The sequence below is a fragment of the Gouania willdenowi genome, chromosome 1 (assembly GCF_900634775.1).
Source record: "Gouania willdenowi chromosome 1, fGouWil2.1, whole genome shotgun sequence".
Classification (NCBI taxonomy): domain Eukaryota; kingdom Metazoa; phylum Chordata; class Actinopteri; order Blenniiformes; family Gobiesocidae; genus Gouania; species Gouania willdenowi.
In genome coordinates this window covers 16150082-16251476 of record NC_041044.1, presented here as the reverse complement: position 1 = coordinate 16251476, position 101395 = coordinate 16150082, and the positions used below count along the sequence as shown (strand labels likewise).

Here is a 101395-nt window from a genome sequence, read left to right as displayed (position 1 = left end):
GGCGAACCGTAACTAAAGGGGACAGGCGTTTTCCGTTGTGGCCCTAAGCTGTGGAACGCTCTGCCCCTCCGCATCTGTACGGCCCCCACCGTGGAGTGTTTTAAATCTCGTCTCAAACTCACTTTTATTCTCTGGCTTTTAGCACCGCGTAAGTTGTGTGGTCCTCTGTGTCTTTTATTTTATGTTTTTGAGTTTTATTGTTATTTATAGTTTTTAATGTGTTTTTATTTATATTTATTCTTTTAAACTGTTTTATTTTTATTTATTGTTTTATACTCATTTAGTGGCAGAGCTCATTTGTATTGTTTTGGTTTTATTGTTGTGGTCGCATGTTCAGCACTTTGGAAACGTTTTGTCGTTTAAATGTGCTATATAAATAAAGTGGATTGGATTGGATTGGATATTTAATAATCAACATTTGGTAAACATTTCTGACTTTTTTAGACCGAAGTGCGTGGGATGTCCTGAAAATTTGTTGAAATGACATGGAATGACTCAAAGGCAAAATTATTATTTTAATTTTTTCAATATTCTACCAAATGCATGTGACCTGAACAACAACAACAAAAATGCCTTTGGCCTGTGAGTGTATCTCTCAGGGATGGGAAAATGTGCGCTACCATATGCTAGCTACTAGCTGCATGCTCATCACACAAGCTGAAGGAAAGACTGACTGACGCCATGATGGCAAAGATCATCACCCAATCAAACGTACATGACTGCTTTAACATCAGGATAGTCTGGAACTATGCTTGTAGAATGTGATGTGAGCTAGTGTATAAAAAATCCATACACGTGAAATAAATTTCATGTCACAAATGATGGGAAAAAAATGTGAACCTGTAGAGTTAAAATGTAAACCCAAAGAAAATATTCACTTCTGAATGAGAAGTGAGAGAAAAATATTCACAAATGTGTATATTGATATTTACACAAATAAAATCTAACATTTACTCACGTTTTAGAATCAATTATTGTGCAACCACAACTCTCTGGTTAACACATTCTCACTCCCAGCTCGTCACATGTCGACGTTCGGGGGGGTACCTTTGGTCGGCCTGTGGCAAATTGCCTTATTTCAAGATAGATTGTGGCTTTACAGTTGTTTTTATTACATTTCTAGTGAGAAATTTGCCCATAACTTTTGGTTAGGGTTAAAAGTATTATTTTGAAAAGTTGCGGTGAAAAGCAGCTTACGAACCCTCAGCATCGAAAACTAAGGGGTTCGTACAAACTACTTTTCCCCCACGCTGCTTGTGTTTTGCAACATGTTTTGTGAGACATCTGTTGCACATTTGTACCTGTAGAAATGCCAACCCGCCGCCCCCTTTGGGGCTCTCTTGAATGGGTGACATTTGAAATACCTTGTTTTGGCTTGGTTTGCATTCACAATACACTTTTGGAATCACTCCAAACTGACAGGAAAATTAGGGAGCTGCTTCTTTTTGATGCTCTAACTGAAAAGTACAGTGACTTTCAGCAGCTAAAAGCATGAGAACAGGTAAGGTGAGGAGTGCCAGTGATCCCTTGTAGCCGCTAGTTCAATGCCAGTTGTGCCAAAAGTCATGTTATATGTTAAAATGAACATTTGAAAGTGTCCCTCACACTGATTAATTTATGTTGTGGTTTTTTTTCCCCCATTTGAGTTTATTTTTGGTTTAATTTGAAGTTGCATTGAAAAGATGTTAAAAAGTCTTGTATTTAATTGGCTTTGGACTGTAGAAAGGGACACAGTTATATTTAGAACTCATCCTATACTAAATTTTGTTTTTCGCTGCAGCAATTGAAATTTCTGTCTTGCTCCATAAACAACCAAATGACCTTCAGTAATAAGGACGGTAGCCATTGCTCTTTGCAGAGACCTCCTACGACACCACAGTTGATTGATTGTTTATCTCTGCTCCACCCTCCCTCTCCTTTAGTTGTTTTTCTTCATCTGCATGTTTCTCCCTTGGTTTCCTCTTTTCCTGTTTTTTAATCACCCTCGTGTATCAGCCCCACCTGTCTTTCTTTCAGGACACTAACCTTCATGCTTATGTCCACGATCTGTCACCTGATGTCAGTTCATTTTAGTTCCTATAGCTTATGCTTTTATGAGCTCCTACAGATATGGAATCCTGTTGTCATTTTCACACAGTGGCACATAAATCATTATAGAGTAGTGAAATTACATTGCTTGATAGTATAATTTACGTGTAGACTTGATATGCATTGTGGCAATGCATATTAACTATTTCAAAACCACCTGTCGTTTGAATTTATTTTTCAATGTTTAGCTCAATAGAAATATTTCTATGACTATAGGGCAGGGCAGTATACTGAATACCAGTATATATTTTTGTTATAATATGAATTTTACACCGTACTGATGTATTAGATTACACAACTTTCGGAAAGCTACTCTGCGCTGCGTTTCAGACCCTAACCCTAACGTTGCACTTCTAAATAAGAAAGTAAACTGGCGTTAGTTGCGGTGTAAATCATACGTGTAAATTGATGAAAATGCATGTGAGCATGTGTTTGCGTGTGCATGCCTCTGCTACAGGAGAACAACACTCACGGACACGGAGGCACGGTTAGCTTAGCATGTCGGCAGTTCCACAGTAATACACAAAGAAAGAGAGCAAAAGATCCAATTAGTAATTCCTATAACGTGGAAAAAGTCCTGGTGGAGCTGCAAGAAAACGCTACCTTATTCACCATAGAAACCACCACATCACTGGGTATGCAGCATTAAAGCTAGAAATCAAGCTAATGCTAAAGCTAAGCTAGCGCGGCAAAGAGCCATTGGGCTGCTGTTGCAAACTTCGATTACTACTAGTATGGAATTATTCTACACTCATCATGACAGTAAAATAGACCATCCTAAGTCAATCTACTGCAGTAATTCCTCTCTCAACCAGTAGAAAATGCTATGAACACTTGATTATACATGAAAAAAATCGTGATATACATTATTGGTCATACCGCCCAGCCCTATATAACCATTAAATCAACTGGTCATTCTTGTTCTCTTAATTTCCAGGAAATATAACATGTCCTTCCTAAACGGCTACTATCGGCCAGACGGACAGACGACCACCCGTTTATCTGCTCGATGGAAAGAGAAAACGGGATGCTGAGGTGCTCTAATGTGCCTCGTCGACGCGTGGGCAGGACTTTGTGCCTATTGGGTGCAGAGGACGCCCATCCAGAGCTGGGACTAAGAGTAGATGAGACCATGTCTTGTGTGAACTGGTATCAGTATTACAATGAGTGCCGCACTGGGGAAATAACCCACACAAGGAGCAATTAATTTTGATAACATTGGATATGCATGGATCGCTATTTTTCAGGTAAAAGTTGTACTAACCTTGAAACTTCAGAGATGAATCGGTCAAAACTATGGAAGTAACGATTTGAATTTACGTTTTTTCTTCTTTTTTCAGGTAATCACTCTAGAAGGTTGGGTGGACATTATGTACTACGTCATGGATGCACATTCCTTCTATAACTTCATCTACTTCATATTCCTCATCATAGTGAGTTAAGGCCACATACACACACATTAAATCACATGTCAAACTCAAGGCCTGGGGACCAAATCTGGCCTTTAGAGCATCCATTGTGGCCCGCAGGAGAAAGTAAAAATAACATGAGGACATGGGTCATTGTATAAATTACTAAATAAGTTAGTCATAGATATCTCAGTTTCTTCAAATACACAATGTGTTGAACTCCACAAATATTTGCACAGCTCACAGTTTCCCAACGCTTATATCACATGATGACTGTCATTTTTTGTCTCAAATTGTTGAAAGAACTCTCAATTTTTCCAAAATCCTGAGATTTTTTTCCAAATGATTGCACAAAAATTCCTCAAATTAATTAGAAATTGGCGACAAAATGAAGGAAATTTAAGTGAAGATCCTGCAGGGACTGATATCACTTTTTGCTTGGATTAGTGCCTCACATATGAGTAGTATCCAGCTGCAGCCCTGGAGCGGAAGCCCCTGACGGGACACAAGCCTCTGGCTGGTCTGATGTGATGTGGAATACCAGTAACCCTACCCACTGTTCTGGCAACTTTCTAATACTTACCTTCCTTTTTTACTAACCCTAACCCTAACCGTAAACTCATAACCCTAACCCTAACCCTAAACTCAGAACCCTAACCCTAACCGTATACTCATAACCCTAACCCTAACCGTAAACTCATAACCCTAACCCTAACCCTAAACTCAGAACCCTAACCCTAACCCTAAACTCAGAACCCTAACCCTAACCGCTATCGCCTCTACTTCCTGGCTATACTTACCTTCCTTTTTTACTAACTGTAAAACCCGAAACCCAACCCCAGCTCCTAACCCTAACTGTTACTGCCTCCACTTCTTGGCTAAATTTGAGGTTTTTTTGCTGTCACGTCATCGGCACATCCGCCCAGCCAGAGGCTTGTGTCCCATCAGGGGCTTCTGCTCTGGGGCTGCAGCTATATACTATTGTCACATACTGTAGATCAGTTTTAGAAGGAAGTCCAAACTAGGGTATAACAATAACAATGTTGAAACCGCTCTTTTTCCCTACCTAAAATCCGTGGCCCACTTAAGATGAAACTGGTCTGTGTTTGGCCCCTGAACTAAAATGAGTTTGACTCGCCTGCATTAAAGCATAAAACAGTTCCCTTCCTCCAAAGCTGATGTTTGCTATGTCTACCTGTTCCCTACCAGGTGGGCTCTTTCTTCATGATTAACTTGTGCCTGGTCGTGATAGCAACGCAATTTTCTGAGACAAAACAGAGAGAGCATGCCTTAATGAAATCGGAGCAGCGCGCTCGCAACCTCCACCAATCGGCTTCCACGCTGGCCAGCGACAGCCAACCAGGGAGCTGTTACGAGGAGATCATCCGCTACCTGGCACACCTGCTTCGTAAGGGGAAGCGCTGGCTGTGCCGCCACTACGCCCAGCTGCTCACACGCTTCCAGTGCACGTGTGTGTGTCGCAGAGAGCAGGCTGTTGGATCAGTCAGAGGGAACAGTGCTGCCGGGGAGATGAATGGACTTGCTCACCGGCACTCAGGCCACGCCCCCAATGATGTGTCACACCTTCAGCATCTCTATCACCATCACCACCAGCATCACCAGCAGCCACACACTGAGCCAGTTGTCAGTAATGGGGGTCATGGTTTTAACTATCCCTTCATCGTCCCACTCCACAGTCATCTGGGTGGAAAGGACCAGCACGGGAAGAGGCAGGTTGCTACGGAAACCATAAACAGACTGCCACAGCTGGTACTGGAGCACGGTGAGATGGAGAAAGAGGAAATTGTGCATGTTGAGTGTTTGTAAACTTTGACTGTTGTGACAGCTCAGAGTTAGAGCTCCTGTAATGTTGCCGTTTGCAGCAATGATTGTTTTTCGTGACCAACACCAATATTTTGTTTCACAACGCGAGCAGACCTCAGGCGTTATTTCACCTCGTTTTTGTTTTTACACACCGACGTTAACTCAGGCAGGTATTGAAGGTCTGAGTCTGCACTAGAGAGTCAAGTCAGAGACAGACAGGATTTCTGATTTTGTGACATTAAATAAACAAAAGAAGAAGCAATATTAGCACGTTCTAGAGGTCTCATCACAGTGATGATTTAGTCAGAATCCAGTTTAGCATCACACTGTGCTGTCCCAGCAGCACGCTGACTCAGATAAAAAAGAGACTCTTTGAAAAATAGATCAATGTATCTCAGACACTTGGTTCACCACAAACATGTCCACAAATGCAAATTTAGACAATTTCTTTCTAAAATGCCCTTAAATGAAAGTCATTATGAACACTGGATGTTATGCTGGAATCTTGCATGTGCTCAACTGATTAAAACTTGCTTTTGTTTCTCAACAAAGGTCAGATATTTCATGATTTATCTTTATTGAATTAATTAGTAAAACTTGAATCAGCTGCTTGAAACTGTTTACCTACCCGTTTGAAGCTGTTGAGCTCAACTTAAATGCATCTTTTTAACAAATCCTTAGTAATGAAGAAGAGCTTGAGGTTCTTCAACCTGTGCTTTATATTTTCAAAGTGTGGATGAACACAGTTGTGTACAGACATTAATGTAATAAGCCATGGTTCAACAAACACAGTAGTTTTACATATCTTGCAACAATACAGTATATGGTCATATTAAAGCATCGCAACATCTATCATTAATGGTGCAAGTGGTATCGTATCGTATCGTCCGTCCCAATTGAGCGTGGCTTTCCAGCTGCTGGAGACATAGTCAATATCCAAAGCCCAAGTGTCTCATTTGCTGCCATAAAATGTAGACATGCTAGTATTGTTGAAAAAGAACATGTCCATATCTTAAATCTGTGCTGTGCAGACTGTTCTAGTTCATGCACAGGTCCTTTTTTTTCAAGAACGTCATGATAATAAGATTATTGGGTTTTCATTTTAGACTGGTCCTGAATTGTCAGTACCAGCTTTTGCATCCTTTTTGCAGAGTGGAACTTTTTACACTTTATATAGTAAAAGTTGTTCCTATTTATGTTATTATTTATTTATTTATTTTTAAATTCCTGTTGAGTTGAAAAGGTCATACCCAGAGCAAGTATAGCCACAGTGAAAGTCAAATAAAAGCAAGGTATCATATTGTGAGCCCATTATTAATTATCATAACATATTGTGAACTCTGCCCATCATCCCAACCCTAACAATTATTTATCCAGGCAAACACCTCCATATTTGATCATTTTATTTATTTACAAAGATGTCAACTATGACCAATAGGGTGTGTGGAGCATTGATCTGCTGCCTTGTAGTTGGAGTGGAGATTGAGGATTGATTTACTTTATTAGTCACCAGCAAAACTTTAGTATTATGTGCTGCAATATTGACGGGTGAGAATTTTTCCTTTCTGGCCATCTAATGAAAAGGCATAATTGTATGTCTTTGTCCTAATAACAGTTATTTCAGTGTGCATAAGCCTTGTTAGTACTCAGTGACACACATTATCGGCTATTCATTTCTGTTGTGCTTCTTCTCATTTGTCGGTGCAGGTGGTTGTGCTGGACATCATGGGTTACTGTTGCCCGGTGAAGTCCCTGGAGAGTCCTCAGTATGTCCGTACTGCATCTACTACAACCAACTCAGCAACAGCGACAATGTTAATGAGCAGCCTGAAAACCCCCAACAGCGGCAAAGCAACCTGTGCCAAGGCAACAGCCCATGTGACCCTAGCAGCCCGTTCCAGTGCAGCAGCCCCCACCGTGGGGACGCTCAGGTGTCGGAGCCAAAGAAAAGGCCGTGGGAACGCTGCTGGGCAGCGTTTCGAACTAAACTTGAACTGATCGTTGGCAGCAGATACTTCAGCAGAGGGATCATGATCGCCATCCTTATAAACACACTGTCGATGGGCATAGAATACCACGAGCAGGTATGTGTGGCTGTCTGCTTTCTCTCACAAACTACACCCCTCCCCCCTCCCCAGCTGATTGGATCTGACTACAATATGATTGAAAAGTGATGTGCTAATCACTGCTGCGCAGTCAATAAAGCTGTCCTCCAATCAACACTTACAGCAGCGAGCATATGGGATCAGGAAGTGTGTGTTTGTGTGTGTGTGTGAGGGTGTGTGCAGGCATGCATTAGGAGAGGAGGAAACTCATAAGACCTGAAGTGTTAATTAAAGCGTGACCCTGGGACAGCAGAGAAAGAGAGAGAGAGAGAGCAACAGTGAGAGGGAACTGAGAGCGAATGGAAGAGAGTGTGACTGATCTGACTTTGTGATTGGTTAAAAGGAAAGAGCAGAGAGTAGGGGATGAGGAATGATTACATTCATCCTCAAATCTGAAGTGTATGACAGATCTGGATGGCCCTAATTTGTTGAAAGAGTGATGTGAAAAGATGAAGTCTGGCTAAGGAGTTCAAAATGACCAATGGAGATATAAAAGTGTACAGCTACAGCCTGATGTATATTTCCCCTGGGCCAGTTGAACTAAAATGAACAAAAGGATGTAGTTGTTTTGGGTGATATTCTGCACGTCAGTCACCGTCACGATGCATCTCAGCCTAAAACACTGCAGGGACTTTGTTTCCTGTAGAGTGGCTCCGTCAGACAGAGGTCACCGAGCATGCTCACAGACGGTTGCTTGTTTACACTCCATTGGTTTGACAAGCTGGGAAAACAAACCAAAGGCTTGGTTTTTTTTCTGTAATGAAGAAGTGCCCCCCCCCCACTGTTTTTGTGTATTTCCTTCATCGTTTTAACCAAACTTGGATTTTATTGTGTAGCAGCTTCGGTGCAACAGAGGTATAAGCTGTATTAGGCTTTGGTCATGTAGGCGATAAAGAGCTGGTTATCAACTGTTATCTACTGCAAACACTACAATCCTCTCCTAGGATTCAGGGTTTGATTCCACGGTGATGCAGCTCTATCTGAGCGGATAGAGATACCAGTTTGTCACACACGCACGCACGCACGCACGCACACACACACACACACACACACACACACACACACACACACACAGAAAAGAAAAGCTTACACACAGTACATGACAAACTGTCTGGCACCTATTTCAGCGACTTAAACCGCTGCTTTGCGCTACTTTTTGATGACAGTGCCTGATTCCTCAGAGCAGCGTTTTGCGCTCTGCACATGCACACGCTAAATGGCAGGCTTAGCTTAGGGGTGGGGGAAAAAATCGATTCACGTAAGATTCGCAATTTTAATCATCCACAATTCTGAATCAATTCATAAACTTAATAAAAAAAAAATATATATATATATATATATATATATATATATATATATATATATATATATATATATATACACAGTATATATATACACAAACATATATATGGGAAGAGGGTGTGTGCACCAGAGCTGAGGAGGAGCTGAATAATTACCTGGACGCTGATCCACTGTCTCTCTCAGAAGACTCCCTTCATTGGTGGAGGAACCATGAGACAACTTTCCCTCTACTAGCCAAATTAGCTAAACACTACCTATGCATTCCTGGTACTAGTGTTGCAGTGGAAAGAGTATTCTCCACCGCTGGAGATATTGTGACAGCACAGCGAAGCAATCTCAGTCCGGAACACGTAGATCAGCTTCTTTTTCTGCGAAAGAACCTAGATGTACCTGATTGACAGTAATCCCACATGGACGATTATGGACTGTGTAATCCTACACACCAAGCTCAAGATTTGTTCACTCTTGTTATGTGATTTGTTGAGAAATCACACAAAATAGCAGTTAAAGTTTACAGTGTTATTTGTACAGTTTAATTTTTGAAATATCAAGAAAACACCAGTTTCTTTGTTGTGTAATTTGAAATGGGCACTTTATGAGAGAGAAAAAGGCAGCCAAACTAAGCTTTTATTTAGGCAATTTTATTGTATGCCTTAACTCATTTTTGTAGTCACTGAGTATTGAGACTTACTCAAAAAAGTTTAAATTTTTAAAATCACACAAAACACCTATTTGTGTTATTTGTGTACAGTTTGCTTTTGTAAATTCTGGAAGAAAAATGCAGGTACCTTAAACTTTTATTTAGGGAATTTCAAGTTTTTTTTTGTTTTTTTTTTTGTATACCTTGAATTTTTTCTTGTAGTCACTGAGAGTTGAGACTTACTTTTGGAAGACAGGGCCTAAGCTTTTATTTAGGCAATTTTATTTATGTAAGTTATTTCTTGTAGAGTACGTTTTTATTTGTTTAGCATGAATACATTTATCTTTTGTCTTAAGTTTGCCTTTGTGTGATTACATCATTGGAATCAGTTCATTTAAAATTATCTTATACAAACTATTCTTTTGATGCCATAATTATCCGTAACACACTATGCATTGTATCAATTTTTGAATCAAGAATCGTTTGAATCGAGAATCGTTTGAATTAGGGATGCACCGAAATAAAAAGCCGAATACCAAATAATACCGAATATCGAATCACTATTCACTATTTTTTTTTAATAGTGCATAAATATCCTAGAATACATTTTTAGACATGTTTTTTTTTAAAGAAAGTAAATGTTTATTGGATATTCTGACATTTATTAGATATTCCAGTAGTCTTTGCTTTTCAAAAAAAGCACAACAAAGTTTTTCATTTATATTAGCCCTTCAAATAAAACAAAACATACATTAAAAAAAAAACCTACAGTGCATTAAAGGGGAGGTATGATGAAAATAAAATCACTTTATAGTGGTTTTGCTACAGTGATATACTGTACATCCCTTTAGCCTCATTCAGAGGGTCAAAGTTGAAAAAGTTCTGTTTCCTCCCTCTCTTGTTATTGCACAGTTTGTAAAAAGTCAGCTCCAAATGGGACAGTTGGATTTGGCCCACGTTGGCAGGTGACCTAACACGCCTCCTAGAATGTGAGCTCCTCCATCTCCAACTATCTAACAACTAAAACAAACACTGCAGTTTAATATAGAATATATATTGTACTTTATTTCCATATATGTGAATGCAAACTGCACTACTGGACGCCTAAACTGCACTACTTTTTCTGCTGTCAATCGTGTTGGGAGTCACTGCTTGGAGCCACGGACCCATTGTTTACACACATCAGCTGTTTGCACTCCGTGCTAACGCTACACCAGCCTATGCAGCGAGATCCAACATGGCTTGTGAACTGAGGAGGAAATGATGGGAATGTTTACGGTAAGCGGAAAGGAGAGAGTCTGGCTGTGTTTGTGTGCGAAGCTGCTGCTCTGCTCCTCCAGTAAAGCGCACACACTTTTCCGACACAAAATCACTGCACGTTGTTTGATTGCGTCATTGCGTCACACGCTACTATTTGGCCTTGCTTTTAAAGGGGACATATCATGCTAAATCCACTTTTTTAGCCCTTAAATGCATTTTGTTGTATATTTAGAGTGCTTAGAAGTACAGAAAAAATCAAATTAGTCTCTTCAGGTGCTCCGTAGATATCTTTATATTCTGTTTTGCTCATATTTTTCAATCTGTTTCGATTTTTCTATTCTCTATTACGTTTTTTGAACTATTACATCACAGTATTTGCAGCGGAACTGCCAAATTAGTACATCAACTCCAGGTCCAACACTTCGAGCAATCCGCCATTTTTATTTCTCGCTTTTATTTTGTAGTCCAAGCTCAAGGATGCCGAAGTTACGAGAGGATAAGTCAAAATGTTTGGTTGTTGGATGTAGTAACCCACACGCTTCATTACACCGTCTCCCAGCATCAGAACCTTTTTGAAGTGCCTGGTGAGTTTTATTTTTTACGGAAATGTACCCACATCTGTGGGTAAGGTCATTTTTGTGTGCGCGAAGCACTTCAAGGATGACTGCTTCAGCAACCTCCACCAGTATAAAGAAGGATTTGCCGAAAGACTTTGTCTGATTGAGGGTTCAGTTCCTTCTATCTTTGGAGACGACGAACAGAGCACTTCGGTAAGCTGTAAATAATGCTAAAAAGTGTGATGATAAGACGTCCCTGTCATTGTTTTGTTAGCATTAGCAGTTGCACCGTCTTCATATGTTAGCGCTGTGTGCTCGTTTTAGATCCTTGATGATATGGCCTATGTGATTTAATTTAAGTCTAAAGTTTTCATTTGTCATTTCATTTTGCCGTTTTTGTCTTTGAAAAGACTGTATTAAAATGCATTTCGTGACATTAGCTTGGCGCTAGCAATTGCTCGGTGCTTGTGTTAGCTCACTTGTTAGGGTTCTGCAGTTTCATCATCTTCATTTTTATCTCGCTCCGCCGGGTCAGACTCTGGCTCGAACATGTAAGGCTGGATGGACAAGTCTTCTGTTGTTGACATTTTGTAAATAACCTCTGAATAAAAAGTTTATGCGCCGCTACATAGCCGTATCTCTTCTATCAAACTACAAAAATGGCTGACCAAGGTGTAGTTGAACCGAGTGTCACCTGAAGAGGGGGCGGGGTATGGAGTGTCTCATTTGCATTTAAAGAGACAGCACCAAAACGAGTTGCTCTCAGAAGCACATCAGAAAAGGGGCCTGTGGAGCTATAATAATGAGGAATTCAGAACCAAGCATTGCAGTTCTGCTTTATATAGACCACAACTGTATGATTTATATGTAAAAAGGAAGGATTTAAACCATGATATGTCCCCTTTTACTCACTAAACTGAAGGCCGAATGTGGCTTTTTTTGCAATATTCAGCCAATCATATTTGGCCAACGAATGTTCGGTGGATCCCTAGTTTGAATCGAGAATCAGTTAAAACGAGAATCAATTTTGAATCGAATCGTGACGCTGAGAATTGGAATCGAATCGAATCGTAAGACACCCAAAGATTCACATCCCTAGCTTATACTGCTGCTTATTCTTCTAAATGATCTCACAGAGTTTCTTACTGTTTTTTCTGTTAAAACACATTGTTATATCAGAAATAATGTTTATAAATAAGTTATACGTTTTGCTGTGGGCGTGTCTCTAAAAATCAGGCATGGTGTAGAGACTTTGCTGCACAGTCCAGTTGGAGGACAGCACGGCGCACCATGAGCTACGAAAAGCCATTTGTGTTTAATAGCGTGCGGTGCAGTGTGTGTTTGGTTCAGCTTGTAGTGTCCAAGAAAAGATTTCCCTCTTAGCTGATGTTCCCAAATTCAAAATGATGTTCCTTCAAGGATTTTGTTAAGTTTCAGCTTTATGCACAACAGATGCAACAGGTTGTGCTTAAGAATTCCCAGTGCTGCCTGGCTGCAGACGTGAATGAGAGAAGACGATTAAAAATAGAGAAGGTTTTTGTTTGAGAGTCAACATTTCAAACACCACCATGCCCTGGGCCGGTACCGGTCCCTGGGCTGCGTGGCCGAGCCATGTCAAGTCAAACAGAACCAAGGCACTCACACCGACACCCCATGCTGCACTCAGTGCAACACAAATAGCTGCCCTTCCTAATAGCTCCACAGCGCACACCCCTTGCTACACAGCAAAGAGAATGCAGAGTTGTGTACCGAGTGCGGCCAACTCAGGTGCACAGTACACGCAGCCGATGCACACATGGTACCTGCCACCGTATTTGTTTTTATGAGATGGCTGAATGAGCTTTAACTATGTGTGACAATCTATGTTTATCTTACTTACGGCCCTGACTAATGAGGAGGTTTAATCCAGCTGAATGAGGTGGGGGCAATCCTGAGCGCAAAGATACCCCGCCTCTCTCCTCTGAGAACATTCTGACCACACCTTAAATAATTTTCACAACTCCTCCTCTAGGTGCGCCGTGCAGGCTGCACGGTGCACTCAAAATAAGGGCGTCTGTGTTGGAGTTTGTATATTTTCATTTCAGGGTGTCCCGTTCAGGTATTGATATTAGTCCGATATCAGCAGAAAGATTATATCGGCCTACATTTAAAATCTACGATACAAGCCATCCATTCCGTAATTTTTTTATTAGATACATTGAATGTATTTTTCAGGGTCTTTTGAATTATTTTGAATTCATTTTACTTAATTGTTGAATATTTTTATGCTTAAAATTAAAATGTATTGGTTAATAATACCATTTTTACCTCATACATACTATTGCTGACTTTGTTAGAGTAATAACCAGTTTGATCAAGTGTTTTCTAATATTCCACACTACAACATACAAAACAAAAGTTAGTATCATTTATGTTGATATTGCATTGATTGGATCAACCAATACTCAAAGCTGCAATATTGGTATCATATAAGAAATGAAAAAAGTTGTGTCGGGGCACCACTTTTCTCAGTAGAAGACCCTTTTTCATACAGTTCAATAACATACATGTCATGATAACTTGACCTCTAACATGACCCCTTGGAAGCAACATATACATTAAAAATGCAACAAGCACAAAAACACAACATGTTTTATTCAGACAATAAAATTTGGAAACAAAACGTAAATACTCAAGTGTGAGATGTAGCCTATTTCTCCTGAGTAAAACTGAATGTCCCTGTTAGCGTGTGCACGTAGCATGACCACATGTCTGATACCTTAGCCACTCCTTTTTTTAATCCACAAAGTGAAGCATGAGATTAAAACATACTGTATTTGCTTGTTGAAGTAGTAGTGAAACCCCTCGCTATGAAAAAAAAAAAATTAAGTTTGTCCAAAGCAAAAATGCTACGGCTGCCACAAGCAAGTAGAGACCATTCGTCATGTGATCTTCATGCAGGATAATGCTCGTCCACACACAGCCAGGATCACTCAAAACTGTCTGATCACTAACATCATCACAGTGTAACCCCCAATTTCCACTGGATGTGGCTTCGCTGCGTTACGTCACCGCCGCTCCACCAGAGCTGATAGGTTTCTACTTTAATCTATGTGCTAATTTCCAACGGGTCAGCTGCGGTGCGTGTCTGCTCCTTCCCAGATGCGGCAGTCCGGTGCCCTCCGCCAGATATACGCAGGACTTCTATTTCTGGCGGACACCGGAGCACGACGCATCAATCAGCACAGAGCAAATGAAGCTAAACAGGAAATTAAGCACGTACTCCGCAATAAAATTACTTAAATAAAGTTACTTTTCAAAATAAAACACTTCAGATTATATTCCAAGTAACTACATCACCAAAACGTCATAATGTGTAAAAACAAAATCACATTCACTATATTGTTTTCTGTCATACTGTAACTGCACTGTAAACTGCAGCAACTTTGATTTAGTTCATGTTTTACTGGTGCAGGTTTATCTCTTCTCTGTTGGCTGTTGCTAAAAAATGTGTCTATGACAAATCCAGAGTCCAACCTTGTACTCCTTTGTTAGGAACACTGACCTGTTTATCTTTTTATTGTTGTGCTTATAACACATACCTTTAACTACGTTCTCGCGCGATTATATAAATATTGTGAGAACTGCTCTGTTTTGTGATGTATCCAGTGGAAACCCCCAGTTAGACTGGCCTCCTTACTCTCCCCATATGAACCCCATCAAACAGTATTGGATTGTTTTGGATTGACAAGAACGTCAGTGGAATCACCCTCTCAACACACCAGGAGCTTCGAAACAGACTGTTGGCCCAGTGGGATCAGGCACTTCTGGCGGCAAACAGCAAACAGAATTGCTCACCACTGTCATAATCTGAGATGTCCATTCTTGAATTGTATCTATTATTTTCTTGATATGGTTAAATATAATCATAAACCTATGGAAATATTTCAATGTTGCATTTTGAATGCTTCTTAGTAGTTGTATGCCTGTGTCTGTGATGTTAGTGCTGTGATGGACTGTGACCTGTTCAAGGTTTATCTGGAAAGGGTCTTTACTCCCACAATAAAGGCTTTGATAGGACCCTTTGCTCTGTTACAATAACAGACCAAGCCAAGAAACCAATACTGGATAGACTGGCATCCAAATAGATGGGAAATATCTCATAAATGTATTACAAAGGTCACATCGTATATCCTTATTTTAAATAAAAATTCCCTTTGATCCAAAATTAAACTATTATGTGGTCGTCAGGACCTGAAGGTGTATGGCAGTGTTTTTGTTCACCAGTTTGAGCTACTGTAGGTAATTGAGATCCTTAGTACTTTTTTGTTGTACAGTTTTGGTAGTTTTACAACAAATCCAATGAAGCGCCCACAGCCATAATGGTCAAATGCTTTCAGTGCATGGTTGTGAGTTTAAACCCTGACCAGGGCTTTCATCTTTCATCATTAACCTGAGCCTTGTGGCCTGTCCGGGTTTGTTGGGGTGCAGTGGAGTGTTGGACCCACTAAGATAGAAGGAACATGTTGCCATGCTTGAGTGGAGTGAACCAGGAAGCCAGATAATGAAAAACAAAACAAAGTAAAAACAAGACTGACTATACAGTCTTCAGTGTCTGGCATCAAATGTAAAATCTAATGTGCAAGTTGCATTAGCTATGGTGGCTGCCAGGAACAGATAAAAGATGCTTTTTAAAATACATTAAGTAGTCATTATTGTTTTTAAATTCATTGAATTCTTTTTTTAATTGTTCTTTTGTACTAGAGGATAGAATTGTCTTTAAACCAGACCACTCATGCAAAACTCCCTCAGCTGGAAAATCCCTGAAGGTTTTCCTTCATGTCCTGCCCTTTGTTAAATCCCCTTGCAGTATTTTTAATGGATTTCAATGCAGGGCTGTCCTTTTTTTCTTAACTTGGCCATCTCATAACCCTCCATTTACTTTTTGAGCAAATCCTTGGTGAATTGCAGTGTGCTTAGGATTATTATCCTGTTGAAAGGTCACCTTCCAGATGGCCTTACGCAGTCTCCATGCACTGAGATGCGGAATTTGTTTTTGAATCAATAATTGCAAGCTGCTCAGTCCCACAGGCAGCGAGCAAACTCAAACTGGAGCGATTTCACCACCAGGCTTCACAGCGGGTTTTCATCTGACCAGTTGTCTGGTCTACAGAGAATCTGTGTGCAGTTTTAAACCGCACTGTGAGTTCAATATTTTCCCAACAATAAACATCACTTTAGACCAGCTGTAAGTACAGCTCACAGATTCTGAAAGCCAAAGCAAGGCACATTTATTAGTATAGCACCTTTCATCCACAGGGCAATTTAATGTGCTTTACATGAAAACATTTAACAGTTTAAAAGTCAAAAAGAACATGAAGACATTTAATCGGGTTTAAAATCAGTTGTAAAAACAATAAATCAACAATAAAATGATTTAAAAAAATCTCCCTCAGTCATATGTAGTAGAGAAAAAGAGTGCCTCAAACTTGGATTTAAAAATGTTTACATTAGATGCTGACTTCAGCTCTGCTGGCAAGTTGTTCCACTTATTTGCAGCATAACAACTAAAAGCAGCGTCACCATGTTTACAGTGATCTCTGGGCTCCACTATCTGACCTGTGTCCATAGATCTGAGAGACCTGCTGGGTTCATACCTGACTAACATCTCACTGATGTATTCTGGACCAAACCCATTCACACATTTATACACCAGCAGCAGAACTTTAAAGTCTATTCTGAGACTGACTGGGAGCCAGTGTAAAGACTTTAAAACTGGAGTAATGTGTTCTGACCTCTTTGTTCTGGTTAAGACCCGAGCTGCAGCGTTCTGAACCAGCTGTAGGTGTTTGATGCTCTTTTTGAAACACTAAGGGTGCTTTTGCACATATAGTCCCATGTGACCATGTGAACAGTATGAGGAAGAGAGACAAGTAAAATAAATGAATGATGTGGGAGTAACACGGAAGGGAGTGTGGAAATGTATGGTGTTTGTTTGTGTGCTGAAAAAGCGGCTCTAAAAATGGGTGGATGAATATTTGTGTGTGTGCTGCCTGATGGAACGTTCCTTTAAAAAAGTAATTAGTTATAGTTACTCACTACTTGTTCCAAAAAGCAACTGAGTTAGTAACTGAATTACTCTATAATAAAAGTAACTCATTACCAAGTAAAATAACTATTTGCATTACTGTTAAAAAAAAAAAAGTTGCTATATGTCAAAGAATTCTGATTTTTTTAGATGCGGGTGTCATTGTGAGGTGCTTCATTAAATTCGAGTTGCTTACATCGGATGTGGACAAAGTCTTCACTCCTGGATATAATGTACACTTCACGTGCACGTTCTTGCCTTTGACCACAATTAATTTAAAGTAGTGTTTGTATCGCCACCTTAAAAATGCCAACTCTTCATCGGAATGCTCAACACTCATCATCACTGCTGCTTCATCAAATATGTAGTGTGTGTGTGTGTGTGTGTGTGTGTGTGGTGCGTGTGCTGGCACATGAGTAAAAACACTGGCGCTGATTGGCTACCATGAAACATGACGCCGCCTTAGCCAATCATAATCACTCACCTTGTTTTTAACCCACCTCCTCACTACAGCTGAGTAAGAAGCCGGGGATTCTTTTCGGATCACAGTTTATTCAATGCATGTAACGCACCGCATTTAACCTTCAGTAACGATAACGGCGTAACGGCATAAAAAGTAATCAGTTAGATTACCTCGTTACTGAAAAACAAACGCCGTTACTTTAAACGCCGTTATTCCAAACACTGTTTGTGAGTGTGTGCGTGCCTGTTGCTGCAACGACAGTGTGTGTGATTGCTGTGTGCCACTGCTGAGCTGTCACTGCATGGAGTTTCTCCGTTCCTCGGACAAAGGTCTTCTCTGCCTTTTTTTTTGCTGGCTCCGCCATTATCTGATTTTGAGAAGAGTGAATTTGTAGACAACCGTGTGCAGCCACGGGGCTGGTCATAATCTAACATTAGTTTCTATTGAGCTGCCGTAAAGCAGTACATCTTACCACCGGGTCTGAGGCAGGGAAAGTTGCAAGTGCGGTTTTCTGGCCAGAGACAGGGGAGATGAAAAACCCAATCACCCCATAAACACTTGTATTACCCTCACAGGGACTATGAGAAGGATTTATTTAGGTGAAAAAGTTACTTAGTTCTGCTTTAAAGAAAGCATATAAAGTGCTGAACAGAAGGGGTCCAAGAACAGAGCCCTGAGATACCTCATAGGACACTGTTAATCTGTCACATTCAAAGTTTTCAATGGCCACAGTTACATGATGTTTTTTAATTCCGAATTATTTATTCCGAATTAAATCATTCGAAATTAAAATGTTCTGCTTCATGTTTACATGGAGATGATAATTCCCGAACGAGGTTTACATGGAAAACTGGTTTGTTTGGCTTTAGAAAATTCCGCTTTCGGTTGGTAAGGCTCTGATTGGACAGGGAGAGAACGTGATGTATCACGTCTATCAGGAGAAACACACAACAAACTATTTATTGTCGGCTATAACACAGAACACCACACATGAGAACTGTTTTCACTTTTATTTTGATTGTAGTTTTGAAGCAGCAGCTCGACAATAACACACGGTTTCAGTTTCAAATAGGAACTAATCACCGGTAAAAATCCCAGTAAAACTCTGGAAAACACTCACCAGGAATAAGTATTATCTCCCTGGTAAAGACAGTAGCTCTAACAACAGGTAAAATGATAAACTGGTGATATTACAGCCTATAAATGCAGTGCGGGGATGCATTTACTCCGCCTCCGGGTCCTAGTGCCAGCTGGCCGGTGAAGCCTGTTTTGTTTAGCGAGGTCTGTATGTGTTTAATAAGTCTGTGTGTGTCCGTGTGAAAGTCTGTGTGTGTCCGTGTGAAAGTCTGCATGTTTATGCCTCTGTCCATCCACTCTTTTCATTATATCCATGTGTTTTAAGGTTCTTATTAAATAGTCTAGGCTGGAGACCGGGCCGCCGCCATCTTGGATTATGTCGTCACCAGCGCATCATCCCCGCAAGTCGCGCATGCGCAAAACGATACAAATTAACTTAGAGCAGCTTTAACCAAGTTGAGTGTTTACAAGAAAGAGGAATTATCTAATTTGGAATTCAAAAATGGAATAAACCAGCCACTTCATTCGGAATTAACTTTAATTTGGAATTAAATTAGCATTAGGAATTATGTGTTTACAAGGTCAGGTTAAAGAGGAATCAACTTTGATTCCTCTTTAAAGAGGAATTAAAGCTCTGTATATACTCTGTATATTATAATACTAGCTGATCATTTGCAGTGTTGTTACAGGTATAGAGTTTTTAGACTGCTTTAAGTTTGTAGTCTCCAACACATCCTCACTACAGACAGCTTTGTATGAATGTACTGAGACAGTTTTGATTAAGTTTTAGTCTTTAATCAAAACATTTCGACTAAAACCAAGTTGCATTTTAGTGAAAATGTAGTCTTCAGGACTGTTTCAGTCTACTGTAAGTCAACTAAGTGACATTGATATTTTAGTCGACTACATATGTTACAGGTAGAGTGGACTAAAATATAAAGAGTTGACGCATTTTTTTTTAATGATTCAATAACCATTTTTTAACCTGATATGGGATTGTATTAATAATCATTGATGTGATCAATGACCACATGGACCACATAAACACATGAGTTCTGATTGGATTTTGTCCCATGTGCAGAAATTGTAGTTTAGTTTTTATCAGTTGAAAAAAGTATCAATATATTTTTGTTTTAGTTTTTGTTCACATGTATGTTCACATGTATTTTTTTAACCTATTCACCATCTAGTTATTGTCACTTCAATTCAACTATGTTGAATTAACTATATTTTTTTCTTGTTATTCCCATAACCTACCCCCAATTGTCAAAAACAAATGATTTTAAAATCATTATAATGATTCAACTGTAAAACTGAATGCAGTTTTTTTTTTAAATTCCTACTCATTAGTACCTGATTGGAAGCTAAACCTCCGATAATATCCAGTAGCCTTCAGCCTCTGCCTTTCTGAATGGAGTTTTTATCTTTCTCCTGTCTGTCAGTGAGATTATCATTATATTGAACCTCCTGAGACACATAACTTAGTTTTGCCTGCTTTTTTATTTTATCCTTCCTATTTGGGATAATAAAGGCCTAATACTGTAAGTATGATAATGTACCTTTTGTCTCTGTGCAGTGTTAGAGCCCCCATTCTAGGATGTTTGTCACAGGTCTGACATAAACAGGAACCCACACAGGAAATAAATACTGTTTATTCAAACAAAGTACCTGAAAAGTACCAACAGAAACATAATTAAGTTAAAGAAACAAAAAGGAACTAGAGTTTGGAGGCCCTGTCCAAACTGAACAAAAGTAGAGAGGGCACGAGGCCAACCGTTTACAGGGCCGCCACACCCAGTGTCCATCCCATAAACTACAAAAACAACAAAACACTAAGACAGAATAAACATTGCCAAGAAAAACAACTACCAGTACTCTCGACTTAAATAACAAATTTACAAACTGTCAAGTGGGGAGCAGGAGAACATCTTGTGTCTGCTGTTGATCGAAGTTGTTCCTTTTTTATTTTTGTCCCCTCAGCCCTTTTTTTTTTTAACCTGGAGACACTAGCCGTAACAGCACTAAATAAAAATATAGTCAGCGAATCACTGATTATTTTTACTTTAGGCTTCAGATGGTCCTGATTACTCCTAAAATAAGTTTTCTAAAAATTCAGGGTTCTCAAATGAGGACAACATGTCAGTCTTAATGGTTTGAAATATAAGGCAATGTTTATGTTTTTGGCCCCTAAAGAGGAAATATTGATGATATTCTTCAGTACGTTATTTAAAGCTGGTGTGAATGTGAGCAACCTGTGGTAGTAGACTTTGAAAACATGCTAACCTGTATCGTTTAATACAGTGGTTCTCAAACATTTTAGACTAAAGTTCCCCCTTTCTCTTATTTCTGAATCCAAGTACCCCCTTTGTGCGACTACAAAGTATTGCTCAGAATGTTGTGGAGAAAGAAAAACAGCTGAAGAGCATAATGATGGAATGAATGACTGTTGACACACATTTTAAAGAATCTTATTTTGGGAATAAGTGGAAGGAAACAGTATTTAGTGCCTCCTGAATAGATTAATTTCTATAAAAAATATTTTTCTCTTCAGATGTGGGACCAAGACTGTTCAGTTCATGTTCTCATCAAGATAATTTTCATCATCATTGGTATGATTGTCAGTTTTACATAAAAATAAACAATATAAAACCTCATATTTTGATTGCTTTCATTTGTTATTTTTACACTATCTCTCTCTCAAGTACCCCTGTAGTGCCATTGCGTACCCCTATTTGAAGAAACCCTGGTTTCATGTGTAGAGCCTGGTGTTCTTTAACAGAATTGATTTGAACAAACAAAAAAGCTAAAAACAGTAACAGTATATTTTAGAGGTGTCCCGATCCGATATCAGCCAGAAACCTAATATCGAATTTTATTGGACTACATCTAAAATCTCTGATATAAGCGCTCCGATAAGTTTTTGTTGTTTTTATCCCCGCCTTCAGTTGTTCCCACCATATACTGACAGTAAAAAATAACAGAAGTGAACATGAATTGCTGACTATTGTTCTCTGTTTGAGTAACATCATTTGATCAAGCCTTTTCTAACATTCCACACTACAAAGTAAGTAATAAAAGTATGTATGATTCGTGCTGATATCGTATTGGATCGATAGCGAAAAAGTTGTATCGGGACATCCCTAATGTATTTATTAATATCATAAACATTTTGAAATAAATGCAACTTAGTGTTAAAGTATGTTTGTTCACTTTGACTTCAATGTAAACCTAACTCAAATATAATATAAAACATATCAATTAGGGCTGGGCAAACAATTGATTTATCAAATTTGTAGATAAAAACAATTTTTATTTCGCAAATTCGAATTTAAAAAAATGTTTTTTTTTCCCACCACAGTTTTTTTGGACTTTTTCGCGTTCCGTCCTTTGTGGGTTACCGTATCGCGATGTGAGTCAGCCCTCTCTTTGTATACATGTCCGTTTACACTAACGCTGAGATACTATGGGAAGAGTTTATTATTTTTAATTGTAATTTTATATGTTATAAAATTTGTAGTTATCTGATTTCTTAATCAGAAAATTTAAGCTACTGTGAAGTTGCTGTTGCACTTTTGCTTAAACCTGGGTTAAAGCTTGATATTGTTGAATGACAGAGCCTCATTTACTTTTTATTTTGAGATTGTTTTATGCATTTTAACTCTTGAGGACAACATATCTGATGTTTGCGGTCATTTTTTAGTGCATTGGAAAAAAACAAAACAAATCAAAACTCAAATTTTTCTTTAAAAAATTAGATATTTTTTTGAGGCAAAATTGTCCAGCCCTAATACCAACATATGTCATTGAATATTGAAGTAATGTCGATAAATTTAGTTTTTATATTATAGTGACACTTGTCGGCCCATGAAATGATCCATGAAATCCTAATCTGTTGCGGCTGTTCTTCTCGGTGCTCCACGTCAGCTTCTATTTGTCCGTTTTGATGTTTCTTCCTGCCTGTCAATCTTCATTCATCATCTTCTGTGTTCTGTGCACTAACCTTCAGCCTCAGGAGCTGACGGACGTTCTGGAGATCAGCAACATGGTGTTCACCAGCCTCTTCAGTCTGGAGATGCTGCTGAAGCTGCTGGCTCTCGGTCTCTTCGGCTACATCAAGAACCCTTACAATGGCTTTGACAGCATCATCGTCATCATCAGGTAGAGCTCTGTGTTCTCGTTTAACCTTGTGTGTCCTTGAGAAATCAGTGATGCAGGATGTCCCTTTTCCTGTCCCCGTGAGGTTGGCTCTGGCAGCTGAGCCGAGCGCTTGCACTCTTGAGTTCAGAGCGAGAGTATTCACTACATTATGTAGTGCTGCAAGCTAAATAATGTATCTCACTTTGAGGGCCCTGCTTGTTTGCTGTGCCAGGTCACAGTGCTCCTGCCCTGTGTATTGGCTGCCGAATCCATAACAGTGGTTTGGCCACTTTGTCTTATTCAGTGGCCCAATGTCACATAAAAAGTAATTCAGCACCTCCTCTATGTGAACTCTTTGTAGGATTTACAGAGTTGTGTTGAAAAGCCCGAGAGAGCAAAGTTAAACATTCATTGATTCCTGAAGAAAGTTTTAGTGCAGCTGTTGTTTCCGTGTGTGTTTTAGTGTGTGGGAGATTGTGGGCGAGGCCGAGGGAGGCCTGTCGGTGCTGAGAACCTTTCGCCTGCTCAGGGTTCTGAAGCTGGTTCGGTTTCTTCCCGCATTGAGGAGGCAGCTGGTGGTGCTGATGAAGACTATGGACAACGTGGCTACCTTTAGCATGTTGTTGATGCTCTTCATATTCATATTCAGGTGAGTTCAATGGAATCAGAACAGTATCATAATAAATGAACTCTTGCATTGTTTTTCACGAATGCACATGCTTTGTTTCGTAGTTGTATTTCAGATTCACAAATGCACATGTTTCGCAACTATATATTTCATGCAAACCTGTAATATAAATTCTGAAATGCACATGCTCTACTTCACAAATATTATTTTAAGGCACACTTGTAATATAAATCCACAGATAATGCAAATTGCTGAATGTGCATTTACAAACAGCTTCTGTGCTGTGAAACCTTTGTGAGAGAAATGTGTGAGGTGAATTTTGAGACTGCCCTGATGTCGCGGGTCAACGAACGTCACCATTGGCTGATGAAACTGATTGACAGATTCATCAGGTGTGTTTGCTTTCAGCCAATCATATGGCTTCTTACATTTTCTCCACACTCTTGTTTGAACACTGCGTATCAGTAACTCTGCAATTGGTTTAAAAGTGTGAAGAAAATGGCTCAGTAATTGTAATTGGCTTTAGTAATTGAGAACATAATTATTATTGACCTACAGAAGAAAAATTATAATTTGAAGCCTGTCACCATAATCGTAATTGAGTTGTAATTGAACATTGTTAATTGGAGACGTAATTGAAATAAAAAAAAATGTAAATGACCCCAACCCTGTCTGTGATATTGAATGAGAATCTAATGAAAGTATGTTTCTTGTCATTTGTTTTGCAGCATCCTAGGAATGCATCTGTTTGGCTGTAAATTTGGTCTAAGACAAGACAGCGGAGACACTTTACCAGATCGGAAAAACTTTGATTCCTTGCTCTGGGCGACCGTCACTGTCTTCCAGGTTGTACAAACACTTTGTCCCACAGAAACACTGAAAAGTGCACTAATGCATCAACCTGATTGGATTCACAGAATTTCCCTAACTGATGAATTAGCAATAAATTTAATTTTCAGACTGATTTTCTGTCAGCACCTGGTACTCTCTCCAGTAGCAAGCACGACAATCGCGCCTCTGATGTTATTTGTCCCAGTTTAAAAGAGCTCACGATTAATTCTTCAGCAAAATTCAAAAAGTCTCCCAGCGGGCGTGTGAGGTAGGCTTCATTAGAAGACACGGAGGAAGCGTAATGAAATACACTCTCCACAGGAGCTTGTGTAACACGGTATGGGTTTCATATCAGTTCAGCTGACAATGGAACAGTTCACTGGTTATAACTCTGGATGACATGCCATCCACAAACAGCACGTCTGCTCAGAGCAACGGAGAAGTAATCATTTTAATGGTACACATAAACAAACTGGTTTTCAAACAAACAGAAATGGAAGAATAGAATACAATAAAATAAAGTTGATTGTCATATGCACACGCCAAAAAAGAACAGGTACCACAGAATTCTTGTGCATGTCCCAGAGTCAGAAAACTTTTTTTTTAACAAATACAAACAACAACAAATCAGCCAAGACAGTATAAGTAAAGTTTAATTTACATATTGCACATAGGAGAGCGTGAGGTAAAATTGTCCTGCATGGTGGATTCATTTCTCAATGGAACAGTGCTGTGGTATCTGCCGTCTTTAATGTCCTGTGCCACGAGCCTGACAGCAGCTGGGAAAAAGCTGTTGTGGAAGCGGGCTCTGTGAGCGCTGATGCTCACAGGCCTGCGGTGTCTCAGGTTGTTACCTGACTCCACCCACTGGAGCAGAGCATGGGCTGGACGATGCTTGTCCTTAAAAATGCTCTGTGCTTTTCTCCTGCTGCGCTGTGTGAAAATTGTGTCGATGGAGGGGAGATCAGAGCCAATGACCCACTCTGCAGTTTTGACTTGCAGCTTCTTCTTCTCAGCCAGCGTGGTGTTCTTCTACCACACTGTGATACCGCTGGTGAAGATACTCTCAACGAGACCTCTGTAGGCCTCGATCAGGGGTTGACGTTTAAGCCCCACCTTTTTCAGCAGCCTAATAAAGCACAGCCTCTGCTGGGCTCTTTTCACAGTAGCACCAGTGTTTTTTTTGCCCAGCACCGATACATGAAGGCCAAGGAACTTGTGGCTGTCAGTCTGCCCCACCTCAATCCTACCAATAGTTAGTGACTGCGGGGGGGGGCTCTCTTCCTGTATTCCACAATGAGTTCTTTTGTTTTTTGCACGTTAAGAACAAGGTCATTGTCCTCTCCGTAGACAGTTGTCCTGTGGACCAGGTCCCTGTATGCAGACTCATCCCCATCTCTGATGAAGCCAAGGATGGTTATGTCGTCTGTATACTTAATAATTCAATTCAATTCAACTTTATTTGTATAGTGCAAAATACAACAAAATAATCTCAAAGCTCTGAGCAAAATGTAAAGTCCATAGTAAGAAAGAAAGAACCCAACAAGATCCACATGAACAAGCATTTAGCGACAGTGGGAAGAAAAAACTCCCTCTTTTTTAGAGTAAGAAATCTCCAGCTGAACCAGGTTCAGAGGTGGCAGCCATCCGCTTCAACTGTTTTGGGTTAGTGGACAGAAGGGCAAACAGGAAAGGATACAAGGACAGTCCATCCGAGTGTCCCAGACTAGTTGAGTGGTGTTGGGTGTTGTTGTCGTGTGGACAGACACAGTCCAATGTGTAGAGGGAGAAGAGTTTTGGGCTGAGGCGTGCAAGGTTCCCGTTCTAACTGTGAGCTCTGCAGAGACCTTCTTTCCTATCTTTACCACCTGTGGTCTGTCCGTGAGGAAGTCCAGGATCCAGTTACGGGGTGGGTGTTGGAAGTCCCAGGTGAGCCAGTCTAGCAGTTAGCTTCAGCTGCCTGATCGTGTTGAAGGCAGAGCTGTAGTCCAGGAACAAAAGGCGATCGTAGGTGTTAGTGTTGTCCAGGTGTTGGAGGGTGGAGTGAAGTGCCAGCGCCACAGCATTGTCTACTGACCTGTTTGAAAGATAGCAAACTGATAGGGGTCCACAGTAGCAGGAGCCATGGAGTTGATGTGATTTAAAACCAGTTTTTCCAGACATTTCATGGCGGCTGATGTTAGTGCCACTGGTCTCAGGTCGTTCATTGTTGTCGTCTATGGTTTCTTGGGGACTGGCACTATCACAAAGGACTTAAAGGTGCGAGGGACAGTTTCCTGTGAGATGGATGTGTTGAAGATGTCTGTGTACACCTCCGCAAGCTGCTCTGCGCAGATCTTCAGGACTCTTGGTGCCATGCGGTCAGGTCCCACCAGCCTTGCGTGGGTTCTTCTGCCTCAAGAGCTCTGAGGACTTGTGTGGGTGTCACCTGCAGTGCAGTCTCTCCTGGGTCAGTAGGGGCTTTGAGGGGAATGTCTCTATTGTGCTTGTCAAATCTAGTATGAAATTGGTTGAGGTTATCTGGTAGAACTGTATCTTGGACCACAGCTTTAATAGCGTCAGACCTATAGCTGGTCAAAGACCTGAATCCCTTCCACATATCTCATGTTATTGTCCCTGTAACATCAATCTATTGATGTATATATCAAAAGCTCCTCCAAAACATATAGAAGTGAAAAGTCCCATTTAGACCTAAGATTTAAAAGAAGATAAATAATATTTTTGTCAATGCTTATTTCAAAACTCGCAAACCCATGCTGCCACTTTAGAAACATTATCAATACTTTTATGCAGCGTGGTGATTGAATGAGGGATTCCAACCATCAACCTCAACCTGCTCCCTTCCTTAGCTTTTGCTGCCCAAGAGAAAAGATAACATGTCATGATTTTCTGACATTAGCAGGAACTTTGGATGTGTCTCATCCTATTGTACAGTGTGATGGAAACAATGATCAAACATATGATTACAGTATTGTGGTTTTATCATAATGACCTCAATGGATTTGGGTGTAATTTGTCTTTGGGTCATTGCTCAATGTGTTGAAAGCATTACAATTTTTTCATAATTAAACGTGACGTACTACTTCAAATCTGGTTTTTAGAACATCTAATTTGACCAGCAAGAACAAAAAGTGAAAGTGAAAAAGAATCATTGTGTAAATTGCCAAGTAATTGTCTTGAAGATATCTTCGTCCCTCCAAAAACACAATTTCAATAAACGTTCACAATATTTAAAGGGGACTGTACAAATTGTGAAAAGAAAGAATCAAATTTTCTAAAATTCTGCAATTTCTAACAAAGAATCCCACACACTTCCTTTAAATTGCACAAAGAATTGTCTCAAAATTCAGGATTTTTACAGTGAAGATGCTGCAGAGACTGATATATGTCAGTGCATTACAGTATTATATACTGTATGTGGGTTTCTTTTAGCACACGTGTCAAACTCATGGCCTGGGGGCCAAATCCAGCCCTTTGGAGCATCAAATTTTGCCTGCAGGAAAAAGTACAAATGACAGAGAAAACATGAATCATTGTGTAAATGAAACACAACTATATCTGCAGGAGCTCACAGTTTTCCCGGTGCTTATATTGCATGATTGTAGTAATTTTTAAGTTAAACAGGTACACTGTTAAACAGTTGAAAAAACTCAAAATTCTTACAAAATCCTTAGAATTTCTTCAAATTATGACACAATATTTCCCTTAATTGAATAGAAATTCGTCACAAAATCTAGGAAATTGAAAATAAAGATCCTTTTGGGACTGATATCTGTCACTTATTGCTTAGATATTGTTTTGCCTTATAAAACCTATGGCCCACTTGAGCCCGTGAACTAAAGTGACTTTGACACCCCTGTCTTAGCATGTCAAACATGACGTTTGGTTGATGATGTGTATTGCAGTGTAGCCTGTGATAAACCCATTGTCTAAAATGTGTTTGTCGTTCTTATCTCCACTTGTCTATGATGCAGATCCTTACCCAGGAGGACTGGAATGCAGTACTCTACAATGGGATGGCTTCCACCACACCAATAGCTGCCCTCTACTTTGTTGCCCTCATGACCTTTGGCAACTACGTTCTCTTCAACCTGCTGGTCGCTATTTTGGTGGAGGGCTTTCAAGCTGAGGTGAGGACAAAACTAGAAGTTTGGAGGGTGAAAAAGAGCGAGGGTTAATCCAACACTGTAGCGCTGATGATGCTAAAGCTGCTTATTGGAGAGAAGTCGTCCCTATCCTGCCTGTGTGGTTTCCACTTCCTCTTCTTTTTCTTTCTGTTTCCTTCACTCGCTCCTCTGTTTTTTAGTCTTCCTCTGCTGTTCATTCGCGATCCCCTTTTCATCTGTTTCTTGCTGACACATACAAACACACATGCACAATGCTCTCCTGGGTAGGGATATGTTTGATATCGCCTGCCATTCACAGCTGGTAAGCTTTAGCTGTTTAGTTTTCATCTTTTATCTCTGCCATCAGAGAGCACTTGTCCTTTCTCTCTCTCTCTCTCTCTCTCTCTCTCTCTCTCTCTCTCTCTCTCTCTCACGCACACACGCACATTCACACACAAAGCCGTCTGCTTCCATCTTTCTGGAATGGATTTTAATTAAATTCAGTAAAGCTTTATTGGCATGACTACAGGAGATCGCTGCCAAAGCCATGCACATAACTCAACTACAGAACACTGGAGATTCCCTCCGCCCGTCTGCAACACTCCTTCTCTCTCGCTCCCCCATACCACCTCCTTTTACAGACAGTAAGACAAAGAATGGGACAAGGAATGTGATGATAACACTGATGCTACAGCTTGGTGTGTTTGCTTTCAGGGCGATGCCAACAGATCTGAGGCCGATGATGAAAAACAATCACTGTGTTTCGAGGATGAGGAGAAGTTGAGAGAGCTGTATGCTGCAGGTACAACATCACAGAATCAGCTGGGCAGGAAAAGGCAGTCAGGGTCATTTCACCCACGCACTCGCAACAAATGGTCTGTTTGCAGTTGGTCAAATATAGAAAATACTTTTATGCATTGCATTTAATACATTGAGATTTATTTTTTTTTTTTTTTGCATTTTACTCTCACAGAGATCACAAATATTTTTCTGTGTATCCCAAAAATTGTTTCATGTAAAAAACACCTCTAATTGTTTGCGCAGAGGCCCTAAAACATGTATTAATTCTCTAAAAGCTTGGAGGCTCACATGGGTGTTTGAGCCCATTTTTGCTTTCATGTCTGTTTTGCTTTGATTTGTCCTTTTCATGGTTGTACGTCGTCACAGGACTTTTGAGACAGTGGGACAGAATCAATTCCCAACCTTTGAGCTTCTTTGCAGATTTAGTTTTCAGTTTTAAAGAACAAGAAATGGTTTTGTTTCACAATCATGAATAAAAGCTAAGGTAAAAATGGAGACGTGGATATTTTGTTGTTTTAGTGTTCTCACCGCCGGAGGTGAAAGTAATGTATTACAAGTACTTACGATACTGTAAATTGAATTCTTTGGTGTTATTTTATTTTTTTTTTTTTTAAATAATTCTACATTTTGACAAACTGTATATTTCATGCAGATGCAAGATTTAGTCTTTTCCTTTTTAAGTTTATACATGAGATGTTTACTGTATGCAAGGGAACCGTGACAAGATTTATTACCAAAAATAAATGTGGGCGGTGAAAGTAACTAGTAACTTTTATCTGGAATACTGCTTATTTGAGCTACTTTTTACTTATACTTAAGTATTTTATTTATGACCTACTTGTACTTGTACTTGAGTATAATTTCAATCAAGTAAAAGTACTTTTACTTGAGTAGAATATATTTGTGTTTTTTACACCTCTGCTGACCACTGCTGGAATAATGAGTATTTTTGTAAACATGTTTGATCTCTGCTAAAGGGCATCTTGATGCAGACAGTCAAAAAAATATATTAAGGATGTGTCCTTAATTTGTCTGATCTCTATTTGAGTAGGGATTTGTATTCATGTAATTTTAACCAAATTTATTTTTCTGTATTACTTAAACAACAAACCAATACAATTTGTTTAAGTTTAAATGTAATCGCTTTTAGTAAACTTATAAGAAAAGTGTTTTTGTCTTTGGTCACGCAGAGGGATTAAAATGATCCTGGCTTGTGTTTTTGACGCAGTTGTAGCCTGTTCAGTCGTTGCTCAGGCAACCATGGGTTGCTTCCTGTGAGTGTCTCATTGTCACACAGTGACTCGTTTACTGTTAGAAGTAGATTACAATTGTTGACATAGAATCCCAGCTGAGTGCGGAGTGCTCGTGTTGTATTGTGCAAAACAAGGAACATGAATGAAGCATGGTCTGTATGGCATGTGGCCATAGATGATATCATCAGTAACATTAAGGTAATTGAAATGTTGCTTTAAATGATTGTTTTTGAGTGAGACGTGAGTAGCACAGCTTCAGATATTCAGATAAAATAAAAAAGTGAGAACATTATCATTTTGTAAAAGGTTTGTACTTTGATTATCTTCTCAGAGCTCAAGATCCAAGCCATGATGCTGAGTCCTAATGGTCTGCTGAACCCAAAGGCTTCCATGCCTCCTCCTTCACATTTGCCAGTCATCACGCACACCGCAGCCACGCCCACCATAAACTCCTATCAGTCTCGGCGTGCGAGTGCGGCCTCCTCTGACATTAACAGCCTGGAGCTGAGAGCACCGGTGAGCCTTTCACTCCTAACGACACACTCCTGCTACAAAACATGTCACTGATAAGGAGGGTTACGCCAAAGCGGTCGAAGACAAAAACAATGTGATGACAGGAAAATAAGATTAGGCGAGACTGTGCCTCAAGAATGGTTGAAAAAGACAATATCCAGATCAGAGGAAAGGTTAAATTAAGTCAAATCCTTCCAACGTCAGCATAGAGTTGTTTGATCAACCTGAGACATTTATGTGACTTCAAATCAAAGGGTCATAAAGTTTTATTATTTTACACACATTTTATGCATTCAATCCAATCTTGACCTGGTGAAGTACAAAAAAAGCTATTATCCATCTATAAAGTAAAAAAGGTCTGCGTGCGTGCGTGTGTGTGTGTGTGGAGCGAATATCTCCTCGACACGGAATGAGTTCGACCTGAAACTTTGTCAAGGGCTTCCAAATACCACAAGTGTGTGTATCCGTTATTTTGGAGTAATTTGGTGTTTCAAAACGTTCATTTTAATTTTAAGATTACGGTTCCCTCTTGGTAGTTAGAGATGAATTGAGCACGCTACTTCCGGTTCCGGGTCATATGACGTCACTGTGTCGCAGTTTGTTTGGGTTTAAAAAAGAAGGTCAATATGAAAAATGTTTTCATACTGCTAAAAGTTATTTAAGTTAATGATTCAAGGTTATTTAATTTTTCATGGTTATTTAAAATTATTCCCGTGATCCCAAACTTCCTTTAAATTGCGGGTCACGGACTCCACTTCCTCCGAGGCGGTGGCTGTGCTGAAACACACACACACACGCACACACACACGCACACACGCACGCACACACGCACACACACACACACGCACACACACACACACACACACAATAAATATATACTAAATGAGTAAAATACAACAAAAAACTAAACATTTATACAGGAAGTACACAAAACAACAATAGAAATGCACAAAAATATACATAAAGGCTCGAAAAACAAACAAAATGACTCAAAAAAACATATATTACAGAAAAATTCACCAAACAACAACAAAAATATGAAAATGACTCAAAATACACAAAACTGAATATATTTATACACAAAATGACAACAGAAATGCACAAAACTACACCAAAAAAGATACAAAAATACACTAAATAACTCCAGAATCACACTACAATGGCAACAAAAAACAATAGTTTGCACAAAAAGGCAACAGAAACATACAAAAATACACATATTGACTCAAAAAAACATACATTACAGAAAAATACACCAAACTAAAAAAATATAAAAATGAGTAAAAAAAAACAAGCACATTTACATTTATGATGTGAATATTCTATAGAATTAAACCCGGGAAATCGCACACGCTGTTTTACTCTGCACCAGCAAATATACCCCTTTATAACACTACAGAGTACAGAGTATGTACACCTCTTTGTACATCCAACCTTCAAACACATGCTCATTTGGCCATAATTGACAACTGTACTTAAGCCCTCACTATATGAATACATACTTTCGACGGGCATGGTACGAGTCCTTGAATAAAACCTAATAACGTCCTTGAACCTTGAGGTAAATGTGTTCGAAGTAGGGCTGGGCGATATAGACCAAAACTCATATTTCAATATTTTTTATTCAAATAAAGTCAGACGAGAAAAACAATTCTAGGTCAAATTGCCACACAGGGACATTTATTAACAACTATCTACACAATTGTGCCACTTTTGCTTTTTTCTCCTATAGGAGACAGCACGTGTGAGTGAGTACTGTAGTGTGGCTTGTTTGTGGGAAGGTCTTGCTCTTAGGGAACAGCGACTCCTAAAACAAGTATTTTGATTAGGGATGTAACGATTAATCGTAAGGCAGTTAAAAATCGATTCATAGGTATCACGGTTGATATGGATTTTCTGAAAATTGAATCGCAGTACTTTTTTTAACCAGCAGAGGGCACAACTGTAGGCGGCGGGCGGAGTCTGCTAATACTTTATTTTTGGCCGCCTTCTACTCTTAAATATGTTAATAAATTATTCATTACCCCTTTAGCACCGAAAGAATATCTGTAATATTACTTGAATATCTGTAAAAGTCACGTTTTTCTATTAGCTCTGTCTGCTAGCATAGCTTCTCTTCTTCACTGCAAGATATCTGCATGCCAACCGACCACTGTGTTACCAGCGCCCTCTGCTGGTTCAAACAAATATGACGTAAAACAGTGCAATCACGGTTTTTTTTTTGGTTTTTTTGAGTCCAATTGTTAAGGCACAAAATACATTTTCAATTGCACTTTTAAAAGAAAAAGAACTATTATGCAGTTTTGCATTGTTTATTATAGAACCAGAATTTAAATTAATAGGCTTCATTTTTATTTGTATTATTCCTTTATTTATTTCATTCAAGATTTATTTTTAGTTAAATTGCATTGTTTTGAATAGTTTATCAAGGAATTCTTTTGACAATGAAAAATAAAAGGAAAATAGTACCGTATTTTTCAAAAAAAAAAATTGTCTACAGTCCCATTTTGTAACATACATCGTGAGAGAATCGTATCGTGAACCCAGTATCGTGAATCGAATCGTATCGGGAGTTGAGTGAATCGTTACATCCCTAATTTTGATACAAAATAAGTTATAAGAAAATATATATATTGATATAGGCGATATTGTAACTTCGCCAAAATAGAAAACTCGATATATCTTGAATCTTGCCCAGCCCTAGTAAAAAGCAGCCAACATGAGCAAACGATAGACAGCATAATAATGGACAGGAGTGTGTCACTCACAGACTTATACAACCTGCTAACGGTAATGGTTCTCTGCTCACTAATGCATCTGTACCTTCAGCCACACAAACACACACACAAACAAATCCTCCCTGGAATACAAAATCCACCGACACACATCTGTGACACCCACACACTCACCCATCTAACCGAGCACACTGCAGAACACCAACTTTCATAGTCACATGGACAATTACCCCAGGCACACACAGATACTATACCCCAAAAACAAGAAGAGAGAATGAGAGACAGCACAACAGGTCCATAGGTATATATCAGCTAACGACAAGTGAAGGCAACAGCCATTTTAAACTTCTTCCAAACTTCCAAAATTGTACTGCTTTGTCAGGTGAATCATTGAATTCAATTCAATTCAACTGTATTTATGTTGCACTAAATACAACAAGGGGTTCGCACATCTGCCTCACAGCAAGAAGGTCATGGGTTTAAGGCCCGGAGTGGACACTTGGGTCCTTTCTGTGTGGAGCCTATTGAGATTTACCGGTAGTTTCTACCATCTTTGCAATCAGCTTACATTGAAGAATTGAAGAGTACATTTTGAGGCCTCAATCAGAAAATGTGCAAAAGCGTAGTTGGAAATAAGCAGATACTTAGGAACCTACATTGGTGACATGTAGACAGCAGGTCTTAATGCACAATTTGGAGATTTTGGAGAAATCCGATTTGTTTGTGCTCGTTCATATTAAGGAGTCTTCTATCAGTTTAGAGCACGTGTCAAACCGAAGGCCCAGTGGCTAATTCTGGTCCTTTAGAGCATCCAATTTGGCCCTCGGGAGAAAGTGAAAATAAATGACAGAAAAAGCATAAATCAATGTGTAAATTACCAACTAATGTGGCTCTAAATATCGCAGATTTTCAAAACTTTACAATATTTCCGGGTGCTCACAGTTTTCCCATGGTTCAAATTACATGATGGCAGTCATTTTTAAAAACTTAAATAACTTAAATTTTTTCCCAAATCCTTCAATTTTGTGCCAATTATTTAACAAAATTTCCCCAAATTAAATACAAATTAATCACAAAATCAAGTAAATATAGTTGAAGGTCCTGCAGAGACTGGTATCTGTCACTTATTGCTCGGATGTTGTCAGCGCCTTACATACTTTTATCATTTAAAGGATGGAATTACAAAGTAGGGCATAATATTGATGAAATTGCTCATTTTTCTGCCTATAATCTGTGGTCCACTTGAGATCAAGCTGGTTCGTATTTGGCTCCTGAACTAAAATCAGTTTGACACCCTTGGTTTAGAGTATGAACTGAATGCGACCCTGAAGTGACCCACATGCACAAAAGAGGAGCTGATTTACAGTAATCCATGACAGAAGTAAATATGGAGGCATCTCGTCTCAGCGTGTGTGTGGCACTGATAATATGTATAATGTAAAGTATTTATTAATTCTTAAGACCTCACTCTCCTTCCACTGTCCACTTATTTAAACTCCGTTCCTGATGTAAATCAATGATGTAAAGGTTGGATAAATGGACCTGACTGTTCAGACGGAAGTTGCATTGCAAAATATCAGATACGTATGAAAGAAAGAAAGAAGTTGGATTTGAAAAAAATATTCTTTATTAGATTCAGGACTTAGAAGTAACCATATACTCTGGGAGAATATGCTAACCCAGTATGTTGCTGGAACCTAAACATGCACAGGACCTTCTGTAGATAATGCTGCATGACAATTGTTTCTCATCTTTACGGTTGTTTATAGTTGTGCCAGCAGTCTGTGTGGGACAGCGGACCAGAGAGCCGGCGTTCGAGCTGGACCAGCATGAGCCGAGCTCCCAGCCTCCACAGGAGGAGCCAGTCCGGGGAGATAGAGTCCCTGCTGTCTGACACGCACACCAGCTCCAACTTCAGCAGCATGGAGCAGAGTCTGGATCAGTCCGACTACCTCCAGGTGCCCATGCTCTACTCGCCCGACTGCAACGGCACCACCTTTCACCTCCCGGACCCCTGCTACAACGATGCCCTGCAGACGTCACATTTCCACAACGATCAGGACGAAGAAGAAGCAGAAGAGGTGAATACTTCATTCTGAGATTATTTTGTTACGTAGGGGAAAAAGTGTTTTTTCTTGGTGGCTTGCATCTGTTGGTTGGAGATTAAACTTGTGAGGTATAGAGTCTGTTATGGTGTGCTGAAATGTTCAAATGCTGTTGCTATTTATCTTACAAAGGCAATAAACCCAACCAGGATGAAATGAATTTAAACCATGAAAACAGAAGGAATGTTGTTTGGAAAAAAAAAACCTGATCCTGTGCTTTCACCTGCATGTGCTGATACCATTTGAAAAAAGCTACCCCTTCATTAGAAATAAAGGAACTTCATAAATTTTGCAATTGGAAAGAATTTTCACCACATATAGTATTTCATAAAATGGGCATCATAAGACCATTTTTGCATGAATATTATGATGGAAATAAATATAGAAATTAATTTTTCTACAACACTACAAGACACTTAGAAAATCATGCTAAATAAGGCCGAAAATAAATGTAAATGGCACAACATATTTTATACATTTAAACATTTTTAACTGAGAGAAATGCAGATCTATTTCATCCTTACTGACCGCCAGAGGCGGTGCTTAAAGCACTGGATGTTCCATCTCGTGCATGCGCAGTTCGAGTAATTATATCAACAAAGTCACCTGTGACCCCTGGATGACCCGGAGAGTCTATCTACCAGTGTCATCAGGTGACCTGTTTCTTCTATCTTCTTGTGATTGCTTATAACGATAGCAGGTTGGTTGTTTGCTATTCACAGCTTGTCGCTTGTAGCTTCGGAACCTTAAGGTTGGCGCCTTGAGTGTTCTCGTCCGCTAGAAGCTGCAACTTGTTGTTTTCCCTTTAAGTGGGGCTGGGGCACCACAGTCTGCCGCAGGTGAGTGCACTGCTTCGACTGAGTGACCAGTTTACCAGGGGCTGCCTGAGGTGACTACCGTACGCTTTAATGTCATCAGCAGTGATTCGCCTGTGATTGTGTACTGGTTCAGACTCGGTAGCTCCGCGGTTACGCCGCTGTCTATCTACTGTGACTAAACAGCTACGGTTAATCTGCTCTGTTGCTACGCTGCTCTGTTAGCATTGTTGTGGTTACTCTGACCGGTGGATTCGCTGGTGTGAGGCCAACACGGGGCTCCCGGTACGTTGCTGCGTTCGCCTCGGCACTGCTCCCTCTCTCTCCAGCTAACGGCAGTGTGCATGCTGCTGTTTTGTTGTGTTACTTCAGTTGGATTCACTGGGAGCACAGTTTGATCACTCCAGGCGGTGCGCTCTCTGGCCTGAGTGAAGTTCCTTCATTGTAGCCGCTGCAGCTCGGCAGTTATCAATATTTAGACTATTATTAATATAATTATTATTGATATATAATCAATATAATTATTATCAATATAATAATTATTTATATGATAATTCATATAATTATTATTCATAAATAATATTATTAATAAAAAATAAATAATATTAATTAATAATAGTAAAGAAAAAGAATTGGAGAAAAAAGGACTTCCATTTGTGTTTCCTGCATGGCCACCCTTAAGGCAGAGGACGGTCACGATCAGTGTCCTGCTTGGTAATTCGTGCATGAACTTCAGTTTTATATCTCATGCACTGCGACTGTCCAGGTTGGCTGAAGCTGAGGGCACAATAGACCTGCCCTTTTCAGGTAAAGCCACTGGCATTGCTAAGCGTGCCGCAGGTCAATCCAACCTTAAGAAGGAGGATGTGCTGTCCAAGGCAGCATCATGTTCTCAGGAGGAGCTTGCCTCACAGGCTTCTCATGCCTTAACAGAGGGTTCTAGTAGGACCTCTTCTGTTGGCTCAGTGACCAGCACTGTGCAGCCAGCAATGCGCACGACCTTGGCACGCCTTGGGTTGGATGTAGCCCCTGTCCCTACCCGAACGGCAAATGCTTTTTTCAGGCAGGCCCCCAACACCTCGGCCTTTGTGGTGCCTTCCTCTGACCCATACATTGCGGAGCTCCACAGATGCTGGCCTGACTTGAGGGTTCTCTCCCATCATACAAGCGATAGCAGGGCTCTGGCAGCCATGCATGATGCTGGCAGCTGTGGCTTGGAACAGCTACCTCCAGTTGAGCCTGCCATTGCAGCCCTCATAGTTTCCCCAGATGAGGCCGTGAGACCAGACACACGCTGCCCCCGACCTCAGTACTGGTTGACTGACGATCTTCTGACTCGCAGTTATAACATTGCTGCCCGTATGGGACGTCTAGGTAATTGTCTGTCACACCTGGTACTGGCTTTGTCGAGTACCTTGCAGGATTCCGGGTCGGAGTCTCTCAGCGATGCCTCACTGCAGACATTCGTACTTATGACCGGGGAGCTGGGCAGGCTAATGTTGACGATAACACCAGGTCTTGCTGTCACAGTCCCCTCTATCTGAGCCATGTTGGAGAACACTGCATTCCGTTCCGGTTGTGCCAGGCCAGACCTTTGGCCCAGCGACATTGCAAGCCTTGGAGCGTAGTGTGCAGGTTGGCCAAGCTAGGCAGCAGTTTGGTGTCCAGCCTATGGCAATGGCCGCGCTTTCCACAGCTTCAGGCCTTGAGTAGGTGAGGATTCTTTGGTGACCTTTCTGTATAAGTCATCCAGTGCTTTAAGCACCGCCTCTGGCGGTCAATCAAGATGAAATAGAACAAGAGTTACGTATGTAACTACGGTTCTATGAATCCTGGATGACCGCCAGAGCATCCTGTCACTCAGGATCCTTGTGTCCTCGCGAGAAGATTTTGACAGGAACAGGTCACCTGATGACACCAGTAGATATAGACTCTCCGGGTCATCCAGGGGTCACAGGTGACTTTGTTGATATACAGTGAGGCATAAAAGTATTTAGTCAGCCACCAAGTGCAAGTACTCCCACTTAAAAAGATGAGAGAGGCCTGTAATTTTCATCATAGGTATACCTCAACTATGAGAGACAAAATGAGAAAAAAAATCCAGAAAATCACATTGTAGGATTTTTAATGAATTAATTGGTAAATCCCTTGGTAAAATAATATAATAATAATAATAATAATGCATCAATTTCATATAACGCTTTCTGATTGACACTCAAAGTCACTTTACAGAATAAAGGGATTATTCTTTCACTCCACACTTAGTGGTGGTAAACTACGATTGTAGCCTCAGCTGCCCTGGGGCAGACTGACAGAAGCAAGGCTGCCATAGTGCGCCATCGGCCCCTCCGACCAACACTCACTCACACACTTCATTCATACTAGGCAATATGGGTGAAGTGCCTTGTCCAAGGACACAATGACAGATACCACTGGGGTGACTGCCACCCCACTGTGACACCTGGAATTCTCAGTGGTCATCCATTCAACGACTAACCAGGCCAATACCTGCTTAGCTTCCGAGCTCTAACGGGATCGGGCAATGACAGGCTGGTATGGCCACAATATAAGTATTTGATAAAACCTACAAACAAGTAAGATTTCTGTCTCTCACAGACCTGTAACTTCTTCTTTAAGAGGCTCCTCTGTCCTCCACTCGTTACCTGTATTAATGGCACATGTTTGAACTCGTTATCAGTATAAAAGACACCTGTCCACAACCTCAAACAGTCTCACGCCAAACTCAACTATGGCCAAGATCAAAGAGCTGTCAAAGGACACCAGAATCAAAACTGTAGAACTGCACCAGGCTGGAAAGATTGAATCTGCAATAGGTAAGCAGCTTGGTGTGAAGAAATCAATTGTGGGAGCAATTATTAGAAAATGGAAGACATACAAGACCAATGATAATCTCCCAAGATCTGGGGCTCCACGCAAGATCTCACCCCATGGGGTCAAAATCATCACAAGAATGGTGAGCAAAAATCCCAGAACCACACGGGGAGACCTAGTGAATGCCCTACAGAGAGCTGGGACCAAAGTAACAAAGGCTATAATCAGTAACACACTACGCCGCCAGGGACTCAAATCCTGCAGTGCCAGACGTGTCCCCCTGCTTAAGCCAGTACATATCCGGGCCCGTCTGAAGTTTGCGAGAGAGCATTTGGATGAGAAGGAGGGTTGGGTGAATGTCATATGGTCAGATGAAACCAAAATAGAACTTTTTGGTAAAAACTCAACTCGTTGTGTTTGGAGGAGAAAGAACACCATACCTACTGTAAAGCATGGGGGTGGTTACATCTTGCTTTGGGGCTGTTTCTCTGCAAAGGGACCAGGACGACTGATCTATGTAAAGGAAAGAATGAATGGGGCTATGTATCATGAGATTTTTAGTGAAAACCTCCTTCCATCAGCAAGGGCATTGAAGATGAAACATGGCTGGGTCTTTCAGCACAACAATGATCCCAAACACACCGCCCGGGCAACAAAGAGTGGCTTCGTAAGACGCATTTCAAGGTCCTGGAGTGGCCTAGCCCATCTCCAGATCTCAGCCCCATAGAAAATCTTTGGAGGGAGTTGAAAGTCAGCTCTAGAGGAGATCTGCATGGAGGAATGGGCCAAAATACCAGCAACAGTGTGTGAAAACCTTGTGAAGACTTACAGAAAACGTTTGACTTCTGTCATTGCCAACAAAGTGTATGTTAGAAAGTATTGATATTAACTTTTGTTATTGACCAAATAATTATTTTCCACCATAATTTGCAAATAAATTCAATAAAAATCCTACAATGTGACTTACTGGATTTTTTTTCTCATTTTGTCCCATAGTTGAGGTACACCTGTGATGAAAATTACAGGCCTCTCTCATCTTTTTAAGTGGGAGAACTTGCACAATTGGTGGTTGACTAAATTGTTTTTTGCCCCACTGTAATAACTCGACCTTCGCATGCGCAAGATGGAACATCCAGTGCTTTAAGCACCGCCTCTGGCGGTCATCCAGTATTCATAGAACCGTAGTTACATACGTAACTCTCGTTTTAAAGAAAATGTAGACGTTGTATGTGCAAATGTACAAAGGATCCTGAAAAATAATAAGTGTTCCCGTGTGTGTATGTGCATCTGCGGATGTTTGTATGTGTTCTTTTCAGAGTTTATGTAAGAAGGTGAAGAAGATGCTGGAGCCTTATGAGCCTCAGTGGTGTCTGGAGCATGAAGACTGGTCTCTTTATTTGTTTGCGCCACAAAACCAGTAAGGAGACAGCAAACACACACAACCAACACTCACACATGCACACACACACACACACAGGCTCTTACAATTACACTCACAACAAGACCCACATTGTCAGGGTCACCTGGGAAACAGCATGTGTGAAGATTCACAGTTAAAAGTGTGAAAAGCGACAGAACTGTTAATAGATATTTTTACTTTGATCAATTAAAGAGGAAACGTGTTCACGCCAGGTTTGCGTGACCTGATGGAGGTGCTACAGGTGATATGGTTAATTTGTGTGACGCGCATGAACGAGCTGACACGCTCTCCTCACTGTGTGTGTGTGTGTTCAGTTTCAGGGTGTGGTGTCAGAAGGTCATCGATCACAAGCTGTTTGACCACATCGTCCTGCTGTTCATCTTCCTCAACTGCATCACCATTGCACTGGAGAGACCCGACATACAGCCCCACAGCATGGTACAACACACACACGCACCCACACACGTGCACACAAACACATGTTCACAGTGGATGAAATTTTAATTACAAATCCTTTTTTCTATAATTGGTAGAAGAGCAATTTCACTGATGTTGTGGCCCAGTTTATTATTTAAACGTTTAAAATACAATTTACAATCATTGAATCGTGCACTGAATTAATGCACAGCTACCTCCATGTGTTCCCTGTCATCTTCACTCTGATAACTTGTCTAAATCTGCCACACAAAAGTGTGTATGCATGCGTGTGTGTGTGTGTGCGTGTGCGTCGTCATGGTAATGGTCCAAACATACTTAAATTGGACCTTTCACAACTGCAACCCAATTTTGAGAGGATTTGCAGTATTAAGCAAGCCAGCATCACTCAGGATAATGAATTGTAACATTATAATTAAAATGGATAAAAAGCAGATGTTCGAGTTTGATTAAAAAGAAAATTGACGGGCCACATTTTTTAATAGATAAAACTTTCGTATCCACAAAAGAAAAAAAGAAAGAAAAAAACACTAGCTTGGCCTGTATTAACATGTATAAAAGTTTTTTTAAAGGCCTAAAAAAGCGTACATTTGTCCAAATATAGTATATACTGTACACTGTACGTTTCTTTTTCTTTCTCATCTGTAATGATGAAAAACCTCTGGGCCTCTTGGTGTATGTATTCATTCATAAAAAAAACTAAAAACATTTTGTAAGCTGTCCTCACTTAGTTCTGTTTATATATTTTGTTGCTGCATGACCTTTATCTGTCATATGTTTTAAAGGTAAAACTATCTTCACTTTTTATGAATATTCAGTGTGTGTGTGTGAGTATATTTACTACTGAAACAATACATTGTACATTAAAGCACAACAAAAACCCAAGACCACTAAAAAAAGGAAATATACTGTATCACGAGGAGTTAACCAGAACATGCATTATATTGTTATTTGGCTTTAAGAAAAATGCTCCTTTAGTATTCTATCCACTTACTCTGTCTTGCAGGTCAAAGTCGTCTCATCCAATTTATCTAATATCCCCATCTTACATAATGTAGCGGGGGAGACCTCTGTCCAACAGGAGAGTAAATCTTTTGTACATGGAAATGATCCAGCAGCTGTCTCAGGTTTTTGGAATTTATCCAATTAAAAGATATTGCAAGAAGCAAAGGAAGCAAAGTTGCATGAATAAATCTAACAATATTTTGCACAGAAACTCTTTCTCTGCCTGTGTGTTGTGCTTTGGGGCATCTGGCACCGTCTACCAAATGGCAGCAGCTCAAACAGGTAGAGTTCAGGGACTGAAGCCTGTTTTGGATTCGGTCAACGTTTATCACTCCTTTGAGTGATTTCAACTGCACTGCTGTGAACGCTGAGAGGACACAGGACCTAAAGCTGATATCCGGAGTTTATGAGAAACGTCTCGATTTCCCGCCCTAAACAGATCCACTTTCTCCCCCTGCCTCTCCCAATCTACCAGAAGCCACGCCTCTACTTTTCTGCATGCGCATTGCGGAACATAATAAGGTTGTATCTGGTCATATTGATATAGGTTTATGGGTCAGGTATGAGCCAATATCATATTTACCTGTTTGCTGTTGTGACACGTGGCCTTGTTTCCGTGCACAGTTCTGCATTCACTTTGATTGACAGTCTCAAAAACAGGAAGTCAAAGCCTATTGGCTGGACGATCATGGCGCTCGTTTCCATTTGTATAAGGGCTTATAGGACGAAGGCTGGACTTATATACATTGACGTATATGAATGACCACCGGCAGTAGACCATAGTAAAAGACTGGAGTTTGGATCGGGCCCAAAAAATCCAGCCCGACCCGAGCCCGACCCATTAACTAAAATTGTAGGCCCAAGCCCAAAACAAACCCGACGTAAATTATTATTTTATTTAACGTATGGCAGCCGGTAGATTAGTATCGCAGTGCCTCGGGGAGAGAGGGGGGGGCGTGCACACACATGCACTGCAGCCCAAAAGGTATTGTAATGGAGTGACTCGAGCCGTTATCACAGTTTTACAGGCTTTAATGGAGGTCGTAATAACGCCAAAAATAAAAAAAACCGTGGGAACTAAATTGTTCTCTCTTTTCCCCGCTTACGCCCGCCCTTTCCCCAGCCTCCCAGCCAATCAACATTCAGAACACATGTAAACAAAGACACACATTGGCAGAGAAAGCTGCACGTAACCATGACGCCTTCTCGACCATGGGAAATCTCAGCATCAGTTAACTACTGAATACACACAAGTGGAACATATCCAGAACATAGAACCCAGTCCGTTACAGCATAGCAGACCAGACCAGGCGGCCCATGCTTGGAGCGCAGACCTGACTGAAGCACACAATCATATTTGTTCCCTGCGCTCCAGCAGCAAGTAAGGAATGAGCAAAATCAGCAAATAATATTCAGTGAATGTGAACGCTGAACAACTAAATGCAACACAACGCCGTCAATATCCCGTCTTACTACTAGCAGAAATCACTTTAGAAATGATACCACAACAATGTAGAAGCGTTTTTGTGTTTATTAAAAAATTATATTAATGTAATGGAGATTTTTTTAAAAAAAAGTTAAAAATGCAGCCCAACAGCTGATCGGGAAAATGAGGCCCAGTCGGGCTCAGGCCAAGAATCTAAACTCTATAAAAGACTAGTTAGGTATTTTTTCACATTTCAAAAGAATCATACATAAACATAGATTTCTCCGAAACTCTGGATATCAGCTTTGAAATGTGTTTAGATGCTGTAAACCTGTTAGGACACCAGCAGCTTCTGAAGAATGCTCTTCCTGCAGTGAATTATTTAACAAAACTTCAAAACAACCAAAGTAAATCTGCTTTTTAAGGGCCTGTACCACAAAGCTGGATTTCCTCTTATCTTCATCTTCCGGGATTTATTCAGTGTGTGGTGTACTACGACGCTGGTTAACCTCTTACCGGGCTAAATCACTGTGTTAACGTAGGCTGAACACCTAACCTGGTCGGGACCAGGTTTTATTCTGGCTAGGATCTGAGAGAGTATGAAAGTCCCACCCCCTGACCAATCATTTCTCTTGGACCTGCGCACTAAAAGGAGGATAATTCTGTGGACATGTCGCTGTGTGGATGTGATGTGACGTTGACAGAAGAGAGAATATTTACATATCGATGCAGTCCTTTCATTTACCAGATGATATCCTATAGGAAACATCTAGATCTTTATATGATGGACTGATCGACATTTGTCAGCTGATAAAGCGTGTGTGCGTTAGGCGCTTTCAGACTGATAAATTCATTCATTCTTCATATTTTTAAAGGATTATTCCTTTCACTGGTCTCACGCTGCAATCTCCGCCCCTTCCACTGTAGAGCACACCTAGTCTTAGGTGAACGTATTTACGTATATCCCGCTTCGTAGTACAGCTGCACTGTGACAGAGCATGTCTGGTTAGGTGAAGCCTGCGAACGTAGATAGATATCTGTGGTTGTGGAAAAAATGTTCATCTGTTTCCGAAGGGTCAAATTATGTAACAAGCACAGAAAAATCTCAATAGATACTGAAACTGCTCAGATCTGATTAAAAGCTGTGAAGACATTATTAAAGACTAAAAGGGAAGTGGGCAAACAGTGTCCAGGGAACTGAAGGGATTCGGAGTAAAGAACTGTGTAGTGGAAGGAAAGCCACGTCTCAGTGAGGCTAATCAGGAAAAAGCAGCTTTAATTTGTTAGGGAGCACAAAGATTTGACTCTGGAGAAAAGGAAGAAGGTCAAGTGGTCTGTTGAGTCAAGATTTACTTAAAAACATGTGTCTGAAGTGATCCTGCCTAGTGTCTACTGTAAAAGCCTGTTGGGGCGGGGCTATGATCTAAGGTTGCTGCAGTTGGTAAAGTCTAGGTTAATTAATGTTATGTGGCCGAAGCTTGAGGTCAGCTGAATACCTGAATATATTCAATGACCAGGTTATTCCACCAATTGATTTTTTACTTGAGGTTTTATACATAAAGATGACATTACGCTGTCAATATTATGGCATGACACCTGTCATTAGTGTCATGAAGGCTGTCATTAAGTGTTTTTCATTACCCTAACCCTTCGTTACCCTAATCCCACTAGATCCCTCCAATTTACCCAAAAAATGTCAACATAGCTCGAAAGGAGGAATAATTTAGTTAAGGACACTTAAAGCTGGAATATGTAAGTTTTTTTTTTTGTGGCATCATTTGGTCAAAAATCTATAATCATCTTTTAGCATGTTGTATTCTTAAGAGTGGACAGTGAATCTCTTCTCCTTCTCCTGGCCCTGTAAATGAAGTTCATAAATCCAGGAGCGTGACGCTGGATGTCAGCCAATCAGAGATCTTTCTACAAACACGTGTACTTCATGAGCTGTTTTCATCGTTACTATTGGCTGCTCCAATGAAGTCAGGTGTGTTCACGTACCCTCGGTAGTAATGGTGCATGGGTGGATGTTCCAGCAGAAGTCCCCATCACAGCGTTAGGAACTGTTACACAACAAATCAAGCGGAAATAGACTGACCTATGTAGAGAAGCAACAGTTTAAAGGCTCAAACATACTCAGAAGGAACGGACCGCTTTGAGTCCTCGTTGATGCCCCGTGACTGTGCAGGGTCTGCCCTACACAGTCACACACTGGTGTTAGAGGGAGAGCGAGAACAGATGGGATAAATCGCGCGTAAACCTAAGAGAAGCTTATTCAAGGTGAATTCATTTCACAGTCTGGATGCAGAGTGATGGTTGTGAGTCCGCTCAGAGCTACTGGGATCACAGCTGCCTGTGTGCGCTGTGTGGGGGGGGACGAGCTGACAGCAGTAGCCGCTGCTCAGGACAGTAACTACAGTGATACGTGCATTCATGTTAGAGTCTCTAAAACACCAGAATTTTTTTTTTTTGGGTATGCAGTCTATGCAGTCTATTAGGAATGATGGATGGCGACTTATCATATGCAAATAAAGCTACACACACATATATATATATATATATATATATATAATGAATATATATCAGTTCTTATCTGCAAGTTATATTTATCAATTTACCTTGAACAGCCTATTGTAGAAGACAAAGCAGATCTCCCTCTCTCTCTCTCTCTCTCTCTCTCTCTCTCTCTCTCTCTCTCTCTCTCTCTCTCTCACACACACACACACACAGTCTGTTACCTCATATGCTCGGAGCTTGGTCACTATAAGCTGGTCTCTGTGTGCTTTCATCATGTTTTTGCTACATTAGCAGTGGATTTCTTTCATCTCCTTGTGTAACACATTACAGTAAATAACCTGGGACACAAAAGTCCTTCAATTACTGATGGGGTTCTTATGTTAGTGTGTGTGTGTGTGCGTGTGTTTGTGTGTGACAGGAGAGGATATTTCTCAGTGTGTCCAATTACGTCTTCACTGCGATCTTTGTGAGCGAAATGATGATCAAGGTAACCATAACAGCAGATCATAGTTTCACATTCATTTTTCATGTCTTGGACTCATTAATAATAATCTCTGTTAAGGTGGTGGCTATGGGCATGTACTTTGGCCAAGGAGTTTACCTGCAGAGCAGCTGGAACATCCTGGATGGGGTGCTGGTGTTTGTGTCCCTAGTGGACATCCTGGTCTCCATTGCATCAGCAGGAGGGAATCGTATTTTGGGCATCCTGCGGGTCCTTCGTCTGCTGCGCACACTGCGGCCCCTCAGGTCAGACCATCAGGTGTTTCCCTCGGCTCTGCACCAGCGACGGTGTCATGTGAAACCTGTGTGACTGTGTTCTGGTGTCTGCAGGGTGATCAGCCGAGCTCCAGGTCTGAAACTGGTGGTGGAGACTCTCATTACATCCCTCAGGCCCATCGGGAATATTGTTCTCATCTGTTGTGCATTTTTCATTGTGTTTGGAATCCTGGGAGTCCAGGTAAGCATCTATCAGGGTTGGGGTCAATTATATGTGTAATTGCGTAATTGATAATTCATTACAGTTATGACGGAATTATAAATTAAATGGTAAATGAAAAATATGGTCTTGTAATCATAATTTAATCGCATCACTTGAAACCTATCGACTACTCCCCACCCATTCCATTTCCTATCTTGTATCCCTCTTCCCTGTTAACTTCCCCACCCCTCTCCAACCCCTCACCTCACCTTGGTGTAACACTGCCCTCTCTTTTTTACACCCTCCCTTTAATAAAGTATTTCTTACCCTTCCCTAGGGAGAGCTGGTGATGGTCACAATTATGCAATGAAATAAATAAATTTATTTAATTGCAATAACAAAATATGCATTGCTGTTAAAAGATTGCACTTCTTGTAGTGTTAACCTTCAACAGAATGTGCAGACAAGATAAAAAAAAAAAAAAAAAAAAAAAAAAAAGTAATCATAATTTAATTGTAATTGAGTTGACTTTGTGATTGTAATTGTCATTTACAATTTGATTAATCGCTAAAATGGGGAACCTTGTTACACTTCCATGGCCTACATATTGGCCTACTTAGTAAACATTTTTTTAAAATGTGATTAATTGTAATTGAACTTTAGTAATTGAGAACATAATTGTAATTGATTGCAGGGAGGAAATAATAATTCTGATTTGAATTGTAATAGGGAAAAAATGCTGGCCAACTTAATTGTAATTGAGTTGTAATTGAACATGGATAATCGATGATGTAATTGTGATTTAAAAATGTAATTTACCCCAACCCTGGCATCTAGATTACCAGTTTGACTCACTTTTACCTGATAAATTTTTAATTTTTTGGGCGGGGGGATTGTGGGGGTTGAGACGTCACATTGCTCCAAGTGATTTAGAATAAACAAGGCACGGCTCACAGAAAGCTTCAGGTAATAAAAGAGAGAGGAAATGTAAATGAGCTGGTAATCATGCATCGACCGTCCCTGGAAGTAATTTAAAAACAACAATGGTTGCAGAGAGGACTTGTGCTGAGTGTAAAGTATAATTTCACCTGAATTGGCTTATTGGGCTGTAATTAATGATCCTGGTTTATTGTTTCATATTTTCCTTTTTTAGTTTAGGAGAAAGACAATTAGCTTTTTCTCATTAAGAAAGGCTGGAATAAATGTGATTGGGGTCTTTTCACACATGCATTTGTGCAATAAAACAAGTCATTTCCCACAGGTAAACAAATGACTAAATTGTCGCGATGTCAAATGTATTTTGGACTAAAAGTTGGTCCTTTATTAAAGCTTGCTTTCTCTCTCTCTGCAAAGTTTTTGCCAATGTTTCAATTAAACACTGTATTTGATGGCTGAGGCTAAATATAATCCCACAGGCATGTTTTCCTTAAAAGCACCTCCATCACAGATTTATCTTCTAAAAGATCCTGTGCTTCTGATGGATGTGAGGAAGCCTGGACCAGATGGTGCTGAGATATCTTGGCGCTGAGACACAGCAGACCTGTGGACTCGTGCTTACAAACTCACACACAAAGACATGGCCGTCCTCACTCTGCTTTGTGCAGCTTTGTTTACACCAACCTGAGCTTACGCTGTTCTCCTGCGCTTTAACAGCCATTTGTCTGTGTGTGCAGCTGTTTAAAGGCAAATTCTTCCACTGCGACGGTCTTCATGTGAGCAACGTCACCAACAAATCCCAGTGTCTGCAGGCGGGCTACCGCTGGGTTCGGAGAAAGTACAACTTTGACAACTTGGGGCAGGTTTGTCTCACATGGACCCCTCCCTGACTAATGCTGCATTCCATTGCACTCGGAACCCGAAATGATCCGGGTCGTCAATTTCGACCTCCGAGGTAAATGCGTTTCATTCCGTAAGCTCGGAAAACATGACTGACACAGCAAGCTGATGTATGTTTTCATATTTTTTTTGAGGAGCAAAAACGCCTGGTGGGGAAATGTATTAGCTACTTGAGGGGACATATTATGAAAAATCCACTTTTGCAGTCTTTTTTTAACACAAATGAGGTAACGAGTATCAACCGGCACACAAAATGTGAAATAAATCCATGAAGTCCTTTGTTTGTGGTCTGTGTAAGTCTTACAACACAGAGAAAAGTGCTCCATTTCAAATGTTCTACATTTGTGACGTCACACGTGAAATCGGGAAAGAAATTACCCTCCCCCCCGCTGGTATCTCCACGGACTTGGTCCATGGACTCCACCCCCATCCTGATGAATACTTTTGCGAAAGTCCGCCATTGTTTTTCTCGCTAGCGACGGAGTGATGGCTACCGGTAAAACGAAATACAGAATTTTCCTGCTGCCAGTGCCGCGCCTCCACAGTGACCGTACACTGTAGTGTATGCACACTAATTGTTCGTGCGGAGGTGTACTCCGCTTTTGTGGTTTCCAGCGTATCTTGTGGTTTGGTGTATCACCAGGGAGCAGACACGTTTTTAGTACCTTTTATCGCCTTGTATCGCTGATCTGATGTGTTTGTGACACAATGCGACGCAGCATTTAGACAAAAATTATCATCACCTTGAATGCACTATTCCTGTAGTTGGAAGAGCAGAGGAGGAGGAGGAGAAGTTACTTATCAGTTTAACACTCCAGTGAGAGTTTGAATGGCTGCTGCTGCTGCTGCTGAGATGAACACGGACCCTGGAGCGCTGAGACGGACTCACAATAACTATAGCTGCTTAAATATCCATGTGTTTTACTGTAATGTACAGTTTCTTGACTGAAAACAATAACAACGGTGTGTGGATAGCACAATAAAATCACTTTGGGGATCACTGATTTCCTTCGTAAAAGAGCAAGACATGAAAGTCAGCATCTATAGACACGCCCACTCATGAATATGCATAAGTAGGCCACAAAACAGCCCGATTTTTAGAACTGCTCAGAAAGTGACCCAGAATGGAGGCTTATTCAAGGAGTTAACCACTTTAATTTACCCCCTGTAAGTTGAGGAAGTGTACAGCCTTCCCGCTGCAGCCTCGGCTCTACAGACGGTGACGGCCGGGGATGTGTTACTTGAAGTTGCTTGAAAAATTGACATTTTTCAACTTTGAGTGACCAACCTAGCCGTCGGAATCGCGCAAGTCAGGTCACTTGAAGAGAGGTGGCTTGAGGTTGCGTCATTTACATTGATTTTGAATGTAATCTAGTCGCTTCAGTCACGTTCGATGTGAACGCACCTTAAGAGAGAGAGAAAAACATCATACACTTAAAGTACGACTTGAACGCACCAGCGAGTGGAATCCTGCATGTTTCTATTGAACCATAGACTCTAGAAATAATGCATTGAACTACTATGCGGGTATCACTACTTACTCAGAGCGTTCAAATGAACAGAGTGGGTATGGAAATCCCACTACAGAGTTATTCTACACTTTTAATATCACAAATGCCAAATTAAACAACACCTAAAAGTCAAAGTTGAGGAAAAAGTGTTTACGGTGTGCAGCCTTTTTGTTAAACGTCATTCGACTCGGGCTGCTTGGATCCTGCCCGAATTCCCGAGTCAGTGTCCTGAGCTCAAGGGCGATTTTATTGCACTTTATTACATATTCCGATTCGTTCTGTTGGATTTACCTGGGTTCCGAGTGCAATCAAATGCAGCGCAATGCTCAGACGCCAGAGATGTACTGATATCCTACTCAAGTACAAGTAAATAGTAGCTTAATAAGGCATCTGTATAAAATTAAAGGTTTGTCAAAATGTACAATTCGTTTTTGAATAAAATAATCATGAATTATATTCATAATAATAAAAAAAAAATTAATTATAGCTGAAGTTCTGAATTCTAAAACAGTGCCATGCCAATTGTGCCATGTGTGTAACAACATAATAGGTAGAAACCTCAACCTGAACCCAAGAAAGTGGCTGGGCAGTGATCAGAAAAGGTGCGACTAAGAACATATGGATTATGTTCAATGTGCTTTCATAAAGAGAACGTTTCATGAAGAGACCATGAAACGGAAGTAAAAAATTATCACAAAAAAAATTATAATTTACTCAGAAACGGTAAAGCAGAGGTGAGCAACCTTTACCACAGCGGGGCAACAAAAATGTGATTTTTTTTCATCTGAGGTTCACATCATCAACATTCATGTAAGCATTTAGAATAATAACCATTCTGAGCATTAATACAGGGAAAAACAATACGTTTGTGTTTTCATTTTGTGTGTTTTGGTTTTTACTCTCGCTTCATGTGTTTTTGAACACATTTTATGTATTTTCTTCTCATTAAGTTTTGTTGTTGTTGTTCTTTGTGTTACAAGTCAATTTGTGTTTTTTTGTTGTCATTTTGTAATTTTCCTCTAATTATGTGTTGCTGTTTGTTTTGTTTTTGCCGTTTTGCGTGTTTTTGGAGTCATTGTCATTGTCTAGTGCAGTGGTTCTCAATCTTTTTTGTTCCGTGTACCCCCTTTGCATTTTTTGTCAAATCATGTGTACCCGTTTTTATCATCAAATCAATTACCCTCTCCATAATTTGTGAAACAGCGGCTCTCCTAAACCCCTAACACTGTCTCCAACATTGGTTGCCTAACGCTCAATCTACAAATTCAAAACAATGAGTGGAATTTAAAGTTAAATTTATTTTATTTTTTTTTAAATACCAATGCAACTTCTGTGTGATTACTTCAATAGTAAGTTAATACGGTCTCCTATGTAAAATGTTGCCAATTATTGTCTCCAATTGTCAAAAGTGTGATGAAATGGCCTCTACAGCATAAAATAATCCTGTTTCAATAAATTACAAGAAAGTATAATATTTTATTAAGCAATAATACTGGTAGTTTGTATGCAATCTGTCAATACAAATAACCTAAAAAGGAACTAGGAGCATTTCCTGATATTTATTTTATTTTTAATTAATTGTTAAATCTTCCTGAGTATCCCCTGCGATATCCTCATGTACCCCTGTTTGGGAACCACTGGTCTAGTGTATATTTCTGTAATTTTTTATTTTTTTAAAGTCATTTTGTGCCTTTACGCTCAAAATTACAGCAAGGGCCGTATGTGGCCCCCGGACTGCCAGTTGCCTATGTCTGCTTTAAAGTAACTCAATTACCGTAATGTGAGTAGTACTTGTGATCCATTACTTTCACCTCTGCCTAACGCTGAGGTTTTGTGTGACACGCTCCTCCAGGCGCTGATGTCACTCTTCGTGCTGTCCTGTAAGGACGGCTGGGTCAGCATCATGTACGATGGACTGGATGCAGTGGGGGTGGACCAGCAGGTGAGGAAACACACTCTGACACAGGGAGAGGCACAGACTGGGCATCAAGGAGACGTGAAATGTGAGGTTCAGCTGAGGTGTGTCATGTTTCTGTGTGTTTTTCACATGACTCAGACTTTTAAAAGCAGGAGTGTGATGAGGAGGATGTTGGGAAAGTATAAAAAAAGAAGGATGAATTAATGTGAGTTGACAGTGCAAGCAGTTTCACAACTGACTCTTTGTTTGTGCTCTCCTCTTTTCTTCCTCTCCGCTGCACTCCATCCTCTCTCATCTCTCTCTGCTTCCGCTTTTTGTCTTTGTCTTTTGAATTTCACCGCAGCCCATAAGAAACCAAAACCCGTGGATGCTGCTGTTCTTCATCTCCTTCCTCCTCATCGTCAGCTTCTTTGTGCTCAACATGTTTGTGGGCGTGGTAGTAGAAAACTTTCACAAGTGTCGCCAGCAGCAAGAGGAGGAGGAGGCGCGGCTGAGGGAGGAGAAACGCCTGAAGCGACTGGAGAAGAGGAGGAGAAGTGAGAAAGCTTTAGACTGTGTGTGTGTGTCTGTATGTCTGTGTGTGTGTGTGTGTGTGTGTGTGTGTGTGTGTGTGCGTGTGTGTGTAAATGAGGCTTGCTTACTGTCAAAATCATTGACGTAAGTCAATATAATTTTTCTAAACAAGTATTTAAAAAGGGGCTGGCTATCACATTCTATATAACAATGCAAACACTAAAATATTCTACATATGTGTTACCCAAATAAACTAATTTATGGAGCAAAAATAGGACTTCTAAGTTGTTTATGGTTTAATTTGAGAAATATAGCACTGGTTTTTCTCTTCTATGATTTTACTCAATTTCTATATCACACAGAAGTTATTATCATTTAGAACATGTGTCAAATTTGTGGCCCGGGGCCTAAATCCAGTCCTTTGGAGCGTTCGATCTGGCCCACAGGAGAAAGTAAAAATGACAGACAAAGCATGAATCATTGTGTAATTTAAAGTCAACAATATTTGCAGGAGTTTTCACAATTTTCCATTCAATTTTTAATATTAAACAATTGAAAAAACACAATTCTTACAGAATCCTTAAATTTTCCTCAAATTCTAACATATTTCCTATAATTACATAGAAATTGGTGACAAAATCTGGGAAATATAAAGTGAAGACCCTGTTGGGACTCATATCTGTCACTTATTGCTTGGATGTGGTCGGTTTCTTACATATTTTGTATTTTATGTATACGTAGAAGTGCAAACTAGGGCACAATAATGTTGAAATTACTTGTTTTACATTATAAAATCTGTGGCCCACTTGAGCTCAAACTGCTCCATATTTGACCCCTGAACTAAAATGAGTTTGACAGTTCCTGATTTAGAAGAAGAAAGAAACACCTTCAGTTTGGGAAGTTTTTTTCTTTGCTCGGCTACAGCATGTGGTTGCTAGCCATGAGTGTTGTTGCTAAAACTTTCATGTTTGTCTCATTTTCTTTGGGGTTAGATGTCACATGTCAATATGCAAACACTGTCATATATTTTGATGCGTTTTATTTGTGTGGATATAGAAACGCTCAGACTTTTTGTCATAACCTAGAAAATCCATTAACCGTAGGTTCAGACTCAGGGAGAAATCACCATTTTCACCAAGAAGCAGGAAATACAGCAGATAGAAAACCTTAACAATGCCTCAGACATAAATTTTGGCCTCCGGTCTGACAAAATATAACATTACAGTTTTTCTGTTCTTGGCTCACAATCACTGGTGCATGTTTTCAGTTTTGCTGTTGATTGTGGTTAAATTGAACATTTTTTTTTTATCAGGTTTAAGTAAAATACAACTATAATCAGACCTTTTATATGTTTTTTAAAGATTGCCCAATTATTATTTTAGTTTTTCATCTATGCCCATTAAAATAATGATGTTTGACAACCAACCACCCATTGGGGATGGTTGTCACAACTGCACTCAATGACTTCATTAGCAGATGCTATTTAATGCTGATAAAGAATATGATTTGAGTTCTATAAAAGTAACTGTTATATGGATAACAATAAAAAATAATGTAATCCAATAAGTATAGGTGCTTGCATAATAGATGCTATTATTGAATAATATAGTTACATAGTTCATATGTACTAAAATACAATATTATTACATATTTTTCATATATAATATAATGGGTATTTATATCATTATTATTATTGTTATTATTATTATTTATATATTATGTAATAATATACATAGAATAAAAAGATTGTATTTTTTTCTATAACTGATTTTGATTACTTTTTTTGACAATATGAAAATAAATATTACACTATAATAATTTAAATAAAACTACTAGAATTTTTTAAAATAACAAACTGCAAGTCTTTCATATTGTTAAATATCAAAAAAATCTCTGCGATCTGCTGACCTCAGCAGGTAGTTTACATTTCAGCACACGTACATGTATACGATGGGTAGCATGTTAATAGATGTATTCTTCCAAAGGGCATTTACTTTAATTATTGTAATGTTTATATGCAGAAAATCTGCAAAATCTGTTCATTTATTTACTGTATTAGTCAAACAAAAGCAGAGGGGTGATTTTTTTTTTTTTTTTTTTTATCATTTCCTTTCTGCCAATATAAACTGTTTGGTTCCAAAAATAGCTGCCAAACTTAACACTTTAGAGAATGTGGCATTAAATCAAACTGAAGAGAGAATCTGAAGCAGGAGCTTTGAAAAAGCAATTATTTTGTTCCAAAGAAATGCCGCGGGCTCTTTCTTTGATGTTGGGGGTTCAGAGAGTATTCAGCGGAGGGACTACCAGCTTCCTGCAGCCGGAGAATGGACAGTTGGGCCAAATATTCTCTTTGCCAGATATTGACAGTTATCTGATCAGTGATCCTGATCATGGTACTATGATCATTCACACTTTAAAGGTTTGGAAGAAATGTCTATCCCCATCGATAATGGTACAGTAGGTCCAAATGTATGGATACTCCCATTTTATTGATGAAATGTGCATTCCGGATCAGATCTGTGAGATAATTGAAGAACCAACTCGACAAAACTGGGTCAAATTTCATAAAGTCAAAGAGATATGACTTTTGGGAATTTATCCAATGATGAGAGGTAGGGATTTTTAGATTTTTGGAACTGATCCAGAATCTGTATATTGATCAGGATCCCCTGCAAAATGTATGGAATCTTCCATGGCCTATAAGGTCTATCTTTGGCAGGGTTGGAGTCAATTACAATTGTAATTGTGTTGCGATAAGTAATTACAAATATGACAAAATTGTAATTAAATTGCAATTGAGTTCAGATAACTTACATTGTAACTGTAATTGCCATGAAAATTCCATATAAAAATGTTAAATTGTAATTGAACGCAAAACTGGGGAACCATGTTACAGTTCTATGTACACTTCTACACATACAGTATGTATAGTTATTCATATACGTTTTACTATTAAAAAGAATATAAAAAAGCCTAACAAGGTAACCAATAAAGAAATTTGAAGATAGATATTTGTTTTAGTGTATTTTACAGCTGATTTAGGACCTGTTATCATAAGAGATGCTAACACAAGAGGAAGGTTAGCTTTTATTAGGTTATTTGTTTCAGGCTCAATAATTGTGATTAATTGTAAATGAACTTTAGTAATTGAAAACGTAATTGTAATTGACTTTATGAGGATAAAAAATAATTGTGATATGGGTATATTGAAAACATAATTGTAACTGAAAAATGTAATTGACCCAACCCTGATCTTTGGTTATAATTCTTTCCGCAATCCTGCTAACAGACAAAAATAAATAACTAAAAACAAATGATGAAAATATGACCTCCTTGGCTGTGGTTATCACAGGTATGTTCATGGTTGAAGGTTGCTGGCTCAATGCCTAAACAACATGAAAAATCAATGTTACTACAAACACATACTGGAAGGCAGGGCAGGTTAAGCTATGTACAGTGAGTTGTTCAGGTCATTGACACAAAGAAGAGCAACACAATATATTTAGGATTGACTTCTTCTATTCTGCACATATTTCACCAGAAATGTTGGTCCTCCTTCTTTAGATAAAATGATATCGCTGTCATAAAGCATCAATCGAATAATGCTATCACTTATATTACACGTATAGTGCAGGAGCAGATGCATTATTCCTATTCATATTATATAGAGCCCTCACTCGCTCTGCAGTGTAATCTTTTGTAGTGCTTTTCTCTTTCTAAGTGAACTGTCTGGCAGCAAACAGAGAAGGTTTTTCGTTCAAAGACACCTTGAGGTGCCACAGAGAGTGCGTGTGTGTGTGATGGATAGGACTGAGTTGCTGAGTTGGCACTTTTAGTCCGCGCGCACACCCACACACACACACACAAAGTGGATGCTACTTGGCATCCACTTCATTAGTGACTTTATGCTCCATATAATTTTTTTCTATGGTGTTTCATTCTCTCTCTCTCTCTCTGTGTGTGTGTGTGTGTGTGTGTGTGTGTGTGTGTGCGCGACACAGGGGCCCTGGAGAAACCATATTACGCCGACTACTCCCCGCTACGTCGATCCATCCACACTGTATGCACCAGTCACTACCTTGATCTCTTCATCACCATCATCATCTTCACAAACCTCCTGACTATGAGCATGGAGCATTACAACCAGCCTCAGGTATCCATGGCAACACTTCTCACTACCTGTCCTAGAACCATAGTAATGAAGCATTATGCGGCGGTACGGTGCAGCCCCAGCAGACTTTTTCAGGTGTGTGTGTGTGTGTGTGTCCGTGTGTCCCGCAGTACCTCAATGAGATACTGAAGTACTGCAATTACGTCTTCACTGTGGTCTTTGTCTTCGAGGCCATACTCAAACTCATCGCATTTGGCCTGCGAAGGTTCTTCAAAGAGAGGTATTCATTTCCCGTCAACAGAAAAACACACAATATAGTGTTTTTTTTTCCCCACTGACACTGAAAGAGTGTGTGTTTGTTGTGTTTTAAGGTGGAACCAGCTTGACCTCGCCATTGTGTTGCTGTCCATTATGGGGATTGCACTGGAGGAAATAGACCTGAATGCATCCCTGCCCATCAACCCCACCATCATACGCATCATGAGGGTCCTGAGGATAACACGAGGTACGCACAAGCACTGGGCATATAAGCAGAGGTGTATAGAGTACTGATATATCTTTCTCAAGTAGAAGTACTGTTACTTGATTCAAATTGTACTCAAGTACAAGTACAAGTAAGTCATACATAGAATACTCAAGCAGAAGTAAAAAAAAGTAGCTCAATTAAATAGTACTCAAAATAAAAGTTACTTTGAGTACTTTCACCCCCCATGTTTATTTTTGGTAATAAATCTTGCCACGGTTCCCATGCATACAGTAAACATCTCATGTATAAAGGCATCTGTATACAATAAAAGGTTTGTCAAAATGTACAATTATTTTTTAAATAAATAAACAGTTAGATACGTTCTCAAATAACGTTGTAGTTCACGACATGTGATGAGGCAGCAGTTGACGAGCAATGCTTGGTTTCTGCAGGCAAAACTGAACGTTTTTCTAATGGAGTCTGGTTGCCTGGAATAAAGCAATATTACCTCTTGTTTCTGTTTAAAACGTTCTGAGTGAATTAAGAAACTTAACTAATCGTCCCATTTTAACAGCACTGTGTTGTAATCCCGGGAGCGGGTCGATACATCTTCTTACCTTTACGTGTTAACTCAAGTTTGATGCAGAAGTCCTAAAAGCGGTAACATCCTTGGGTAGGCAAAGTTTACATTGCGTTATATGATACTGATGCGTTTCCTATATGTCAGGGGTTCTTAAACTTCTTTGCTAAGTCACAATCTTTGACAAAATTCTGTGTGTGTGTGTGTGTGTGTGTGTGTGTGTGTGTGCGTGCGTGCGTGCGTGCGTGCGTGCGTGCGTGCGTGCGTGCGTGCGTGTGTGTGTGTGTGTGTGAAGCTATAGCGATCATGTGCGCTTCACTATGTAGTACCGCCTGCGTGACATGTAAACACTTAGAAAAAATTGTTAGGCGAGCAGGCGTGTACACGCGTGCAAGTCAGTAAGTGTGTGTGTGAGTGTATAAGTCCTGTTACAGTCTGTGTCACGACACCCGTCCATAGAGTTGTAGTGACTGTAGTGTTACGTTCTGTTATGCTGTGATTGGACAGGATACAACACTCAACACACACACACTTACTGACTTGCACGCGTGTACACGCCTGCGCACCTGGACACCTAACAATTTTTTCTAAGTGTTTACATGTCACGCAGACGGTACTACATATTGAAGTGCACCTGATCGCTATAGCTTCACTCACGCCACACCTGCCACTACACCTGTGTGTGTGTGCGTGTGCGTGTGACAGAGAATGACAGGCTGGGATGTGTCGGTTCTTGCTCACCTCATTTGTGACAACGAACCGCTAGCCTGTAGCTCTAATCCAGCTGTTTGAAGCAGGATTCCCCCTGCTGGTGCGTTCAAATCTTACTTAAAGTGTAGGACGCTTTTTGTAATTCTTTGTATTTTTTTAATGTATTCTTGTTTTGTGTATTTTTCTGTCATTTTGTACATTTACTTTGGGGGCCGCATAAAATTAGACAGGGAGCCGCATCTGGTCCACGGGCCACCAGTTGCCTTTGTCTGTCCTAGGGGTACACGTACCCCCATTTGAAAAACACTATAGCGCATTATATAGCGCAAAATACAACAATCATCTCAAAGTGCTATCAAAATAAGAAAATCTTAAGAAAAAAGAAAAAACCCAACAAATCCACATAAACAAGCATCAGCAACAGTGGGAAGAAACAACTCCCTTTTAACAGGAAGAAATCTCCAGCAGAACCAGGCTCAGAGGTGGCAGCCATCTGCTTCGATTGGTTGGGGTTAGTGGACAGAAAGAGGAGAACAGAACAGGATAGAGAGAAAGAACATCAGAGTTTCACAGACTAGTTGAGCTGTGAACCACAGATCAGGAACTGGCAGCTCCAGCGTCAAGACACCAGAAACAGAGAAGAGAGAAGGGCGAGGAGAAGGCACTGACTGCAGAAAAACATGATACAATATTAGCAGGTCTGACTACAAGGAAACACCTGGTGTCAGACTATGTGTGAGTGGAATGATTATCAGTATGGGGTGGACATCAGTGTAGATGGTGTGTAAGCAGTGTGATGTTCTACTGTATATGATATGTCAGAAAGTTGCGGACAGGGATTTACATTATCATCAGCCTCTTTGTTTTCTCCAAACTGTCTCCTAGTTTGGTCCAGATGGGCAGCAGTAGCCTAGTTCTTCTTCTGGCGATGTATGCAGGAAATTTAAAAAATGTCTTGATTATGGGCGGGTTAGGTTAAGCCACACCCAGTCTATACTATAATATCTCCAATGAAAAATCTATGCTATGTCAACTAGCTACATATCTCTCTATTCACTCTTCTCTCAATCCAACCTACTCACCACAGATTGTAGAGCCCACAGGTGCTAGTTTTTATAAAAGAGGCGGGGCTAACAGTGCTTGTTTGTGATGCAAGATGGTCCCAAATGTCACATGATCTTGTTCTCAGCCAATAACAAAAATCAATTGTAATAGCCTGGGTTTCAACCCATACAGGGCAGTCACCCTGACAATTTACAACAAAATATAGCAAATTGAAATACTGTACTTTGACTAAAATATTGAGAGTTGGACCAGGATCAATCAACAGCACTACTTCATACCCAAATACATTTGAATTCAGCAGAAAAACATGGTTTTGGGGTTTAGCTACTCTTTAAGTCAGGATTATCAAAACTAAAAGACAAAGCTAGAAACAAATCTCTTCCACAGGACTTACAAAAGTTATTTGTTTACTTCTGAAGATGAAAATCATAGAAGGCGGTATGACTTTAAACATCCAATATCACGAACAAATTTGAAACAAAATGTGCTTGTCTGTTGCTGGTGTATAAGCATGGAATTCTCAAAAGAAAGATTTAAAAAGTAAAAAATATTTTGGAATTTAAAGAGATACAAAAAAAAATACTTGCGTCATACTGTATCTATTTGATTTTTGATTTTGATTGGATGTGTTCATTGTAAAAATGCTTAAATAAATATTATAAAGTATGTTGGAGTTCAGGAGATGGTGGAGGGAACAGAGATAAAACCATAATATGATCTTTTTAAAAAAAAAAAAGTGGGCAGATAAATATAAAAATATTATTCTTCCATCTGCTCCTTTCTGGTCATGGAAATGTATAAAACACTGAAAGTGTGAACCGTATGTGGCTTATACAACTATGCATTTTCATGTAAGGAATAAAGAAATGAATGAATGATTCAGAAATATACTCAAAAACTCCAAGTACCCATAAAAGCAACTTAAATACAGTAACGTGAGTATTGTAATCCATTACTTTCACCTCTGCATATAAGGAAAAAGCACAGTAGCTTTACGCTACACTATCTAAGCTAACACACTGTCCATGTTTCAGTGCTGAAGCTGTTGAAGATGGCCACAGGGATGAGAGCTCTGCTGGACACAGTGATGCAGGCTCTGCCACAGGTAGGACACACACTGATTTATGTCTGTTTAACTGCTGGTCCGGTTCTGATGAAACACAGACAGTTTAATGGTGCGATTTATGAGACGTTCACTGCCTCCTCTATGATTTACCAAAGTCACTGATTCCCCAAGTGGCTGCTTAACCAGCGACACATTATAATCACTACAAAAGCTTCAGGACATCTTCGCATTTCCAAAAGAGCTAACTACCATCTGATAATTCTTTGATGAACCGTAATTTAATGACTCATTACAAGTGCTGCTCTGGTGCAGTGGAGTAGCTTTTAGCTCTCTGTGAGGATAACTCATCTCTCCACCCTTTTGTACACACTTATCTTATTCAGGGTCAGAAGTTATCCAATGGTGGAAGGTTGAGTACACTCTCAACATGTCACCAGTACACTGGGTAATAATCTCATACATGATCCAGGAGAACATGCATTGCAAAACCTTGCCACACACTTTATTAACTAAATCCACAATGACTCATACTGTATGCTGAGACAGTCATCAAACACCATTTTAGTGACTTTACAGCAGCTACAACCAATGTTTTATTTCAAAAGATGAAAAAGGAGGCTATTGTTTTTGATTGATGTCACCTGCAAGATTATATGGTCAATTATACTCAAGGTTTACCAGCTTGGATAAAGGAACTGGATGCCCATTTGTGACATTTTTCACAGGCATTGCCTTTGCACTTTAATTCTTGCAAAGGCTGAATGTTTGAGGTTTTGTTTCCAAACAGTGATTCAAGAAAAGCCTAATATAATACTGTATAATAAGGACTTTTATGTTGTCATTCTTTTCTATTCCAGTCCATTAACACGTTAGTGTTAATGGACTGGAATGGACTAGTAGTAGAAAGCTTCATAAACATGCAGTAGTTGTACCATGATGCTGGATATTAATTAATTTTTTTAACCTGAGGTTGACTGTCTGGATTACTGTTCACGAGAAAGGGGTGGAAACAAGACGAAGACATGAACAAATGTTAAAAAGGGACAGACCAAAACCAGGCTATTCTGGATTATTGGAAGAACTGAAAACCAATTATACTGGCTAAAATCAACATGAACGATGACGATAGCAAAGAAGATAATACTCGATATCTTGCTATGGAAACTTCATCAGCTTTATAAAATCTATACTGTATATTTTTTTATGTTTTAATGTTTTTTTACACTCTAAAGAATTTTAAGTTACAGATTTTCCACGGACACGCAACAACACTTGTGCGCCCACACACAAACACTCATGCACGCGCACACAAAAAACTCTGTACACACTCACACAAACACTCGTGGTGAGCACACACATAAACACTCGTGGTGCGCACACAAACACTCGTGGTGCACACACACAATCATGCGCGCACACACAAACACTCGTGGTGCGCACACACACAAACACGCATGCACACACACATGTAAACACTTGTGATACACACACATATAAACACTCGTGGTGCGCGTACATAAACACTCGTGGAGCGCGCACATAAACACTCGTGGTACGCGCACATAAACACTTGTGGTGCGCACAGAAACACTCGTGGTGCGCGCACAAACACTCGTGGTACGCGCACATAAACACTTGTGGTGCGCACAGAAACACTCGTGGTGCGCACACATAAACACTCGTGGTGCGCACACACACAAACACTCGTGTGTGCACACAAAAACACTTGTGGTGCATGCGCACACTAAAACACTTGTGGTGCATACACACACAAACACTCGTGCGCGCACACACACAAACACTCGTGGTGCGCACACACACAAATACTCGTGCGCGCACACAAAAACACTTGTGGTGCGTACACACACAAACACTCGTGCGCGCACACATAAACACTCGTGGTGCGCACACACACAAATACTCGTGCGCGCACACATAAACACTCGTGGAGCGCGCACATAAACACTCGTGGTACGCGCACATAAACACTTGTGGTGCGCACAGAAACACTCGTGGTGCGCGCACAAACACTCGTGGTACGCACACATAAACACTTGTGGTGCGCACAGAAACACTCGTGGTGCGCACACATAAACACTCGTGGTGCGCACACACACAAACACTCGTGTGTGCACACAAAAACACTTGTGGTGCATGCGCACACTAAAACACTTGTGGTGCATACACACACAAACACTCGTGCGCGCACACACACAAACACTCGTGGTGCGCACACACACAAATACTCGTGCGCGCACACAAAAACACTTGTGGTGCGTACACACACAAACACTCGTGCGCGCACACATAACCACTCATGGTGCGCACACACAAACACTCGTGGTGCGCACACACAAACACTCGTGCGCGCACACACAAACAGTCTTGTGCGCACACACAGCTCTGCAGGTGAAGCAGATGGCTCTGCGTCACAGTCAGTGACATAAATTCCACGACGCAACGAATCGATAATAAAATTTGTTGCCAACGCTTTTAATTAGGGATGTAACAATTCGCTCAGCTCCCGATACGATTCAATTCACGATACTGGGTTCACGATACGATTTTCTCACGATTTATTTTACAAAATGGGACTGTACATAAATGACTGAAAAATATTCCTTTATTTTTTGGCGGAAAAAACTACTATTTTCCTTTTATTTTTCATTGTCAAAAGAATCCCTTGATAATCTATTCAAAACAATGCAATTTAACTAAAAATAAATCTTGAATGAACTTAATAAAAGGAATAATACAAATGAATAAGAAGCCTATTAATTTGAATTCTGGTTCTATAGTAAACAATGCAAAACTGCATAATAGTTTTTTTCTTTTTAAGAGTGCAACTGAAAATGTATTTTGTGCCTTAGCAATTGGACTTTAAAAAAAAACCTTAATTTCACTGTATTTGTGTCAGATATTTGTTTGGACCAGCAGAAGTCGCTGGTAACCCAGTGGTCGGTTGGCATGCAGATATCTTGCAGTGAAGAAGAGATGCTATGCTAGCAGACAGAGACAGAAAAATGTGACTTTTACAGATATTCACGTAATATTACAGATATTCTTTCAGTGCTAAAGGAGTATGGAATTATTTATGAATATTTTTAAGAGTAGAAGGCAGCCAGAAAGAAAGTATTAGCAGATTTCGCCAACACTTCTGGTTTAAAAAAAGTACTGCGATTCAATTTTCACAGCATCGATGTGAACCTTGATACCTATGAATTGATTTTTAACTGCCTTACAAATAATCGTTACATCCCTACTTTTAATAGTCGTTTTTTTTATATACATTTTATCGATTCGTTGTTGCAGCCTTAGTAGTTCATTAACTTTTTCTTTACTGTCATTGGTTGTTATTTGAAACAATCACCTCTGTTTTGTTATACTACCTAATTATTGTTATACTTAACCACTGTTTATTTTCTTAATAGCATGTGTTGTATAATAGAGAGTTAGAGGAATGCGATAGATAACACGAGGAAATCCTAGCTAATTAGCAGAGCTGGCAAATTATAGCTAACAACGAATAATTGAGCGTTTTCCATCACAAACAGTTACATATTATGATTTTCTTTCAACAAAGATAATTAGATGATTCTATAGTAGAATGTTTTTGGAGGATTTCAGAAAGAATTCTGTCTAACAGGCTGATCCAGACACGATCACATCTCTGGCAAGAGCCACAAATGGCAACAAAGCCTGCAGTATGCCTGAGCCTGAACATTGGGAAATGCTTCAATAGTGAAGCATCGAGTATGAGTATAAATCACACCAGCCAAATGAATGCATCAGTGATCCTGGAAAGACTCATTTCATCACAAACAAACTTCCATTCACAGGAGAATAGTTAATCTAACAATAATATTAATAATCATGTAAACCAGCCAAATGCAATAATTACAGTATGAAAGCTATTGCCCCTTTAAACCCATTAGCCACAGATTTCAACATATAATATACGTTTTTGGTCAATGTTTTCTTGAAAAAAAGCGCAAACCTGTAGAAATTTGTGTGATTCAATACTTCTTCTATATTTTTATCAGACAGAGATAATGTATGGGCCTCATGGATCAATAAATCAAATATCTAAAGATAAGAGGTTGAAATTACCACTGGAAAGTTTGTTTTGATCTCCACTGTAAACACTCTCTTATTGACATTGTCAGAAAGGTTTTGCGCATTGCATTGTGGGATGTGGAGTGTTTTTACTTTATCATTGGGATTTCTTGTGTTTCTTTGCCAGACAAGAAGGGCAGTTATTTGCTTTACACCATTTGTGTTCTTGTATTCCCCGTGATATCGCCTCACTCCACCAGACATTCAATTTCGGCCGGATTTGGATCTTTACGTTTAATCCCCAAAATAACATCCACCATTGCATTGTTCTCCCACATCTTTCAGTTGGAGAAAACACCAGAAATCCTGGTAAGAATGAAGTAAAAACAGTTCTATGCTCCGTCTACAGGACCTCACATCCCACAATGCATTGCGCATAATTTTTACGACAATGTCAATAAGTTGTTTACAGTGGAGACCAAAAAAACTTTTGAGCGGCAATTTTTACATTATTTTTTTTCTAGCAGCATACCCTTGATTTATTGACCTATGAGGCCTGTACTATGTTTTTATCTGATCAAAAAATGTTGTCTCTAGTAGTTTTACCATTGTACTCGTTTTTCCAGATGACTGTAGATGTATGCTGTATTACGAAACTGGCTTTGGTTTAGTGAGTATAGGGGATTGGTTCCCAAAAGCAGGAAGGCAGGTGAGCTTTAAAGTCTACCTGTGATGAAACAGTGTTCAAAACACCATAGAAAATATGTAGTTTATTGGTAAATACATACAGTATAACCTGAGTGCTGCTAAGGCGGTTTGGTATTAAACGTGAAGTGCTGGTAGATCCCAAAGTTTCTGTACAAATGAGAAAAGATGAGAATGTGATGAGGATGTGAAAAAAGCTCGGTTTTCTGAGCCAAGGCCTCATAAAAAGCAGTCATGACGATAACATCCGTAAGGATGGAACAATGTGGCGATGAGTGGAGGGCGGTGCAGGCTTTGGAAGCAGCAGGCTTCAATCAGGTTAGTAGTTTCAGATGTGCAGATCGTTCTGTAGCATCCGGTTTTGCCCGGACAGACAGACAGACAGGAAGACGGGGGAAAACCAAGGTTGTTCACATCCTCCGAGATCATTCTTTCATCCTGGTTTTGGGGAAGGTTTACCAAGTGATTCCCTTTATGATTCTGAAGTGAAGTTGGAGCATGAATTAAATTCTCACTTTTTTAACATGAGATCAAAACCTTTCGTGAATCAAAGTCAAAAAGCTCTCCTCATGTGGCTTTCATTCACCCATGTTCAGGTTTCCCCTTTGGATGAATTCTAATTACTGGTGTGTTGCTTTTCATTGACACGATGATTGAGCTCACTGTGAACGCTATTGAGATTGAAGTGCAGCCCACCCTGTGCTATGGCTTGTCTTATTTAAATACGTTGTGGGGGAGAGCTTTCCAGAGCATCGACCATAGCTCCAGGCTCAGTGAATCCTCCAGAGACTCCACAAGAAATGAAGAAAAAAGGAGAAGGGAAAGTGGAAAGAACTGGGAGACCTTTTTAAACTTGTTTGAGGTGCATTTCAACTTGTGACCCTCCCTTTGAATTTTTCACGTTGTTCGGAAATCATCTACCTTCATACAACCCCAGTTACTGTGATCCCATGTTCTCCCAACTAACCTGTGGGAATTTCAGGAATAGAAAGAGTACCCATGATCCCTTGCTGCCACCCACTCGTGCATGTATTTCAAGTGACAGCGCTGCCTCCAATGATCAAACTGGAGGTCCTTGCAGCGGCGCTTTTCGCCTGTGCTTCATCAGTAAGTGTAGCCATCATCTCATTAGACATCTTCTGCTCCTCCCATCATGACAAAAGGCTCCACATGGATTCAGAAATAGAATAAACAGGGATGTGTGTGGTTCGTCAGGGCTGGATCAAAGCTATCAAAGTGTTTATCAAACAAAAATCTGAGGTGTTTTTCTGCCCCAGGGGAGATAAAGGCTTCTCTTAGTGTTTGAGGAGAGCTAGTAACCAGGGTTAGGCTCAATTACATTTTTCAATTACAATTATCCATGTTCAATTACAACTCAATTACGATTACGTTCACCAGCATTTTTTCCAACAGTTATTGTTTTCCCTGAAAGTCAATTGCAATTCATCACAATTACTAAGCCCATAAAATGTGACCTTCCTCTTGTGTTAGCATTCTGTTAGCATAGATAGATAACAGGTCAGTTTGACCCATGTCTTAAATCAGCTGCAAAATAGACTAAGAAATATTATCTATCATCCAATTTGTTTTGCATCTTTCTAATCAATGAAAATATTGCTATTAATATTTTTGCTGTGAGCATCTGAGCCTTTTTCTAGATTTATACTTGCACGTTTTTTTATGGGTGGCTGTGGTTCAGTCCATATGGACATGGGTTGGGAACCAGAGGATCACCGGCTCAAGTCTCGGTGCGGACTAAAAAAATGGAAGTCGTTCTGGTAGCTGGAGAGGTGCCAGGGCACCTGTCAAGCACTGCCGAGGTGCCCTTGAGCAAGGCACCAAACCTCAACACAGCTCCCCTCATTGTAAAGCAACTTTGAGTACCCAGAAAAGCGCTATACAAAATTGATGTATAATAATAATAGTTTTTAAATGGTAAAATGATCATGGTAGATGGAAAACTACACAATATGAAACATATTTTAATAACTGTTAACTATGTATGTGTAAGCAATAGAACTGTAACATGGTTTCCCAGGTTTGCGTTTAATTAAATTGGAATTAATAGTTTTTTTTATTAATAGAATTTCCATATCAATTACAATTACAAAGTCAATTACCTGAACTCTATTACAATTAAGTTACAATTACAACACCAACAGATAACAATTATAATTACGTCATAATTGTTATTAATGATCAATTATTGACCCCAGCCCTGGTAGTAACCCTTGTCACAGCAACGCTTGGCGGTCACTGTCCCAACGCCCTTTTCTATCCGTTGGCTTTATGTGTCCCACTCTCATTGGGCGTACAGTACACTGTACATGTCTATTTCTCTGTGTATGTGTGACTATATATCTGTGTGTGCGTGTACTGTGTCCGTCTAGGTGGGGAATCTGGGTCTGCTCTTCATGTTGCTGTTCTTCATCTATGCAGCTCTGGGAGTTGAGCTCTTTGGAAAACTGGGTTAGTGTTGTGTGTGTGTGTGTGTGTGTGTGCATGACAAACGTGTGTGAGTGTGTTCATGCATGTGATTGTTGCCGGTGTCTTTGAAGTGTGTGTGTATGTGCCTCATCTGACACTGGTGAGAAACTGTGGATTACGTAACACAAGTGCATTTTTTTGTGCAGTTGCATCTGATGTGAATATAAAGGCAGTGCACTAATCAACACACACTTGTCCCCACCCCACACCCCATCCACACACCCACATGTACTATCTCTAACCTTCCTTTCATCCTCTTTCAGAGTGCTCAGAGGAGAATCCGTGTGAAGGACTTAGTCGTCATGCAACCTTTGACAACTTTGGCATGGCTTTCCTCACACTCTTCAGGGTGTCCACAGGAGACAACTGGAATGGGATTATGAAGGTTATTCCTGTTCCCTTTTTTCTTTTGTTGAAGATGAAAAGACAACATGTTAAGAGCTGTTACGGGCTGAAGTTTTCCTCACACTCAGATAAACACCTCCCTCTGTTGGAGAAGGGAAGAAGAACACTCTTCTTTAAGGGCCAATGGCTGTACTGGTTTCTTTCTGGAGACAACATTGGGAGACTGTTGGAAAAAAGAACAATTTCTAAAACAACTCTAAAAAAGATTCAATTATTTTGTAATGATACAGTAGTATTAGTCATGAACATTTTCCATGGCTAATTTATGTTCCATGTCAATTTTAACATGTGAACAATGACCATTTACTTCATTAATTTAAGTTAAAATGTTTTGCGACTGCCTCCCCTGCTCTATAAATTAGCACCTATGCTCTTTGACTTCTAGGAAAACTCTTTTAGTAACTTTATTTGATTGAATAGATATTTGATTTATTTATTTTTGAAAATGTGAAAACAAAAAAAATACATATAAATTAGAAGGAATGTCATAAAACAAGTTAATTTCCAAAACAAGTGAAAAACACAAAGTAAGAAGATTTCAATAAAACATTTACACTTTCAAAAAAGAGGAACATGTCTGATATAATCAATATAACCAATATATCTATACATGTGTATATATATATAAATATACAGACACCTATACACGTTATTTACATCTATATACATAAACAATGTACATACAGTAATGTTATATACTACCCATGCACAAGTGATAATTATAATATGCTACCTATTTAAATATGAACACAATAAAAAATTATATGTATTATTATTATTAGTATTACTGTGTTATTGATAATAATAACATATATACTATATACAGGTACAAAAAAAACTTAACCCACAATTCTTTGATGAATTGACACCAAAACTTCAGACTGTCCCACACAAATATTTCAAACAGATTTTTGATTTATCAAAATTGAGCATACAGTGCATTAAAATATTGGACTGCAAATGGCATTGTAAACATTTACTTGCAAAAACATTGCTAAATACTTGTTCAATGTTAATAAATGAATGACACAATTATGGAGTCACTGTAGATGATGTTTGGAAAAGTTTTATCTTAAAAACCTGTTAGTTTGTTTTAAATTACAGCTCCATGCTGTCTAGGTGCAAACACTAACAACTGCTCCCTTTTTTGCCTCAAACTGCCTGGCCCCAAGCATTGCTGTACGGTAGCTGTAATTTAATTTGCTCGTTTGTGTGTTCTAGGACACGTTGCGTGAATGCCGCCCACAGGACCGACACTGCCTCACATACCTGCCTTTGATCTCCCCCGTCTACTTCGTCACCTTCGTCCTCACGGCTCAGTTTGTACTGGTCAACGTTGTCGTGGCCGTGCTGATGAAGCATCTGGAAGAGAGCAACAAGGAGGCTCAGCTAGAAGAGATGGAGGAGAGGAAGGAGCGGGAGGAGAAGAAGGAGCGGGAGGAGAGGGAGGAGGCGCGCCGACGCCTCAGCTCTGCGTCTGTAGGAGGAGACCTGGAGCCCAACGTAGACACACCTGCACAGGTAACTCACAGCCAGTGGGGGGGACTGGCCATCTGGCATACCGGTGGGCCGTCGACCCAAAGTGGATCGGTCCGGTCTGCTACGTTTTTTTTTTGACAAGCGAGTGGAGGCAGACATGATAACAGGTGACCAAAAATGGTCCAAAAGTGGCCAAAAATGTGTCAAATAAAGAGGAACCAGGTGGTATGTAATGGAAAATGGGCAAAATGTGGCAAACAATTGTGAAAAAGGGCAAAAATGTTGAACAAAAAGAGGCAAAATGTAGGGAAAAAGGGGAACAAGTGGTATTTATTTGACAAAAGTTAGCTCATTTGGATGAAAAGTGGGACAAAAATTGGATAAAAGTGTGAAAAAGTACTTAAAAAAAGGAATATTTATTGGCAAAAAGTAGCTAAAGTCTGAAAAAAGTGTCAGAACTTTTTGAACAGGGGCAAAAAACAAAGTAAGTTGCAAAATTGCCAAAGGAAATAGGTAAAAAAAAAGGGGTTAAAAGCTTCCTGGGTGTTTTCTGGGGGAATAATAATTCAAATGAAGACATAAAGAGCCACATGTTGAGCATCACTGACTTAATAACTACTTCTACATGGTGTCACTGATAATGTTGTGGGCTGGTCTGGATAGAAAATGCCAGGGCTGAATATTTGTACCGAAGCATAAACAAATATATCATGTGTCAGGTGCAAGTTGAAGATGTGGAGGGTTTCCGTGGCAACCTACTGAGCATGGGACGCATGGCGTCGCTTTCAGGTGACACGTATGTGCAGCCTCTCAGATGTTCCCCTCATCCTCCAATCGGCCACGAGGCGCTCTCTGCCTACAGCTACTCAGGTACATCAGCACTCTTTTATTATTCCATCACCTTTACTAGACTTTCATTAGAAGCTTAGAAGAGTGATGAATAAAAAAACGAAAGATATTTATTATGGCGTTAATAATTAATTGTTAGAGCATGTCATTTTCATTGGGGACTAGGTATTTCTTTCTGTGAGGAGGAGAAAGTAAAAAGCCTTAGTATGATAGCTGCAGCCTCCATCATGTTCTTAAATTGCAGATTCTGACTATAAAAGGAAGCTACATACAGTAAAAGAGAATCATTTTCTCCTCCTAATTAATTGTGCCCTAACTGTGTAAACAATGTATGTAGTTCGCTTAGAACTAGGGTTAATTTTGTCAAAAAAAAAGATTTTTGTCATAGTTTTCATTGACTCCATTATTTAAAAAAATAATAACTAGATTAACAAATTATTTTTTTATTTTTGAAATGCATGTTCACAAAAACTATCAAAATATATGTTTAATATATGTTTATAGGTTGAATTAATTCAAACAACTTTTTTCAGGAAATTTACTTTGAAATTTATCTCTAAATTTACTTTGATATCCTGACATGTTTTGACTGCCAACTGTCAGTCTTCCTCAGAGGCATCTAAATATAAATAATGAAATTATTAAATATCAAAATATATTATTATTTTTCACAATAATGTGGTTTTACACATTAATCTCATCAAATCCCTGTGTGTATTTACAAACATTAATACCATTTCATATCACGTTAATAAATGGTTATTAATTCTTTTTTTTTAAATGCATAAACTCTTGTCCTGCATATTTTAGTCAGCTAAAATATTAATGTCATTTAGTCACAAAAACTACTTGACTATAACTAAAATAGTCCTGATCTGTTTTTTTTTGTTTGTTTTTTCATTATTATGATTTTTTTTTTTTTTTTTAATTGTTTTTATTATATATATTTTTTTAACTTATATAGAAGCATCTGGTTCTCTCATGGCCATCATTGACCCTTATCATTAATTTGCACCTTGTCATTCAGTTTGGCTAACAACCTCTTTGTGTATTATTGCTCCTTGTATTGTGTATTATTGCTGTTTTTTTATTATGCCGCTCTTTGCCTTATAAATTACCCCTCGGGGATTAATTAAAAAAATGTTCATATTCTGTTTCTGATGACTACATTCTGATATAAACTGCGTTATAAATATGACTAAAACTGATTCCAAATTTGCTGTCAAAATTAACATCGTTAAGCAAAAACGTTCATGTATTTAACTTTTAAGAATTTTTTCATTGCATTATCCATCTTCTTTTTTTTTTTTTTTGACATGCTGTCAAAGGTCAACACCACAGGAAGTGCAATCATTATAAGACAGCAATGCATATTTTGTTATTGCAATAAAATACATTGATTTATTTTATTGCTTAATTGTGACCATCACCAGCCCTCCCTAAGGAAGGGTAAGAAATCCATCCATTTTCATACCCGCTTATTCCCGTTTAACAGGGTCGCGGGGGTCGGCCGGTGCCAATCTCTGGCGCTCATAGGGCGCTGGACAGGGCGCCAGTCCATCACAGGGCAACACAGACAGACAACCATTCACTCTCTCATTCACTCCTATGGGCAATTTAGAGACTCCAATCAACCTTACAGTCATGTTTTTGGATTGTGGAAGGAAGCAGGAGTTCCCGGAGGAAACCCACGCAGCACGGGGAGAACATGCAAAGTCCACACAGAAAGGACCCAAGTCCACCCCAGGGCTTGAACCCAGGACCTTCTTGCTGTGGGGCGGACGTGCTAACCGCTAATCCACCGTGCTCCCGTCATTGCATTATTTTTCTTGAAATTTCTATTTGACAACATTGTACAGTTTGGGGTAAAATTAGCAATACAGAACCATTTGTGATTTAAAAATATTGAAATGATTCAATAATGGGAATAGAAAGATTGCCAGCTCTCCTATAAATCAGGTAAATACATTGAATTTGTGAATTTAGTGGAACTGAAGGATTTGGAAGTGAACTAAAGGGATAATAATTATCATTCATGTTTTTTCTGTAATTTTTTCTTTGAACAAAATCCTCCCACTGGACTTTAGTTTGACCCTCCTGACCCTGGTCTGGACTCTTTGAGGACCACTGCTCTAATCCATCTCACTATCAAAGTCACAGTTAGTCTTTACATTTGGAGAAACACCTGTGGGTTTCTCTTTGATGCTGTTATGATGTGCCCTTTTATCTTCTCTCTGTTTGTGTGTGTGTGTGTGGTTAATCTCCCCCAGGCTCCATGTCGTCCCTGGGCTCCAGCCTTGGTGGCTCTCTGCTGCAGGTTCCCGGGGCTCTTCCCTCCATCAGTCATGCGTCGTTGAGCTGTGGGCGACGCTCCAGCCCAGTGATTTGCCTCAGCACGTCTCAGAACGTAGACAGACCCTCCCTGCATCGCCTCAGTCCAGCTGAGAGCGTGGATGGACACAGGCTGAGTCCAGCTCACAGGATAAACAGACACAGACTGAGCTCTGCTCACAGTATAGACGGATACAAGTTCAGCCCAGCCCATCACACCCACAGACACAGACTGAGCTCTGCCCACAGCATCGATGGATACAGGCTCAGTGCAGAACACGCAGCAGACAGACCAAAACTCACGTCCAGCCACAGCATCGACAGACATTCGTCTCTCAGACTCAGTCCAACACACAGGAGACGACACTGGCTCAGTCCACAGGACAGTTTGGACAGAAACAAGCTGAGTCCCTCCTACGTCCCCGAGAGCTCCGCCCACAAGAGACCAGCATCTTTCCGCTCTGCAGGCAGAACACTACGGAGACAGGTATGTTAGCATCTTTAATCACTTATAGATCTTCCTCTGCTCCCATGGATGGAGATCTGTGACTGCGATTGGATCATATTAAATCTAGAAATGTTCCAGATTAGCTTTTTGCTGATATCCAATATGTCCATATTATCAACATATTCAAGTTTTTCTTTACTGAGATTAACCAATATATACTGTACATTGACCCTAATTAAATTTTTTATTATATGTATCTCAGCAAAAAAAACACATTAAGCCTACTTTTAATGTGATTTCACACAAAATATTATCTGTAAAAAATAATAAAGTAATAAATAAAAACAATAATTATTCAATTTCAGTAATAGAAAAAGTGCCTTATTTGTTTTTAATGTACTGTCCCAAACAACAATACATATTGATGTTTTAATAATGGTAGAAAAACAGATACCGCTGTCAACCGATATTATATTTTATGGCAAATATCGGACAATATTCTCACTCATTTCTAATTAAATTAGTTACAACCAACCTGCTAGATATGATCTGTGATATGTTTAATGGTCTCTGTGATGTTAAACCAGTTTTTGGTTTTGTTGCCTATTTTCTGCAAACCCTTTAGATCCCAGGTGTCAAACTCAACATCCGGGAGCCAAATCTGGTCCTTTAGAGCATCCGGGCAGCAGGAGAAAGTGATTCATTGATCAAACCTTATTATGTCAGGCCCCCAAATACATCTATTCAATGAAACTTCACAATATTGGGCATATAGTTTTCCAATGCTTATATCACATGATGATGGCAGTCATTTTTTTTATTTTTTAATCTCATATTGTTATAACTCTTTTTCCAAAATTGTGCATTTTTCCTGAAATTGTACTGCAAATTTTCCCCAAATTAAATATTTTTTTTTTCTCCACAAAATCAAGAAAATGTAAAGAAAAATTCCCACAGTAACTATATTCTGTCACTAATTTTTTGGATATTGTCGATGCCTTCGATACTTAACATACGATTTATACGTGGAAGTGCAAACTAGAGCATATTTATGATGAAATTACTAATTTTCTACCTATAATCTGCTGCCCACTTCAGATCAAACTGCTCTATAGTTGGCCCCTGAACTAAAATGACTTTGACACCCCTGCTTCAGATGCTTTAAATAAGACCTTATTCTTAGATGACTGTTTCTAGCAGTGTCCCACTGTGACTGTCAGAAGCACTAAACCACAGTCTGCTTCACTCTAATGCTCCAATGGAGCTTCATCAGGTCACGTTGACTTTCATAAATCATTTGTACTGTTGCTGTCTTGCTTTTTGGCCTTCTTAGTTTTAGATTTTTAAACATATTGATTAAGTGTACCTTGAAAGCAGGTGTCGAGTGTATACATATATTTTGTAATTCAATTTTTATTAGTTTTCAACAAGAGTTTAAAAAAGCTTATACATACATACAGTACTTTACCATAATACAAAGCCAAGCCCAAAAGGAGCATCTACACAAACAAACACAGACACAGACACAGAGGGAGACAGTAAACATACTTACACCTATGCAAATGCATATACAGTAGATGCAAACTGGAGTTCACTGGAAGGGTGCAGCCAAACAATGTATCACTATATGCTGCAGTATAAAGGATCAGCAGCCAGCATGGCTAGTAGATTCTTAAAGTTACCAGCCAAGCAGATTTTACACCAGACAATTTTTTTTCCAGCCAAAATAAACTACATTATGAGAGCCACAGAATAGATTTAAGCGTTCATGTTTTTTTTAATAGTTTTTAATTGAGCTGATTGCAGAAATACATTAAAATTGTAAAAATATATACGTTTAATTTAAAAACAATATTGTAACAATGCCTAAAAGGTGCAATATGGAACGCTGGATGTGTCGGAGAAGTGAACCTTTTATAAAGTGTATTCTTATAACTTAATAAACAAACTTAACCGAGATGAAAATTGGATCCGTGGAACACTGTTGGAAGTTAGAAAAAATACAAGTAATCAGTACTAAAAATGTTTTACTAACATGCATGATCTTCAAATGTAAACAAATCCCACTCCCCACAAACTGTACAGTGCACATTTTAAAGGTGAACAAATAGATCATGTGTGAAATGTAATGTTCAGAGTCTGTGCTTCTCTGCGTATGTTCAGTGGCTGCTGGATCTTTGCGTAAGAAAGATCAATATCTCCACATGTTGGTTTGTTTGTTATAAACTAATTTTACATCTTCATTCCATTTGTCTTCTCCGATAACAAACCAACAATCATGCTAACGTAAGCACGTGGCCAATTGTTGACACGTCTTGACATAGTGTTCATGGGAAATGTAAGATTAGTACAACCAGCAGGGTTGCCAGATATACATTACAGTTTAAAATCTAAACACACACAAAAACCCTCAAAAACAGCCCAATCTGACAACAATGACTTGTCTCCTTGTTTCTGCAGCCTGTCGATTCAAACAGACACATTAGTATTTGTTTCATTCTTCAATAGGCAAAATGACTAGTAACGCTACAATGTTACCCACCAAAGTTAATTTTTACCCACATTTGACAGGTGGGCAGGTGTTAATTTAAAGCCCTGGTCGCAACACTATCCTGCATCCAGTAATAAGTGCTGTTCTACACCATACTATCTGGTGGACAGTTAGTCCACTTCCCTTTGGTAACACACCCAGTAGACAAAGCAGCGGGTGTTGTGCCAGAGTAGAAGACATCACAGTGTTAATGAAGGAGATCATCTTAGACCAGAGTAAATCTATCCTGGGGCATGAATACAACATATGAACAAAAGTACCAAGAGAAGCATCACATCTCCAACACAAGTCTGTATTTCTGAGTCCAATAAGTTCTATTGATATATTTGTCGCTAATCAAACAGGTCTGCATTTCCCTCAATACTTTAAACTGTGATTCAATAAGACGAGTGTATATATGTGCAGCTTCATGTTGTTGCAGCACCCGCGCCTAGAGGGTGAACTAAAAACAGGTGAACATGTAGTGACGATAAAGGAAAGAAAGAGTCAAAGATCATTTATAATTCACATGCAGGTGACCTCACACTGTTGCACGCCTTGTGTTACTATTAACGTTTTGTACAGAAGTAATCAAGAATTAGTGCTGTTTATGAGCACATGTCACTTATCTTATTGTTTATTGCACAATTATTACATTGTCGTTACTCTTTATTCTATAAGCTTCCTAATAAGTAAAGCTCAGTGCAGAAGTCATTGTGTATTTACAGCATTGGTGCTGCAATGATGTCATTAACCTTCTAATGCTTACTCATCTTTAGGTTTACTGTAATTAGCTTGTATCTAACATATAGTTATTGCCACAGATTTATGAATTATAAGTGAAAGTACTGCATCAGTGTTTTTACACAGCAAAAAAAAACTATGTACATTTTGCTACTTTTTTAACAGCAATTACTTGAAACAAAAAGCCAGGGATGATGATTTTTTTTTTGCATGCCCTATACTAATATAAATAAATAAAGTTCATTTGCTGGAAAAAAGTTGTAAAAGGTTGAAATTGTAAACACTCTTATTTACAGTGTTAGAAATGTTTTGCGTATTGCAGGACGGCGCTACATCGGGGCTAGGGGGCGCTATAGCCCCGTCAAGAATGTGTTTTTTGCACATCATTTTAAGGTTTACTAGCAGTCCAATGCAATGAATAATTTTGTAATTAGGAAAAAAAAGAGTTCCCAAAAAAGCCAGAGCCCGTCTCCCAGAGAGCCTCTACAAACTTTTACGCATTTCTGTCACGCTGCTCAACACCTCAGCTTCATGTGAGCGCAGTTTGTATGCGGTGCGTTAAAACATACCTAAGAAACCAAAAGGCAAAGCCTCGACTCAGCAATCTTGCCTGCCTGTCCAAACACGCAGAAACAACAACAAACACATCGTTCTCCTATAAAACAACTGGGGTGAGTTCGTTCTTCCCTGAAGTTTTGGATTTATTGTCTGATTATTGACAGGCACAAGAGTAGCTGTCAGGTGTTGAATAGGTCACTTTTGCACATTAACTTTTTTGTTGCCATTGCCTTGTGGTCACTTGTATAATGCTTAACTAATTTGATAAATATTCTTTGACAAAATTCAGTTACTGTATATCTAACATGCTGTGAAACTCCTGTGTTTACTGTATATACGTATATCTATGCTTTAGCCAGCGGCGTTTCTTGTTTTTGCCTCAAGCGTTTACAGTGTAGATCAAAACAAACTTTTGAGCAGCAATTTCAACCTTTCACATCTTTTTTTTTGTTTGTTTGTTATGATTTATTGTCCTTTTCAATGAATCCTGTTTGTTTTTGTGGTGTTTGCAGGAGGCCGTACGCGTCGACTCTCTGGATCAGATCGATTCAGCTGATGATATGGTGGAGTCTCGACTCACTGTACCTGCTGCCACTTCCACTCCACCACGGCAGCGAGCGTCCAGTGTGCACACGCTGAAGTCCAACCACTCCCAGAGAGTCATCTCTGGTAGGAGCCGCAGTCACAGTGAGACGGCCACACAGGAACACTACCCCCAGCAGAGCGTCTCAGCTGCTGAGACCGTGTCCACTTTGCAGGTTCCTGTGGATGAGTCCACATCAAGCACCAGATCGTGCAGCTCAGAGCTGGTCCAGCAGCAGGTCGACGCCGACCAGGAGGTCAGCCTTATCACCAGCTCCGTCTGCTCACACAGCAGCAGACACCTGAGCCCTAGCCCTGGGGAGCGGAGTCGCCTCAGCCACTCGGCCTCCCCGGTTTCAGGAAAGAACAGGAAGCAGCGAGTGAGCCCGCCCCCGGAGCAGGAAGCAGTGCCCACGGCCCCTCAGCTTATGGACAGCAGTGTGGAACTCAGGAGGCGAACTCTGTCTTTTGACGCCACAACCGTCTCTCCTAATCAGCCAGAAGGAAGCTCAGTGGACGACTAATGCAAACCTGAAGTTAACCCTAAAGCAGGAGATGGACCAGTGTCCCACTTTGCCTCATGGATCTGCTCTAGAACATGTCCCAGGGTGTGTGAGCAGAACTTATGCAGACTTGACAGTATGAGAACTTTGACCTTTTTAGTGCTTTTTGCACATGAGATGCACACAGGAAAAGACCACCTCTTCTTCTGTCTTACACCATAGCTTTAGTTCAGACGTAGGAAGCACTCCCCAGCTATATGACCTTTAACACTAACCTCCACAGTGCTTGCTCCCAGTCCCATCCATGCAACTGAAGCCTAGGTCAGAATACAAGACAAAAGTGGTCCTGATAACACGGGAGACGTGACGGCACAGTCTAAATCTGGAATCTTACATTATGTGCATCAAAGGACCAACACAAGTGTTAACAATGGTTGTTATTTGGTTCCAAACAGCAAATAATGGCTCTAAATAATATAAGAGGATGAACAACAAAGAGTATTCAGAAAAAAACGAGGCTGTTTCATCAGTGTTTATCATGTACAAACAAATCCAATTAAGATGGTTTTAGCCAAAGAAGAAAAAATCTCTTTTATCCATCATTTCACTTTTACAAAAGAACAGCCTTTCTAACTTTGTGAAAAAAAACTGCTTGATTTGTAAACGCACTGCTATATGAATAGTTTTTATTGGTATTTGAGACAAAATCTACACTTGTGTCCATCCATAGTTTCTAAATAAATAGAAGTTAAACCACTGCTGTAAAGTAGCTTCATCTCCAAATCTGAGAAAAGTAACATTGATCAATATCATGTACTGTAGTGTGACCTGGGCTTTGGTCCTTTCCAGGGTTGGGGTCAATTACATTTTTCAATTGCAATTACGTCCTCAATTATTCATGTTCAGTTACAACTAAATTACAATTACGATGACTGTCCTTTTTTTTTAAAATTACAATTAAAATTACAATTATTATTTTGCCCAAAAGTCAATTACAATGACGATCTCAATTACATTTAATTACAAATACTGAGCATTTATTAAATAACTCCATAGAACTTCCATCCTCTTGCGTTAGCTTTCTGTTAGCATCTTTTATGATAACAGGTCAGTTTTCACCCATGTCCGAAATCAGCTGTAAAATACACTAAGCATATTAATCTAATTAGTTTTTTTTTCATTTCCTAGTTACTTTGTTAGGCTTCTTTATCCATGAAAATATTGGTATTAATATTTCTGGTGTGGGTTTCTGAGCCTGTTTTCTGTCAGTATACCTTTAGATTTCAATTTTAACTAACAGGTAAACTTGATATGAAACATATTTTAATGATTGTTAACTATGTATGTATACGCCTTAGAAGTGTAACATGTTTCCCCAGGTTTGCATTTAATTACATTTTAGTTGACAGTTTATACATACAGACCCTTTCCAAACAATTAGAATATCATGGAAAAGTTGTTTGATTTCCTCAAAAAATTCAATTCAATTCAATTTCAAAAAATTTAACTTTCATAGATTATAGATTCGGGGCACACAATTTAAACAATTTTAAGTATTTATTGGTTTATTTTTACATAATTTGGTCTCCCAGCTCATAAAACCCATGAAAACAGGAATTCTGTTCTTCATCTGTCTTCCTCCAAACACTTGGACCTTGATTCCAGAATGAAAGGCACACTTTACTTTCATCAGAAAGGAGGACCTTGGACATTCAAATTTTTTGGAAAGGGTCTGTGTGTGTATGTATATATATGTATATATATATATGTATGTATATATGTGTATATATATATATATATATATATATATATATATATATATAATTTACATGCCAATTACAGTCGGTTATCTGAACAAAATTACGATCCAATAATGATTACAAAAGCAAACATGTTTTTTTTAATTACCATAGCAATTATAATTGTGTCATAAAAGTAATGAATTATCAATCACGTAATTACAATAATAATTGACCCCAAGCCTGGTCGTTTCTACCTCTTTTCCCTGTAGGCGTATCACTCCTGTCTTTGCTCCACTTCCCTTGTCCCTGTCTTTAGTATTCTCAGGGTAGAGCTAGTTCACACACAACTGAGTGAGAAACATGTGGTTCTAGCGCCCCCTGCTGTTCCCAAGCCTGAGCTGGAGGTGGGGCCCCTGGCTCCTCAGATCTTAAGTCGTGACTCTGAGGGCGATGAAGACTCACGCTAATGTGCAGAAGGGCTCATTCAGGTGGAACAATGCTGTTTCACTTTGTAGTTAAGGATCAGATTCTATTTTATTAACACAGCCGGGATGAAATGAACTACAGAGGTGAAGTCTATGTTTTTGAATGTCGCTCGATCTGATGATGATGATGATGATGATGAGTAGTGTAGGGTGATGCTGATGAATATGACACTGAAACCTCTGTCAGAAGTGAATGTTTGTGTGGTGATGTAATGTCCCTGCACAGTGATGGTGGCAGGAAGTGATGCCCACGACGTGATCGGACACTGCAGAAATAAAACTACCACCTATCTGACTTTTTATTTGTCTACACAACCAGTGTCATCATTGTGTTCTTTTCACACACACACACACACACACACACACACACACACACACACACACACACGCACACACACACACACACACACACATACTATAAATAAGACACAAACACACACACAGCAAGGAGTGCAGTCTTTTAACAAGTGCTGTTTAATCTAAAAATAAAGCAAACATACAGCAGCTCCTGTTAATGAATTCAACTCCATCTAATTATGGCCTCAGAGAAAATGCAGATTTTTTTTTTTTTTTTACACCCAACACATTTACATTTATGTGCCCCAGCAGCAACAATGCAAATCCATATTAAACTCCTGCTTTTCCCATTCCCACAAGCGTTTCATTTCATGACGACACCAACAAAGACATGTTAAAGGAGGTGCTGTGATTTCTATATTAATGAGTCCATTTCATAAGTCAGCATTTTGCAATGAAATAATCAACATTATAGCATCCAGGCTGCATTATCTTTTGTTTCCCCACGAGTGAAACGTTTGCAGCAAATTCACATCCAACTGGTGAAGCTCAAGATAAAAATGAACTTAATTCCAGCACGTTCATTTTGTTTACTTTTTTGAAATAATATGTTAAGGTTTCATCTATTCAGACAACTTTTTTTTTTCCAGGAAATTGGATCTCCTGACATGTTTTGATTGCCAACTGTCAGTCTTGCTCAGAGGTGATTGCTTTGATACATAAGGACACATGAAAGCCGCCAGTAAATGCTTTGATGTTTTTTTTCTTATGAAAGAACTCGCAGGGATACATCAAAGCAAATCAAATTTCCTGAAAAAAAGACGCCTGAATAAACAAAACGTTCATGTAAAAGTAACTTCGTTGCACTCATCTTAAAGAATGAGAAGTCACATTTTGTGTTTCTTAAGAAGAGTTAGTGCAGTCTTCATCTGCTCTATGCATCCCTTTACAATCACAGCTCTACATCTATGTTAGTCTGCACTTCACCGTAAGAGCATGCAGCAAGGTGTGAGTGTGTGTGCACATCCAGGTGTAAGTACGCGCGTGTGTGTGTGTGTATGTGTGTGTGTGTGAATTCACGACACACAGTTGCAACTAACTAAGCTGAGCCAGCTGTTGCCATGGTGAGAATAGATCATAGACCATGTGACCCAAAAATCCTGGCCAATCCCATGAAAATATGGAAAACTGCTAAAACAGTGAGGCGGGGGCTGCAGTGCCACTCACTCACTCACTCTTCCTTTCTTCTTCCTCTCTCTCTCTCTCTTTAAAAGGCAGGGGCCATGGGCCTCTGCTGTGTGAGTTTCTTAGGGTCCAGGGTCTCAGTGAAGGGCGGGGCTTGGTAAGGGTTGGTGGTCACTATGGTGGCCCCGTTGGCGATGGGGTACGGTGTCGCACGGACGTTGCTGGGAACTGTTTCCAGGTGCTGCCAGGTGAACAGGTTTGTGTTGCTGCCTGTTAGGTAGCGACGCAGTGCACTGAGGGTCAGTACGGTCTGTTAGTAACACACACACACACACGTACACACACACACACAAAAAAAAGAAAGGTTAGATCTCACACACTGATAGGCAGTTTATGAAATTAATAGAAAACTTGTATTATTGCTAAAGGATTAGTTAAAAGAGAAGATCATGCAGCAGAGATGAAGTCATTAGTTAAAAGCTACAGTAATTTGAAAAGGTGGGTCTTGAGCCTTTTCTTCGTGTGATAAAAGTTCAAAACAACTCAAACATCTCAGTGCTGCTGCTCTGATACACAGTTCATTTTCAGCCTTAGTCATTAACTTCATTCATTAACGCGGGCTGTGTAGAACATTTGTTGATGGATCACAAAAGACACTTTTTTTTTTTTAATCAATCGACTAAAGAAGACTTTAGCTGTGTAACCTAGGAGCACAAAAAAAAAAAAGAGTTGTATTATGTAAAACCATCTTTTGTCCTGTACTATTTTATAATTCTATTCTGTATGCTTCTATCTAAGGTTCAAATGTCCTCAGGTGTCTATAATAAATCTCTAATAATCCTCCCATTCCCAGTTATGAAGCTGTTTCAGACACTTGTTGACATGGATAAGATGCTGTTTTGTCTCCTCACAATGATGTTCAGAATAGTCTTTTCATTTTTGGGTTGTTATCTTTCATGTTTTTATTGTTATCTTTTGTTGTTTTCATAGTTGTTGGATTGTTATCTTTTATCTTGTTTTAGGATTGTTATCTTTTATGTTGTTTTTATAGTTTTAGGATTGTTCTTTTATGTGATTTTTATAGTTTTTAGGTTTATCTTTTAGGATTGCTGTCCTAGTGTTTCCTCGGAGGGGACCCTCCGTACTGGGGGCTGTGATGGGCCGTGGCTGCAGTGGTCCTGTCTCGTCGTGGCCCTCAGTGATGGTGAATAGCTTCTGCTGTTTTGCTGGACTGGGGGCTCTGTCTCAGCGCCCTGTGCCCACGGTCCTCTGTCCCCAGCCATGTGCCATTGTCCTTATTTTAACCTGTGTGTCTGTGTGTGGTGGGCGTGGTTTGTGCGAGGTGGGTGTATTTTTAACTATGTAAAAACGCTTTGAGCTACATTTGTTTGTATGAAAAGCGCTTTTTATAAATAAAGATCGATTGATTGAAAGTAACATTGATAAAACACTAGGATACCATTGGTCAGTATAAAATCATGGAGGACAGCTGTTTGGACTCAATGAACGTCTTTTTCTAATGCATCGATCAGGGCTGTGTGTGTCTGAGCATATCTCAGTTTACTGATGATAGGCAGGGCATCATTGGGCCGACATACAGACAGAGCATCTAAGGTAGGAAACTCCACTCACACAGGCTGGGAAATGGAACGAGTTCCTTAGTTTCTGGTCGTGAGGGGACTTCAGTAACCTACATCAGAACCATATGGAGGCCTCACTGAGGCTGATGAGTTCTTATTCCTATTTGAGCTAATCATAGAAGTGACACTGTCACTGTTGTCTGAAACACGTCCCTAAACCTGAGTTTCAGCTTTTAGTTTAAACACATGGGTTAAAAACTGTCACACCAAACCAACGGAGTGACAAAGCTGTAGTTACAATAACACCAAAGTAGAACGAGAATATGAAAACAATCCTGATTATGATCACATGAAAAGCAACAAAAACATTTTAAATAATTCCATTCCCTATCAGAGAAACAACAGATTGATCAATTGCATTTCCTGAAGAAAATGCAAGTGAGGATGCATAAACTGACCCCCTCGGAGTCACTATATCCCCTCAGAATCAGTATAACCCCTCAGAGTAAATCTAACTCTTAGTAAAAACCCTCAGAATTACTATAACCTGTAGGAGCCGATTAATCAATAACCATTGAACTTAAAAAAACACGGGGACATTGTATATGGTTCTTATCATTCTGTATGCTGGTACCCTAGTCGGTACAGTCAGACTAAATACAGGGGAGGAGTTACCAGCTAATAAATGTGAAATGTGAAAAAAATAGATTTCACAATATATCGCGATTTTTTGGGTGCCAATTTTAAATCAAATTTTTTAATTTAAATTTTACATTTTTATTTTTTTAATATTTCATCAATATTTTTGTGTATTTGTGCAATATTTCAGTGGTTACAATGCTTTCAATGTTTTGCAATGGTTATTTGATGCACTTGATTTTATGATGGCAGTGTGTAATATCTGCAATATTTATGTATGTACAGACATTTTATTTTCATATAATCTGTTCACATCAGTGTTTAAACTGACACCATAGGAGAAATTATTTTTTTCTTATTTTTGTGCATTATCAGTAACTCAGGGTAATTTATCCTTAATGTTCTCACTTACAGTTGTTACAATGCCATCATTATGTTGTCATGGTTACTTTGAGACTTCTACACAGTAGTTTCAGTGAAAAGAAACTTGTTGCAATTTATTTTATGATGGCAGTGTGTAATGCTGTATTTTCTTTTTTTCAGTGAAATTGTGCAAAAACATTATTAATAAATAATAAATAGGATGTTTTGAAGAAAATAGTTTTGACTCAATTTGTCCTCTGAATGATTAATATCTTCTGATAAACATATACAGCAACTTGATTTTTCATCTCTACGTTTAATTTTGATATTAACTGGGTAGAATATTGCGTTAATATTGTATTGTGGCATAAGTATCGTGATACGTATGGTATCGCAACATCCTTGCCAATAATACTCACCCCTACTAATAAACATACAGAATAAAGAAGATGGAAAAGAATATAATTATTGTGAGATTTTACAATTATTTTAAATTGCATTTCTTAAAAAAATCACTTCAAAAGTTTACTTACAGGTCCTTTAACAAACAGGTAGTAGATCTATTGCTAAGGTCACTTTGAAACAGTACATGCACTTGATTTAAAGTAATCCCAGTGCTATACAGAATCAGCCTCATTCACACACCAATGGTGTCAGAGGGGCCATGCAGAGCCCTTAATCTACCATTTGGGGCCTCATTAGGGTTGAGTGTCTTGTCCAAAGACAGTAAGACTGTGTTTGAAATGTCATACTAACGTACTACTCATACTAAGTCTAAAATCAGTCAAAATTAGTATGTTGTGCGTTCACATTAGATAGCATGCAAGGATTGAGTATGTGAGAAATAAGTATGCACGGTGGGCACACTAGTCATACTCAACCATGCAGTGACATGCAGTCAGGGTAGGCAAGGTAGGCAGTGCCTACCCAAGGGTGAATTGATATTTTGATTATTTGTTTTAATTATAATGTAATTATAAATTATTTATTTTTCCATTTCCGATAGCCTACAGTAGCAGTAAGTTTGAAAGTGTCTGCATTTTGTGCGTTTCATAGCCCAAATTACTCAACAGTCGGGATGTAACAATTCACTCAACTCCCGATACAATTTGACTGGGTTCACGATTCTCTCACGATTTATTTTACAAAATGGGACTCTACATAAATGACTAAAAAATATTCCTTTATTTTTTGGGGGAAAATACTGTACTATTTTCCTTTTATTTTTCATTGTCAAAAGAATCCCTTGATAAACTATTCAAAACAATGCAATTTAACTAAAAATAAATATTGAATGAAATAAATAAAGGAATAATACAAATAAAGAAGAAGCTTATTAATTTCAATTCTGGTTCTATAGTAAACAATGCAAATCTGCATAATAGTTCTTATTCTTTTTAAAAGTGCAACTGAAAATGTATTTTGTGCCTTAACAATTGGACTTCTAAAAAAAAACCAGTCATTTCTCTGTATTTATGTCAGATATTTGTTTGGACCAGCAGAGGGCGCTGGTAACCCAGTGGTCAGTTGGCATGCAGAAAGTCTTGCAGTGAAGAAGAGATGCTATGCGCTAGCAGACACAGCTAATAAAAAAAATGTGACTCTTACAGATATTCACGTAATATTACAGATATTCCTTTGGTGCTACAGGGGAAAGGAATCATTTATGAACATGTTTAAGAGTAGAAGGTGGCCAGAAAGAAAGTATTGGCAGATTCCGCTCGCCGCCAACACTTTTAAACAAGAGAAGGATAAATATATATCTGCTGTTTTAAAAAAGTACTGCAATTCAATTTTCAGAATATCAATGTGAACCTATGAATCGATTTTTTATTGCCTTACAATTAATCGTTACATCTCCACTAAACAGCGCTATTTTCTGGAACGGCTGCCGTCTCACTCCGCAGTAAGGCAGGAGGAGGCCACGCCTCTTCCCAAAAGCAAACGGCTGCTCTGCCTCTGTTCCCATAGCGTACTTTTATGTGTTTGCACATGCGCAGTCAGTTCCCCAAGATGAAAACCATTTACGTCCAAAGGCAGCTCTCTATGCTGCCTTTGGACGTAACCGTGCTATGCTAAATGCTATACGTAAGTTAACAGTGCATTAGTGAATCGATCCCAAGTGGCCTCTGCTACGTTCTCTAGCGAGTGGGCAGGATAGCACTACAGTCAGGATGACAACGCTAGAGATGATAGAGAAACTTTGTTTTGAGGAAAAACGACAGCTTTTAAAAGATGAGAGACCAACACCTGAGTTACTAGATCTTCAGCAAAGGTAAAGTCAGAACACGTTTCATACTTTTCACAGTGAATAGAACAAAAGGAAGGGTTGGCTTTGTGGTTGTTGTCATTTTCTTCATGTTTCTGTGTTTCCAACACAAACAACGAATGCGCTGCCATGTCATGAGTTATATCTTGTTGGGAGAGTATGGAGGCTATATTAAATAATTGTTTATGTTTCTTTAATGGTGTTTATGATGTTGATTTTGTTAGATGGTTAAATGCTTGTTGATGTGGATCTTGTTGGGTTTTTTTCTTTCTTATTATGAATTTTATATTTTGATAAGCTCATTGAGACGACTTTGTTGTAAATTGCTTTATACAAATAAAATTGATTTGAATTGAATTAACACTTGCCAGCAGAAACATATGAAAGTGTCATTGGTGGTCTCGATTTGCAACGTGCCTACCCAACCCCAGTGGTCACGGCACGTCACTGCAACCACCCCATGATGCATTCTGAGCGGAACGTAAAATCGCCCTAAGATCAGCTTCAAGCTAAAAGGCAAACATCCCCTTTTCAAAACAAAAGCATCTCTTCCATTAGTTTTCAACACTTTTGTAAATAGGGCTCTTGTTTTGAAGTTAGCTGTAAGATTTGTCAGTAGCACAATAGATGGTCTCTAAAAATCTACAAAATGTCAGCATGAAATGTGTTTCAGTGAGTTTTATGGATCAAACGTTGATGATATTCTACAAAGTCACTTTCTCACTTAAAATGTTTTCAGAACTTTCAAAGGTAGAGAATCAACGCAGATATTTAGCCTCAGTGTGCTTCAGGTTTTTGCCTCATAGGTTTGAAATGCATCTTGGGAAACTTAGAAGTATACGGGGCGACCGTGGCTCAGTGGTAGAGGGTAGTCGTCCAATAACCGAAGGGTTGAGGGTCCAATCCCGCTCTATCCGAGTCATTGTTCTTGTGTCCTTGGGCAAGGCGCCCTACCCACATTGCCTCGTATGAATTTGAGTCTCCTTGAAAAAAGCACTACATAAATCCAAGCCATTATTATTATAAGTATACTGTACTTGAGTGGGAATGGTCATCATCCTAACCATACTTAGAGTAGACAGTATATACTTGTTAGGTTTGTAGTGCATAGTACAGAGTATGTCATTTCAAACACAGCCCAAGACACATGGACAGGTATAGCCTTGGGATTGAACCCCCAACCTCCTGATCAGGAGACGTTCACCTGAGCCACTGTCGTCCCAAACACCAACAAGCTGCACTACTGTCTGCTGATGATCAAGTATATACTGTCTACTTAGAGTAGACAGTATATACTTGTTAGGTTTGTAGTGCATAGTACAGAGTATGTCATTTCAAACACAGCCCAAGACACATGGACAGGTATAGCCTTGGGATTGAACCCCCAACCTCCTGATCAGGAGACGTTCACCTGAGCCACTGTCGTCCCAAACACCAACAAGCTGCACTACTGTCTGCTGATGATCACTGAGGAGCTGTTTAAGGAAAGTTTCAGCCACATAAACTCAGAGTGGATGGAGAGAGTGAAAGCAGCTTGAGTGTTATTAGTTCAGGGGGAGCGGGGGAGGGGGAGGGACCGTAGGTAACAGCCTCTGATTGACCTCCATGAAGGAAACGCTCTTAAATGTGGTCAAAGCCAGCAGACACTGATAGGCCTGGAATGATAGATGATGATGATGATGATGATGATGATGATGATGATGATGATGACATAGTGTGTAGACATACAGACCCAGGTGAGGATGGAGAAGAAGCAGAAGGCAATAGTGGCTCTGGCAGCGTCGGAGCCCTGGGCCAATGGCAGCTCGTCTGGAGACGTTGCTTGCCACTGATTGGCCAGAAAACAGAAGCCGACAAACCACAGGAAGCTGACCACACCTGAAGGAGGAAGAGAGTGTTTTAGGATCCTTTCAAAGTAATATGTGTTTCAAACACATGTGTGTCAATGTTTAAGCTCTTTAAACTGTCTGAGGAATTTCTAAACTCTTGCCATTTTTGATTAAAATGAGGAAAAACAGTTTTAAAAAAAGAAAACTTTAAACCTTTTGGCTTTTAGTTTTTTTTGTGCAATTTGTCTGTGATACAGTTGATATTTTGGGCCAATGTTTTATTACAAAAAGAAGTTCATAATGAAACTAAAAGCCAAGTGCTGACTGCACATAATTAGTTAATTCAACAGAAATACATAATCTTGCAATTGCTTTTGGTCAATATTTAGAAAATTACTAATTGTCTTCAACATATACAAGTTGTTCTTGTGTCATTTTTCACCAGCATTTGTTTGACTATTATCAGGATTACACCAAGAGAAGTTAACACTTTACTTAAAGCTTTGTACATAAGGCTGACATTATGCTGTCATTATCTGTCATTAGCATGAATAATGTGTTATTCATGCTAATGAATAACTGTCATTACGTGTCATTCACTAAACTGTGACACCTTTGGAGCTATCTTGGCATTTTTTGGGTTAGGTGGAAGGATCTAGTGCGGTTATATTGGGTTAGGGTTAGGATAACAAATGACACTTAATGACAGCCTTCATGACAACTTATTCATGGTAATGACAGATAGTGACAGCATAATGTCAGCGTGATTAGTGATAGGCCGATACATTTGCGTTTTTTACGTGTATCGCCATTAGCCGATGCGGGCTGCTGCATTCGCCGATACGCATTGTTTACAGAATTCTTGTTCTACATCACCTGTTTTTAATATTTGTTAAATATTTTCTACTTGTTCATGTTCTACATCACCTGTTTTTAATATTTGTTAAATATTTTCTACTTGTTCTTGTTCTACATCACCTGTTTTTAATATTTGTTAAATATGTTTTACTTGTTCTTGTTCAACATCACCTGTTTTTAATATTTGTTAAATATGTTTTACTTGTTCTTGTTCTACATCATCTGTTTTTAATATTTGTTAAATATTTTCTACTTGTTCTTGTTCTACATCACCTGTTTTTAATATTTGTTAAATATGTTTTACTTGTTCTTGTTCTACATCATCTGTTTTTAATATTTGTTAAATATTTTCTACTTGTTCATGTTCTACATCATCTGTTTTTAATATTTGTTAAATATTTTCTACTTGTTCATGTTCTACATCATCTGTTTTTAATATTTGTTAAATATTTTCTACTTGTTCATGTTCTACATCACCTTTGTTATTCAATAAATGTTCCTTTTTTAAAAATTGAGACTCATACCATTCGTTATCATCATTGTGTACTTTCTATGATGTAAATTGAGGGAGCAAAAGTAGTATCGGCTTAATAAAATCAGCAGTCCGTATCGATCATCAGCTAAGGCTGATGGAAGAAAAATTGGTATTGGCCCTAAAAAATCCATATTGGTCTATTTCTAATGCTAATGACAGGTGTCATGTCATAATAATGACAGCGTAATGTCAGCCTTATGTATAAAACGTCAAGTAAAGCGCTACCAAGTTTTTAACCAAAGATAGACCTTACACCATGGAAGATTCCATTACATTCTGAAGGGGATCTGGGTCAATAAACTGATTCTGGATCAGTGTCAAAACCTAAAAAAACCCTATCTCTTTAATTAGTGTCGAAATTTCAAAAACCCATGTCTCAGTTGGTAATGATCAATCTGCATGAAATTTAACTTGGTTATGTCGGGTTGGTTCCTCATTTACTCCGCTGAGTTTAATCCAGGTCGGATTGGGATTGCAGGTTTTTGCCAATATCTGGCAAAGAGGATGTTTGGCGCTCGGTGGAGGTGTGCGCTCTCTGAGTGCTCCGTGCTCTGTCCTCATTGGATTTGTGCTACAATGAAATGAGACGTTTGTGTACCAGAGAAGATAAGGTCCAGCATGACGGCACGTCTTCTGTCCCGGACATTGCTCATGGTTGGAAAGTAAACGTCCAGAATCAGGAAACAGATGCTGCCCAGGAAGCAGGCCACGCCAAGGGTGATGCCATAGTTACAGGCGTCGGCGTTGTTGTTGAAGATGCAGAGCAGACGCTCGCTGCCGATGTTGATGTAGCCCTCGTTTATGATGCAGCTGAAGACCACGATGGAGAAAACCTGAGGGAGGGGAAACATGAGGGTCAGTTTATTATCTGACACAGTGATTCTCAACTGGTGGGTCGGGACCCAAAAGTGGGTCGTGGACCTGTACTGGGTGGGTCGCGGACAGCTGGTCAAAATTAAATAAATGCTTAATGTCTGTCATGTTGTATTTTATTTTAAAAGAAACTTTTCTTTTGATAGGCATGCTGTGAAATGCATGTCACACAGGAAAATATGTAGATTTGTGTTAGGAAAAATATTATGTATGTGTTTTACAACAGCTATTTTTGAAAAACAACATTTTGTTGGTTGAATTCTAAAAAAAAAAGAAGAAGAAAAAAAAAAAAAAAGTGGGTTGCGATTTAATGTCCGTGGCAAAATGTGGGTCCCAGGGTGGGACCAGTTGAGAACCCCTGATTTAACACACATTCTCAGAGAAAGTGTGTGAGAGTGTGAGCAGGAGAGGAAAGTTACAAAGACAAGAAGACAAAACATCAAACCCACTGGTTTATGGGCTCAAATCTGACACATGTGAGACATTGAGCGAATAGCTCTTAGTGAATAAATACATAAATAATATTATATGGCGACAAAATGAAACACATAACCTGTCAAATATCACATCCTTCCCCACAGTATTTATTTAGTCAGAGGGAAAGACTCACTATCAGTATCTACTTTGTAAACGTTCAGACACACACACGCACACACATGCACCTTGCATTTGTATTTCTTCAACAGAAACACACTTTGTTCACTTGAAAACCTCTAAAACAGGGATGTCAAACTTATTTTATTTCGGGGGTCAAATACGAATCACATCTCACGTGGGCCACAGATTTTAGGTGGAGAAAACAAGCAATTTTAACAACATAGTGCCTTAGTTTTCAATATCGGGTCAAATTCACTTCAATTGATTCTGTTACCATGTTTTATGTAACGTAGAGGAATTTTGAGGAATTGTTTGTGAGAAAATTGAGTTATTTCCACAATTTGCAATTAAAAATGACTGCATTCCTGTGATATTAACAAAAGACAAATGCTATCATTCAACTGGTGAATTTGAGATTTCTACAATGGGACGTTTTGGTAATTTACACAATAATTCACGTCTTTCTTCTGCGGGCCGAATTGGATGCTCTAAAGGGCCGGATTTTATTTGTATTTATTTTTTGCTATTGTCTAAAAATGCTTTCTGCGGCACTGTTAACATTGGTAATCTCAATGTTGGGGAAAATTTAAGGTAAAAAGGAAATATTCCATATAAATATTGACCATGACGTGTACCAATAGTAGTGTTTCCATGGGACGATCTGGCTGCAGATTTTTAATAAAGGACATTTTTCTGCAAACTGGGTGCCAGTATAGACCATTTAAAGGTAGATAAAGCACTGAATTCACTATATTTGGACCGTGTTAAATACTGGCCAGTGTATGATGTGTACCAATAAAAGCAGACATGAATGTCTGGACAGAATCTGATTTGAAAGGTTATAATAGATCTCATGCTCAGGATGCGGTGGAAGATGGAGGAAAGACACAGAGGAGACATTGTTGCTTGTGTATTCCTGCTGTGTGATGATTAAACACACACACACACACACACACACACACACACACACACATTCTCACATTTGCTACTTTTTAAAGACCCCATTCTTTTGCTATTCCTGTAAGGACCCTACTTTACAGCCATCCTAGAAACATATGAAATGCCTTCCTTGACCAGAAAAAAAATGTATTTTAATGCCATCACCACAGAATTCTTTTACACACAAAGAGAAGAAAAATATAGATTTTTAAAGCCCCATATATTTTCACTAATTTCTTTAGGACGTTTTAAAAAAAAATATGATTTTACTATTTTTGTAAGGACCATGTGATATCATCATGCAATTAAAGCACGATGTGACGTCATGCTTAAACTGCACAAAATTCCAAAATCCAGTTATGTCACAGCGGACTCCTAAATGTAAAAGATAGATTTTGGCTTTAGAAAAGTTTTTATGACATTTTTAGTGAGAAATATAATCTTACCTTTCCGTAGTTTGTTTGCTTTTCCGCGCAGAACGTACCGGAAGTGACGTTTTTTTCAAACAGGAAGTGATGTCGATTTACATGTTTACATTTTAGAAACAATTAAAAATTCCAAAATCCAGTTATGTCACAGCGGACTGCTAAATGTAAAAGATAGATTTTGGCTTTAGAATAGTTTTAATGACATTTTTAGTGAGAAATATAATCTTACCTTTCCGTAGTTTGTTTGCTTTTCCGCGCAGAACGTACCGGAAGTGACGTTTTTTTTCAAACAGGAAGTGATGTCGATTTACATGTTTACATTTTAGAAACAATTATTTACTTTTTAATATTCGTCATAATATTCATTCACATGTGAATATATCTCCAAACCTCGAGACTAAAGTGTAGTTTGAAACACTGGAATGTTGGAAAAATGGGAATATGTTTTTATTTCTTTATAAAATGTGTTTTGGTTACTTAACAACGACCATTTTTAGATTAATAAAGTCTGATAAGCTGTATTGTACAATAGAGCATTGTAGAAAAGTTTAAAAAGATATGCATATTTAATTTTTTTATCCGTTTTTCGATTTAAAAGAGGTCAAGTGGCGTGTGCTCCATTAAAGTCTATGGGGGTCATCAGACCTCATATCTCCCCTGTGCAAAGGGCCAGGACTTTGAAATTCACATATGACATGCAGCTCAAAGAGACCTTTCTAATGAGCCCAAGTCTCTGGCCACTTCCTGTCCAAAGTTATGTCCCCTACTTCCCTGCTCATCATAAGGGCATTTTGATCCATAACTTTTGAAATTCATATATGATATTCAGCTTCACGGTGATGGGGTTTCATTCCGATTTGGTTCATTTCAGAGTTCAAGTTGATTCCCTAACCCTTATCAAAATTGTATTTATTTCAAAATGTTGGTTTTATGTTGTATTTCATTGTGAATGGGCTTCTATACAACAGTTGTCTAGTAGTGTGTGTAGAAAACATTGCTCCATGAGCAGGTGTTTAATTGAAGCTTCCCCTCCCCCACCTCCCACAGCTCTACACATAAAACCTCCCTAAAACCATTACACAGCACAACCATTTTACCTTACACTACTACAATTTAGACTACATTTATTTATCATGTATTTTTAAATTAATAAATAGTTAATAAAATAGTTAGATGAAGTCTTTGACCAAGTCTTTGACCATCTCATGTCCAAAGTTATGACCCCTAATTCCCTGCTCATCATAAGGGGATTTTTATCCATAACTTTTCACAGGGAGCTTGGATTTTAAAAACAAGTGCATATTATGATTTATCTCTGGGTGACCTTTTGGAAGTGGGTGGTCTCATCTCTGTAGACTCTTGTTTAGTCAGACAAGGGCCTAGGAGAATGGGACTTGAATATGTTGTGCGGCCCCTCTGGACGTGCCCAAAAATGATTCAATGAAGTCTCAGAGACTTACGGTGGTGAAACGACAACCCTTCAAAGGGTGTCTGGATCAAGGATTTGGGGGGTCCTAGAGGGCGAACCCTGGCACTTGTAGTAACCATTCCGCATGTTCTGGACTCAGTTGGAGGAGACCTTTCCATAGAGGTCTCATTTGTGCAGATTGGATGAAAATTGGCAGAGTTGTGAATACGGAGGCCAAAATCTCACATGGTCTCGAGTTTCAAAGGCCAAAGGGCCTATTTTGGGTGATTCTGGATATGAAGACATTAATCCAGGAATCTGAAATTCACCTATCTTTTAGAGGGTGGTGGGACTTTTCCAACGGTACCTTCCTCACCTCTTAATGACCTTTGGATCATGAGAGAGAGCCATTTGAAGTTTTCAGGACAGTTTCTGGAAAATGCTGCAACTTAATTCATTAAAAATCAACAGAAGGTTCTAGAAACCTGAAAATTCACACAATCTATGGTGAATTGATGATAAATCAGGGGTGCGACTTTGGAGGCTGTACTCCAAAGTTTAGGGGGTCATTCAGGGTCAACGTCGGATCTGGGAGTGAGAAACGGCGTCCCTGGCAAGAAGACAACACACCAGAGGTCTATATCTTAAATATGTTGATGTGGTCTTTGAGACGATGCAGGAAACGTTGACCCCGTGTTGATACGACTTTGCGTTCCGGAGTTATGGCCATAGGTCACCAAAGGTCACGATTGAAGGCCGAAAAGTGGGTTCAGGGGGCTACCTCAGCCATCTTTAAACTTATCGGAATGGAAACAAGTCAGGCTCATACGGGGGTCCTAAGGATGAGGTGTGTGAAATTACTGCTTTCTAGCTTAAAAATTGAGCTCAGTACAGGCCAAAAACTGATTTCAGGCATAAAATGACATTTTTGCGGCTTTTTTTATTTAAAGTTAAAAAAAATCATTAAAAATCAATGGAAAGGCTTAGAAACCTGAAACTTTGCACACTCTGTTATAAGGTCACAGCCTTCTGATTGTCCAAGGTTGGAGTTCCTGTGACCTGCCCTTCATAGGTCAGAGGTCAAGTGGTGTGTGCTCCATTAAAGTCTATGGGGGTCATCAGACCTCATATCTCCCCTGTGCAAAGGGCCAGGACTTTGAAATTCACATATGACATGCAGCTCAAAGAGACCTTTCTAATGAGCCCAGGCCCAAGTCTCTGGCCACTTCCTGTCCAAAGTTATGTCCCCTACTTCCCTGCTCATCATAAGGGCATTTTGATCCATAACTTTTGAAATTCATATATGATATTCAGCTTCACGGTGATGGGGTTTCATTCCGATTTGGTTCATTTCAGAGTTCAAGTTGATTCCCTAACCCTTATCAAAATTGTATTTATTTCAAAATGTTGGTTTTATGTTGTATTTCATTGTGAATGGGCTTCTATACAACAGTTGTCTAGTAGTGTGTGTAGAAAACATTGCTCCATGAGCAGGTGTTTAATTGAAGCTTCCCCTCCCCCACCTCCCACAGCTCTACACATAAAACCTCCCTAAAACCATTACACAGCACAACCATTTTACCTTACACTACTACAATTTAGACTACATTTATTTATCATGTATTTTTAAATTAATAAATAGTTAATAAAATAGTTAGATGAAAGTTCATAACATTTAGAAGACACAGAATTTGTACATTTGGTTTTTGAAATAGAAAATCTGTTCACTTTTAAAGGGGAGTATTGTGTAGAAATCCCTTTTTCAAGCTTTATATCATGTTAGTGTGTCATTCCCTCCTGAAAAACATTCCTCCAGTGTTGTTCAGGTTGATTCATGTAATTTTGAGTAATCTTTTAATCTTCTGCCACCACTGCCATCACTGATTACAAAACCACTCTCATGTTCCCTCAGTTCAACCCAATTTAATTTTTATTAATGTATGTTTTCTAATCCAACATTTCATAGCACATATATACTGTATATGAAGGGTAGATTTGCAAAAACGGAGGAAAAAAATATACTGACGGCCCAGGGAGAGAGTGACATGCGCGCACCTACATGTACATACAGTTTTATATTAATAATTTTAATAATTGTTATTAAAATGACATGATCATTGAACAACACTGCTGATCAATTGGCTGCAGCACCTGTAGCCATTATAAAAAGATGCACAGAGGCTAATCTGACAGCTGGATGGAGAAGGGTACGTCTGCGGAGGGGTAGCCCTGTAACTGCAGCACTCTACGTGTGGCCTCATAATGCAGGAAGCGGCACACAAGAGGATCTACACTGTAGATTCTACAGAGACCAAAGAGACTATGACTGATAATGTTCGGTGAATGCCAATGCTATGCCATTGTTAATGCTAGGTTAATACTAGGTTAAATGTCCCCATTGCGGGATTAATAAAGATACTCTACTCTACTCTAATGCTAGGTCAATGTTAATAATCCAATGCCAATGATACGCTAATGCAGTGCAATGCGGGTCAGCACCTGCATCTTTGCTTGTATTTTCTTCAAGAAGTGCAACTATTTTAGTTAATAGGATTTCTCAATAGGATAAGTAAAATTCACTGTAGGGCTACTTTGTATATGATATTACATTATTGTTTATTAAGTGTGCAGGACTATTTTTTTTTAACTTGTTTTTTCCATTTTCATTCATTCACTGTATATACTTTATGTATATATTCATATTCTTATTTTATTTTTATCTATTAACTTCTTGTTAAGACATTTCCTCATAACCTGCAGCTTCCTTAACAAAATCCTATCTGCAACACTTCTTTACCTCAATGTCTCAGTGATAAACATTTATAACCAAGATGGTTAATTTAATACACAAACTTATCTCTGAAAACATCTGTCACCTGTATATATCTTTGTTTTAAGTCTGGCTAGTAGGACTGGGTGATATATCTAGATTCAATAATATATAACATTTTCTATTTTGGCAATATAGAAAATGTCAATATCGCTTATTTTGGTATATATTTTTATAACTTATTTTGTTTAATAATACCTATTTTAGGAGTCACTACTTATCAATACAGCATGAAAAGCTCAGTTAAATGGATTTTGGAGTGCCAAACGAGGCACACTACAGAACTCACTCACACATGCTGTCTTTTATAGCAGAAAAAGCCAAAAGTGACATATTTTGTGTAGCTGTGTCTTGTCTGTCATTTTGCATCAGAAAATTTAACCCCAAATTGTCTTTCTGGATAGACTTTATTAATTATCAGGAATCACAATTTTGAGAAAGAATAGAGATATTTGTTTTGATTCATATCAGATTTTAGCTCGTTTGCTAATAGTGTTCTGGTTAGAAGAGGCCTGAGGGCACCTCTTATGATCCATGTGGGCACCATCTTGATGTCCCTTGCACTAAAATATGGTGTAAGCCATCATAAGATCATTGAGCAGGCTGGATATTATATCAATAAAAATGTATGACCCCAATCTCTACAGCTAAATCTGTGTATTTTTGATTCTACACACATGGGTGGACCATGGTTTTTCTTCTGCAACAAAAAAATGAGCTGACCACTCACGCCCTGAAGATGTTCACTGTTCATCTTTACAGATTTTTTTAAATCTTTATTAAAATGATGTAAACTGACTGGAGATTTTTAGGTTTATGGAATGAATCTCTCATTGATAATGAATTCGGAAATAATTGTTAATCACCTCAAATAGAAGTCCACCTATTGCAGATGAGTGAATATCTCTGCAGACTAGAGGGTTTCCTCCATCTTTGCTCTGGCTGATAACTGGGGACAGCTTTTTCTTAATAATGTCTTACTTAAGAAATGGACTCGTCTCTTCACAGCGTCTGAAAATACTACATGAAGACAGAAAGATGTCAGCCTCTCTTCATTCATGTTATTCGTCCTACCATGAGGAGCTATGTAGTGAGATAATTCAACAGGTCAGAATGGGAATACATGGCAATGTCAATATTAAGTCCCGCCCCTATTAACAAAAACTGTCTGTTTTATTCAGCAGTGTTTGTAAAGGTTGTTTTCTCTTAAAAACAAGATATGTCATACCATCAGTCTCACTTGATGGGTGCATAACTGTTTAGATCTCTTGTGTAGAAATGTCATTGTCGTGGTGTTTTTATGATGGGGGGAACAAACACATAAAGAGGAGAGGTAACTATTAGTTTATTACAAAGAACAGAGGGTGGAGAGGAGACAGACATTCAGAGCCCATGGACAGTATTAGCAGGGCTGGGTTAGTAGGTAGGTGGGATGTAAGAGATAGCATGAATGACATGAACAGTGAGATCTTCCATTAGATTAGTGATATACATCATTGTCAATCACTGTCAATGAAACACCAAAGCTTGGAGATGGGCTGAACATGCTGGGATAAAGGCAGGATGAGCTTGTGGATCCATGAGGGGGCCATGACAGTAAGGAAGGGGGCAGCAACCTAAAAACAGGCTGTTAGCACAGACAGGGAAACAGGACACAGGGGTCAGAGGTGAACACAAGGGGTAAAATGGGGGTAAATCACTGTGCTGTTTTAAAAAAAAAAACCTATCTGTTTTATTTATTCTCTCACAACACTAAAACATCAGATCTTGAGTTGAGGAATAAACCATAAGGATTGGAGAATTTACCCGGAAGAATACAAGGAAACTGATAACTCATTTGTTCAATTTAACCAGTAAACTAATGTGTTGATTAAATGCATAAAAAATAAAAAACAAGGGTATTTTCAGGACCCTCTGATGCCACAGAGGGAAAATGAGTGCTAAAAAAAATGTAATACCAATTTTTAAAATTAATCAGTATGATTTCATTTTTTTAAAACATAAATCTGAATTCACACAAACATCTTTAGGATAAAATAAACCCTTTAAACCTGCTACAAGTTCATTGATCCTCATTTTCCTTTTTAAAAAAGTATTGTGCATTCATCGCTATTTTAATTTTTACATTAAAAACACATTGGGTTATTTTTTTACAACTATTTATAACATAGACAGGTCTAATTGGTAAGAGCTCAAATTTCTACACACTTTTAGTTCCATTTTTGGCCACAGAGGGAGCTCTACTACACAGACTTGCAGTTCCATTTTTAGCCATAGAGGGAGCTCTACTACACAGACTTGCAGTTCCATTTTTAGCCATAGAGGGCGCTAAACTACACACACTTGCAGTTCCATTTTTCACGATAGGGGGAGCTCTTCTGAGGCTCGATACACACTTGACACACACATTAGTAAAAATACCTTCTCCTGAGGTCCATGCAGATTTTTACACCAGGCCTGTTAGAATAGCATTTACTATCTGTTTCAATGGTTATCTAAGTTAGGACCAGGGTTTTGGTCCTAACTTGTCCAAAGGTCCTAAGTAGAAAGGTGCTTTTACTGCTCGAGGTCCTCGGAAGGGTTGTAATGCAAGAACACACACACACACACACACACACACACACACACACACACAAAGGTGTCACATTCTGCCTGCAGACGTGATGAAGAGCCCACAGCTCAGTGTGGACACAAAGGCGCTCCTGTGCAGCGTGGGGAGGGGGAGGGTGGGGGGCAGGTATAGGCCGCCTCTAGATGGATGGACATGGATGGACACCCTCACACCCAGAGCAGAGCGGGGACACTCACCCACGACAGCAGCCTGAGGAGGGTGCGGGGATGCGTGAAGAAGGCCACCGCGTCAAAGGCGATGCTCCCGGCCTTCCCGGCGCCGTACGCCCCCGCTGGCTCCATCCTCCGGGTGTGTGCAGCCTGACGCCCGCCGAGACCAAACGAGACGAGTCGGTGAGAGCGTCCTCCTCCAGCCTCCCAGTGACGTCACGGCGCGTCACCGTGAGCGCATCATTCAGTCTACTGCGCTCCTTTAGAATAAAAAGCGCATTTTACTGGTTCTTTAAGGAATAGTTACTGACAATAACTTTTAATGTGTCATTTTATGTTGGTTTCGGTTTGATGACTAAACTGTGGTTTAAGATTCAAACATTTAGCATCAATGCAGATGTTCAGTTAATCACATGGGCAACTTCTATCACCGCAGGGCCACAAATATGTGATCCACATTATCAACAATGATGTCAGCATTTAGAAGAATGACTTCTCTGAGCATTACTACAAGCTTGAAAAAACACATTTCATGTGTTTTAAAATTCATTTAGTAGATTTTCACGTCAATATGGTGATTTTTTTGTGTTTTTCAAGTCATTATGTTTTTTTGTGTCACAGTATATCTGTTCTTGTTGTCATTTTGTGCAATTTCGTGTGTCTTTGAAGTCCTTTCGTATATGTTGTTGTTTTTGTAGTCATTTTGTGTGTACTGTATGTAATTTTCATGATTTTTACCCCCCTCTGTGCTCCCGCTAAAGCCACGCCCCTCATTAACATGCATGAGCGTCGATGCTCCAAAAGTGAACCTCAGTTCATCGCTTGTATTGTGTAGAAACTACGTCGTCTCATTCAGCGGTAAGTATAAACACTAAAGTTTACCATTATATATGACTAAAAACTCAGTTTTAACTCTGTCAACGGTGACGTGCTTTGAGTGTGGGCTAGTGCACGCAAGGGGTCGAAAATGAGCAGGAAGACGTGATTGGTTAATTAAAAATGAACTGTTGTGGTGTGCACTAAGTGAGGAGACGAG

The 101395-nt window shown here is 39.3% G+C and overlaps 2 protein-coding genes and 1 pseudogene across 3 annotated transcripts; 1 reads left to right on the top strand and 2 right to left on the bottom strand.

Moving 5' to 3' along the window:
• Window positions 1–3031: 3031 nt before the first annotated feature.
• LOC114479831 (voltage-dependent T-type calcium channel subunit alpha-1H-like) lies at window positions 3032–80164 on the top strand. The gene is given in 30 exon segments (XM_028473767.1): window positions 3032–3273; window positions 3275–3335; window positions 3429–3521; window positions 4707–5280; window positions 7029–7405; window positions 22799–22950; window positions 23393–23578; window positions 24286–24403; window positions 28363–28518; window positions 29209–29296; window positions 30880–31064; window positions 35566–35877; window positions 40865–40965; window positions 41283–41406; window positions 46767–46835; window positions 46911–47095; window positions 47180–47306; window positions 48941–49066; window positions 52467–52556; window positions 52876–53068; window positions 57047–57198; window positions 57327–57436; window positions 57528–57661; window positions 61013–61083; window positions 68196–68274; window positions 68556–68677; window positions 69919–70218; window positions 70896–71046; window positions 73296–73843; window positions 78149–80164. Coding segments are annotated over 30 exon segments (5754 nt in total). The 5' UTR covers window positions 3032–3097; the 3' UTR covers window positions 78743–80164.
• Window positions 39166–39283, bottom strand: LOC114472748 (uncharacterized; annotated as a pseudogene).
• A 1822-nt stretch (window positions 80165–81986) lies between the features above and the next one.
• LOC114472044 (synaptogyrin-3-like) lies at window positions 81987–100564 on the bottom strand. Of its 2 annotated transcripts, none has more exons than XM_028461123.1 (4): window positions 100387–100564; window positions 91102–91336; window positions 89010–89159; window positions 81987–82740 (listed from the first exon to the last, which is right to left on the bottom strand). In XM_028461123.1, exons 1-4 carry the CDS (start codon window positions 100489–100491, stop codon window positions 82568–82570), a joined length of 663 nt encoding a protein of 220 aa, XP_028316924.1. In that variant the 5' UTR covers window positions 100492–100564; the 3' UTR covers window positions 81987–82567. The 2 variants fall into 2 exon arrangements, with proteins under 2 accessions (XP_028316924.1, XP_028316915.1); XM_028461114.1 differs by having other exon boundaries at window positions 89014–89159.
• Between the last annotated feature and the right edge of the window lie 831 nt (window positions 100565–101395).

Excerpts from the sequence above, each read along its gene's own strand:
- LOC114472044 (XM_028461114.1), bottom strand. The coding sequence starts at position 100,491 with ATGGAGCCAGCGGGGGCGTACGGCGCCGGGAAGGCCGGGAGCATCGCC. Across the intron at positions 91,337-100,386 it reads TCCTCAGGCTGCTGTCGTGG|GTTTTCTCCATCGTGGTCTT; the intron begins GTGAGTGTCCCC and ends CCCCTCCCTCAG. Across the intron at positions 82,741-89,013 it reads TCTTCTCCATCCTCACCTGG|ACCGTACTGACCCTCAGTGC; the intron begins GTCTGTATGTCT and ends TGTTACTAACAG.